Source organism: Eptesicus fuscus, chromosome 22, assembly GCF_027574615.1.
Source record: "Eptesicus fuscus isolate TK198812 chromosome 22, DD_ASM_mEF_20220401, whole genome shotgun sequence".
In the NCBI taxonomy this organism is placed as follows: domain Eukaryota; kingdom Metazoa; phylum Chordata; class Mammalia; order Chiroptera; family Vespertilionidae; genus Eptesicus; species Eptesicus fuscus.
In genome coordinates this window covers 42,229,663-42,372,474 of record NC_072494.1, presented here as the reverse complement: position 1 = coordinate 42,372,474, position 142,812 = coordinate 42,229,663, and the positions used below count along the sequence as shown (strand labels likewise).

The following is a 142,812-nucleotide window of genomic DNA, read 5'->3' as shown; positions in this document are numbered from 1 at the left end:
CAGGGCGGCGACCCTGATCAAGGCTCAGGCCTGTGGGGAACGAATTGTCCGCTTCCGGAATGGGAACTGTTCCAGGAACAAGGACGCTGTGTGACAGGCATCATCCCGGGACGGTAGCCGGGTGAGCGTTCCTGCCACCGTGGCCACTGGATCATCCCACGAGCTGCTGAATTTGACTCTAACCATTGGCAGAGCCGGGCCCCGGCCTCCGTCATTCTGAACATCTCAGCCGGGGGACCCCTGCTGTGACCTCACAGCTCCCCCGTCCAGGTGCGTCGGTTGCCTTTACCGCTGGGCACTCAGGGAACCGAACAACATCCCCTTTCCCGAATTTGGAAATGTTCGGGTTAGAAATGGAAATGCACAGGCCACTGGGTCTGGAGGAGTGAGTCTCCGGCCCTGAGGACGGGGAGGAAATGCCACCTGTCCGGCTGTCCTGTCCCAGGGACAGGAATGTGGCCTTCCTGCCTCTCCCCCAGCCTCCTTCCCGCCCCACTCTGTCTCTGTACCCCAGGCTGTGTCTCCAGACTGACAGTCTCAGAGTTCCCGGCTCCAGGAAAAGTGGACAAAGCCAGACTCCGCCTGGGTTGCGGCGGCCGGAGGGATCACAAAGGGAAATTTACGAGAAACTTACTAAGCTGAATATGCACAATCGACGATGCTGAATGTGCCCACGCTGCTGGCATTTTATTTACTTAGTAAAGTCAGCCCGTGTGAGGGCAGAGACCTGCAGTGTGTGTACGAAGGCCTGGGCTCTGAGAGGGGTGACCAGCCATCGCAATGTTAATAGCACAAGGCCTCGCCCACTTTGCAAGAAGAATGACACGTGTGGGAGGGCCAAGTCCAAGGCAAGCGCAGAGACTCGGGCGGCGACGTTGTCCCCACCTCACCATCCCATGGACCTCAGCGCCTGCCGGGGGAGCGCTCAGGCCCGGAGGTCACAGGCGCGGCAGTGCGGTGGGGAAGCTCAAAGGCGGTGCCGGCCCGGCCTACCGTCGCACTCCTCAGCTCTGTGACGTTGAGAAACTCACACGACGTGCCTCCCCTGGGGCTTCCAGGAAGTCGGGGCAATGAAATGCCCATCCTGCTCCCTTCAACAGGCTGAGTGAGGACGCAGTGAGCGCAAACTGAAAGCAAGTCGCATGCTCTGAACTCGTCTGCAGTTATCTTCATAGAACTGGCATTTCATTCTCCCCCAAACAGGGCACGAGTGATCATCGTAACAGTTAAATGGATTCTCTTTTCTCTTATAACTTTTCATTTGGCATGATTACAGAGAAGTTATTAAAAAGTACAAAAAAAGCCCATATGTTACTTACCTAGATATCTCTCTCTATTATCTATCTACCTACTAGTATCTGTCTATCTATCTATCTATCTATCTATCTATCTATCATCTATCTATTTATCTATCATCTATCTATCTCCCATGCAGCCCCAAGTCCCTCTATCCCTAAATCCCTCAGCAAATATCTCCCAAGAATGAGAACGTTCTCATCGGTTGCCCAGTGCCATTGCCAAGATCAGCACGCATAGCATTGCTGTGACCCAACTTAGCCCGCGTCCCTGTTCACATTCAGCCTGTTGTCTCCATCCTGCGAAGCTCTTTGTCCTCTCAGGACCCAGCCCAGGACGCGGCTCACGCTCAGGGTCCTGACGGGTTAGCCTCCTCTCCTCTGGCTCCGCTCTCCGTCTCTCCTCCTTCCAGGCTGCACTTTCTGAGCAGTGCAGGCAGCTACCTGGTACAACCCTCACCTTGGGCTTGGGTTTGCCTGGGGTCTGCTCAGGAACGCGGGAGCGCGAGTTCGAAGGAAATCCCGCAGGAGAGAGGCCCTCAGTGCTTCCTCATAGGAAGCACGGTGTCAGGTGGCCTTGCTCTTGGAGCACGAACCCAGCTCGCCTGGACAAGGGGCGTTTCTCCACCAGGAGGCCACCCCTTTCCGCCTTGTCATTCTGCTCCTGGTAAAACTCACACCTACTAACTGAGCCTCCGTTGGTGATTCTTGGTTGAAGGAATGAAGACCCTGATGGCTGTGAGATGGGAATTTAACTCCATTGTTTCTTCTACTTTTTTTGGCTGGAACCCGAACTATTCCTCCCCCATGTCTTAATTTGTTCATTGATTGAGCTGCATCAGCGCGGACACGTGGGCTCTGATTTTACTTGAGAGGGTTTAACGAACTAGGTCGTCATTTGTTTTGATACTCAGATGTCCCCGATTTGACAGTGGGAGCCTTTCCAAGTGAATTCAGGTCGTTCGGGCATACTGCCATCACTAGTTTTTAGCACGGCCTTCATTTCGGACACAACAGCTGCTCCTGGAGCGTCTGAGTCTTTGATTCTCCACCTCTCTGGTTCCTTCCGTGGGAAATGGTCGTTAGAACTCAGGACCGGGGCCTCTAGGTGTGCTTGCTGCTCCTGAGTGTCATTGCTTCTAGGCCCTCTCAGGAAACACGTCATTTTAAAAGGTTTTCTAAATAATTGGTGAATGTTAGATATATAGGCCAAGGGGTTCCTCAAAAATTAAAAATGTCAAAGGACCCAGCAATCCCACTTCTGGATACTTATCCAAAGGAAATGAGAACAGGATCCCAGAGAGGCATCTGTACCCCCACTTCGCCACAGCAATATCCACAGTAGTCGAGGCATAGAAATAACTTGTGTCCACAGATGGATGAATGGACAAAGAAGATGTGAGCGCTCTCTCTCTCTCTCTCTCTCTCTCACACACACACACACACACACACACACACTGGAATATTACTCAGCCATGAGAAAGAAGGAAAGCCTGCCATTTGCGACAGAGTGATGGATGGAGGGACCTGGAGGGCAGATGGAATAGGTGCGAAGTGAAATGAGTCAGACAGAGAATGACAAGTCCAGCAGAGCATCACTCACATGTGGAAGCAAAAAGAAAAAGTCAAACTCGTAGAAGCAGCATAGAAAGGGGGTTGGAGGGGGTCCGGGAGTGGGGGACATAGAGGTTGGGGGAAGCGTGTGTCTGTCAGCTACAAGATGACAGGGTCTGAGGACTGAGGGCACAGCATGGTGGGTGTAGCTGGCAGCACTGTATTTGCGTAATTGAAACTTGCCAGGGGAGCAGAACTTGAATGTTCCCACTAAAAATAAGAGATAAATAAGTGAGGTGAGGGATGTGTGAATTAACTAGATGGGGAATCCTCTCACAATGGAAAATAAGGCTTTTCAGTAACCTCACTGCCCTCAGCAGCTCACGCGCACACACACAGACTCCACACACTGCATATCACCCGCCACACACACAGCAGACGTGCGTTCACACCGCCACTCCCCTCTACACCAGTTCACTCAGCCCAGCCTCCCACGTGTGTGACTCCCTCCATGACAGCGAGGGACCTGGCTCCCGTCCCCAAATATTAATTTGCCCAAATCTGGAACAGAACACCCACACCGTAGTTTCAAAATTGCTAACCCATCCTCCTAGGAAAGACAAACCTCCGGCGTCGAGTTGAGGAGGGTTCGTGGCTCCTGATTTCAGATCGAGGGAGCACGGTGGCAGCGCGGTGACCCACGTCCCGTGGGGCCGCGGTGGGGCCCGGTCAGCGTGGTTGTGCTTTTCACGGGAAGTGCAAGTGGCTCCGTGCGTTTCTGTTTGTGTTCCGCTTTATGGTCTTTCCCCATCCGTGGTGACTGGACTTTGTTGAGTAGTAAAACACCGACATGGTTCCAACAGTTGGAGATTGTACCAAGAGTTATTTTTAAAGAAGTGTCACGTCCGCCCAGCTCGCCACTCCATCCTCACCACCCCTTGGAAAGAGCCGGTCTTGCTCGTTTGGGGTTTATCCTTCCTGTATTTATTTTGGCAAAAAGCAGCAGATGGGTGTGTATTTCTTTATAATAGTCAGTATCAGGATTCTTCCTGGCGTAGAGAGAGGCACCGTCCCGCCCTCCACACACACACACCCCCCATCAGGCTGCCCCTCCGCTGACTCGGAGGGCCGGAGGGTCAGCGGGGGACACGGAGCCAGCTCGGAGCTGAGTGGATGTTACAAGTTCACTGCGGTCTGAGCCCACATCCATCAACTGGCTGCTAATCCTTCCTGACAGACGTCCCAGGAGAAACTTGAAGTGCTAACGAGTTCCAGAGTTTAACGAGTGCGAAAGCCAACGTTTGTGTTCAGAGGCTGGAAGTAAAAGCGCTTTATTTCCACGTTTGACTGACCGTGAGAAGCCACCAAGACAGCGACCGGCCTCCCTTGCCTGCATGTTCTCCCCCGACCCCGGGCCCGAAGATACGCCTCCATTTCTAGGGTTTCGTCCCCATAAGTCTGTGCTCAGGAGACCCCAGAGCCTCAAGCCCCAATCCCTTCTTAAGAGGCATTTGATATGCCACCCGCGGGTGACAATGGCAGGTCTGTCTGCGCTGTGGCTGTCCCGGGGCCTCCGGCCCGCAGTGAGGAAGGAGGACGGTGGCTCTACCTGGGTGCACCTGCGCTCACCTGAGCGAGTCAGGAATGTGAGCGATGCGAGTGTCTCCAGCCGAGAACTCAGCTGCGTCGCCTGGGACACGCTGGGTGCACTTTGCTCCTTTGTTCCCGCTGCTTTCCTTGGCAGGACACGGTCCCTGGGGGCGGCAGGTGAAGAGCCTCAGGTGGCTGCCTGGGCTCAGGGCGCAGCTGCAGCCGAGGAGGCGGCCTAAGTGGTCTGTCCGGCCCGGGGCAGCATGGGCCCACCCGGGCACAGGGACCCCAGCTCTGCTAGGTGTGCAGGGAGCAAAGCGTTCCTCCCGCCCCAGCTCTCCACGTGCTCCCGCCATTTCCACACACAGCCGAGCAGGGTAAGGAGATGCGTGCCCTTAAGGCAGAGAAGAGGTGAGTTCCCCCTCCCTGGTCCCCTCTCAAACTCCCGCAGGCTGACAGCGCCCCCCTCGAGCCCCACGAGGCTAAGGCCTGGGAAGGACGTGGTGATGGATTGTAACGTATGTGCTAGCGCAGTAACATCCCGGCTGGGCCCTTTTACAGAATCTCGGGTTTGGGAGGGCCTCAGAGGTCACAGGCCTGTCTCCCACCGCCCAGCTGTCCTTCTGCAACACCTGTGACAGCTGGCCACTCAGCCTCTGGCCCTGCACGCCCAGTGATAAGGAACTCTATGCCACTCAACAGCAGACTCCTGCACATCCTTCAAAACCTGATCAGATGGCATCTGCTCGCTCCAACTTCTCCTAACTCCCCCAGCAGACCACTCCCGGACTAGCGGCTCTCCCTCCTCCGGAGCGCCTGGCGTTGGAATTTCTCTGCTCCATCCATCTGTGTCTCCTGTTGGTCTCAGAGCTCTTCAAGGGAGCAACATACCACTCACCTTCGTCTCCTCAGTTCTTTTTTAAAAATATTTTATTGATTTCAGAGAGGAAGGGAGAGGAAGAGAGAGATAGAAACATCAATAATGAGAGAGAATCATTGATCAGCTGCCTCCTACATGCCACACTGTGGATTGGGCCCACAACCTGGGCATATGCCCTGACTGCGACCTCCTGGTTCATAGGTTGACACTCAACCACTGAGCCACACCGGCCAGGTGTCTCCTCAGCTCTTAATTCAACACCTGACACTCAGACGCTGTTCCAGTAATTGTTGTTGAATATGCAAATGAGCACATTCCCCTAAGAGCGCTCATTCCAGTCAAACAGCTACAGTTATAACTAGAAATTCCACGCTCACGCTGTGTTCCTGTCTCCTTGCTTGCATTTGGGGAAATTCGTGTATTACTTCTATAGTCAGAAGAGGAATGCCTTTATTTTCCTTTTATATAAGTTTACAACCAACTCCCAGGGAAAGAGCCAGCGGCGTCACGGTCCTACATGTAGGGTTTGGGTCCAGACAGACCCAAGCTAACCTTCCCGTCCAGCAGGGCCCTTCCTTACAGTCCCTCGTCCAGACATGTGACTCACAGACAACGAGCCTGAGTTTCAGGTCCAGGACCTCGGCCGGCCGGCAGGAAACACCCTATTGTTACGAATCTCCTTTAATCCCCAGCAAGCTGGGTAATGGAGGGCGTCACATCCCACTGTCCAGAGGTGGATGGAGTCTGAGGCGGAAAGTCCTTGTCCCCGTGCGTCACCCGCGTCGGCCTGACAGGGGAGCCCCACTCACGAGCCGAACGTCCACTCACATCTGTGCCGATGCCGCAGACCTTGCCCTTTGCTGAGGCGCAGAGGCCCCAGGACATCTGGAGTGTCTCCCGGCTTCTGTTTGTGAGAGCCGGCAAGGGCCGTCCGGAATCCCAGAGAGACAGAGCCACGTGCGTTCGGGGACCTTGAAAAGAAGGACACGGCGGTCCAGGGATGCTCATGGGCATCGCTGATGTTTGGGGGCCGGAACTAGACCTGGCAGCCCACCCAGCCCGTCTCCCCTCCCTGACCTAAGTCAGCCCCCTTCCACACTCCCTCGTGGGACGCGTGACGGCCCGCCGCTGGGCTCCCAGCGAGGACGCTGGCTCCCGCAGGAGCCACGATCCAGCTGTGTCCTCGCGAAGGCTCTGGGCTGGGCAGGAGGGTTTGTGGGCTTCCTGGGGTGCCTTTCTCTGGGCGCTGGCCCAGGAGCTTCCCGCCGGTGCTCAAAGGCAGATCGCAGCTGCCAGCTTCGGGTGAAGGCACCCAAGGTTTGGGAGCCAGCTGTGTGACGTCACCTGGAGAGGCCCGGGAGGGGGAGAGGCCCGAGAGGAGGAGAAGAGGCCGGGAGGAGGAGGAGAGGCCCGGGAGGTGGAGAGGCCCGGGAGGAGGAGAGGCCCGGGAGGAGGAGAGGCCGGGAGGAGGAGGAGAGGCCCGGGAGGAGGAGAGGCCCGAGAGGAGGAGAGGCAGGGAGGAGGAGGAGAGGCCCGGGAGGAGGAGAGGCCCGGGAGGAGGAGAGGCCGGGCGGAGGAGGAGAGGCCCGGGAGGAGGAGAGGCCCGGGAGGAGGAGAGGCCGGGAGGAGGAGGAGAGGCCCGGGAGGAGGAGAGGCCCGAGAGGAGGAGAGGCCGGGAGGAGGAGAGGCCCAAGAGGAGGAGAGGCCCGAGAGGAGGAGAGGCCCGGGAGGAGGAGAGGCCCGGGAGGAGGAGAGGCCCGGGAGGAGGAGAGGCCCAGGAGGAAGAGGAGAGGCCCAGGAGGAGGAGGAGAGGCCCAGGAGGAGGAGAGGCCCGGGAGGAGGAGAGGCCCGGGAGGAGGAGAGGCCCGGGAGGAGGAGGAGAGGCCCGGGAGGAGGAGGAGAGGCCCGGGAGGAGGAGAGGCCGGGAGGAGGAGAGGCCCGGGAGGAGGAGGAGAGGCCGGGAGGAGGAGAGGCCAGGAGGAGGAGAGGCCGAGAGGAGGAGAGGCCCGGGAGGAGAAGGAGAGGCCCGGGAGGAGGAGGAGAGGCCCGGGAGGAGGAGAGGCCCGGGAGAAGTGCGGCACTGGCGGGCAGCGTCCCCTGTGAGTGGGAACCAGTCCCTGTCTTTGCCGTTTGAGGCGGGGATGAAGCGGGCTCCTCGGGAAACACCTTTCGGACGTGGGCGGGGGGAGGAGGGAAAGCTTCCTTTGGGGTTTCCCAAACACCCCCCTCATGCTTGTTTCTCCTTAGCCACTGCCTTCCTCCTGGCCTGGGGCCCGCCTCCTACCTGCCCCAGGTAACCAGAGCCCCCAGGGGCACAAAGCCCCACTGTGCCACCGTGATGTTATCAGGGGCCTGGCCTGCTCCCCGTGAGACAGCCCGAGCCAGGGTGGCCGCCCAGGGCTGAAACAGGACTCCTGCCGCGGAGGACAGAGTGCCTTTGTGAGGGAGCCATATCTGGGCTCAGCCCTTGTTCGTGCTGAGGTCCCAGCACCGTTTCCTCCCCACTTCCAGCGCCAGGCGCTGCGGCAGCGGGTCAGCCCTGAGGCGGCCGGGCGGCCGGGGCGGGGGTGGGGTGGGGACTACATGTCTCCCCTCAGCTCCAGTCTTGGGGCCACAGAACTCTGAGCACATCATGATGCGTAACGCAGACAAGCCTGTGGCCGGCCCTAGCTCTGCTCCAGAGCTTGAGAGCAGGTTAGACCGGGGAAGCCTGGCCGTCAGAGAGGAACGCAGTGTCTTCGATGGGGGACCACGTAACCTCTGATGAACGGGTGAATACGTGCACCCCAACACACACCAGCTCGGTGGCTCAGGACATGTCTCTTGACCGCTCCGAGCCTCAGTTTCCCCGTCTGTCAAATGGAGACACTTGTGCCCACTTGGCAGAGTCACTGTGATGAATGCAGACAGCAAATTCAGACCAACCAGCCTGGGGCAGATGCTCAAAAAGCAGCAGCGTCAGCATCGAAAGGGTTCCTACCCCAACTGCAGAGCCGTTAGAGTGGGTGTACGTGCCTCATCACACCATGAACACAGTGTGGATATTGGCACAAACTGGCAGAAAACCAGCAAATAAAACCAATAACTTTGAATGCCAACACCCCTTTGCTAAAATATGTTCTTACTGATTTCAGAGAGGAAGGGAGAGAGACAGAAACATCAATGATGAGAGAAAATCATTGATCGAATGGCTCCTGCACGCCCCACACTGGGGATCAAGCCCACAAACCAGGCATGTGCCCTGACTGGGAATCCAACCGTGACCTCCTGGTTCATAGGTCCACACTCAACCACTGAGCCACACTGGCCAGGCTCATAACCCTTTTAATGACATAAACTACCCCACATCCACAGGCGGGGCTGGGAGAATGCTGCCGTGTGGAAACCAGAGGGTTTGGTGTCTGGAGTCCCAAGCCCCCACCTCCAATGCAATTGACGGCTCACATCGGCAGCTCACCTCCTAGGACAAGGTCTGATGGAGGACGGGACGCACAGGTCACCATCCAGCCCTCAGCGAGTCCAGTTTGACTTGGAGTGAGGACAGGCAAGACAACACGGGGGAAGGGGCTCAGCTGGGAAGAGACGACCCTGTCCCCTCCCTGGCTTTGCCGCCTGCCAGCTGGGACTGAGGCCAGGACTGTGAATGCCGCCCGGCCCTTATCAGTAACATGCCGAGTAGGTGTGAGATGCAAAGGGCCCGGTCTACTGGGTTCAATAAATATTTGCTAAATAAATGACTTTGGTGGTGGAATTGCGCTAGAAAGGGGCGAGAGGCCACCGCAGGACACAGTTGGGGGTGAGACCTAGCTTGTAGCACCACTGACCGTGCTGGACAGGCAGGGGCCAGAGTGCTCCCCAACCAGCCCTCTGTCCACCTGGGAGAGAAGAATGAGGCCAACGAAAAGCTTGAAGGCGGAGTAGAAGCTGGAAACGGCCAGGAAGTGACGTCCACGCATCGCCGGCCGCATGCAGCACGTGCTGGGCGCTCCCTCGTCCTGGTGGTCAGCTCTCCGGGCAGCCCCAGCAAACCCCCCGACAGGCGGGACAACGGAGCTACAGACACTGAGTCCTACCAGCAGATGGCCACCGAGCACATATCACGTGCCACGCTGGTGCTTCGCCAAATGGGGAGCGCCCGTGGTCAGGGAAGGGGGGCCCGTGCTGGTTCGGATTCGGGCTTCACTTCAGGTGAGCTTCAGGCCACCTTCCCGTTTAGGTCAGAACTAAACGCCCTGCGGACAAAGATGAGGGGCCGGTGGCTCCATCCTGAGTGACAGCAGCCTGGCACAGCCGCCTCTCCTCGCGGCTGTTGGCACCTCCTGGGTGTGTAGCTCCTGCTTGCTGCTGGATCACTGAGGATCCCATAAAATGTTCTCTTAGCTCATAAATGCTTAGAAAATGCCATCCCTCATCCCAGCCCAGCTCAGACAGCGACGCCTGGCCAAAGCCTTGGCGGCTCTCCGGCCACAGTGGCCCCGGCGAGAGCAGGTCAGGTGGTCTGAGGGCAAACACAGGTGTTTGGCAACTAGCTGTCCGGGCACGGGGTGACAGCAAAGCTGGGAGGGGAGCCAGGCCGGGAACCCCCTGGAGCTGGTCTTCAGGAAGGTGCGCTGCTCAAAAGGGAGTGAGCGTCCCCAATCGGGTGACAGAGGGTGAAAGGCTCCCCCTAAAGGCACCTCGGCAGGGAGCCTGGACACCATTGCTGGGGTCACTGACCCGGACCTCACAGGGTTTGCCAAGGCGGCCGGACCGTTGAAGGGCCCTGGTACAGGTCAGGGGCCGCGGCCCTGGTCGCACAGGCCTCCCTGTGCTCGGGGCGGGCCACGTGCAGTGGCGGGGGGCTCTAGGAGGGGTGATGCTCCCTGGACGGCCAGCCCTACTCAGCAGGAGCCAGGACCCTGCCGGCCGCGGAGCCCAGGGACAGACGTGGAGAACGGTCATCGGTCAGAGCGCTGCCTGCGTCTGCCTCCTGCCACCCGCAGCACCCGTCTCTAAGGCCCGGGCTGCCGCCCACACATCAGCGCTCCTTCTGGAACAGCGTCCGCCTGGGCTGGCAGAACGCCCCTCCCCGCAGCAGGCGGGAGCAGAGCGGGGCGCCCCTCCTGTCACAGCTGCTCCTTCCAGGTGCAGTGGGGCCTCTTTGCCCACTCCTAATTGTCCATTAGGATCTGAAATTCCACAGTGAGATCTGCATTCCTTTGGCTTAGTATTTCCTTCCCTTTAAAAGCGTGTCAGTCCGTCACACGCTCCAGGACTGCATAGCACCCACTCCTGCCTTGGGAGCTGCTCCCTGAGCTGGGGGGCGCTGGGAGTTCTCAGAAGAGGAGTTCAAGCCCCAAGCTACTGTCGCCTCCTTCTCAGCTTTCCCAAGTGATCTGGCCCTGCCCCATGTTAAAAATTAGCAGCCCTGTGATGCGCTTCACAGTGGATACCGCTTTATTTCTGCTTCCCCTGCGTGTTCTGCCTCTCTCCGGGGCGTTCTTTGATGGGGGTGGAGTTCACACGATGAACAGCACAAAGGCTTGGAGGCCAGAGGCCTGGCTTCCCGTTGGGCTTCCGCTCAGCAGCTGCGTGACTGTGGCCAATGCACTGGTCTTAGCCCCTGGGGCTGGGGGGCAATAAGTTACCTCCTCCCAGCGGGGAGCTGTGAAGGTGCAGTGTGGCGGGTCACAGCAGGCCCTTTCTCCCCTCCACCTCCCTCTGGGCCTGACATGAGAGCCCATGGAATCTGTGGGCATTGCTCAGCTCGTGACCCGGAGACCATGCACCCTCCCCATGGCCCCGCCTGGCGGTGTTTCCTTTCCCTGGCTTTAGTCTCTCTCCCACCATGCTGTCCTGGTGAGCTGGCCACATGGCGGCCGGGTCCTGAGAAGACGGGTGCCTTTTCTGAGCCACTAGAACGGAAGTCCCCAGTGCTCCCCAGAGAGGGCTGACCCATCCAGCCGCACCCGAATCTCCAGGTGTGTGCTAAACCGCGGACTCCCAGCCTGCAAAAACCTCCTACACCGACACCCCTGGGAATGTGGCCTGGAACCCATGTTTGCCTGGCAGGTGGTTCTCACGTACTCGAAGCCTGGGGCTGTTGTCCGACACTCTACACTTAGTATTTATACCGACGATTGCAATGAAGCATGGGAAAGTGTCCACCCTTCTGGCTAGTCATGGCAGCCAGACCGCCTTCTCCACTGGCCACTGAGCCCCCAGGAAATAATGGGCCTGGATGCTCACAGCTGTCTAGTGACAGACACAGGGGTGATCCAAGTTCAATGCTCCTCTGCACCATGCTGCCCTGAGGCAGGTTAGTAAGAAGCTAGAAAAATTTATTGGCAGGTGGAACGGGGAGACTGAGAAAGAGAGCTAAACGGTTGGCTGAGCAATGTACGGCCAGCTAATACAGTGCAGGATCTTATCTTCCCAACCAAGGGCCCTTAGGAGCAAACGGTCTCCACATTCCAGACTGTGCCGGGCAGACCCACCTGGGTTCCAGTCCCTCTCTGGTGACAATCTTTGAAGGTGAAACTGACCAGCGAATGACCCTGATCTCTCTATGTGGTCATTTTAATGCAGCAGCAAATCAAAACACACACTGGGAAAACTGGTGAATATTCTGATTGAGACTTCCCTAAAATTCTGACCTTTAGAAAACAGATAAAAACCCTTAAGACCAAGGACCCAGTCCATGCTCTCCCCTGGGCACTTCCCCCACTTCTTTCCTCAGGAGTGTGTCTCTGCTTTCTTTCTCCTCAGCTCTGAAGGTTCTGATGAGACTTGCAACCAAGTGAGCAGTAGGCAGCAGCAGCTCGTCCGGGGCTAACCCCAGGAACCCATTCCCCAGGGCTCTCCTTTGGCCTCTGTAACTGTTTCCTGCGTCCACGCAGCCCAGTGGGCTCACTTCTCCTGCCGCTGTGACTGCCTTCCCCGCGGCCAGGCAGCCCAGTGGGCTCACTTCTCCTGCCGCTGTGACTGCCTTCCCCGCGGCCACGCAGCCCAGTGGGCTCACTTCTCCTGCCGCTGTGACTGCCTTCCCCGCGGCCAGGCAGCCCAGCGGGCTCACTCCTGTGGCTGTGATCTTGCCTCTTCTGTCCCAAGCCCTTCCTTGGTTGCACTGTCCCAGCTTTAATGGATGTCCTCTCCACATCACCTGGACTCGTGTCATGAAAGCTTCCCTGCGCAAAGTCGAGAACCCACACATTCCAGACCATGCTGGGGCAGACCTGCCTCAGTCCTGGTCCCTTCCCAGTAAAGGTCTGACCCTCCAACTACCCTCAATCCTTTCAGACAAAGAGCCTACTTAACAGAGGACCCAGAAAAGCCTCAGATTCTGCAGGAAAATATTTAAAAATGTGAGAGAGAGAGAGAGAGAGAGAGAGAGAGAGAGCTCCCTCTTTTCCTGCCTGTGTTCATTATTATTTTTTCTTATTTTAAATTTCACCATAGAGGTTAGATGCCTGATACGTTCTTTTTAAATTCCTGAAAGTACAATCATAATTAAATTCCATTATGGGGAAGGAATTTAGATGACTACTGACATGTCTTCTTAGGACTGAGATTTGATCTATGTGCCCACTTAAGTGTCTTACATGCTTCCTTATATTGGGAGCTGTTATATCAAGTTCCATGCTCCTAACCTGATAAAAGATTTCTGGACCCGGGCACTCATTTAAAACATTAGCTATTGCCTGGTGGAGAAATTAATTTAATGGTGCACCAGGAAGAGGGAAGTTGAAAGAGCAGGGGTCTGGATGTCAGCAGGTTCGAGGTTCCAGCCCTGAGAATGGCTGTGGAACCCTAAGTAGGTCACTCATCCTGCGGGCCCTGTTTCCTCGTTGGAAAAATCAGGTAGGAAATGTGAGTGCTTCATGCACTGTGTTCTGGCGAGCAGGGAAGACATGCACATTCTTATAACCAAGGCGATGGCGATTCAGAAGGAAAGAACCCTGTGGAACCGGCCTCATCCCAGCCCTCCCCACACCCATCACATTCTCCACGCAGGAAGAATTTATTGAGCACCTACTGTGTGCCAGGCACTGTTCCGGGAACTGGGATTCAGCAGGGAACAAAACACACAGGAATGCCTTCCTTACATCTTAGCAAACAAAATAAAAGTTAAATAGCATATTAGATGATGGACAGGATTATGGAATTCAATAAATCAGGGAAGAGGGCTGAGTAGAAATGAGGCGAGTGACCAGTATTCTTTAAGAATAATTCTTACAACATCTCTGGACCTGACGTTATACAAAAAGTGTAAGCTGGGCATCCTGCCTGGAAAGTGTCTCGCGCCTGTCTGCTGTAAGTCATCTCTTTCCCTACGAATGAGCTCTGTGCGTGTGGGAAGTAGGGAGGGGAGAGTGTGTCTTTGGCACACAGCTGGTCACGTGGTCAGATTGCTCCCACGATGTCACGTGAGTATAGTTCACCCACCTGCCCTTGTTGACCCCGCATTATGCCAGGTGCCTCGGGAGACACCGAGGCAGAGACCGTCCCCCTCGCCCTGACGCCGCTGAGCGTCTCACCGGATGCGACACGGAGAAGACAATTCCAGGTCAGCGTCTGCCGGGAGCGGGATAGGGCGAGACAGAACATGCGCTGGTCACCTGGTGGCCGTCCGTCCTCGTCAGGGACCCAGTGCCATCACTTCACCAATCTGGGCCTCAATTTTGCCAAGTTGCTTATATTGGTGAAATATTATTTAACATATTTGTACGAGACAGATTTATTCATGCACTTTTGCTAGGCTCGTTAGACCAGGGGCAGTTTGGACTAGGCCACAGTCCACGGTGGAGGAGACCCCGTGGGAACTGGCAGACACTACCGGTCCGGTTTCTGTTTAACCGCACAGCCCTGGACATGGAGACTGGCATGTCCCAGTATCACAGAGTTTGGAGAGAAGGAAGGGTCCTCGCAGCGCAGGGCAGCTCCGTGGGAATGAGTCGCAGGCTGGAGCACCTGGAGCCAGGGCCGTGCTGGGCCCATCAGTCCCGACCCTGAGAGGTTGGCCGGGAGCATGGGAGTGGTCTGGATGCCTCCCAGCCACCGACCAGATGGGATGGGGGCTGGGGCACTCACAAGTGTCCATCAAGCGGGACCCAGAGGCCCAGGGCACAGGGTACTGGAATGAGAAGGTGGGGATCTGGCCCCATCAAAAGAGGAGACCGCTAATACGAGCCCAGCTTGAAACCAAGCTCCTGTCAGCTGGTACCGCACTGCGTGTAGCTACTTAACACAACAGGCACATGATCCGGACAGTGGAGGCAAGCACTGCCATGAGGAGTTGGGTTTAGTTTCAAAACGAAGTCCACTCATGGGAAAATGCAAATTCACCACATTAGGTGCATCCCTTTCCCCAGAGCCCCCGGTGCAGTGTCAAATCAGGGGCGAGAAGAAGCATTTCAGCCTTTTGCGCAGGGGGTGTACTGGGCACAATGACAACATCAGGGGAGGGCGGGCGTCTGATGCCGAAGGCCGAGCCCTCCGCACATCTTCAGGTCCCTGGTTAATTGCTGCGGGCAGCGCCTCACGGATGGGACTAGACAGCCCGCATCTCAGACCCCTCACGTCCCCACCTGTGCTGACGCTGCGCCTGGGAGCCCCTCAGAAGCCCACCTGGAGCCCTAACCTGCACAACCCACAAGTCTCAGGGGCTAACACCCAGGGGCGGGTTTGACCAATGGCGGACAGGAGCCAGAGGGCAAGTGCTCCCCGTGACCTCCCGTGGAAGATCTCAGGATGCCTTCCTGGGGGTCCCGGGCCTGGGGCGTCAGGCAGCAGCCCCCTGTCCAGGTGCCCAGCTCGGTCCTCCAGGCTTCGCTCCACCTGTGCCTGACTCCTGCTCTCCACGCCCTCCTCCTGTTAAATCTTCACTCGGCTCTGCTTTCCGGGGGCCAGAGGGAGACGCACCACCTGACGTGTGCTGTCTTTGGACATAAATAAGAACAGCAGTGATCCCAGCGGCCAGCCTCCCTTTGGGGACGGACGGATGGGATGGAGCCTGGTGAGAAGGTGGAAGGAGGCGGTTCTGATCCTCGGATTCCCCAGATCCGGCTGAGAGACCGGAGGACATGCGGCCCTTAGCATCGTTCAGGGAGATGAAGCTTCAAAGGCGGCTGATGGTTCGCCAGGATTTACCTTTCGTGTAGTGGGTGTAAGAAGCACCGTGTTTGGGGTGCACCGACCGGCAAACGTGTACTTGGAGCTGCGGCACCGCCGCATTGGGAAGAAGAAAAGGCTCCCATCACCATCAGTGGCTGGAAATCTCTGACGTCACTCGTCTAAGGCAGTCTGCAGATTGCCTGCTGGTTCCCTATTGAACTTTGTGTAATCTATTTTGCTGGCGGAGTGCCTCAGAACTCTACACATTTCAAGCTCAGTAACTACTTTTGGGGAGGGTTCTTCATGTTCCCTCTACTATTTACAGTGTCTTAAGGGCACAAACAGCTCTGAGGCGGCTACTATTATTATTACCCATTTTACAGATAAGAAAGCTGAGGCCCAGAGACAGCAAGTAACTTCCTAAAGGCCACACAGCACATGGACACTGCAGATTGGAGCTGGGATTTGGACCCAGTGGGGGCTGATTCCAAAGCTTGCACCCACTGTCCCACACGGACGCCCTGTCGTATTCGGCTGGAAAAGTGAAAAAAAAAAACGTGCAAAAGCTGCTGAATTGGGAACGTGGCCAAACAGCACGGAAGAGCTCAGAGCCTTACTGCAGTGGGCCCAACGCGACGCCTAATTATTCGGATACAAGTGAGGAATAAAATAAAAGCCGTGTGCTGTTGGGGACCCGGATGTTTGACGGACTTCTGACTGCGTTCCTGTGTGTCCGTGTGACTGCGTCTTATTTCTTACCGATGGAGGCAGTCAGCCAGCTGCCTGGGCTGGATTGATACCAATCAATTCGTTTAAAATGCACTAACTGGTACAAGTCACTTATAAATGTTCCTAAGCAGCCTCCGGGCATTGTAACCACTATGTGTCTTGCCTGGGATGCAGAGGCACACCAGTCACTCTGTGTAATCCATCTCCCTCCCTGTCTGCACTGCTCTCGATGACTATCCGATGGCATGAGCTGTACTGGGAAAGGGGCCGGAATCATAGGAACCTCAGCATGCTGACCCTTGAAATTGCGAGGGTCCCCTGGCCACACGAGAACCTGGCAGGTCACTCTCCTGAGAGGGACAGAATTTTTCTCCTGTGATATTCTAGGCACCTACCATGCAGGTACTCAGCTCATTAAACACGAAGGCAAGGGAGAGGAAGGGAAGAAAAGGGGAGGAGAAGGGAAGGGAGGGGAGGGGAGGGGAGGGGAGGGGAGGGGAGGGGAGGGGAGGGGAGGGAGGGAAGAGGGAAGGGAAGGGGAGAGAGGAGAGGGGAGGGAAGGGAAGGGAGGAAGGAGGAGGAAGGACACAGCACAGACTGCCCCAGGTGTCATCGTGTTTAGGGCCTTGACTCTACTGTGTAGCCTGCAGAGGCGCGTGCCCTGAGACTGCGCCCAGGCCAGGCAGCGGTGCTGGCAGCATCCCTCAGGTTTGCAAGAGCACCTATGGGAGGCGAAGGTGTGTCAAGGGCAGCGGGGCGGCGAGGGCGGCTGGTCACCTCTTAAGCTTCATGCAGATGCTCCTTGGCCCCGGGGCTTTGCCGCAAGGTCCTAGATCTCCCTGTAAACAGGTTTCTGGGTCTTTTGCCTCCAGAGGCCTCTGGGGCTCTAACCCCCTCCCAGGCCTGCTGGCTGCTGTCTGAACCCCCTGCATGGCAGACAGTCTTCCTGCCAATCAAGATAAGGGCAAGGGAAGGTGCTGACAGTGAGTGTCACCGGCCTCGCCTCGAGGGAGCAGGCAGGCCCTGGGCTGCTGAGTGAGTGTGAATGAAGATGGTGATGGAGCGGAGACACCTGCTCACCCCGGGGCAGAGCCAGGTCACCTGTGGGACCAGGTCAAGAAATGGAGAGGGCCCTGGGGCCAGGCGGTCAGGGATCCACCTCCTCCCTCCTTCCCCGGAGCTCATGGAGCCCCCCTAATGTAGGAGGCTGAGCACTGCCTTCCAGGTGAGCCTGGCAGCAGGTGGGGGCCACGGGGGCCAGGGAGCAGGAGGAAGCATTGTGTGGCTCCTGTCTGCCCATCCATGAGGCAGAGCCCTCCCGGAGCCACACCTGTGGGAGAAGGTCACCTGGACACTGCTGGGGCCCCGCCCCCCCACCTCCCCTCCACCAGCCAGTGCCCGCCCCAGTCAGCGTGTGGGCTTTAGACCCAAAGGGCCAGGAGTTGGGACACCGCTGAGCGGCTTCTAGGATCCATGGGACCCAGGCTGCCGGGCGGTGGCATCAGCAACAGCTGTAGCCACAAGTCCCAGGACGTTGGGACGCAGAGCCATGTAGCGGGCGCCGTCAGCCTGACCACACCGGAGGGCCACAGAGGCAGTGCGGGAGGGAGTCAGTAACGCAGGGATGGCCACGGTGTCCCAGGGCCATGCTGGTGCTGAGGCCAGGGCACCCTCCCCCAGCACAGCCCGGTCTCCAGGTGACTCCCTTTCACTCCAAGACAGCAAGCGCGGTGTCCCCTGCGGAGCCAGCTCACCTCCCCGAGCAGGTCTACCCTTGCCCTCTGCATTTGCCCAGGCCACTGGGTCCAGGTGTTGCTTTGGTGTGTGTGGCGTTGTGGCTGTAATTGTGTGTCTGCTTCAGTCCTGGGGCAGCGCCTGTGGGACCCATCACTGCACTGGTGCGGAGTGTGCCGCCAGGCATGGAATGCTGCTCGCGCTGCATTTGGTGAAGGAGTAAGTGAGCAGCCCGCCCCGGGGCACCCATCCTTCCAGACCGACCAGGCCATCCTGCCCGCTTTATGTCCGAATGAAATACCCGTCTCTCCATTTGACAGGGCCAAGGCCGGTGTTGGCCTTCTGGGTGTTTCATTCACTCAGCGAATAGCTCCCCAGCGTCTGTTATCTGCCAGGCGCTGTGCTGGGTGCTGGAGAGTCTGTCCAGCAGGACACACCGCTCACCGGCAGGCTTGCCTCTCCCCTGCCTCCCAGGTTTCGGGCCTCCAGGGCCTGTCCGCCATGCTCAGCAGCTGCGTTGCCCTGATCCTGGGCCATAAACAGGCCAAAGGACAAGCAATTTTCAGTGAATCACAAAGTTACAGTCGGCTCCTCTGGTAATGAAACGCAGGACACACTGTGTGCAGGCTGGCGTGGCCAATTCAACAGCCGGCGGTCACGATCCCTCCCCTGGCCATGCAGGCCTGGCGCGGCCTTGCTCTCTGGCTCCTCGGTATTTCCTGTCTGGTGAGTATCGGGGTAAACAGAGGTAGAAAGAGGACAAGAGGGAGCTAATGGAAGAAAGAAAGAGGAGCCCAGCCAGCATGGCTCAGTGGTTGAGCATCGACCTATGAACCTGGAGGTCACAGTTCGATTCCCAGTCAGGGCACAGGCCCGGGTTGTGGCTTGATACTTGATCGTGCAGGAGGCAGCCGATCAGTGATTCTCATCATTGATGTTTCTATCTCTCTCTCCCTCTCCCTTCTTCTCTGAAATCAATAAAAACATATTTTTTTTAAAAGAAAGAAAGGAAGAGGGTTCACCCCCTGGCACCCCTGACCAGACTCGCAGCCAAAGGCGAGTAAGTTTCCGCTGCAATGCAGCCACCGCCCAGATTCCTCCAGCTCAGAACCAGCCTCCTCCTGCCTCTCCCCGTCCGTGTTTGAAACTCGTGTTGAGCCCACGTTCTCTGGATTCTGATGAAGCAGACCCCACGACACGTGGCTGCTGAGCCCTTGAAATGCAGCCAGTTTGGGACATGTTGAACAATAAAATTTGGGATATGCTGGGTTTATAAAATGTATTATTAAATTAATGTCATGCATTGCTTCCGACGTTCTGCCGTGGCCAGTGAGTGATTCAAACGGCAGCATGTGTGTCTATGGAGAGCACCTCCCTGCGCCTCAGGGTCAGATCAGCAGGCTGGGCCCCCGTCCCCCTGCCCATGCTGACGCTTCTCTTGCCCAGAAATCCCGCCGTTTAACTCCAAGCCACACTCCCTGCCCGCCTTTGCAGAGCGAGGTCATTGACGTGGCATCACTCACAACTGGCCCTTGCCCTCTGCTGATAACATCAGGGAAATCCTGCCTGAAACGTGATCTCCCCGCAAATCTCAGGCCATCGGGCGAGATCTGAGGACAAAGAGGGGCTGTTGATGGAATGTCCCCGTCCCTACACGAAGGTCAATCCCAATCCCTCCTTTCTCCTCTCTGCGCCCTCCCGCACCCGAGACCTTCATTTTCTGGCAAAGTTCTTCAAAGACCCCTCCTCTGAGCCCTGCACCTCCCTGCCAGGCCGGAGTCCGCAGCAGTCCAGCAGCAACGGGGGCACTGAGCAGCCTCCCACCCTGTCTGTCCTGCCCCCATCGGCTCCCGCCCATGAGCGTGCTGTCTGCACCTGTCACTATTTACCTTCGTGGTCTGTGGGGCTTGGATTTCTCCCTAACCCGCCAGCCTTGTGTGTCAGGATCCAATCTGCTGTGAGTCACATACACACACAGCAGCAGCTTTAAAACACAAGTTTATTTCTCTCAAAAGAGTTAGGACCTGGACAGTCAGGGCGGGAACGCAGCGTGGCTCCCAGGAATCCTCAGGAATCCGGGCTGCTCCTGCCTTGTCCCACGACGTGTGCCCTCCGTTCACAAGTTCACGTCCTGGTCTAAGATAGCTGCTCCCCTCCAGCTATTGCACCTGCGCTCCAGCCAGGAGGACGTGGCACCGAGGCGCTGCCCGTGATGCTGCCCGTGATACGCCCGTGATGCTCCTGACGCCCCCCGGGCGTGGCGTGGTCGGAGGAGCGGCTCAGCTGAGCTGGCCTTTGAGGGACAGAGGCTTTATTCCGAGTAACCTCGACCACAAACCTGGATGGTATCGTTTGAGAAGAGAATAGAACTAAGGGAACGACGAGCAGCCCTGGCCTTACCTGTCTCTTCAGCAATCAGTGGGGACACCCCTGTCACCAGCACCTTCACCATCAGCCCCACTCGAAGCCTCAGACGCACCACGGGGCAGCGCTCCCCTCCCACCAGCGGGCCCCGCGCCCTGGCCCGTGCGGCCGGCCTCCCGTCCCCGGGGCTCTGCCCGCTGGCCCTGCTGTTTGGAGGCCCTCCCTCCTCTCCGAGCATCAGTCCCGCCCGCTCTGAAGGCTCAGCCAGGCCCTCCTCCCGGGAAGCCCGGAGCACACGGTACCTACGCCAGCAGCGGACGCTGGCCTACAGGGGAGTCCCTGCGCGTCCTTTACTGCCATCCATCGCAAGCTCCCCGTGGGCGGAAAGGCGGCGTGCCTCCTCTGTGCCCTCCCAGCCGCACCTGGGCAGGTGTTCGCTCGACGCCCCACACCTGCCCTCGGAAGTCAGACAAATGAGAACGCTGAGACCTGGCCGAGTGTCCCCGACCTACCGGCTTCTCATCTATGAAATGAAGGAGCACACCTGCCCCTCACAGCCTCTGCCTCCGAGACCCTGACTGAGGGCGGGACGTGCAGGCCCTCCTCCTGGGGGGTCGCTGGCTCCATCTCAGCAGGAAGGGGGGCCCCTTTCTCCCTGTTTTTCGGGAGTCATCCTTTCCCTTCATGGGAAGCTCGCCATCAGCTCCGCCCCACGTCCCTGTTGACAACACACCAGCCCTCTGGTCCCCACCCCCACCCCCCACCCATGCCCCAAATAAACAGCAGCTCGTTTGTAAGAGGTTTTTAATTTCATCTTGGTTTGCAAAGGCGAAGGAGTGGAACAGGGCCTCTGTTCGGTTCACTCACATGGGACCTGCTACCTTGTCCAGGGGACCTCCCCCCTGAGGCCTGTGGCCCCACCGCGCCGCCTGCTGTCCGCTCGCCAGGCTGGCTGAGGCTTGTTGCATAAATTATTAACTAGAGCACAAATATCACATGACCACGACGCTACCGCCCGGGCGTGCTCCCTCCGGCCTGGCTCCGAGTGATGGGCGAGCGCTGGGTCCAAGGCTGTGATGAGCGGCGTTGTCCCGGGAGGCGGCCGGGCCTGTACCGGACCTCGCAGAGCCCAGCTGACCCGACTTCCCCGGCACCTCGCTCCTTTCTCGGGCACAGAAGCAGCCCATCTTAGCAGCACCCGGAGGACGGCGGGCAGCTGACCCCGTGTGTGATGACAGCAGGGTCCCCGGGTCAGGTCAGCAAAGTGAGCCTAAGGGGGGGGGCTGGCCTCCACCTGGACCCCGTGAGCCCCAGGAACAGAGCCCAGGACAGGCCAGCACACGTCACGTGAAAGGTACAGACAATATTTCAGCCTTTCCGGGCCACATACACCCCGTGGTGGTCTCCTTTTCTTTTACTGTTGTTTTTTAACAACCTTTAAAACCGAGAAACCCTTCTTAGCTGCGGCTTCCCCTGATCTGGAACCCCACGACACCCTCCTGTGCCCCGCAGCCACAGCCCCCTCCCCGGGACTCTGGTGCCCCGCTGTCCTGCCTGGTGTCTGAGCCTGGCTTCCCAGAAGGGGCTCCGGGCACCGTGGCCCTCAGGGCACAGGAGCCCCCGACTCTGCAGCCCCAGGGTCCGCCTTCGCCCCGGGACGGGTCTGGTTGTGCTTTAAACAAACCTCAGATACTCGTCTCAGCCCTGCTCATGTGTCCTGGGGGTGATCAGGCCTTGGGCCCCCCATAAGGTAGGTACGGACTATCGGCCTCACCCCCACCTGCAAATGATGCCCGTCAAGAGCAGAACGGACTGCCTGGCGCCACCAACAACCATACGTCACCATTTTGAAGAAACGAGGACTGGGGTTCACCCTTCCAGGAACATAACCAGGAACTGTTCTGTACCCGGCCGGTGATGGCCCCAGAGAGGGCCAAACCAGGAGAGGACCTGCGGGCCAGGCCGAGCCGCTGCCCACACCCCGGGGCGCTGACGACAGAGCCCGGAGCTGGGGGCCGCGGGAGCAGCCCTCCCTGCCTGCCACAGGTCTCTTCCAACGAGAAATAAAGTTTATAAAAGTAATTCCTCTCATTTATAACTTAAGTGCATCAAGCGTTTCCTTAAATAGAGCTCACACTGAAAATAACCACACCTCTGCTGCCCGGGGTGTCTGCCATCACGGGCATAGACTCTGCAGATGACATACGAAAGGTCACTCACACACACCTGCCTGCCCGCCTGCCTGGCTGCGGGTTGTACGGATGAATAGACATATGCACCTCTTGACAAGCGCTTCCCCAGGAGGTGGGAAGCTGTTAGGGTCTCTACTATCTAGCCTGCATGACAATGTCTACATTAAACATCCCTGTCCTTAGCGACAAACACGCCTGCAAACCTAACGCTAAGACTCTTATTAGGAACATTAAACTATGCGATCTGTTATGCATCCAGTCTTTGGAAATGCCAACCACCCCATTCGGCAGCATCTCCGACAAGACACCCTCCCCCGCCGCCTCGTCCTGGCCTCCGGCCCTGCAGCCAGCGGCCCTCCCACGTGTGGTGTTCCATACGGAGCCCAGCCACCGAGCTCTGGGGGAGGCTCAAGAGGTGAAGTAAGAATTCTGCATGGAGTACAGGTGGTCAATGGGGTTCCCCACTCTGGACTGCAGGGGCCCGGCTTCCGAGGTTGCTAGGAAACAGTCACCCAGGTTACTGAGGGAGGTGTCGTCACTATCCAGGTCGTGGAAAAGGGGCTCGGCACCTGAAATGAAGATGAAACACAGGCGTGAGGGTCTGAAAGCAGGGACTCCCCTGGGTGCTGAGAAACGCACCAGCATCCAGCATTCTGGGGTGGGGGTGCCGAGGGGAGGCTGCATGAACAGAGTCCCTGTCCCAGGCCTCTAGTCTCCCAGGGCTCAAGTCGGAAGTGCAACAACTGAAAACACACCAAAACACCAAGCTGAGCGCAGGCAAAACAGAGGGCAGACGGTCAATCACCTCCCCTCCGTGAGTGCGCGGGCACCTCTGCCTCCCGCATCTGTATGCAGGCAAGCGGAAGGTGACCCCGACGGGCCGGCTGGAGGCCACGTGACAACCAGAGGCGCATGCCCTTGGCCTCCACTCCAAGTTAATGGGACAGGAAAACCAGTTTACTGGGCTTGTCACGTGGCTTTAATGATTCATTTTACTAAAGGGTTCCTCATGGGCCTGTATGTAATAAGACCCCTGGGACTGGAAATTTAAGAATCTGCAAAAAGGCATTTGCCCTGTTTTCCACAGCCGTGGAGTGACGACGGGTACAGAGGCTGCACGTGTCCCCTACGGAAGCCAACGCCACGATCGCGGTGGGTCAGCGAGGCCCGCAGAGGGCCGGCCTGCACTGGGGTTTATCGGACGCACTGAGGGCAGACAGGGCCTACGTGAAGAGTTGGGGGGTCTTTTAAATGAAGGCAAACAAGAAGTTGTTTGACCACACGTGTGAGCTGCGGCATGTCTCAGATGCTCCGTTTTGAAGGCTTGCCAATCAGACTTTGTTCTCAGCTCTCGGGGCTCCGTGTGCAGATCTCACCGGGAGGTGGCTGCTGCCCAGGCCGCTGACCTCGCGTAAACTGCTGCCCGGTATCTGGCCCTGAGGTCCAACTCCAGCCATCCAGCCAGAGCTCGCCCGGCCACTGGCGAGTACAGGGGCTCAGCTCTCCACACACCAGCATTTAACCCCCAGTGCTGGTGGGTGGCGTGGGAATTGGGGTTCTTTTCACGTCACAGGTCAGCTTCTGCTTCAGGAATTCCAGGAGAAGCGAACAGGTGTCCATGTGGTCCAAGGAGAACAGCTTTTATCCATTTCCTTCCCGTGAAAGTTCGCTGTCCTCGGGCCTCCTGCCTCGATCATGCTGACGGGCTGACAGACGCCGGTCCCTCTCAGGGAGGAAGGACGGGACGTTCAACCACGCAGGCGGGAAGCACCACCTCCTACTTAAAACTGACGGCTAAGCGGCGCTGCGGGGGAATGAACGGAGACAGCGCTGGCGAACTGAGTGCCGGGCGTTCTGCGGTGGCCCCTGCGTGGGGACCCAGCAGCACTTCCTGGGCCTCGTTGAGCTTTGCAGCTTCAGGGGGCAGCTGGGAACGGGCGGATGTGTTTGGGCAGGAAAGACACGCACGCAAGCAAGTTGTGATGGCCCCTGTGGGGTGGCGGCCTGTGGGCCAGCGGGGGCCACTCGGAGGGTGGGGCTGGGGGCAGCTGAACTGAGTGCTTCCTTGGAAAATATCATTAAAACAAAGGTGAGCATTGCGGAGGGTCATCCTAGAGGCGGGACCACATGCACCTGTGACCGCAGGGAGGTCCTGTTTCCTCACTTCCTGAGGGGCGGGGCTGAGGCGGCAGCGTGGGCCCCCCCGCCCGCTGAGGCCTCTTACCGTAGGGGTGCATGTGGTCTCCAGGCATCTGGGGCGGGGTGAGGCCCTGCCGGAAGGGGTCCGCGCTGTACACGCCCTGCTCCATGGCCAGCAGCTGCTGCGGGGTGGGCAGGGCCGTGTAGGGGCTCATGATGCCTTCCAGCCCAGTGCTCCCGCCGCCGTTCGTCTGAGCTGTGGGACAAAGAAGCCGGGTCACCCTCACAGGCAGCCCGCATCTCCCGCCGGGCAGGGGGACACAGAGCATCTTCCGAACATCACGGCCCCCATTCCAGTGCCCCGCCCGGCTGGCCTTTGCTGTGGCTCCAGACAGAGAAGAGAGTGAAGGGCAGGCGGGGGCAGCACAGGAGTCTGGGCTGGCCCTGGGAACCCCCGTAGCCTGACCCCGTGGACCACACAGGGCTGCTTATGTGGCCTCACAACGCGGCAGCTGGCTTCCCCAGAGCTGGTGATTCCAGAGAGCAGGGAGCAGAAACCGCCACATCCTGTAAGACCTAGCCTCGGGGTCACACCCGGGTCAGCCTATTCAGTGACCAAGGGGACTGCAGGCTGTGGCCACCAGGGGACAAGCATCTCGTCCAGGAGGGTGTGACCACACAAGCTGTGCGACCACGGCTACGTCATTTCTTACTTCCTGGGTCCGGGTTTCCCATTCACAGAGGGGACAGACGTGACCTGACTGGCGGGTCCCAGTCTGTGCCTTACAAGGGCATCAGGGGTCCCTTGGAGAGCGTCCTGGACTATGCCATTGAAACAAAGGCATCTGAGGGTCCACTCAGGTGCACAGCCCTGGAGGGGGCACCTCTAAAGACCCTTCCAGCATCACCCACAGGAGCCCCTAAGTCAGGCAGGGTCGTGACACTGTCCGGCGACCTCACCGGGCTGATATGAAGGTCCCGTGAGACCATGTGCATGTGCTTTGGGACGGCAAGCTGCCGTCTGCGTGCAGAACCCTGTGAGACAGGACGACGCAGCCCCGCCACCTGCTCGCCCGCTGTGGGTCCTGGACGTGGCCCCGTGAGCTCGCAGAGCCGGCCTTAGGGCCCTCAGTGCTGCCTAGACGTCCCCCAGGTCAGCACAGGAGCTTCAGTTCTTCTCCCCTGGGCCTGGCGGTCCATGTGAAGTCCACCTGCCGGGCCCCCTAAAGCCCTCATGTCCGCGACCCTCTGACCTTCCCAGGGTCCTGAGCACTAGGGCCCTCAGGCTTCATCCCCCCAACCCCAGGGCCACACGCCTGAGCACGTGGAGGCGGGGCTGTCCCAGCGCCAGCAGCACAGCGTGGAGCTGCGCGGGGGTCAGGTGTGCTCCACCTCCCCAGCACCTGCCGGTTTCCTGACCCTTCCTGAGAGCCGCGGTGAGGAGCTGGGGAACTCTGGGCCGCCAAGTGGTGTCCTGGGCTGAGCCCAGTACAAGGCAAGGCCGGGTCCGCCCAGGGACAAGGAGCGTTGCTTGGGGCCTGAGAACCGGAACCCCGCCCCACGCCTTCCGAGTGTGGCCGAAGACCAGCAGCAGCGGGAGCTGTTAAACATGCAGGTTCCCAGGCCCCGCCCCGGACCTTAGCAGCCAGAGTCTGTGCTACAGCAGGTGCAGGTGGCCCATGTGCAGGTGGCGGGCAGTGTGAGAACCCGTCTTAGGAGCACGCAGACCATTTGGGGATCTGCTGAACGGATGGCTGAGTTGGGCCATATCGCTTCAACAGTGACGTTGTTCTAAAATCATTATTCTTGATTTAGTGCTTTCAGCTTCCTTGAAGACTCCCACACCTGTCCTCCACTCCCTCCCCAGTCTTCATTTAAAAATGAGGTTCAGCCGAAACCGGTTTGGCTCAGTGGATAGAGCGTCGGCCTGCGGACTCAAGGGTCCCAGGTTCGATTCTGCTCAAGGGCATATACCTTGGTTGCGGGCACATCCCCAGTGGGGGGTGTGCAGGAGGCAGCTGATTGATGTTTCTCTCTCATCGATGTTTCTAACTCTCTATCCCTCTCTGTAAAAAATCAATAATATATATTTTTAAAAAAACAAAATGAGGTTCAGCCTGGCCGCATGGCTCAGTGGCTGAGCACTGACCTATGAACCAGGAGGTCAGGGTTCGATTCCCGGTTCGGGCACATGCCTGGGTTGCGGGCTCAATCCCCGTGCAGAAGGCAGCCAATCAATGATTCTCTCTCATCATTGATGTTTCTATCTCTCTCTCCCTCACCCTTCCTCTCTGAAATCAATTAAAAAAATATAGTTAAAAAAATGAGGTTCATGCAGGAACTTCGAATCAGAGAGAGGGGTCTCGGTCCCTGATGGGCCCCTTCCTCACGTGGGGCCTCGGTCAGCCCTGTGCACCCTTTAGTACCGTCGCCGCTGGCCTCGGGGTGGCTGCTGTGAGCGTCAGGCCAGCAGGTGGGAACCGGGCTGTGAACTAGAAACTTGCTCCGCAAAGCAGGCAATTATTCGTTTACTGTCATCATCTCCCCGCTTTTACGTAATTTTGGCAAAGGCGGCGTCACAGCCGCGCTTCCATGGGGCTGATCTGCCCGGAGGACGGAGGACTGGGAGGACGAGGCGCTGCAGGCCGTCCTCACGGTCCCGACACTGGGCAGGGCCAGGGCAGGGGCGTGGGCAAGCCTAGCGCCACCTCCCGCAGGCAGGCCCAGGCTGCAGCGGTGCCCGAGCGGTCACAGCTCCTCGGGCTCAGTTCCCCTGCAAGGCCCCACCCACATGGCGAGGCCAGGGCGTCTGGGAGCCCACAGGGGCCGTCAGGAAGCTGGGCAGCTGGAGGCTGGGGCAGGGGAGGCCGGCCCCGGCGCGGACGGCGTTAGGGCCCTTACCCGAGCTCAGCCGCTGCGTGTTCTGCTGGTCCTGCTGCTGCTGCTGCCGCCGGGCCAGCTTCTTCATCTGATGCGGAGAGAACCCCAGTTAGACGGCAGGGGACCTGCAGGGGCTCAGGCCTCGTGGACGGGCCGCATGCACGGCAGGAACACGCCCCCAGAGGTGACTCGCACGGAGCCACGTTTGAGGAGCAGCGCCTGGAGTTAGGCGTCGGTGCTTTGCCGTTGTGGAATGGCAGCGGCTGGGCAGCAATGGTGTCTCAGCAGGAGCAGCGAGTCCCTCCCCACAAACAAAACTTGCTGCTGATGTTTAGAGTTTTATGTGAGGTCTGTGTGTGGGGAGGGGGCCTGCAGCCTGGCAGGGGCTGCCCACAGGGTGTGAGCTGGGGTGAGCCCAGAGGCTGTCCGCATCACTCCCCGACCTGCTGGCCCTCGGGTCTGTGGACCCACTGGGAGGGTCAGGCCTCCAGGTAAGGAGCTCACCCCAAAGACCAAGAGGGCACACACCTCCTGAAGGAACACTGTGACCCAGTGTTTCTCAAACTATGTTCCGTGAACGGCGAGGGTTCCATGAGCTACTAATATCCACCTGGAGTGTGTGCGTGGAGACACTAGGTTACAAAATAATTCTCTACCACAAGATTTCCCAGAGCTCCGCATGTGCTCCGTGCCACGTGACTCCACAGGCTGCCGGCCCTTCACACCCGAGCCATGAAATCCTTCCACGGGAAGGACCACGGAAGGCACCCTAACGGCATGCTCCGAGAAATTCAGGGAGGCACATGCTCCTTAAACCGTTATGTCAGATAGCGAGCTGTAACTCGTCACCCGCTGACGCTCAGGGCTCTCAAGCAATGGGCCACAGGACACATGAATTCAGGTCTAAAGTAAAAGACTGTGTGCTCGGCCAGTGTGGCTCAGTGATTAAGCGTCAACCCATGCACCAAGAGGTCACAGGTTCGATTCCTGGTCATTGCACATGCCCAGGTTGCAGGCCTGATCCCTGGTGGGGGGCAGGTGTAGGAGGTGGCTGGTTGATGATGTTTCTATCTCTATCCTCCCTTCCTCCTCTCTCTCTCAAATCAATAAAAACATTTACAGTAAAGGCCTGCCCAGGAGAATGCAGCCGGCACTATGAAGACGTGGCCTGCACTGGAGGGGGGCGGGCAGGAGAGGGGGAGGCTGTTGCCCTGGGAGAGGCAGGAAGGCGTCCACAGGCCATCATGTCGAGGTAGAACAGTCATAGGTGTGCCCAGTAGGTTTCTCTCTGACATCTGAAAAGAACTTTGGGTCTGGGTTACACTAATGACTTAAAGAACCTGCTTTTCCCAAAAGGCACAGGAAGACACTTATTCACGCCCACGGCTGGCCAGGCCCACAGTCCTGGCCACTAGGAAAACAAAGGCCATTTCACCAGGACAAATGCCCACCACTCGGCAGCCGCACGCGGCTGGGCCGGAGATGACTGTTGAGAAGAGAATCTCGAAGTCGAGGGAACGCTCCATGAATGAGCTGGTCGGAACGCTGTCGGCCAGGACACGGTCCCCCTCTCCCGTCCCAGGAACCCCCCCCCCCCAACAGGCAGGCTGAGGCGCCGGCTACCTTGGCTCGCTGGTTCTGGAACCACACCTGGACCACACGGACGCTCAGCCCCGTCTCTGCAGCCAGCGTCTCCCTCACCTGGAGAAAACAGAGCGTTAGAAACACGAAGCATGGTGTCTGGGGAGAGGTGGGAACTCTATGCAGAGCGCGGGCGGCCTGAGGGGTCTGGTACCGGCACCAGCCACTGCCCGACGTGCAGGCAGATCGAAGCACGAGAACAGAGCGGGTCTCCGCAGGCAAACAGGGAGGAATAGGTGTCCACTTAGAGGTGCACGAGAGGTCTCTGGGGCGTCTCCGACTCTGGAAAGCAGGCCTTCAGACGGCTCTCGGACCTTCGCAAAGCCTGTGCCCAGCCGACCACCACGCGTGCGCACTGACCCACTCAAGGAGAACTCGGGGTGAAGGCCACCACGCAAAACACAAGCGGTTCTCGCTGGCCCTCTTCTCCTGTCCTAAGTCACTGACCTAAGTGTTCGGTTCTGTCCCCCACAGCTCTGGGTGACTACGTGTTTCACGAACACTCATACTCAGTTACCCCACGTGAGCCTGGCCCAAAAAGACTGAGACGGGCCTTCCAGATTCCGGAAGAGCAGACGCTCTGGGGCGGGCACACGCCCTGGGGCCCTGCAGAGCGGGGCGATGGGGACCCCCACCCTGAAGAGCTGGTTTAAATATCTGCCCTCTGTGCAGACGCACGTCGAGGGGCCGGAGCGGCACGGCCTGCTGCTTGGATTCGGGAGGAGCTCCCTGAGTGAGCACATCAGCAGGGCGGCCAGGAGGTTTTGGGAAGGACTCCCCTCATCGGCCCCACAGCTACAAGTGGGGTGATCAGACCAGTGTACAGCACAGCCTTCTGGACACAGCTGTGCCCAGGGACGCACCTCCACCGTGGAGACCCTCCCCGCCCTTCAGAGGCCCAGCCCAAGAGCTCCCTGTTCTGCAAAGCCCGGCCTGATTCCCAGACACAGGTGGCCTTTCCCGGCCGCCCCTCTGCCCTGGACACGCGGCCCTCTCTCCGGATGTCTGCTGCTGGGGCTGGAGGCTGCCGGGACCCGGTGGGCACAGGCCACGCGGGGGTGGGCATTCAGTGGACGCACACAAGCACCGCGAGGGTGGTCATTTGTCACGGGCAAGCAGACTGCAGGCCATTTCACTTTCCCCCAGAACCGCCCAGAGCCCAGCGAGAAGCGCTGACCACTCTGTTGTGAATCTCTCCAAGGCCAGGCGTGGCGGGCTCCAGTGTTGCTCCTCCCCGGCTCCCCCTGCACGCCAGCTCAGTGGGGCCTGGCCAAGGCTGGCCGTGGCGTGGAAGGTGGGTGCGTGGGAGTGGGAGTGAAATCCAGGAGGGCTTCCCTGGGCTTGCCGGGTAACGTAGCCTCTGGCCTTCTGCCATCTTCGTGAGAACAGCGTCAGGTGCTGCTCTCCGTCAGCCCAACCCTCGGAAGAGAGGCTGGTGACGGTGGGAACCTGGGCCCCATGGGGCTGCAGCCATGCCCTGCCCAGGGGCAGGAAACCACTGAGGGCTGGAAACCACGGAGGTGGTGTTTGTTATGGCAGCAAACCATGACTGACACAGATACGGATGCAGGAAAAACAATGCTAAAGTGTTGATGTGTTTCCTCCATGAATTTCAATGAGGGCTTTCTTATTTGTATCACATAAGTGACCAGCATGTGACAGGCAGCCAGCAAACGGCAGGTGCTCAATAAACAGGCCAGCGCTCTGTGGCAGAGACTAGTGTCCCCAACACCCACCCTCCTGCCTCCTATTAGCACCCGAATCCCCAGCTTCAGCGCAGCACGTGGTCGGCCAGGCAGACTCACTCCAGCCTCCCTGCAGGAGGCAGTCCCGGGATTACATTTTGGCCAAAACATATGAATGAAAGGGATGCAAAGAATCCTGGGTTTGCCCTTAAAGAGGCAGCTGCCTGCCCTCCACTTCCCCTTTCTCCATCACAATGGCTGCAAGCAATGGTGAGAACCAAATAGCCCCCGGCCACACGATGGCCAGCAGGGCGGCCCAGCAGCCTAGGACTGTCCCCTCCAGACCGTGACGCCTGAGAGAAGTAAGTGTCTCTCTCATTCACCCTCTGCTGTGTTGTTTTTTGTTTTTCATGAAAATGCACAGCCGCCTGATCCATAACAAGTGAATGAACGAATGAATGATGGCCCATCCAGATGGCGGAATGCCATTCAACAGCCAAAGCCAAGGAAATGACACACAGACGACTCCCCAGGTCACCTCCCCAAGAGGAACAAACGGGAGCAAAACCAGAGCAGACCACCAGCCCTGCAGGGTGGCGCTCGGTCACAGCACCGTGGCCACCCCAAGTGGCACCGTGTTATTCCCATTGATCTCCCGGAGTGACGGGTGTGAGCACGCGGCCAGCAGAGTGGCACGCTCACACAAAAGCTTGGGCGGTTCTGTGAGAGGCCTGGCCACAGCCTCAGACCCCGGGGTCCCCCACCAGGCTCAAGGCCACTGCCCAGACCGAGCAGCCTCCCGCCGCCCTGACCCCAGGTGCCCGGGACCACGCCAGAGGAGTGGGGCGACCACGCAAAAGTGGGCGGGGCCCTCCCCTCCTCTCCCCTCCCGTACCTTTCTGCAGGGCTTGGACGACACCTCGAACGAGGCCTTGAACGCCCTCCTCTGCTGGGTGGTCAGGATGGTCCGGGGCCGTTTGGGGCGCTTGTGGTCCTTGCCGTCCTCGGCGGCTCCTTTCCCTGCCCCGTGGGCGGCCTTGCAGAGACTGTCTTCATCGTCACTTTTGCCTGAAAGAAGTAGAAAGGGGGTGTCCCTCGCAGCCACTGCCTGGAGCCGTGATTCCCTAAGAGGCCCTCGGCCCACGCCTCCGAGGCTTACGCGGGAGTGCCACGCTGGTGCTCGGTTCTCCGATGGGGCGGCCCCTGGCAGGGCTGAGAGGCACCCTCAGCAAGACGGTCATCCCCGTGTGTGTCCTCGCCGGGACCTCGGGGGGGAGTGGCTTAGCGCCCTACAACTCCGTTTCCTTACTGCAAAACCGGGTATAAGAGAACTCCTTCTTTGGGGTGTTGAGAGGATTCAGAGCACTGACAGGTAAGGCACGCAGAATGCTGCTTGGCGTAAAATAAATGCCAGTCTGCTGTCACTACTGCGTGGGTGTCACTGCTCAATCTAGACCTGGAGACAGGGCCCCCAGGACCTGCAGGAGATCACCCGCGTGCACAGCTAACTGAGGATGGACAGACAACTGCATTGCTCACATTTCTGGGAATGCCTTCAACTCCCGAAGCAGTGAGCCGCACACGGGAACTTCTGAAGGGACGAGCCCCCGGCACGGGGCACGCTCTTCCCTGGACCCTCCCCAGCCCGCTGACCTCACGCTCCCCGGGGGGCTGCTTCTAGGGTCTGGGGGCCCGTGTGGGAGAGACGCTCCCTTTTCTCTGGAGAGACCACAGGTGGCAGCTCACGCATTCTCTTCGCCTCCCGAAGAAGAGACGGGTGAGAACACTGGTTCTCAGGATGGGAAGGTGGGAAGAGGAAGGCTGGGAGGGGCAGGAGGAGGGGGCAGGGACGGAGGGGGTGGAGAGAGGACGAGGCTCGGGTTGGTGCTCTGCCAGTGCTGTTGTTTTGGGGTACATTTCTCCCTCTGCGGCCTCCTCTCGCCGCCCACCTCTCCTCTCTCTGCCCAGCCCCCCTTGCCCTCCAGGAATCACGTCACGCTCTAGACGAGGGTGTGCGGCCTTCTCTGTAAACAGCCAGAGCAACGGTTTTACTCTCGCAGGTCCACGGTCTCCATTGCAGCTGCCGACTTCGCTGTCATCTCGCGAAGGCAGCCGCAGACACGAGTGGGCACCGCTGTGGGCCACTGTGTGCCACCAGGGGCCCTACTCTAGGCCCTCCTGACCTCCTGGCCCACCTTCCGGGCTCGGCACTGGGCATTCGACATGGAGGAGTCGGTGCTAGAGGCTGCTGTGTTCTCTCCACAGCCAGTGACACACGTAACAGAAAGGACTCCACCCACCAGTCACCACGGAGTGGCAGGTGTCCTGGCCATTCCCAGCGAGAGGTCCCCCCGGGGGAGAGCTGGAGGGCCCCTGGCACCTCCCAACGTGCAGGCAGATGGCACAACCCAGCTGCCAGGGGAAGACAGGCCCCAGTTCCCAGCACCTGGCTCCTGTCCATATTATGGGCACAGAAGTGCCCCGACTGTCCTGGGAAGTCCCAGGCTGCCTGGATGTCACCGAGGCTCTGGCCTCTCTCAGCCTGACTCTGACCCCCGCTTCTCCAGGAAAACGGACCGTGCCTACAATATACACAGATCGATTTGCCCACTATAAGAAGAAATGCCTGCAGGAACAGGAGCGGGGGAGGGGGGGCCCTCTCAGTGCCAGATGCCTCCCACCCCAATGCAGCCCAGCGACCCCTCGTCGTTTAAGCTGACCCTTCCCCCCCCCCACAGAGATGAAAGCACCATAGCATCTCCCACGACTAATGTCGGCCCCGGGGAAGCCACTTGGACACACGCAGCACCCACCGACCCTCGAGGGGCGTGCAGACATGAGGTCTCCGCACAGCGGGCCAAGGGAAATGGATTTGCTTGGCACAAACTTTGAAACACGCATCTCAGAGCCTTTCTCGCCCCTTTTCTTGTAAAGAAAAAGTCTGGAACGGCGCAGGGCTGTTGCTTCCCCTGGCCAGCCTCCCACCGTTTATGACATGAACAGTCATAGATGAAAGGCTACCTGTGGGGCCTGGAAGGTTCATCTCGGGTGGCTGGAGAAATCCCAGCGCCCATAACCGGGGCCAGAGAGATTGGGCTCGGCCCAGGAGGCGAGGGGAGGGAGGCCAGAGCCCCGCCTGCCGCGGCAGGGAGAGGCGGGAGCGGGCCTCAGGTGAGCCTGGCCCAGTGGGGAAGGCCGGGCTTGTGGAGGGGGGGAGGGGGGGGCAGGAAGAATTTGCCAAGACAGGAGGCAGGGAAGCTATGAGGCTGGGCCCCATCGCCCAGGCACAGCTGTGCTCCAGCGGGACGAGGCAGCCGTTAAAATCCCGCAGGCGACCAGCGAGAGTCCCGAGAAGGGCAGTCCCAGCAGCTACTGTGTGGAAACTGCCTTCCCCACGATTCCTCACGGGGTCTCCCCTGAGACCCAAAGCCGGCCCGAGAACACACCGGGACCCGTTCCTTTTGTCATTTGCTCAGTAAGCCAGTTTGGGGGCTCAGCACAAGGACTCCTTGGGACAGAGAGACGGTGCCACACCCGCCCCTGCTCTCAGAGTCCCAGCTACTAGAGGAAAGAGACCCCGGACCCGAATAATCGCCCACGGGAGGGCCTTGGGGAAGGGGACATGGTGCAGGTGTCACTCGAATGAAAAATGACTGACACAACCCAAGTCACAGGAGAAGGGGGGCGCTGTATGTCCAGAGAGCGCCTTCAAGGGCAGGGGAGCCCTTGTTCACCCGAGAGGCAATACGGAAACTCCCATGCTGGCCTGAATCAGACATGGCAGCCTTTACAACGCATTGTTTCATTACGGCAGGATGCGGCAGGAAATGGGTATTAGCCTTTTTTCACAGATGAGTAAACTGAGGCCAGGGGAGGGGTGACCTCTGGCCCAAAGGCACACAGCTGGGAGCGCTGACTCCCCTCCCCCGCCCACCTGACCGGCCCGTGGAGATCCGATTATCAGGAGCTGCCCAGCTGGGCCGGGTCACAGTTATTACAGGGTGAGGACAGAAGGGCTCACGGGGCAGGCGTTCAGGGGCCTGATGGTGCACCTGAGTGCCTCCTGGAAGAGCCACTCTTTCAGTCCCAAAGGGACAGAGCCTACTTTAAATCCAGGTCCCCCACTAGTCCCCTCCCTCCTGAGCACAGCCCCCACTGCCAGCCCCACGCAGGGAAGGTCTCACCCCCCGCGCACCAGCCACAGCACACAGAGGCCACGCCGCACTCCGGAGTCAGGCCCGAGGTAGTGTCCCAAGAAAGACACCTTTGTTCAGCCATGACCACTTTGGATGGGGATTCTGTGCCAGGCTGGGGGAGGGTGCTGGGTCAGAACCAGGGCATGCCAGCTCAGCCATCCCACAGGCCCCAGGGGAGCTGGGCTCCACTCGGGAGTGCTGGCCGCCCGCCACGGCCTGGACGCCCCTCTCCCCAGCTTGGCTGCTGCCCAGGAAGGGGAACCTTGTGCTCCAGAGGTTTACAGGAAACAGGACAGTGATGGTGCAATTACTGTGGATCTGTATCAGACCCGGGCCTTTCCGCGTGCAAATGGGCTTTATGCACACACACATGCACAGTCACACATGCAAATGCATACACATGGATGCGCACGTACACATCCACGTACATGCACACATGTACACACACGTGCACACACTCACACTCAAATGCATGCATGCATATATGTATTTGCACACATGCACACTCGTGCTCATGCACACACATGCATGCACACACACTCACACATGCATACAGTCACAGACATGCAAGTCACACACATGCATATACATGCACACATACATGTACAGTAATACACATACACACACATTCGGTCACACATGCATACACGTGCACTCACACATGCACACCCATGCATTCATATATGCACACACTCACATACTCGCTCGCATGCATACTCACATACATGTGCGTGCACGCACATGCAGACACATACATATGCACACACATTCACGCATGCACACTCGCATGCACACGTACACACATGCATACACACCCACAAACTCACACACTCTGTATCTTTTCTTCTTTGAGTTTTTCTATCACTTCCTCCTCCCCCTCTGTAATGAGAACCTGGCCACATGCAACTCAAACTGACTAGCACTGTGCGAATGCTGAGTGTCCTTAGCACAGATGTGCCACATACATCTGCATATGTACGATGACATATTGATCATCAGGACATCAGAAAAACTCCACACCCACGTCACTGCGTTCAAATCGAGCCTGAGGAGATGCACTAAATAAAAACCGTACCTTGCACCATCCTGACTTGGCCAGCCTCTGAGCGGGAACCCGGGGCACTCAAAACAAGCCGAATCAGATATTTGGGGCTTGGCGCTCAGTCTCAGTAAAAGCTCAGAGCTGGCCGCCGGTAGTTCACGGGCGTGGGGTGTGACCCACAATACAGGACACTGCGTTCGGTTTATAGCCATAAGGTCGCGGTCCGCTCCCAGGACCGACTTCAGTGGATCGAACACCAAGTCTCTCTGGAAGAGTCCAATCTTGCCGCACTCATTATGTGTTCAGGAGGATCGAATTATTCGAGGAAATGAAATGTGTGTAGGCAGGGTTGGAAGCCAAGGAGTTAATTATTTCCCCAAATTGAAAAGGACCCAGGCAGCACTCCTCGAGGTGACTGCGGAGTTGGGGGAGCTGGTGACCATCTAAATGTTCCCACTGCAGAGGGACTCCTGCCTGGACAGTCCCTGTGGACTGAATCCCAGAGAGACGCTGCCCAGGTGACGACCACGGCGGGCCTGACTGCCTGTGCCCTTGGCAGAGATGCCTGGTTCTGACCCAGGCAAACTGAGGCCACACCCAGCCGGCCTGTGCCTTCAGATTCGAGTCTGTTCCACAAACCACTGGCAGGCTCAAAAGATCAGGGCAAGTTGAGAACAGACACTCAGCCTCTGTTCTTACTGCCACCACTCACCAGCTGTGTGATCTAAGGCAAATGACCTGACCTCTCTGTGCTCTACCTTCCCAATTTGTACAATCAGTGGTCTAAAGACCTGACAGGCCAGCCTGATAGGATTGTTAACACAAATAGTGGGAGTTGGTAAAAGCACTTTGAGAAAAAATTGTAAAACGCTATAAAAATGTAAGATATTTTAAATATTTTTATTATGCCTGATAAACTTACTAGAGATCCCCAGTGGCTATGAAACCTACAGGACAAGGAGGAGCAGACAAGATCAACAAAGTCCTGCGTCTAAGGGCAGAAGACAGACGATGAATAAAATGAAAACCTAACTTAGTCTCTGACAAGGTTGAATGCTAAGAACACAATAAAACGGAGCCGTGAGCCAAGGAAGACGGGGAGTGAGGCCAGGCTCCTTCGGGTCCGCAATTCTGCATCAACACCAAGGTCCAAGCCTACCTTCCCATCGCCCCGCCAGCTCCTGTCCATGGCCGTCTCCCTTCCCAAATACCCAGAGCACGTGCGGCTGCGGCACACACTTCAGTTACTCAGGACGTTCAGACTGGAAGACAATTTCATGTTGTCTTACTCTCTAACCACTCAGGCAGGAACAGCATCATGCATCACAAGCTCTAAGTGTCAACGTTCAAAGATACCGCACTGAGCTGATACCAATCCCGTCATGGCGGCTTTGGGGAGGCAGTCCAGCAGGCGGCTCGGAGCTGTGCTTGGAGGAACCGCCTGGGCTGGGCCCAGAGCCGGCCCACGGCTCCCAGGGCTCCGACACAGCAGGTGTGGGATGGGATCGGGGACGTCACCCCTCCGACAATTTCCCAGGGGAGGCTGGTGCTGCTGGCTCAGGACCCACACTTTGAGAACCTTGCCCTTACTCTTGTGGAACTCTCCTTTCTTTGGGGGAAACTTATCAAATAAGAACCAACTAGATCATTTTGTAATTTAAACAGTGAAGAGTGACAAGCAGAGATTGAACCCACAGTGACCTCGACGCAGAAATCTGTGGCTCAGGACACTATTTTGATATTGGAGAGGAAGGGAGAGGGAGAGAGAGATAGAAACATCAATGATGAGAGAGAAACATTGATCGTCTGCCTCCTGACTGGGGATGGAGCCCGAAACCCGGGCATGTGCCCTTGACTGGAATCGAACCTGGGACATTTCAGTCCGCAGGCTGACACTCTATCCACTGAGCCAAACCAGCTAGGGCTGTACCCACCATTTTAGAAGCCTCTAATTTTCTTCCTCACCAGTGTCCCAAGTTGATGGGTTAGTGCCGTTCCTTGCACTTGGATTCCATCCTGTGTCAGGAGAAGGTGCATCTGTCTGGTTCAGCCAATGGGAGGCGTTTACAAGGACGTCAGAGGAGAGTTAGAAACAAAGGTTTTCCTCGACCTTCCCCGGCCATAGGGGGAGCCTCTGGCTGTGGTTGCCTCTCCTCCGTGTCTTCAAGTCACCCCTGCAAAGCCCACTGCCATTTCAGCATCCCCCAGAAGTCCCAGCGGTTACGTCACCTGTCCTTCTGCAGCTTCCTCTGTTGCAAATTTGTGACAGACCTCACCATCCCGAGCCATTTCCATCTCAACAATCTCATCAGCCGTGTGACCAACTCTTGGTATCGACCTCTTTCTATTTTGAATGCCGACAGCTGTTTCCGCCCTCCTGGTTGGCCCCTGGCTGATACAGTTCTTGAGGTTGACAAGGGACTTCACAGGTGAGGCAGTCCCTCCATTCACCAGGTAAGCATCTCCAGACATGCTGTTCGCTGACATCCTGACACCCACGTCAGCTCCAGTCCCCTCCTCCTTCCTCTCTTACTCTGCGGAGCTGCCTTCACAAGGCTCCCTCCCGAGCAGTGGTCAGGTGAGGAGACACGTGGTCCTTTATCCCAGAATCGGACTCCAGGTGCAGAAGTCACAGGAAACAGGGACGCAGGGCCTATGCGTGGTCAGCACCATGGCCAGATCCCAAAAGCAGCAGACAAAACCTGGGCCAGAAAGGACTTTCAAGGGAATTCATTCCAGGGACTGGAGAGAAACTGGACAGCTGACCATTTTTGCTAGAGGAGGCCCCTCTTAATGTGTCCCCAATATCTGCGCTGCTGTGCCATACAGAGGCCAAGGTGTGACAAAGAGGCCCACCGCGCGCTGCCACGCCGAGGAGAGCTGACGCTGAGGCGATCCCACAAGCGGTCCTGGAAATCCCACCACGTCTCACCACGCCTGGGCTTCCTTTCACTGCATGGCGGGTGGCTCCTCTAGGGGCCACCGAGAAAGAAAACGTGACCAGTTCACTAATTAGAGTTTGTGGGCATAATTAGTGTGTGTTTTTTAAGGTTCTTGTTTTTCATTATTTTTATAACATATTTTTATTGACTTCAGAGAGGGAGGAGGAGGGAGAGAGAAAGGCACATCAGTGATGAGAGAATCATGGGTGGCTGCCTCCGGCACGCCCTGGTTCTTGTCTTTGGGACACTGCCCAGGGCAGAGCACAGGCGACTGGGCTGAGGGGCCCGAACCCTGGAAACACCTTCTCACGGTTGTTGCTTGAAACACATCGTTGACATTGGCTTATTTCCTGATCAGTTCCTTCTTCATACAATAGGAGGACTTCACGTGCCACATGCTGCTTAATCGAGAGCGCTGGTTGGTCAGGTTCCATGAATCCATGATTGATGCAAATTACAGGTGTATTGTTATAGCTGAGTAGTCTTTCCTTCTTAAATCGATATAATAGGTATTTTTACTTTTACCTGTTCTGAGAATTCTGTTCTAATGGCTGTAACTTGAGGATTCTAGCCTTCAAGATACTCTGATACGAGTTTCTCCCAACTCCCAGGGACCTTTGATCACAAACTTGCTATTCCTAGAAATTCGCCTTCACGGACGACCCACATACATCAAGGTCAGGTGTGCCCAGGCACCTGGCAAAGCACTCTCGGGGGGTCTCTCAGACGAAGGGAAGTCCTCCTTCTGCCACCCCTGCTCCTCGGCACACCCAGGGTCAAAGACAGTGAACTGGCTGGGGCGGGCTCTGCCGGACCTGCCCCCTGCTCCACAGTGTAGGAAGCGGGGGAGGGGTGCCCATGCTGGGGAGAGGCCCGTGACATTTGGGGAAGAGGCGCAGCCTTCCCACTGGGGGTTACTGAGTCTGGGCGCAGAGACCCTGGGTTCATCAGAGAAGGAGGTTATTCCATTCCTTCCTCAGACCTCAGGGAAGGACTGGGAAACGCCAGCCCGTGGTTCGGCCAGCCTGCTGACGGGAGAGCCCGGTCTCCATGGACCTCCCTCACCCACCGCCGGAGCAGGCCTGCGGCATGGCGCTGTCTCAAGAGCCACGAGTCACCAGGAGGAAGGAGCGGAAAGTCTGCTTTGTCCACGGGAGGAGGCGTCCGGCACCCTTGCCTCGTCTGCTTTGCTGGTGGGGGGACGGGAAGAGGGTCAGACATCTGCAAACATGACGAGCTTCTCAAGGTCATCGTGGACCAAGAAAATCAACGCAATTCGGAGTAAGCTGGCTGCCCAGGTCCGTCCATCTGTGGAGTCTTGGGCAAGTGCTGGCGCCAAGGCCACCTTCCCTCTGCACATTCCACTTCACAGAGACTGTGGCGTCCTCTGTCCTTCCTTCAAGAATCCAAATTCCCTCTCGTCACAGCCCAGCTGCTGGAGAAGCCACGCCAGCTGCGGTGCCTTGCGTGTCTGTCAAGCAGCCGAACACACAGCTTCCCGCCACAGCCAAGGGCACCGGAGGCAGGCAGACGTCCTGAGAGCTGCCACTCCTCGCGTCCTCACTGTCCTTGCAGGGTGTGACGGATGTCGATGGGGACCAGGCCGAGTGCATACGTGTCACACTCTCTCTTCACTGAGCACTTACTTTGCTCGGGGTTCGTGATGAGCACGTTGCCTATGCTATCCTAGACATGCCTCACAGCAGCCCATCTGACAAGTCAGGAGAGGGAAGCTCCGAGGTCACCCAAGGTCACCAGCTACCAGAGAGAAGAACTGATAGTAAAACCCAGTATCCAAACCCCACAGTCTTTCTTTTAAAAAATGATTAACTGGGTCACTGACAAGTCCTGTCCTCATCTATTCCTCTCTTCCCTAAAAGCATGTGAACACTCGGAGTGTGCATGAAACCATCGCCACCGGGTCCCAGACAGGATGTCTCAGAGGCTGCCCACAGAATTCAGGTCCAAGTTCTGTCTGAATGTATAACACTGGAGGTGGCAGTAACAATGGGGAGTGTGTGTGTGTGTGTGTGTGTGTGTGTGAGAGAGAGAGAGAGAGGGGGGGGGTTTACTAGTATACCACAGACTCAGAACTAAAGGAATTTAGAAGCTGTGTTCCCAAGCCTTATCTGAGTCCTAAGTCTGCTCATAGTCACCCATTCATAGCATGTTCAAGGACATGACAACGTATGTGTAGACAGAAGACCGCATTAGTCAGAACCGGATGGATGGGACAGGGTAGAACAGAAGCCCCACAATATCACAGGATTATTCTAGATTTAAAAAAATTTTAAAAGGTGGGGATCAGTGGGTAACACTTAGGGCTTAGCCAGTGTCTGTGTCCGCACGTTCACTGGTGGACTCAGGCTGTCTGTAGCCATCCAGGGCTGCACGCATCTGACGGCTCCGTGGGCGGCTCCCGTCTGTCCGTCTCCCGCCCCCTCCCCGCCCACTTCCCCAGTGTCCGAGGCAGTGGGTCTGAGCAGCCTGAGAATCAATCGCAGCGGCCAGGTCCCAGGGGCTGCCGCCAGGCCTGCTCTGGGAGCAGCACCCACTTGGCACTTGGTGTTCCTGCTCCGCGTTTCTCTCCCACGGCTGTGCGAGCTCCGAAACGGCACACGGGAGGCACGTGCCGGGCATCTAGTCTCACACCCTTAGCTGTTCTGTCTCAGATCCACAGCCGGCCTCGCCCTTGAACCCCGGCAGTGTCCACCTGCCCACAGACTCAATGCACGTGGTCCACAAACACCTTTGAACTCACATGGCCCTGAATTCATTACCGAGATCCTTTCCCGAACTTCCTACCTGCCCGGACCTCACCATTCTCCCAACTTAGAGACCTCAAAGCCGTCCTGGACTTTAGCTTTTCTCCCACAGCCGGCGCCATTCGATTCCGGGCTTCCTGCTCCCCCGGCGGCTGCGTGGCCTGGTCTGTTCACTTTGTGTCCCCAGCCCCTAGCATGGCGCCTGGCAGGAGCAGGAATCCTCCGCGCATTGAGTGAGTGCGTGGGGAATGGACTTTGTGAAACCTCTCTACGTTCGAGCCTTCACCGCTCACCCGGAAGACGCAGCCTTCCTCCCCACCTCCCCGCTGGCAATGCCCCCTCCGACCCAGCTCCCTCCTTCTCTGCGGGAGGACAGACTGAGGGACCTCGCAGCTGCCTGTACAAACCTCTGATCGGACTCCCCACGACCACCGGAGCATATCCAAGTAAGACACACAAAACCCTGCACATCCAGGCAGCAACCTCGGCACCACCAACCCCACCCAGGCTCTCCATGCCCCGGAGGAGCCCACATCCCAGCCCTCCCCATGCCCGCCACGGCCCGGCTTTGCAGCTGCCCACAACATCACAGGATTATTCTAGATTAAAAAAAAAAGTTGGGAATCAGTGGGTAACACTTCAGGGCTTCCTTCCGTCACCCTTCCTTCTAACACCATACTCGTACCTCTCACCATCCAAAATGACTACCTGTCCAGACTCAGGGACAATGCCACGTCCATTGTGAAGCGTTTTCCAAACAGCCCCTGACCCCTCTGCCCCCAGGGGACTGTGGCCCCACCTCATGACTCAGCACTCTGCACTCTAGTAACAAGCGTGCAGCCCGCATTTCACTGCCAGCGCTGTTACAGGAGTTCTCACCCACTGAGGATCGAGCGCTTCTAACACAAGTTGTTTCCGATCCTCTTGTGATCACTACTGTCTGACCCGCGTCTGACAGAGAGATGGCCCTCGAGTTGTTTGCTGAACTGGCCTCAATTTGATTTTGTGAGCATCGCTCCAGAGGAAGGAACAACGGGCAGCGCAGACTCCAGGAGACGGGCTCTGAGCCCTCCCCACAGGCCGCTGAAGCCTCAAGTAATTATGGGGCAGACCCTCCCCAGGCAGGAGAGCCATTTGCATCTGAATGATCTTGTGCGGATTTTCTGCTGTTGATGTTTCTGGGATTTTTCAGAGAAAGGCTTCTATTCTTTGATTCTTTTTGGTGTGGAGAGGGGCCAGAAAGTTAATCTACCCAACCACCACCCGCCCCCCCCCCCCCCCACCATCTGAGACCCGACAACCCGCCACCAGTTCTGAGGAGAGAAATCCCACAGAAGCCAAGTGCCCAGTGCCGGGCAGCGATGTGGCCTGAAGGGCCTGCCGCTCGGGCTCAGCTCCCAGGAGCCCGGAGGCCCTGTGTCTTAAACAACCTCTCGTCCGCCTGCCTCTCATGGACGCCTGAGCATCCTCACAGCTGGGCATGGAGAGGAGTGAGCAGCTTCACCCGGAGCTCAGTGCCACCACCAGGCAGGGAGCAACCCTCCAGACGCAGGGCTGGGGCCCAGAAGAGCCCGGTCCAGTGGCCTGTGTGACTGTCCCTTCCTGAGCATGCGCAGGGGTGGATGGCTGGGGATGGAGAAAGGTAATCTCGGTACACACACACACACACACACACACAGACACACACACACACACTCACACACACACACACACACACACACTCACACACACACACACACACACACACACTCACAGACACACACACACACACTCACACACACACTCACACACACACACACACACACACACGCACACACACTCACACACACACACACACACACACACACACTCACACTCACACACACAAATCCCCAGCACCTGCTTCAGAAAGCCCCTCGGAGCCGGCCCGCGCGGCTCCCGGGCCAGCAGGCGGATTTGCGTGGCATTTCTTTAATTAACTCTGCAGCCGCTCGGGGGCCGCGAGGTGGGCCCTAATCCCGCCGCCTGACGTCACTTGGGAACAGGACCGGCCTGGCCGAGGACCGGGGACAGGACGACCCCGCCGCGACCCGGCCCCGCGCCCGGGGAATTAGGAGCAGGAGAGATGCGAGCACACTTTTAATTGGAAACCGAGTCCCGCTTTCAGAGGGTGTTTACTCAGGCCGGCGGCTCCGGGGAGCTCTAATTGAAGGGACGGCTTTGGAGATTATGGTGAACATCTGGCCGCAACACCCGGCTCTTTATCTGCATTTTCTCATAAAACTGCCCCGTGTGTTTCTGCGCTGCTCTCCTCACTTCCGAAGGCCTCTGAAGAGCGGGCAGACTGTGCGGGGGGGGGGGGCGGGGGGGCTGCACGCTCCGCTCGGGCGCCCACCACCTTGCCGCGCTCGCCCCGCGTGCACCACCTCCCGCACTCTTGGCGCCTATGACAGTGCATGCCCTTGGCACTCACCGCCTTGCACACCCTTCACCCGCCGCCTGGCACCCCCTCCACCTCACACACCCACCGACCAACTTATGCCCTTGGCATCCCCCTCGGGGCACACCTGGCCTCGCCCAGAGGCTCCCTCAGACTCCATGTCACAGGGTGTCCCGCTGGCTGGGCCCTCACAGGAGAAAGGAGCTGAGAAGGAAGAGAAATGGGACTGGAGACCGCCTCGCTGAGGTGGAATGTGAGGCAAAGGAGGGAGGGAGTCGCCAAGGTTACGGGGGAGGAAGTCACACTCCCCACCTTCCTCTAAGGCCCAGAGGGAGAGCCTCCATGTGCTTGGTTGAGGCCAAGGCAGGGCACAGAAGGGAATTGGGAACCCAGGTGTTCTGGGACAAAACCACATTTCCCCCTGTCTACCATCCATCCATCCATCCATCCATCCATCCATCATCATCTATCTGCACCTCCTTGCAGACTCCGGCACCCATCACCACCCTGTGCTCTCCCCACCCCCACGGGATTCTCCTATCTAGAGCTGCCAGGTTAAATACAAAACACACAGTTAAATTTATATTGCATGAGACACACACACAGATATTAATTCGAATTTAACTGGATTTTCATTGGCTAAATCTCACCGCCCTGCTCACTCTTAGAAAAAAGCAACCCTGTATTTTCATTCCAGAGTCTTCCTGATTCCACACCAAAGCTCTGCAGTTGTGACAGACAGCTGGCAAGGGCCCGAGTCTGCCCCTGAAGCTTCCTGACAGGAGCCAGCTGCCCACCCCCCTGCCCCCTCAGGCCCACCCAGGGATGCCCCCTGCCCCCTCAGGCCCGCCTAGGGATTCCCCCTGCCCCTTCAGGCCCACCTAGGGATGCCCACCTAGGGAGCTTTACCAACAGCCAGCAGCCCAGCTGCCCCTCAGGCCCAGTAACCCTCTAGTCACATTCCAAAGTCACTTTTGAAATACACAAGTAGAGCAAATTTAAAGGGTTGCCTCTTTGAAGAGTAACCCTCTCTTGAGCATATAACCTTATTTATCTACTAGAGGCCCGATGCATGAAATTCGTGCAAGAGTCAGCCTTCCTTCTCCCAGCTGCCGGCACCAGCTTCCCTCTGGCACCAGGGACCCGGGCTTCCCTCGCAGCCCCGGCTTTGTCCAGAAGGTCGTCCAGAAGGATGTCTGGAAGGACATCTGGTCTAATTAGCATATTATGTTTTTATAATTATAGATTTACCTGGCTATATGGACTGCCTCTCTCCAATAGCCCTTCAGGGGAGCAGTGTTCTCGCCCCAACACCCACAACAGGCAGTGTTCTCACCCCACAACAGGCAGCGTTCTCACCCCACAACAGGCAGTGTTCTCACCCCACAACAGGCAGTGTTCTCACCCCAGCACCCACAACAGGCAGTGTTCTCACCCCACAACAGGCAGTGTTCTCACCCCAGCACCCACAACAGGCAGTGTTCTCACCCCACAACAGGCAGCGTTCTCACCCCACAACAGGCAGTGTTCTCACCCCACAACAGGCAGCGTTCTCACCCCACAACAGGCAGCGTTCTCACCCCACAACAGGCAGCGTTCTCACCCCTCAACAGGCAGTGTTCTCACCCCAGCACCCACAACAGGTAGTGTTCTCACCCCACAACAGGCAGCGTTCTCACCCCACAACAGGCAATGTTCTCGCCCCACAACAGGCAGTGTTCTCGCCCCACAACAGGAAGAGTTCTCACACCAGCACCCACAACAGGCAGTGTTCTCACCCCACAACAGGCAGTGTTCTCACCCCACAACAGGCAGCGTTCTCACCCCACAACAGGCAGCGTTCTCACCCCTCAACAGGCAGTGTTCTCACCCCACAACAGGCAGTGTTCTCACCCCACAACAGGCAGCGTTCTCACCCCACAACAGGCAGCGTTCTCACCCCACAACAGGCAGCGTTCTCACCCCACAACGGCAGTGTTCTCACCCCACAACAGGCAGTGTTCTCACCCCACAACAGGCAGTGTTCTCACCCCACAACAGGCAGCGTTCTCACCCCACAACAGGCAGTGTTCTCACCCCACAACAGGCAGCGTTCTCACCCCACAACAGGCAGCGTTCTCACCCCACAACAGGCAGCGTTCTCACCCCACAACAGGCAGCGTTCTCACCCCACAACAGGCAGTGTTCTCACCCCACAACAGGAAGAGTTCTCACCCCAGCACCCACAACAGGCAGAGTTCTCACCCCACAACAGGCAGCGTTCTCACCCAGCACCCACAACAGGCCTATGACATGGTCAGAGCTCAACAACATTTGCTTATCAATCAAGCCTCATACACTTCCACGTGTGCCCTGCAGACTCTACGGATGGGACGGAGGATGAGTGGGCGCCCACTGCTCCCCATGCTTACGGATTCCTAAGAAGGTGAGCCTGCACACTCACCTCAAATGCCAGCTTGGCCCCCTGCTCCCACCGAGTGCCCACGTGCACGCGCAGCGCCAAGCCCTCTCAGAATCGCCAAGAGAAAACGAGCATGCCTCTGGCCCCAGCACACACACCCGGACTGGCACCACTAAGAAATCAACGGCTCTTAAATGACACGGTTTTCCAGACGCCTCCACGCACAACATAGCAAAGACTCAGAGGAAGCCCTAAGCCCGTCTGCCCCACTCCCTGGAAACTGGATTCAGGTTTTCTTAGGTCACCGCTGCCAGGGCCCGGGCAACACGGCCGGTCACTCCTCCTCCTGCTCAGTGACCTGTCTGCTCTAAAGCACCTCAGACCCACGTGGAACCTCTCGGTTGGAAATCTAAACATTGGCGGGCGTGGCTGACGGTCTGAGCACCACCGCCAGCGTCTGCCCTAACCCCTCCACTCCTTTACGACACAGAGCGAAGGGCGTCTCCGGTCCCTGAGCTCGGGGAGCGAAGGCTGAAGTCGGGAATCGGCTCGGCGTGGCAGGGATGGCACTCGGACACTCATCAGTCACACGCCGAGTCCTGCCCCGGAAACACACACCTGAGCGCACTTCTCCCGAGCGTGGGCTGGGGCAGGTGGCGGGACTTCCCAGGCCAGCCCGCAGGAGCCGCAGGATGCGCACCGACTTTCCACTGTTGCGTTCGTTCATTTAGCTAATGGGGCTGCCGCTGGCATGGCTGATGCTGCCCATCTGGACAGAAAGGCCCATGTTCTTCCTGCTACCATCAAATAAGCCACAGGGCAGAACAGACACTTGCTGAGTGATTGCAAAAGCAAAACAAAACAAAACAAAGAATCAATGCCAGTACGTTGCACGCACTTGGAAAGAGCGTCTGCCCTGTACCACCTCCACCATCCTCGGATGCTCCGCAGCCTCCTGCTTCCTGGCGGGAGGTGCCCACGAGAAGTGTGGTGACAGTGATTAATTACCGAGGAGAGGGGGAGCTGGACGTCAGAGCAGAAGGCGAACGCGTGACTGACTTGCGAGAGGGGGTGAGCTCAGCTCCAATCACCTTGTCTCCATTGCTCTAATGATCTGTGAAAAGGTTCTTCATTTGGGTGTCCGAGGTAAGACGTCCTACTGAGCGTCTGGAGCAGCGCCACCACCTGCGGGCAGGCTGCCAGCCGACCCAGCACCACGCGTGACGTCTGTGTTAATGGACACGGACGTTCCAGCCGCAGGCATCGCAGCCCAGGGCCTCGGGAAGCCGGCTCTGCAGCTGGACTGCCTGGGTTTGGACTCCAGCGCTTTCCATGACTCACTGCAGGACCTTAAGCACATTTGTCCGTGCTCATCCTCTGACCTGGAGACCGGGGTCATCCTAACACTGCCCTCCCATCAGCTGGACCTGACGGGTAAGTTAGCGACTCTGGTCAACCGCTTCAGGCCCTGCTTGTGCACAGGAAGGGTTCAGGAGCTGTTGACATTGTCATAATCACGCAGCAATCCCCAAGGCCATGTGTCCACGTGTCCAGTTTTTTTCTTGCAGGGACTGTGTGTGAGAGACATGGACGCACGTAGCACACACGTAATGGCTGAAAGGCCTCTGAAGCGATCGCGTGCACTTCAATTATGGTTTTTATCAAAGTCACTAATTGTGAGCCCACATCGGAATTAAATCATCGTCGCGAGAGAAGAGATGGCACCTGTCTGAAGCTGAACCCTGCCTATGACATTTCAAGCACCAAAGACAAACTCTCCCGACACCCAGTGACAGCTAAGGCGGAGTGTCCAGTGTCCTGACTCCGTAATTGGTAGAATTAAGTTCTTATCCAGGCTTAGCCCTGACTCGAGGGCCCTGCACCCCGTTTCCCCGCCTATCAGAGGAAGACGAGTAAATCCACCAGAAGACACAGGCTTGGAGCAGAGAGGTGCTCAGCCGCCGGCGGAGGCCACACAGCTCTGTCAGTTTCACGGCAGCGATGCAAACGAGAGACGAAAGCACTGCCTCCCTCCTGCCTGCTCCCCAAGGAGGCCTTTGAACCACTCAGACACGCCCACCCAGCCCTCTGTGCGAGCACGAGATAGACACGCATGCTCCTTGTGCCTCCGTACCCGTACCAGCAACACTGCAGAAACAGCAGTCATTGCGTGTTTATGGTGTGCAGGCTCTGTGCCAAGGCCCTGTGGCCAGTGGTATATTCCAGGTCTTTGGTCTTTGTCTGGACACCCAACACAGCACGCATACATGTAGAAGACTGAAACAGCCCTGACCGGTGTGGCTCAGTGGATAGAACATCGGCCTATGGACTGAAGGGTCCCAGGATCGATTCCGGTCAAGGGCATGTAGCTTGGTTGTGGGCACATCCCCAGTATATGCAGGACACAGCTGATCAATGTTTCTCTCTCATCGATGTTTCTAACTCTCTATCCCTCTCCCTTCCTCTCTGTAAAAAATCAATAAAATATATATTTTTTAAAAAGACTGAAACATATTTATTGCTTGAAATTTGAGGAATTCCCACCTATTCCAGAGCCTGGGGCTAGGTTTGTAGGAAACTGCCCTTTGAAATAGTAGTGTTCGTACTTCTGGCCTCAATATGTCAGTGGGTTATAAAAATAACGAGGCGGCTAAGACAAGCGTTAAAAAATAAATAGAACAGAAACTATTAGCACGAGGGATAAGCTGTGAGTAAATCTAAGTATTAAAACTGTATTGCGTACATTAAGTCACTATAAGAAATATTTGTATTGAGCTGCAGCTAAGATTTCTGGGAAATGGTGTTGGAGAGAAGAGTCTTGAAAAACTGCTTTACATTAGCCCTGGCCGGGTGGCTCAGTTGGTTGGAGCATCATCCTGTGCGCCAAAAGGTTGTGGGTTCAATTCTCCGTCAGGGCACATACCTAGGCTGTGGGTTCAATCCCTGGCTCCCTCCCTTCCTCGCTCTTTAAAGTCAACAAAAACATATCCTCAGGTGAGGTGAGGATTAATAAAAATGACACCTGCCATTTACTGGGTATGAACCAAGTTTCAGGCCCTGTACGTGGCCTCTTGGTGTTCTTGCTGCAAGCCACGCGGAAGTATGTCACCTCCCCCCGCCCCCCTCACTGAGTAGGCAACATGGTCCTGGAGAAAGGACACAACGTTCCCCAGGGCAACGCGGTGAGTACAAGGCAAGACCCAAACTCAGACCCGCCTCGCCTTAGACCCCGAGCCCTGGCACTGCCCCCGAGGACGAGGTCCCCGTACCTCCTGCTGTCTTCTCCTTTCCTGTCTTCTATTTTAAAATTAATGACGATGAACTGACAAGATAATCCCATGGGATAGCTAGGCATTTTTCAGAATGCGTGAGGTCACAGCTGCCTCTCGAATCTAATTTATTGGAGAACAAGAAGAGTTCCAAGATAGGTTGAAATACTTCTATGATGAATAAAAAAATCAGTTCCAAGATTGTAGAAGGCGGTGAAAGCCAGCTTCTAAATACCTCGGATGACGCTGCCTGGGGGGGAGGAGAAAGGGGTATGTCACAGTGACAGCACCAGGGGGCTGCCTGGACCCTCCAAAGCCGCGACCTCACACCCCAAGGAAGACCCAGTAGGCAGAGCGCTGACAAACTCCACTGTGTGGGGACCTTCACTGCAGCTCCAGAAAGAAGAGCCACCCTGCACGGAGGTGCTTCTGCGCTGAGGACAGAGGCCAACGTCGGCAGGACAGCAGCACAGGTTACCGAGCGCCTGCTGCGCGCCAGGCCCTGTGCTAGGACCGGGTGAGCACAGACCATGCGGATGGAGCGGCCTCCGGGGGACCCGGGCCACCCCCACCGGCAGGCCCACGCCTCAGCCGGGGAAACCCTATCACAAAAGCAGGGCCTTGGAAGGAGCCCTCCTCCATGCTGACAGTGGACTCTCGAAGACAGAGCAAGGGACGCTGGCAGCGGCTCTTGGAGGCGGGTCTGACCCAGGAAGAGCCAGCAAACCAGGAGGTGTCATGGTTTGAGCCTTGGAGAAAGTAACGCAAGAATGAATCCGGGGTGTAATCTAACGTGCACTCTCTTCTTGAGGTCAGAAAACCTCCAAGTGGCAAACAAACCCCCAAACAAGCAAAAAACAGTTTGATCCCATGCTGGGAAACACTGCATAAAAGATACTGTCAGAGCGAGAGACCAACAGGGAAATCCTGACTACACCTTCCTAATGATTGCAAAAATGAAGGGGAAAAGGCAATTTAACATAAATGTAACATAAAGCAAAATGCAATGTGGAACCCTAGATGGGACCCTGGGGTGGATGCAGACGTTAGAGAAAAGTCCCTTGGAAACGAACAGTCTATCGCTGAATCAGCAGTGCTGAGCTGAGGTTGATTTTATGGTTGACACAGTCCAGGTATCAAAACGTACACTTAAATGTCAACCTTAGGAGCAGCCGGATGGAGGGTGCGTGGGAACTCCTGCCCCGCTTTGAAATTGCTCTGTAAATCTAAAATTTCATTTCGAAATAAAGTTTTTAAAAATGGCTGCATGAGACATTCTCAGATAACCTCTGAAGTGTATAAACAAGTGCAGAGGAGGGGGATAGCTGATCAAGAAATGCGACATGGACCAGGCAGGAGCCATGGCTGCCCCCAAGCTCCCACCCCCACTGACGGGCCAGGAAAGCTACAGAAGTCACGGGGCCATCACTGGATGGCACGTAGTAATAACCACACGGGCCGCTCAGGCCGCATATGGAAGGGTTTAGCCCCTCTGGGAGGTACATTCTAAAGGGATTGCAGCATGTTTACAGGCCGAGCACACAGCCTCTTTGGAGGGGTAGCTGGGAGGATGGGGAGCCGGAGGCAGAGAGAAGACACAGGGAGCACGTGGATCTGTCTCGGCTGAAAGATGGCCACGTCAGGACGCTGACTGGTTTTGGGAGGCCCTGCAGCAGAGCCACGGCCAAGGTTGAGGTCACACACAGAGACAGACAATGGGGCCCGATGTAATAAGCAGACAATCCACACTTAGACTGTGAGGCCACGCCCGCCGGCGTGGCTCCGTGGGTGAGTGGCGACCAGGAAGTCGCGGTTCGATTCCCGGTCAGGGCACATGCCCAGGTTGTGAGCTTGATCCCTAGTGGGGGGCATGCAGGAGGCAGCGATCCATGATTCTCTCTCACGGATGAGAGAGACACTGATGTTTCTCTCTCTCTCCCTTCCTCCCTGAAATCAACAAAACACACACAAAAGAATGAGGTCAGGAGCTCCCCAGTGCTGACCAAGCAGAGGCTGGATGAGCACTGGCGGGTGTTTGGCCTGGACAACCTCTCAGGTGCCCACCAATCACAGAGCCGTGCTGGCTGCCGGGGGAGGCCAGGGCGTGAGCGTTGGTAGGTGTGTCCTAGAGGCCCTGGGCTCCAAGGGGCCCACAAGCCCAAAGAAAATCATCTCCTTCCGGCCACAGAGTCACCTGTTTGGGTGGCACCTGCAAGGCCCCCGGCAGAGTGGGGACCAGGACAAGGGGAGCAGTGAGGAGACCCGGCAGCTGAATGTCTCCTGAGTGTGGTGTCCATGGAGCTGCAAATGTCACATGCTCTGTTCATGGGGACAGTCGGCGCCATAAAACCACAGGCTCCAGAACCCGAGGGGGAAGCGGCCTGCAGGTCACTGACCCGCCTTCCACACCTGTCATGAAAAGTGTTAGTGGCAGCGGGTTCTCGTCCCCCAGGCAGCTGGTCTGCCCTTGCTGGACACAGTTCTGACCCGCCTGGAACCGAGGTCTGAGCTGCGCCCTGTGCGTGGGTCTGCGCCCTCGGTGTGACTCTCAGAGCCCACCCGCCTTACTTTTACACCCGTGAGCACACTGCGTTTCTTTAGCTACCTGTCATTTAACAAGCTAGTCCCTCGCTCAAGGCTCTCTCTGCTTGTCAGTGACCCCGTAAAAGGAATCATGTAAAATTAGGCCAAATATCCTGACTGTGCTCTGAGCAACTCAAAAAATAATGGAGCTGCAATCAGATGAGACCTTCACCCACGTACCTTTGTATGATTACAAAGGCCCATGTCCTCTAGGGGGGGATGTTATCATCATGAATAGCTGGTTTATTAATGTTAATAAAGGAAGAGAGCAAAGGGGAGGTCAGCCATCATAAGCACGGTCATCTGGGCAGCTTCCTGCTCCCCAGGGAACCCCCGCTCCATTCCCTGCAGATCCCTAAGGGAAGGCATGGAACAAAGGAGGAGATGGGCGCATGCCCAGTGAAGCTGGGGTGACGTAGAGAAGGCGCTTGCCTGTCAGCCTGACCTGGGGAGCCATGGACTGGCTAGGAGGGTGGAGCCACTGCAAACATGAGAAATCTTGGAAAGTCAAAGTCCCCAGACAAAGAGCTCCCTCGCTTGCTCCATGACCCACACTCACCCCTGCGCTCCCCTGTTCACTCTCCATAGCCATGTGGCCTTAGGCAGCTGCGGGGCGCATGGCCGTGTGGCCCCCACATGCAATGGACTGGGAACAAAGCCAGGCTCGCCAGGTGCTGACCTGGGCTGTACCTTAGCATGGCCAGAAGCCTGGGCAGGGACCTTCACTCTGGCCCTGCGGAGGACAAGCTTGGACTTCCTCCATGGCGGGAAGGACAGAAATAGGGCCTTGGAGGGGAGCCCCCTGATTTACATCATCACTAAAGCTTTCCATGAAGCCCCATCCTCCCGGGGACCTCAGGAGCTCCAGTCCCACTGTTAACGATGACAGCTCTACCGTTGCCACATTCCCGTTGGTTCCTGTGGACATGTGGTCCGCTAAAGCCCCAGCGAAATTCCACCAAGCTGCCCCTTCCATGTAATTACCCCTGAATGCTGGAACCCGGTGGTCAGATTCCATCCTGCCAACGTTTGTTGGCTGCCAGAGTCTTTGTGAACACTGAGCTGTCCGCTGCCACCCAGCATTCCCTGCCAGGTGTGTGTCACCTATGAACTGAATAATCCCACTTTCTGCCTCTTCATCCAAGTTACCAATAAAAATGTTAAAGATGGCCTGGCCAGCGTGGCTCAGTGGTTGAGCCTCGACCTATGAACCCGGAGGACATGGTTTGATTCCCGGTCAGGGCACATGCCCCGTTGCAGGCTCGATCCCCAGTAGGGGGTGTGCAGGAGGCAGCCAATCCAGGATTCTCATCACTGATGTTTCTATCCCCCTTCCTTCCTCTCTGAAATCAAGAAAAATACATTTTTTAAATGTTAAAGATGACAGGTCATTCAATCATTCCCTCCACAAGTATTTGCCGAGCACCTACCATAGGAGAGGCACTCAGGACAGGAGTGAGAGGAGAAATTGTGTGTGGACTGGGACAGAGCTCCAAATTGTCACCCCTTAAGATCAGGTGGACATCTCCTAGAAGATTTCACTGACTCATTAGGAACTTGCTGCTCATGCCCTCTCCTCCCGCTCACACCCTCTCTTCCTGCTCACACCCTCTCCTCTTGCTCACACCCTCTCCTCCTGCTCACGCCCTCTCCTCCCGCTCACACCCTCTCCTCCCGCTCACACCCTCTCCTCCTGCTCACACCCTCTCCTCCCGATAACGCCCTCTCCTCCTGCTCACACCCTCTCCTCTTGCTCACACCCTCTCCACCTGCTCACACTCTCTCCTCCTGCTCACACCCACTCCACCCGCTCACATCCTCTCCTCCTGCTCACGCCCTCTCCTCCTGCTCACACCCTCTCCTCTTGCTCACACCCTCTCCACCTGCTCACACCCTCTCCACCTGCTCACACCCTCTCCTCCCGCTCACACCACTCCTCCTGCTCACACCCTCTCCTCCCGATAACGCCCTCTCCTCCTGCTCACACCCACTCCACCCGCTCACACCCTCTCCTCCTGCTCACGCCCTCTCCTCCTGCTCACACCCTCTCCTCTTGCTCACACCCTCTCCTCCTGCTCACACCCTCTCCTCTTGCTCACACCCTCTCCACCTGCTCACACCCTCTCCTCTTGCTCACACCCTCTCCTCCCGCTCACACCCTCTCCTCCTGCTCACACCCTCTCCTCCCGCTCACACCCTCTCCTCCCGCTCACACCACTCCTCCTGCTCACACCCTCTCCTCCTGCTCACACCCTCTCCACCTGCTCACACCCTCTCCTCCTGCTCACACCCACTCCACCCACTCATGCCCTCTCCTCCTGATCACGCCCTCTCCTCCTGTGACCTCTCTGCCCGGGCTCCTGGAAGGGCAAAGGAAGGGAGCTCAGCACTGCTCCAGAGCTGTCCGCCATCAGTGAGGTGGGCTTAATGCAAGACAGGTAAGATGTATATAACTGACAAAGCGAGGGCAACAGACAATATATTTGATTTTGGTTGAGACTTTAATGTCTCCATTTAAAGATGCACCAACAATCAGAGATTTAGAGCTGAAAGGGACCTGGGACTCTTCTAGAACCAGCCTCCCCACCCCCTGCCTTGCCAGCAGTGGTTTCCACAGGGGGGGTCCGTCTCCTGAGGAGCCTCTCTATCAGCCCGATCACTAGAAGGACTTCTGGACCTTCCCCACGTGGAGCCCCACTGCTCTCCCTTGCTTTTACCTGCAGTGTAAGCACTCGGTGGCTTAAATAAGTGAACAAGTGGTTTCTAGTTCTGCAGCTGGGAACAGAGCTACGCTGGCCAGATGCCTTGAGAGAGTGATAGCTTGTTAAGTTCTGCTTACGAAATTAGAAGAAAAATGAGTCTGATCCAACAACGTCCTCATTTAGTCCTTACTTTTCTAGCCGGAATACAGTATCTGTAACTCCTTCGTGGATGTGTCTGGAGACCTCCCACCCCACACCATTCTCGTCATTCGTGTCCTGCCCCGCCCCCGGCCTCAGCGGCACTCAGGTGTGGCTGCTGACTGCGTGAGTGTCCAGAAGCGCCAGCGTGTCCGTAGCGGCCTCAAGGAGAGACGTGCAGAGGCGGGCGCGGCTGGACCCATGGCGGGGAAGGCGCCCTGCGGCCACCCCGCTGGGGCGCCCACACCTCGGGGCCACTTGCATCCAGCTTCTCCTCTCTTTGCACACGGGGGTGGGAGGCAGGAATACAGGAATGCCTCCCACTGAGTTTGTAGCCAATTAGAACCTGCAATTGGATGACTCGGTGAGCAAGGCCCCACACCTGTGTGCCAGCTCGGACCCCGGCATCTATTTCTCTGTGAGAAAGGGCGGTGACCCTGGGTGTGCACATCTTTCTAAGCTTTGGGGAATTCAAAGATTTTGCAATATTCTGGGGAGGAGGCCCAAGTGGGAGGGCTCAGCAAGGTGCCCAGAGGGAAAGACAGGTGCTCGGGCCTCCTGCCGCCGGGTGGGGGCCACAGAGCTCGGTTTAGATGAGCAGCCAAGGCTGAGCAGAGTTGGCAATGAAGCCGACGGACCACGGCCCCGCTCATCCCTCCCTGGAAGAGCATCCTGTGCCCACACCAGGCAGGGCCCCTGGTGCCCGGGGGCTCCGTCTTCTGGATTTGGGGTCCGAGCTTTTAAGTTGCCTTGGCAGACATGAAAGGAGCTGGTAGGGCTGGGCATGCCTTCTGTGCGCGTGCCACTCCCAGGGCAAGAGCCTGCCCTGGACCCCGGAGGGTGCACGTGGGGGACGTGAGCTGGGGCTGGGGCCTGAGCTGAGCCAGCTGAGTGCAGGCTCCGGGGACTGCCAGCGGGAGCAGTCACTGCACCAGCCCAGAGCCTGTGAGCATGTGCATGAGTGTCCACGGGGCCCCATGGGATCGGGGTCATTTGTTACCTGGCACATCGTGGCCATCCTGACTGTAGAGAGATTGCTCCCAGCTACAGAGGAAGCTCCCGGGAAGCACAGAGCTGCCTTCCGCGGGCCAGGCCGCCTGGTGGCTGGCCTCCAGGACGGCACTGCAGACAGTCACCCCCTCTCTGCCTCCCCCGCTCGGGGCCCACTTGCAGCACTCACCCGAGTCGGACGCCGCCGGGCTCACCAGGCTGAGCAGCTCCCGCTCCTTCTCGTAGTCGCCTTTGCAGAGCAGCTGGCCCTCCTTCAGCACGAACTCGTCCCCCTTCTGGAGCTGCCGCTCGCACACGCAGCAGCAGAAGCAGCCCAGGTGGTACACGCTCTTCTGGGCCCGCATCACAAACTCGTTGGGTGCGATGGCCTCAAAGCAGCCCCCACATTTGACAGCAAACAGCCTGGGAGGGGGACAAAGGAGGGAGGTCTGTGACAAAGGTCCGCGGGCCCCGTCTCCCTCACGTCAGCAGCAAAAGGAACCTGGAGAACGGGCCGAGGAGGCTTGGCACCCAGACGACACACGGCGGGCTCCCACCAAGGCCACTCCTGTCCTCGTCACACTGCAGGGTGGCCTGGGAGAGGCGCTCTCTTCTCCAAACGACCTCAGGACAACCTGGTTCTGTGTCAAAGCCTGTGGCATAAGCAAGAGATAATGTGCCCTAAAAATACCTCCGGTTCATTCCCGATGGCATCCATGTCTCTATTTCCAAAACAAAGAGTTGATTTCTTTTTTAAGCAACTGGGAAAGAAAGCCTCTCTGTGACGCCAGAGGGTCAAGGGCGTGGAAAGGTCACCGGCTGACGGGAGAGGACACGGCAGGCAAGGCGGGTGGAACTGCCCGAGGGAGAACGCACCACTCCACACCCGCCGCTCTCCCGGAGTGGAGGCAGCCGGGCTGGAGAAGGAACGGCCACCTCCCAGGACTGCTTGAAGGACAGGGCCAGCCGGCAGGCGTGTCCCGCACGGCCCGGGTCAGAAGCACAGCCTGGACCACACACAGCCCTCCCTGCTCGCACCTGGGGCACCTGGCCGCCTCCCTCTTCCTGGAAACTTAAAGGGGGTGAGGCTGGTGGACAGCCCCGGGGCTGCTGTGGCCCCAAACACAGGCCCAGGGCCAGCAGCCCTCCGCTCCTCCGCTGCCCGTGTGGGGTGCTGTCGGGTCTGGGCCTCCGGGCGTACCCGTCCCCCGACAAGTCGCCTTGACCCCTCCCCCTGTGCTGGGTGCTGCGCATCACAAGAGCCACCACTTCATCCCTGTCGGCAACCTGAGCCGCCCGTCAGTCCCTTCCGGAGCCCCTCCTAGGCCCGTCGTCCCAAGCCCCCCCTGGCCCTCCCCGGGAGCCCCTCCTAGGCCCGTCGTCCCAAGCCCCCCCTGGCCCCTCCCCGGCTGACACTCAGGAGGCAGCAAGGCCCAGGCGTCTGCAGCCGCAGGTGGCAACACCTGTGCTGGTTAGCTTCCTTCCACCCTGTGAGTCAGCGCCTCCTTCTCCTCCTCCTTAGGGTCGCCCCCACTACAACATTCGCCCCCACCGGGAGGGGGGTCGGGGTGGGCTCCCCAGCAGCTGGGGAAGGGGCGGGAATTGTCTGGGCTCAAATCCCAGGCCTGGTCAGTGAGGATTAGAGATGGGGACCGACGTGCGGTCCTGTCTCTCCCTCCACCAGGTCCCCTCTAGGAAAAACCAGGACCCCTCACCTCAACTCTTGTCGCCCTCACTTCCCCTGAGCAACTCAGGGAGCATTGTGCACACAGCCCGTCACACAGCCCGTCACGTGTGCCACATGTGTGAACAGCTGCCGGCGCCACGGAGAACGCAGCTGCTGACACACCTTCCACTTTTCTTGAAGACTCAGAGCAAGTCCAGGTCCAAAGTCTAGGTCACAATTAAAACACAGCTGTCGCTCCCCAGTTTCCCAGGGCCCGTCCCCCTCTGAACGCTCCTGAGGCCTCGCTGGGGCAGAGCCTGCCCTGCTGTGCCCTGAGAGCAGGCAGGTCTCACACGGCCAGCTCTTCTGGGCATCAGGCAGGCCTGGCTCCCCCATCACAGATTCTCCTGGGAACGTGGCAGTCCCCCCTCACCGCGCAGGGGAACGGCATGTGGCTGGTGGGCAGGCACCAGGCAGGACCAGGGGAACCTGTCCTCGGCTCCACTAAGGCCGCCGTGGCGTGAGTCTGAGGCGTGGAGGAGGAAGTACCCGGACGAGAGGGACAGAGGACAGGCCAGCTCGCGGGGCAGCGGGAGGCACGCCCCTCGGACAACTGCATCCTTCCCACAGGGCCAGCACAATGCCACCCCACAGCCTCCTCGCCTGTCCCAGGTGCCCTGGAGGACGGCAGGGAAGAGGAAGGGGCCGATTTGGGGCCAGAGCACAGGGGGTGGAGCAGGAAGACTGGGCTCCCGGTCCATCCTTTACCCAGAGAACGCAGCTCGGACCTTCGATGGGCCAGAGTGACATAAAAAAACTTAGAGCCTGGGCAGACTCGGCGTTCAATCCAGGGGTCCCCTCACTCCACACCTGTTAACCAGAGACACCCAATCGGCCAGCACCTCATCTCAGGCCCCCAGACGGTTTCGGCATGACCCGCCTTGCCATGCAGTTCTCCAAACAAACTCTCCCAGAACTGTATCATTCACAGCTACATCTTCATAAACACAACACAGCAAAGGCCAAAGAGATTGTGTGCAAACACACATGCACACACACACACACACCACCTCTCTCTGTATGTATGTATAAGTGTGTGTGTATTATATATATATATATAATATGTATTATATAATACGTATTATATATATAATACATATTATATATATATAATACATATTATATTTTATATATATAATATCTTTTGGGGGAACATGGAGGAGGAAGGAAGTACCCTGACTGGGAGAGGGTCAGGGGTGAGATGCAAGCCCGTGGGACTGTAGGAAACACATTTCTAAAAAGAATTGATCCATTGATTGATTGATTGGTGATTGATTTCTAGAGATTTCACTTGAAGAAATCTTTAAGCGGTTGCTCCTAAGCATGTCTGAAACTCCCCAGGCTGGAAAAGTCCTTAATTTGCTCCATTTCATGCTTCATGCTTTTCATACAGGTTTGGAACCCTGCTCTGTAGCCATGGAGACAAGGAGGTTTCCAAAGCAGGGATGAAGGCTGGCACCTGAGGGACTCCTCGGGGACAAGTCTAAGGCGATCAAGGAAGAGGGGACCTTGGGGAGGACAGGAGGGCTGTCCCTGAGCAGCAGGAATACACGAGGCCAGGTGGACACGTGGCTTTCGCTGCCCGTGTGCAGTCCAGGCAGGGCACTCCACCACTCTGCATCTCAGGTCCTTGTCATTGCAACATAGCACAGCCCCCAAATCACTTTACTTCGGAGGAAAAGAAGCTCGTGGAAGACAGAAACGGGGGAATTCATCTTTATTGAACACCCGCGTGGTGCCAGGACCTGCGGCATTTCTACAGCCACAGCCATGCCCACTCCGTGGGGGAAGAGCTCGACGAGAACCCCTATGTAAGCTCCGTCTCCCCGGGACTGGGCCTCGGGGGGCCGGCTCACAGGCTCTTCCCCGCTTCTCTCCTGCGCCCTGTCCGGCGGGCACTGTTTTCTCAGCAGAACTAAGTAGAAAGATCAGGCAGGTGGGATGCGGCCGCGGCTCGTGCGAGGGTTTCTGGACCGGCCCCTGGCTCTGCAGGGCGTCCTGAGACTGCTGCCCCTGGGGGGATGGGCAGGAGTCAGGACCAAGCTGACCCCGTCAGGCTCTCAGCTCCTGGGCCCCAAAGTACCCGAAGGGACCCCTGAGAGGCCTCTCTGCTGTGGATTTAGGTTAAGAGCACACAGTGCCTGGGAGGCCCCCCAACTCAACACCACCGTGAGGAGGCTACGCTACCCCCACACGCTAGGGACCAAGACAGTTCCTGCTGGGACCCCGTCCGCTGGGAGCGTGGCGGGCACAGTTCCCGAGGTGCAGGCAGAAACGCAGGCCAGCGGGTTGGGCCAGGAGCCCGGGACGCTCAGCCAGACACGGAGCTGTGGAAACAGCAGGACCGGAGGCAGCATGGAGTCATCAAGTCACCTTAGATCCAGGTCGCCCACCCCACACACACACTCCACCACTCAGCTCTGTGACCTTGGTCTGCTGATGGTGGTGTTCACTCTCCAATAACTGGGCCAATGAAAGAACCCGCCTCACAGAGCCCCGGTAAGGATCAAACGCCTTAAAACCACCTAGCACAGTGCTTGGCACATGTAAGCCCTCAACAAGATGGGAACCTCAACAAAACGGTGGTGGTGAAGAGACTGGGAGAATCAGGATTAGTAAAGGAGATGGAGAGAGAGGGACTGGGCAGGTAGGTCAGGACCGAGGTCATGAGCGATGCAAGGATGTCGAGGCCAGCTTTTCGGTTGTGCTGGCCGTGGACTTGGGGACCAGATCCCACCTGCAGCAGTGGCCTCGGGCTAGGGATTTGTCTGGCTTTACCCAGCTAAGCGTTCTAGCATGCTTCCATGAAATGCCTTCTTGCTCTACCAACGTAACAACCAAGCGGTTGGCTGATTGAGCCTTCATTTTCTCCTCAGTATCAATACTTCTGACTTTTCCACCCATGAATGCCCACACCTTCCTCCACTCTCCGCCCACCTGCCCCTTGTCCTCTAGATGCAGACACTCCCCATATCTGCCCTGTGGGCCGATGCGCAGCAGCCGAGCACAGGGAGACTGCAGAACAGGGCAGCCTCATCAACACCCAGCGCCACGCCAGGGCAAAGGCTTGGAGACCCAGGAGGACCGAGCAGGAATATAAGGGGACCCCCATCATGACACCCCAGGGTAGGTTTGCAAGGCTGAGCTCTTCATTAACCTGAACCCTGAATCCTGAAGACATCAAAGGGGGCTCCTCCAAGCCTCCGCGCCATGGAAAATTAAGTGGAAGGATGGAGACCAAAATCACACAGCTTCCAACTTGAGCAGCTGGTCGTGCCCTGGTCTCACTCCGCCAAAATGCGCAGAGAACTGCTGTCAGCCTCGGACAGCAAGAGCTGCAGGCGAGGCACCTTTCCACCAGCACTGCCCAACCCCCTTCCATCGGGGCTATTTCATTTTTTAATTGGTTTTAGAAAGAAAGGAAAGGGGGAGGGGTTGAGGGAGAGAGAGAAACATCCATTTGTTGTTCCACTTGTATGTGCATTCAGTGATTGATTCTTGTATGTGCCCTGACCAGGGATCGAAACCACAACCTGGGCCTATCAGGACGACCATCCAACCAACGGAGCTCCTGGCCAGGGCCCAGCAGGTGTATGTCTAAGTCCTGGGTTTAGGAATGTGGGAGAAGGTCTTTGTGTCCCTCTGCAAAGCAGGCTCAGTTTCCACCCTCTCCACCAGGGGGCAGTACAGCAGCATTCACTAATGCCATGTTGACTTGGTAACTGAGGTCATCCAGGCACCAAGACAGGCATTGGCCATAAGCCAAGACTGTCTGTCGGGAGACTCTGCAGCCGGGAGCCTGGGAGACCATGTGGCTGAACATGGGGAGTATTCAAAAGTATCGGGAACCAAAAGCATGGCTTGTGGCCTTAGAAGTAGTGACACAAGCAACCTTGTCAGCTGGCTCCAGGTCTCTGTCCTTGAGGCTGAGCCAACACCATCACAATAAGCGACGGAGCCCGTGGGCCTGGGGCGGTGGGAAAGTCTGCAGGGACAATAGACGTGGCAGCATCTTCTATAGGAGACAGTCTCGAGGCTCTGCGGTGGGGAGAAAATGGGAAACAATAGTGTCTGGCAGAGCCAATCAGAGGCCCCGTGTCCCTGGGGTCCTGGGGAGCAGCGAGGGCCGTAGAAAGGGATGGGAATGGGGAGTGTGGTGTCTGCACCGCCCAGAGCACCTCGCTGAGAAGCACAGGGTAACGCGTTGGCTCGGCGTCCATCGCAAAAGGGTGGCTGGGTCCCTCCCTCGTTCTCACACAGCATCTGGTCAAGAGTGAGCCAGACAGAGTGGGGACAGCATGGTTTTCCAGTCTGATAGAACCTGGGTTCAAGTCTCGGTTCCTTCCACCTCTGAGAATGTGGACCAGTGGTCACCCTCCCGGAGCGCCTGCTGCTCCATCGATGAGTCATAACGACCTCACGAGACGCCTTGGCGATTGATGAGATGGCGTGTTGGAAGTATCTGACACTCGCAGAAATCAATTGGACGTATCTGCCCACGTCAATACTGGTATGAGATCATTTATTTCAAGACTGAGCCGAAATTAGAACTTCATGCATTTCTCAAGGCTGTGACTCTCGTTGTTATAACAAATTAAACCAAACGCCAACAAGCCTTTCAGACGTTACTGGAGGAGACCGGCAGGCACAATGAAAGGACACGTGCTTGAGGAGACGGCAGGTGCATCTCATTCAGGCCACCATGGCTCTGGGCCCCGCTCACCCGAGGTCAGTGCTGACATTAGCCAACGGGTGGTGGCCAGCACCCCGGCCACTGCTTGACGCCAGCATCCATTCAGGAAGTCGGCAGCGCTGTGTGTTGAGCCGACCAGAGCCGACAGTTGCTACTTGGCCAGCGCTGACCCTCTCTGGCAAATATTTGGGAGACTCCTTCCCGTGTCACCTCAGGGCTCGGGTGAGGCTGCTCGCAGGCTGTGGGCCTGCGCTGAGACGTCTCTTCTTCTCTCGCTTCCCTGGCTGTCAGGCCCCCTCAAGATCAGTCAGCCTCGCCCGCATATTATAACTGGAAAGAAACCAATGCTGAGAAGGAGCAGGGACCTACCCCGACCACAGAGAACATGAAGGTCATGAGAGAGCCAGGCAGGGCTTGGGGCTCAGTCCATGGTCAGAAATAAAAGAGGCTCAATATGACCCAACTGGGGATGGAAAGATGTCCCTGGGCCCCTGGGCTGTCACCCTAACCAGCTGAGTAAGTGGCTAGTGTGTGAGACAGTGAGTCGCTCCTGCTCTCTCGGTCCCCTCCTCCCCTCTCCCCGCCCCCCCCTTCTTTTTTTGCCGAAACCTAGAAAGCTGTCTAGGAGTCAGGCTGCAGAGCAAGACTGCAGTGAAAGCGTGGATTCCACGACCCGGGCCAAGGTGGCACGGCGTAGATCACAGGCTTCCCATAGTGTCACGCAGACATGCAAACATGGCAAGAAACATAAGGCAGGCGCACGGAAAATATATGTTTCCTTTTTAGGGAGTTAAAGGTTTGGTTTCCTTTGAAAATGTCAGTATTCCTTTCCCTTCATCCTCATTAGCCTCCTGGGACCCTCGTAAGCATACCCAGCACACACAGAGCCAGGGATGAGGTATTTTTAGCTGATATTCTGGGCACAGATTCCTATTGTTTCACGATTTTTGGCTTGGCTGGATGGCACGTGGCCAATACAATGTATACTCTTACAAAGAATGCATGTCCTGGCTGCGTGTGTGTGTGTGTGTGTGTGTGTGTGTGTGTGTGTGTGTGTGACAACAGTGGGCGGACAGGGCTTTATTGATGATGTTTTGATGGGAAGGATTCTGAGAGCCCAGCAGGGGGCAACACCGAGCTCTCCGTGAATCCTGATCGCTTTTGTTGCCATCGCTTCTCATTTTTACCATTGTGCTCTGCAGGGCGAAACGCCCTATTGTCTCAACCCAAGAGCTCCTCCGAGACTCCGCTGACACAAGCAGCACCGTGTGAGGAACCAGACGAATTCTCAGTCACGGGCGTGTTCCCAACGTGCTGGTGCTCCAGTGGCCAGTCCACGATCACGCTCAACACCCGGGCAGTGCTGCCGTTCGCCCTTCTCCTCACACAGGAGGTGGCAAAAGTAGGTTAATAATAATAATAAACAACACATAACTAATTATTAAGTAACACAAGAATAAACTCTGTTTCATGAACTGACAACTGTAAACCTAATTTGCCCGTGACTGTATATACAGGATGTCCCCCAAAATGTATACACACTGTAACAGCTGACAGCTCAATTTTGAAAATGAAATGTATGTTGATATACACTGCCTTTGTAATTATCCAAAGTGTGTGTGCACATTTTTGGGGACATCCTATACATAACACCTGTTCGTAAGGATCACCCAGTCTTCTAGGGGTGACAAGAAAAGACAATCACAGATGGACAATCTGCGTCAAGACCTCCTGCCACCGTGGCAGCAAAGCCACAGGGAGCAGCCACGTGGGTCTGCCCTTCCCACGTGCAGGGGCACAATCTCTCTGGATGATCTCAATCTCCAGAATGCCTTTAGTTCAAAGATCTCAAAGCCCGCGGGATGCTGTGAAACCTCTCAGCTCTGAATGGGGGCGGGCAGGGCAGACTCTGTTATCTGAACCTATTAGCCTCATCACACAGGCTCTGCACAATCCCAAAATCCAGCCCCAAAAGCCAGGTGTCCTGCACCGCCCACACAGCCTCTCTCCCATGAGACGGTGTCCCCGCCTGTCTGGCTAGACTCCAGGTGTCCTGAGAGCTCAGGGAGGTTCCAGCTCTTGTTCTCTTTATTTTTCCCCTTCATTTTTTTACTCTTTTTATCCTTCAACTCTCTCCTCGCCCATGAAAAACTGAAAGACACCACACCCATCAGGATGGCTACTATAAAAAGAAAATCTGGGGAGGATATAGAGCACTTAGGACCCATGTGCACTACTGTCTGCAAAATGGTGCTGCTGATATAGAAAATGATACCTCAGGTCCTCAAAAAATTAAAAATAGAATTACCCATATGACCCAGCGGCTCTACTTCTAGGTAAATACCCAAAATAATTGAAAGCAGGGGCTCAAAGAGATGTCTGTACACGCGTGTTCACAGCAGCACTATGTACAACAGCCAGAGGGCGGAAGCCACAGGTGAATGATAAACCAAATGAGGAAGATACCACAGGAATGTATTGTAATGGAATATTATTCAGCCTTAAGAAGGAAGGAAATTCTGACACATGTGCAACATAATGAGAACATTATGTTAAATGAACTAAACCAGTCACAAAAGGACAAGCACTGTATGATTCCACGTATAGGAGACTAGAGGCCCGGTGCATGAGATTTGTGCACTCACAGGGGGTCCTTCAGCCCGGCCTGTGCCCTCTCATGGTCTGGGAGCCCTCGGGGGATGTCCAACTGACAGCTTATGTGGGAGCGGGCCTAAGCCAGCAGTCGGACATCCTTAGCACTGCCGCAGAGGCAGGAGAAGCTCCCGCCACTGCCGCTGCACTTGCCAGCCATGAGCCCGGCTTCAGGCTGAGCGGCGTCCCCCACTGTAGGAGCACACTGACCACCAGGGGGCAGCTCCTGTGTTGAGCATCTGCCCCCTGGTGGTCAGTGCGCGTCATAGAGCGACCAGTCATTCCTCCGTTCAGTCGATCTGCATATTAGCCTTTTATTATATAGGATAATTTGAGTAGTGAAGTTCATAGAGACAGAAAGTAGAATGGTGGGTGCCAGGGTTTGGGGGAGGTGGGAATGGGGAGTTACTGTTTAATGGGTGTGGAGTTTCAGTTTTGCAAGATGAAAAGAGTTCTGGAGATGGATGGTGGTGATCATAGCACAACAATGTGAACATACTTAATGCCACTGAACTGTTAAACATGGTTGAGATGATAAATTTTGTGTTATAAATTTGATGGTCAACACTACCATAATTTTTAAAAATTAAAAAAAATAACTGGAGAACAATGATCTTTCATACTCTACCTCCTGTGACCAAAATTCTCAGTGACTGTGTTCCCAGTTGGAAAATCTCACCTGCCCAGATTCCCTTGCAGGACAGGGAGCCGAGGGGGATGGAGGGTGGGGAGTGGGATGTTGTTGAAAAACTATCATTCTCTTTATGAGATGAGAAAGGCTCAGCTGGTGCATACATTTCGCCTTCACTCTTCACCTTTTCCCTTATTTCTGTGCCTGGGATTAAAATATAACACCTGGGGTTGAGTCAGCCATCTTGGCACTACGAGAATAAAAGCCACCTGTTAAGGATGCAGAGCAAGAGGAGAGAATCCTGGATCCTTGAAAGCTTCCTGAGCAGTTGCACCATCCTTGGACTTCCTACTTCTTGACTCCCTTTCAGTGAGAAAAATAAGACCTCCTTTTCATTAACCCCCCGTAGTCAGGATGCAGGTATATGAAGCCAAATGTTCTCAGAAGGACTTGCCGTTTCCATTCAAGGTCTAGTGGGCCCTGAACTCCTCTCCAGGGCAACTCCTCCACGTAGGCACTAGCCTTCATCACTTCAAGTTCACTCAAAGGCTACATCATATGTTTTTGTAAATATCTTTACATTTATATATTTCTCCCAAATTGGGGGGGAATATCCTTCTCTTGATTTGATAGCCTTTGTAGAAAATTTCAAAAATAAAATATTTGTATTTCCTATCTCCAGCTCCTCTGCTTCCACTCTCTTTTAAAGCCAATCCCATTAGGCACTTGTCTTACTCTTTCTAACAAAACTCCCTTGCGAAGGCCACTAGTGATGTCCACTCATGATGGCCTGGCACTGCGGTCACCTGGCTTCAGGACCCCTCACTCCCCAGCTCACCAGTCACCTTCTCGGTCTCCTGGCTAGTCCCTCTCATCATCCTCTTTTCTATCTAAACTCACTGACCTTGGTGATTTATCCAGTCTCGCCTAATTACTTTCAATGGCTTTGAAATGTCTCTCTCCACCTCAGATCTCTCTCCTAAATCTAACTTGTATATCCACCCACCTACTCAACATTGTCACTTGGACTTCTCATTGAAATCCCCAACTTAACACCAAAGCAGAATTCCTGATCGCATCCCACCCACCTCACACCCCAACTCAAACCGGCTCCAACCAACCACAGCTGCCACTCCTCTGTTGATAAACAGCACCTACAACTTCCCTGTCGCTCGAGACAAACGTTTCAGAACCATTCCTGACTCCTGCCCACAATCCCATGCACACTGTCCACCAGCCATTTCTGCTCCACCTTCCAGGAATAGACAGACCTGACCACTCACCAACTCCGCCTAATCTCCCCGCACCCTGCTCGGATCTTCAGAGCTTCCCGCTGCACTCCCGCTCCTTCCTGCCTCCTGACCCGTTCACCGCCAACCAGAAGGCAGAGGATCCCACTGAGAACTCAACTGAGTCATGTCACTCACCTATCACCCGCCTCACAGATGGGACAAATAGAGCACATGAAAGTTTAAGTAATTTGTTCAGCTTTACACAGCTAGTAACTGGAGATGCCAGGATTCACATCCTGTCTGTTAAGGCCCAAACCCACCAAAGCTCCATTCCACCGCTGCCTAACGTAGCCGGAGGCCATTCCAACAAAACCACGAAGCGCTGCTTTGCACCGGAAAGGCTCTGCGTGACCACCCGCAACACTCTCACCACTGTCAGCCTAAGCGCCTGAGAAGGCAGAACTGGATGAGAGAGGTTATCCATTACACCGAAATATTTTCCCAGAAAGGAAAGGCCCAGAGGTTGCCCCCCAACCTCCTGAATCACAGCGACTCTGAGACCCATGACCGAGGCCAGGTCTAGCCCAGGAGAGCGCCAGCCTTGGAACTTGTGTGGAGGCAAGTAGCACGGGGACGAGATGGCAAAGCCAGCAGGGATGGTGGCAGGTGTGCAGAGCCAGCCAGCGGAACAGCCGCCTCAGGCGCAAGCCTGGGGTAGAGTTTCCATCTCGGTGCCTCCCACATGCTCTGCACCTTCCCCATCCAGCTCCATCCAGGGGCCTGGAGGACAGGGCCAGGCAGGAGGAGCGAAAGGACCACGGAGATCTCTGTGAAACAGGATTCCCGGCCGGAAATCGCAGCCACGAGTTATGTGTGAGACGTGAGTGGACACCACCCGGTGGCCCTCCTGGGCGTCACCATTCCGTAGAACTTTCTGTGATGACACAGACATCCTCAATCGTGCTGTCCAACATGGCACCCATGAGCCACTGCTCCTGGGGACAGAGTACTAAGATGCTTGAAGGTGAGGGGAGAGCGGGAGAATGAAGACCTGGTTGGTCTTAGAGATGGGCTCACCCTGTCCTCAGGATCTGGCCTGGCCTCTGTCCTCTCCACCTCCCCAAATCTTCCCCAGCCTTCAGGAGGCAGCTGAGCCTCCCACCCTCCCGGTAAGGGTGTCTCTGCCCATCGGCTGTCTCTGTGGCTCATGTGGGCTCACTGGTGACAAGGGCTATAGAAACTCAAAGACAGGAAGCTTCCAGGTGGAGTGATGAAGGGAACGAAGCCCTAAACAAGAACCTTAAGTACTAACTGGAATCTGAGCAGCGTGAGTGATGGACAGACATGCTGCGTGGAGACTCCAGAGCGAGCCAGGGGGTCACGGCGATTTCAGCAGGTGGGAAGGCGACCAGCTTGCCTGCTACCTGCCGACACAGAGGATCATCGTGAGATAACACGGGAAATGTGTGCTTCCTGCCAGGTGCGAGCTTGTTCTGGGCCCGATGGAGGAGGGTTGCTAAGCTGGCTTCAGTCTCTTTCATAGGAAATGGGGGATCTAGACACACCTTTGAGCTGAGGCATGAGGGGCGGCCAGCACACAGAGTTGATGCGGAAGGAGCCTGGACAGGCATGGACACCCCCCCCCACCCCCACTCCCAGATTCCCTCCTCCCCTTCCAGCATCCCAGTGACCGCGGCCTTCGGACAGTGCAGGGTCACCACAGCAGACACCGCTGTCACCTCTGGAGCCCCCTGTTCTTGCTAAGAGAACGCTGACTTGGCTGGGCAGCAGTGCCCCATCCCAGGACGAGTCATAATTCCTCTCAGCCGGGTGACCCATCTCTTCCCCTTTGCCAGTGCCCAGCCCTGGGCAGGTGCATGGCCCAGCCACAGCCAGAGAGATAAGAGGTAAAGTCGGGGGGGGGGGGTCCTGAGAAAGAGGAAACTATGAGTGAGAAGCCAACATCGAAGAAGCCATAGCCCAGCTCTTCGCACCTCAGGCCGCCGGCTGCAGAGCGCGTCCGGGAGGGTGGGAGCCGCCCCGCAGGCGCGCTGGCCAGCAGGGAGGGTGGGGTCAGGACAGAGGCTGGATTCTGAGGACCCGGTTAAACTGCCAAACCAACAGTGACCCCTGTTCCCAATGCTGTGGGCCGAAGGCCCTGCTTTTTCCACGTTGTTCCTTGCGCCCCAGTACCTACGAGCCTCAGCGCTCACCTGGGCTCTGGCCGCAGGCCCGCCTCCGTGTCCTGTGCAGCGGCCATCACAGCACATGGCTCCCACGGACAGACCTTGGGTGGGAGCAGCTACCCCCAGCCCGGGCTGGCAGCGGCTCAACCTGAGAGGCCAGGGCCCCCGAGGCCCACAGGCTGCTGAGCCCCACGCTGAAGGGACGAGAACCCGCTTTCCCCGCCGCTGGGCGGGTACCAGCACCTGGAAGGCAGTGGCGTGCCGAGCGGAGAGCGGGCGCGGGCCCCGGCTGACCCGCGAAGGCCACGGCGTGGAGGATCCGCCCCGGCGAGGGCCCGGGCGTGACCAGCGATGCTTCCCCAGACCCTCGCCGCCTAGCATGCTGTACGGACGCGAAAGCAAATTCCACCACATGTTCAAGTTAATTGCAAACATTTGCTGCTGTGGAGAACCCCATTTTTCAAGAGCCCACAGAGATCTGGTTACGCCAGTGGCTGAAGCACCAACCAGCTCCCTTCGCTCGTGGAAAGCAGCGGGGCCGACGTGAGGTGCCACCAACACTGGAAGGGCCCGCACTCCCTCCTCCCACCGTCATGCCGTCTGTCCCCGCGTCCACTGGCTCGAACCCATGCATGCCCCAGGTCCGAGAGCGTGCATGCCTCCATCGACACAGACCAAAACCACGGGGAGGGGAACGACGGGCGGGGGTGGGGGCGAGATGGGGGAGGGTGGGGGGCGGGGGGCTGGGAGCTGCTGGCCGTGTTCCACGGTCCGGTGCTGAAGTCAGAGGCACAGGGAAACCCAGAGGCCCCAGGAGGCCCGGAGCAGTCGGCCGGGTCCGGACGGGGTCTCTGAGCGATGGTTATTGATGGTGTGGTTTAGGAAGAGGCCAGGGAGGGTAGACCGGGGGCTGACAAGGCCCTGGGCTCACAGTGCTGCCTGGGGAGGTCCCCAAGCAGCATGAGGGGCTGGGAAGGAGGCGGGACTTAGATCTTCGCGAACATTCTTCTACGGGCCACAGACAGGCATTTGTCAGCACAGCGCCGGCGGCATGAGGAGGAAACGGAGGACTTTCGTGGCCCAGCCCTGCGTCGCACCCACATCCCCCCAGTCCCCTGGGCTGCATTCCACGGTTTGGATTTGCACCAGCCCAGCTGGAGGCGGGTGAGGCCCCGCGGGCGGGCGGCGAGGACCTCGGCTGTGAGGCCTGGGCTCCCACACTGCCCTGGGGCAGGTCCTCCCGCTGTCACTCCAGCTCGGGAGGAGGGCTGTGTGAAGCCATCGCCATCCGGCAGCGACCTGCCATGTGTGGGGACTCGTCCCTGGGCCCTTGCAAAGGGGAGCCACGTGGGTGGTCTAAAGAGTGCAGCCTGCATGGGCAGCTTCACGGGGACACCCCCAGCGGCACCTCCTAACAGCCAGTCACGAGCCAGGCAAGTCTACGCACACAAAGGCCATTCTCCCGACAGATGCCACATGGAACCACCGCGAAGGGGAGAGACCTGCCCAGAAAGTCAGGGCCCCCAGCCGGTCAGGGCCCTGTCTGGGCTCCGTTACAATGGACGCTCCTCCCAACTCCCTTGTTCTGTCTCTGCTGTGAATGCGCCCCCGCACACCCTGCAGCACATGGTTAAGTGACGGCTTGTCTGTAATAAACAAGTGTTGTTACGCGCTCACATCCTGAGTCACTCATGCGAGGACACCAGACGGCCCTACCGCAGGGTCTCAGGCCCAGCACGGGCGTGAGAAAAGCTGAGCGACAGCAGGAGTGGATGAGGCTTCACGGTGAGGGGCCAGGGGACAGCACACGGGACCGCAGGGAGATGCCGCAGGGTAGCGCCCAAGGAAGGCGAGACACAGACTGGCATCGTCACGCTCGCCGAACGCTTATGCCCGAGGCACTCCTCCGGGTGTTAGATGGGTCATGGGCTCCTCATCACCACCCTGAGTCAGACACAGTCAGCACCCCACTTCCCAGGCTGGGGGAGCTGGAGAGGTCCCACCCCCGGCACCTCCTCCTAGCTTGCCTGTGCGTGTCGGCCCCGGGTCCCGGGAGCGCACACCTGCTGGGGCTGGAGTGACCGTCCCCTCCACTGTTCAGGCCAGTTTCGTCCCCCACCCCCACCCCCCCGTCCCCACGTCAGGACTCTGCACTTGCGGCCACGTGGCCTAAGAGCCCTCTACACGTCTACGTGGGTTCATGTCACCGATTTATGCCTATGGGCTTCTACTTGCCCTCTCGCTGCACTGTCCCCAGGGAACGCTCACTCTGTGTCCCCGGCACACAGCGCACAGCACTAGCCTAGCGCGCGTGCGGATCCTGTCCGTCAGACTGAATGGAGCTGGAATGACTTGAACTAATTTGGACTGTAGGTCGGGGCGTGGATGTCAGGGCTGACTGCCGAGTCTGAACAGTGAGGAATGACCCACCTTCCCTGCGCCAGACTCCAGGGTGAGTCCTGACGGCGGACATCAGAGGAGGCAGCTGGCTGAGACGCCGCCACCCCCGAAGTCTCCAGCCACAGCCTCAGGGCTGCGAAGTCCCCTGAAACTTTATGGCCCTGTTGCCATGGAGGTCACGGAGTAACGCACCGTGGAGGCGAAAGCTGGAAACGCCTGGAGGCGAGACTCTGGTGGGAACCCATCCAAGAGTGAGTTACTCCACCTCTCTGAGCCTCAGTTTCCCCACCTGTAACGTGAAGATGACAATGCTTGTCTCATGATGTCACGGGGGGATTAAACACAGCAGCAGCAGGAGAGGAGGGTATGGGAGCATAGTAGGCCCTCAGTAACTGATAGCAGTTCCCGACCTGTTTTGGACGATCCGTTAACCAGCAGGAAGGAAGGGCTGTGCTCCTGGCTGGGCCGGGGTGGGGGGTGGGGGGACCCTGAGCAGCTATGCTCCTGCCCCTCTGGTCTGAGCATTCCTGGTGCCGTGTGCGTGTGTGTGTGCATGTGTGTGCATGTGCGTGTGCATGTGCGTGTGTGTGTGCGTGTGTGTGCATGTGCGTGTGTGTGTGTGTGTGCATGTGTATGTGCATGTGTGTGTGTGTGTGTGTGTGTGTGTGTCTTCCGCCCTATGAGTTTGAACACCGGCCAACTCCGAGAACAAGAGCAGACGGGGCTAGGCAACGAGATAACCACAACTGTGTTGGGACCGACGCTGAGGTTTCACAAAGGCAGGGAGTGTGAGTGATGGGACTTGCGCAGAGAGGCTGGGGGGGGAAGGGTCGGGAGGGGGAAGATGAGGAAAACCGGAAGGACTCTCCCTAGAGCGAGCCATCCACCAGCCCCGAGAATGCATGCTCGGGCCTCTGCCCAACAGAAACTCGCGGCCGCGCGTTTCCGAAACCCTCGCTGCCCCTCGTGCCCGTTAGGAGGCCTTGAAAGCTACGCGAGCCCCTCCTTTTCTGACAACAAGAGCCTGCTGGGACTTTAAAGTTGGGCCCTTGCCGATGAAGAGCTCTTTAATCATAAAAATATTCCAGCCAGACAGCCAGCCCCAGAGAGCGGCCCTCGCCTTGCCCTGCAGGCTCTGGCATAGCCCAGCCCCCCCACTGCAGCCGCCCAAGGGTCCCAGGAGGACCCCACACATGCGACTGATGGTGACATACAAGCGTGAGCAGCCAGGGGGCCCACAAGCTCACGCTCTAACCCAGGGTGAACGCAGGACCCAGAGCGTGGGTCAGAATCACTGTCCTGACTTGGCCACGAAAACCATCTCGGACAACGTTACTCTACACCACGAGGTATTGGTCAGGAGCGGCTACTTGTTTAGAGAGTGACTGACGGCCATCTCCTGGGCTGGATACGCTCCTCAGCTCTCCAGCGGGAGCTGGGGAAACCGGAGGCGCTGGGAGGAGGCCATGCTGCTGGGTCACCCACACGAGACCCTTCACGGGGCGCACGGACCTGCACACCTGCGAGTGCTCGTCCATCACCCCTGCTGGTCACTCCAACTTCCGGAGGAGAACCAGGGGCCAGGCAGTGAGGAGGCCCCGGGCAGTGAGGAGGCCCCGGGCAGTGAGGAGGTGCAGAGGCAGTGAGGAGGCCCCGGGCAGTGAGGAGGTGCAGAGGCAGGGGAGGGCCTGGCTGAGGGGCGCTGAGCCTCCCAGGCCAGGCCCCGCGTGTCAGTGACCATCAGCAATGTGGGCAGCGTCTGAATGCGTGAGAAGCTGGAAGCAGGTAGCAAGAGGGGGACTGTTCGGGACGGGAAAGGTGATGCCGGGGAGGGCTCCACCCGGGCCCATGGGGAGCGGCAGACAGGGAAGCGTGGCCAGCTGGCGAGGGGGTGGATGGTGACCGCAGGCCAGCATGGAGGGACCCTGGAGACGGGAGGGGCTCGGGTCAGAAAGGCTCTGTGGGTGGCACGTCTCCGCGATGAAGTTGTCTTGGCATCTGCCCGCCTCTCCACCCTCAGCCAGGGCTCACTCCCAGGAGCACCGGCTTTGAGAGGCCTCTCTGCCAAGCCCTCCGCCCGGAAGGGGCGTTCCGGGGCCATGCCAGCATCTGGGACGCTGTTGGGGTGCCACCGACAGGCTCTGCAGCCCAGGGTGGCATCGCTCGCTGCGTCTTCCTCCTCAGACTCCCTCCCACGGGGGGGATCGTGTTCCTCTCTGAGCAGACGGGCCCCGGGCTGTCCCTGCCCCACGGGCAGCCTGCGGAGCACTGGCCGCCAGGCACCCCTGCCTCCTCTGGCCACAGCCTCTCTGGCCCCAGGCCCTGGAACCCCTGCTCTACCCCCGTGCCGCCGGCAGGCCCCATCTCCACCCCGGGCATGGCAGCACTTGAAATGCTTCCTGCCAGCGTGGCATGTGGGTGAGAATGCAGCCCTTCCGACTGGCTGGGGTCAATGAGGAACTAAAGTGGGGTTCCCCAGGGGTCTACGAACCCCAGCGAGTGTACGTACGACCCGTCCGTCAGTGCCCAGTGAATTTCTGGGAATAACTAGTAGCTGCTGATGTCAGTTGCCTACAATCGTCAAATCCATGGGCTGGACACGCCCGCCAACGCAGCCCTTAGCCCGGAGATTCAAGCTGTGTCCACCCTGCGGACCGGTAAACGGAGGCGCAAGAGGCGGAGTGACGTGCCAAGGTCACCGAGCTCACCGGTGGGCAGCTTCACCCGACCCCTGACTCCGAGCCCGTTCCAGCGCCCGCTGTGCTGCCCCCGCTCCTGTCGCGTCCTCCTGTCACCACCTCCGACCTCTGACACATGGCTATGGCTTACTCAGGTTCGCGCCCAGGGACCTAGACGTGTCCCTGGCACCCGGGGACCCTCGCAGCTACTCCGAGGAAGAATGAAGGGTGACCCGGGCTCTCGCTTCAGCAGCTTCCTCTTCTTCAGCATAACCCCTCCCTTCCTCCTGGCACCTCCGGACTCCACGTCCTCCATCAAACACGGATTGTCGCTGCCACAGGTGTTTCTCGCTCTGCCGGCCGCTGCGCAGGCTCAGTGTCTTCTCTGTCCCACCAGCCTCCCCTCCACTTGATCTCCCAACATCACGGCCCCATGAGCCCAGGCACCCACTCCACCTGCTTTAGGACCAGCTCCCGGCGTGGCTGGCGGTTGGCAGGGGGGCGGGACGGGACGAGGTTCACGCACAGGCCCTCGGGACAGCACACCGGAAGCCTGGTCTGGGCAGAGGCCAGCGGGGTGGCATCGGCGTCAGCCCTGCATCGGCACTGAGGGCAGCGGCCGGACCGAGGGTGGGCCTTGCTCTGTGAGGCCACAGGGACGCGCAGCCCCGGAGGACACAGCCAGGAGCCACCCGAATCTGAGGGCCCCGTGGGCACTCAGTGACTCCCACAGCAGACTCAGAGCTGCTCGCTCTGAATGCAAACTCACCAACCGTGTCCAAGTGGCTCCGGGGCCTGAGGGACACCAGCCTACGGCCCGTCCAGCGGCCCTGCGTGCCCAGCTCAGCGCCCCTGCCCAACACCACAGCCACGGCTGTCCTCCCCCGGGAACCTGAGTTAACTCCACCTCCAAGCGGCCCTCCGGATGCCCAGCTCCTCTGCTCTCTCAGCACAGGGAGCTCGGCTGCTGCGTGCCTCAGTTTCCTCTTTGGGGAATCGGGTCAGTGCCGCTGTGCATCTGTCGAATGAGTGTATTGACTGCCCTTCAGAAGCGGCATAGGGAAAACTTATCCTACCAACGGCGCCTCTGCGATAATAAGAATAATGTGTGCTATTAGTTCCAACAAATGACCGAGTTTGGTCTGTGCAGCAGCCTCACTGCACAACAATAAACACATCAACTGCCCCCGAGACTCTCCGTGCAGACCTGGGCGGGAGGGGGGCGCGAGCGAGCCGTTCAATGACCCTTCCATCCCGCGGTCCCTCTCCCCGGGGCGGGCAAGTGCTCGTTTTACTGCCTGGCAACCAGGCTGGGACTAAGCTTGCTAAAATATGAGTGTGTTTTTGGCTGGAGTACCAGAGAGCCCGCAGCCCTATGGAGAGAGAAAAATTGAACACACCAGGCCGTGGCTCCAGAAAGGGGGAGAATCAGGCTTCCCGCGGGGCAGGCTGGGCCGTGGCATTCTTTGGATAATGCTGAACAAACCCCGAACAAAGGCGGCCAACCTAGCGGCGTGTTCGCAAAGTGTGTTCTCAGCAGATTCGGGCTCACCGGCCCCGAGCGGCTCTGCGGCCAGGGTCCCACCCTGAGCGTCCCGTTTTTCCGCGCTGCTCCCCTTGTCTGAATTCCTACAGGTCCTGCCAATCAGAATTCCTCACCTCAGGCTCAGGGGACCTGGCAACCAGGCAAGCGCTGGTGCTTTTAAACCTGGTTCCAACCCTTAAAAACAGCGCCACCCCTCACCCCCCAGACCTCAGGGAACGCGTGGCTGAAGTTAAAGATGAGGCTGTGGGGCTCTGGATTCTCCTCCATGCCACCTCGATGACACCCTATTTTCTCGGCCCTGCCCTAGACTGCTCACCGAGATCCTGGAAGTTCGAACGTGAGGCTCTCATTGTTTTAATGCCACGGTCACTGTTAGTACTGCCAGCACTGGTGCATCTGCTAGAAAGGCAGCTGGGTGACCCGGCGGCGGGGGGCCTCTGTGGTTCAGTCTGCCTTTCGATCGCAGAAGGTATAGGGTCTGGCAGCAACGGCCAAAGGCGTTCCCACATGTGCACACCCCTGTGGTGGCCACTTACTCCTCACCAACCCCCAGACAACCTGCAGATTGGGCGTCCCTTCTAACACGCAGTGGAGAGTGGAGCTGGAGGTCTGGGGGCTAGACGGGGGCCAGTATACAGACACCATCTGCAAAGGCACTGAGGTCAACGCTTTCCAGCATCAGGAGGCGCCCCTCCACTCCAGGCTATGAGAGCGGACCCAGTGGCCAGAGCCCCACACCCGGCGACTTCTGTGACCTGAGGGACGGGGCTCTGTCAGGGACCCTTTCCGCCCATGCAGCTCCCAGAGCCCTCAGGGGCGAAGGGGTGAGAAGCAGAAAGCATTTTTGGTGCCCGTGAGAAAGAAGATGCAGAGATGCAAGTTACTCAGTCTTCTGAAAAAATTCCCCAAGCCTCTCCGGTTCTTACAGAAGCGTGAGTGCGGCTGCCCAGACCCTGGTCTCCGTTGAGAAGTTGCAGCTGAGAAGGCACACCCAGCCCCTAACCACAGACCAGGACTTGGAGCTACAAGCTGACTGCTCGTGGACGGAGCTCTGACAGGCCTGAGCATGGAGGCCAGGAACGACGGAGCCCCAGAGCTTGACAATGGAGTGCAGGTCCACCCCCAGGAGACAGAAGAGACCGGGTGGCTGGAGATGAGGACATGGGAACTCCCGGACCGACCTCAGACAGCGAGAAAGCAGGCTTTAGGAATGACGGCTGCACTGTGCGCAGGGGTGGGGGTGGGGGGGTGGGCGTGCCCTCGGCCACATGCACCCTCAGGAGCAGTGTCCATCACATGTGTGTGCGGTGAAGCTCACTGCCCAGAATCCTGCCTAACCCAGGGATTTCCGATCTTTTCCATCTCACGGCACATAACTAATTAAACTTCGGCGGCACACCAAAAAATACGTTTTTGCCCATCTGACAAAAAAAATAGGTATAATTTTAATTCATTCACACCGGATAGCTATTGTTGTGTTGGCTGCTGTCATTTCTCTATTTGCCCGTGTGAGCGGAAAGAGGTCAGTGCCCCTGGCTAACCTGCATGTGTTGAAAATCCTTGCAGCACATGGTTGAGAATCACGGGCTCACCGGGCGTAAATGTGCAGTAGTTACCTGCTGACTGACAGCAAGGCTACTGGCTGTTAGATTGTCTGCGTAATTTCACGGTTTTCCCCCGTGGATGGCGGTGGGTTTTCCCTGACAAGTCAGCCTCTTATTCAGCCCCCTGGTGGTCAGTGGCCCACAGGTGTGAGCCGGCTGACGCGGGTTTAGGAGCTTCAGTGCCTCAAGCAGCAGACAGGAGGGAGCACATGGCCCGTCCCAGCCCCAAAGCCTGGCCGTGCCTGCTTCCTGCTGGACCCTGAGCCCTGGGTCCTGGGCCTCTGCTCTTCCCTCTCCACACATTCCACCCATGTCATCCGTTCAACCCCATGGTTTCAACCACATCCACCAGCTGATGATCCCAAATCGCTGCCTCTGGCCACACCTCCAACCTCCGACATCTCCACTGGACACGCAACACACAACTCACATGTACGTAACGTGGCCAAACAGAACTCTGTGCCGCACCCCATCTGTCCGCCCAGTCGTCCAGGTGCGCCAATGGGGTCTGCATCTGCGGAGTCACCCTTGTTCCTGTCTGTGCCTCACCCCCACCGCCTGTCAGCCAGTCCAGCTGACACTTAGCAGCAGGTGATCTGGAAACGCCATCGGAGCTCACTCCCGGGTGGCAAGCTCTCCAGTGCTTTCCCAGCGGATTTAGAGCAAAATCCAAAATCCTTACTTGAATTTACCCAACTCCCAGCCCGATCCCCGCCTCTGTGTCCAACCCCAGGTCACGCCACCGTCAGCGTCTGGCCGTCTGCTCTGGCCGCACTGGCTTCTGTGCCTCACGCTTGTTCCCAACACGGGGCCATGTTTTCTGCCTGGAACAGCCACCTTCTCCCCATCACGCGGTGGCCTCTGCTGGCACTCGGGTCTAGCCCCAGTGGGCCCCCTGCCCCCACCCTGCAGTACCCATAGGTCACTGCTTCTCTGATCTGTGTCTCTACCCCCGGTTCGTCTCCTCCAGGCCAATGTAGCTCCAAATACTGTTCAAATGTATGTCTCTTCCAACCAACAAAGTACACACACAGCCGCAGACATTCAGGTAGGATTCCCTCATCATTCTCACCTCCCACGAAGCACCCTGTACCACCAACCTACCCTATAACTAACATCCCTTTGTTGCCAGGAGGCAGGAGAAAGACATCTATATATATATAAAAGCCTAAGTGACCCGAACAACCAGAACGACCTGTCAACCAGTCACTATGACACACACTGACCACCAGGGGGCAGACGCTCAATGCAGGAGCTTTCCCCTGGTGGTCAGTGCGCTCCCACAGCCAACCTCCCGTGGTCCTTCCCCCTGGCCAGCAGATTGGCCCAGCCCCAATCGACCTGGCCCTGAAAGGGACTGGGCGAGATGACCCTGATCATAGGCCAGGCCTAGGGACCCCACCCATGCACAAATTCATGCACCGGGCCTCTAGTTGTTGAATAATCATCACATCCATCGGCAGGAAGTACAGAGAAGATCCGAATTCACTCCCTCTCCCCCAACCTCCATCACGACAAACTGTCGCTGTGTCCACCCAAACATTAAAGAGGCAGGGTTGAGATTGGAAGTCCTAGGTGTGTATCCGGGTCTCAGCCACTTACTACATAGGGACGCAAGCAAGCAGCCTCCGGACCAAGCTGCGTTTTTCTCAGCTGGCGGGTGAACGTCCCATCAGCCCTGCCCACCTGTCAGCATGTGAACACGCACAGGAGAGCCGTCTGCACGATGGCACCGTGAGCAGCACCCATGGGCAGCATCGGTGAGACGAAGGGCATTTGTGACGACTGCAGAAACCTACCTGGTCCCCGAGTTCACTGATAACATCTGATCGCCTGGCTCGTGTGTGTGCGCATGTGTGTGTGTGTGTGTGTGTGTTATGTGCATGTGTGTGTGTGTGTGTGTGTGTGTGTGTTGTGTGTGGTATGTTGTGTGCATGTGTGTGTTTTGTTGTGTTGTGTGTGCATGTGTTGTGTGTGTTGGGTGCATGTGTGTTGTGTGCATGTGTGCCATGTGCATGTGCGTCGTGTGTGTGTGTGTATGGTGTGTGTGCATGTGTGTGTTGTGTGTGTGTTGTGTGCTGTGTGTGTTGTGTGCATTGTGTGCGTGTGTATGTGTGTGCGTGTGTGGTGTGTGCGTGTGTGTGTGTGTGTGTGTGTGTGCTGGGGTTGGACGAGGAGGTGGATGGAGAAGGCCTGCTAAAGAGGAACTTGAAAGGACGCATCTCCCCGCACACACGAGGCTCATGGGGAGCCAGGGCTCCTGGGAGGAGGCCCGGGTCAGAGTGGGTTACAGCCGGCAGCACGGGCCACCGGTGCGCGCACAGCCCTCCACGGGAGCTGCCCTCTGAGGCGGGGCTGGCGATACTGGCAAGCAGGGCCTCTTAAACTTTCCTCCTCTAGGTAGAGCGTTGGTTTTCATCAAGATTTATGGGTGCGTCTGCCGAGCACCGGCAGGGCTGCCAACACCTCGTCCGGCTCACGGATGGACGGCGGGGTGTCCTGTCCCATGGGGCGGGCAGGCGGAGACACAGGGAGTCTTCAGGTTTCTGACCGCCTGTGCGGCCACCAGCATGGGAGCCACAGCACCGACAGCTGTTGCCTTCAGGACGGCCATGGTGCCTCAGTTTCTCCACCTGTGAAATGGGTGACGGGAGACCTGGAAGCTGACCTTGGCAAGCTCTGGCACAGAGGAAGTGCTTGAGGTTTGGAAGAATGTCACTGATGCCTCAGCCACGTGCCCACCGTGCCGTTCCTAAAGAACAAATGTGGTTCCCTGATCTAAATGAATGTGGCCCCGGCGCAGGCTCTCCAGCCTGGACGCAGGGACCCACGAGGAGAGAGAGAGAATTCTCCCCTCCACGTCACAGGAAGGGCCCATCATGCACCTGGAAGGCCTCCTGGGAGAAAGTCCTGTGGGAACTCTGGCCGCTACTTCCCCACCCAGGACGGGGCCGTGTGGACCCTGGGAGGTGGCTCATCTAAAAAATGAGATGGCATGATCCCGGTTTCACCCGCCCTCCCCCCCCCAGTCCTAAACGCTGATTCTGTAAGTCTTGTTCTTCCCACGACACCCACAAAACCAGGGAGCGTCTGAGGGAACCGGGACAGCTGTGCAGACTAGTCTGGCCTGAGAGCTGCTCTCGTCTCCGGGGCCTGGGAGCCCAATCCTCTTGCCCAGAAGCCAGAGGCTTCAGTCTCCAAGGTGAGTGCACGCGTACAGGCTTCCTCTCGGGGGATTAGCGCGGAGCTCGCGAGGACCAGCTGTCCCATCCCCGCCAGGAGAAAGTTCCAGGGCTTAGGCGGGAAGTAGGGGACCTTTCCAGCCAGGACGGGTTGACGTGGCCACGGGTTATTAACAGGAGCGGTGTAAGCTCCTTTTCCAAGCTTCCCCGTCAGCTGGATGGGCCCTGGACTATCCGAGAGAGCTCAATTGTATGGGCTTGGAGTGGGGAGGAAGGGCAGGGACTCAAAGACACCCCACTTTTGCCAGCCAGGTGATGGAATAGCTAATTAGAAAAATGCAGCCCCTCCCTAGGCCAGTAGGGAGAACATGGGTTTTATCCAGACTCAAGGTCTGAAATCAAAGAGGAGGCAGGGCCTCCAGCTGTTGTTGTGCAGGGGGGGAGGGAGGGGACTGGTCTGATGTCCAGGACTCAGGCTGCCTCCTGCATCCCTCTCCCTCTCCCTCTCTCTCCCTCTCCCTCTCTCCCCTTTCCTCTCTCCCTCTCCTCCTCTCTCTCTCTCCCTCTCCGTGTGATTGTGAACAAACTACTTTAAACCCCTAAACCTTAATGTGTTCATCAGTAAAATGGGTTCAATACTTCCCACATTGAAGGGTTCTCTTATCTTGTAACAGCACCTGTTGTGTAGACGGTCAGTGAGGGCCCAAGTGTCCGTCTTTCCCTCCTGATTCCGTGCAGGCGGAGCCAATGGGCCTCAGAATTTCGCCCAGAACAGGGAGCTGAGTGGGCTGTGTGCCGAGTCCTCTGACTCACTGCAGGGTGGGCCCTCAGCCCGTCTAAATCACCCCAACCTGGGCCACCAGGCTCACAGCGTCCGACACCAGAATCCGCGGGTTCCACACTCGGCTTTGCCCCAATCAGGTTACTTTCACTCCCTGTGCCTCCGTGTCCCCCCGCCGCCCCCCCTGCCCCGCGGGAAAGTGCTCACGATCACCGAGCACTAAATGAGCACTTCCCGCACCTGCTCTCCTTTGACTGTGGAGAGCCCGCAGGGGTGCTGCTGTTGGGTCATGTTACGGCCCGAGGCTCCAGGACTCACGTGCAGCCTCCCCAGCCCATTTTTAGCACCGCCAAGAGGTGTTCTGCGCATTGGCAAGGTTGTGTCTGGAAATGATGAGAGAAGAGCCAGGGATAACATCACATGGTAGGAGACGTTTGGTGCCGGAAGGAACCAAAGATTGGTAAGTCCTGCCGAGTCCCAGTGCACCCCCTTCAGCCCTCACCCCTGCCCGCCCTTCACCCTGCTGGTCAAAACCCAGGAGACAGTCCCAACGGAAACTGGCAACAGGACTAGGTCAATGGGAAAAGTAAGCCAAGACCGCCCACCGTGTTTGTTCCGCTAACAGGAAGCTATAGGAGCTTCAAAATGCGAACTACGCGTGGTCTCGTCCACACCGAGTCTGCTGCCTCGGGCAGCATGGGGTGGGCTTCCTCCACAGAAGCCGCCGGATCAGCCCAATCCACCGCACCCTAACGATGGATCTGGGGCAGAACACGACCAGGGGCTGCAGATCCTCCTCGAACAGGAGGGCCCGTCTCTCCGGGGGCTCCGAGCAGGGCCTCTCCCACTCTGCTCCGGGCAGGAGCCTGCATGGCACCCCTCCTTAAAGCAAGCAGGCCAGGTTCAGAAAGGAGTTTGCCCAAAAGCCAGTGGTGGGTGAGGCTTCCGATAGGCAGACCCTGTGCGTCCCTGGGTCACACCCAGAGCCGGGGCGCTCCAGCTCTGCATCCAGCAAGGGTGGGGGCAGGCCCTCGCCCAGCTCCCGGGCCCGCCTTCCAGGGCCTCCTGGTACTGCCTCGCCAACCCCCAGGCTGCACCCCAGGAGGCCCGCGCCTGCCCTGGAGCCATCCACAGCCCTCGGGCAGCCTTGCTGGCAGATGCACTGGCCCCCACAGTCTGGGGAGGACATCATCCACTTCCAAAATGGCTTTGCCAGAAAGAAAAAGAAAAAAAAAACCCTAACGAACGACAATTTCAACCAACGGGCAAACAGCTCTATTCCTCTAACACTGCTTCCCTTTCAGAAAGCTGAGCCGCAGACCACCCCGACCCGGCCGCCGAGCAGCCCGGCAGGCCTGTCCAGGGCGTGCACCCCGGGGTCCCGGCTTGGTGGCCCAGCGGGAGGGACAGCGTTACTCATTAACTTCCTGTATGAAAACCGAGCAATAAACCGCAGTGTGTTCAGCACATCAGGTGAGGGTTCACCACCGCCAGGCACTGGGCTAGCGTGCCGCACTCCTCCCCCGGAACAAACACGGGCTGGCCCCGCATTATTACATGGAGATAACGAAATTCATGGCCATCCAGGGGGTGACACAGAGGAAGAGCTGAGAGCAGTGGGGAGCAGGTGAGGCAGGCGGCCCCAGAGTCCCCTCCCAGCCCTGTGATTCCAAACCACGCGCAGAGATTCGGGGCAGAAAGGTGTCTGGAGACGGGAAGTGTTGTGTTCCTGCGACCAGCGGGGAGCCGAGCCGTCGCCCGCCCGTGTAACAGCCACTTAGCTCTGATCTCTCCCCAGGGGCCGACGTGTGAGAACCGCAGGCAGCTGGCCCCTCACAGGGGCTGTACCGGGAGCCACAGGGCAGCGGGAGGCTGCCTCGGACAGGGCCCCTGGGCCGGCCTGCAGGCAGCGAGACATGGTTACAGATTCCAGTTCTGGGGGGACCCCGCGTCTCCTAGGTTACAGCTTCCAACGGTGTTTCCTTTATTACAACATAAAAGGTATGTTCTCCAGGGACTGCTCACACATCTGTATGAGGCGAGCGTGTGAGTGTGTGTGTGTGTGTCCATGCTCAGCGGCCGCCGCAAGCATGACCTAGCTCTTCCAGGAACCTCCCCAGACACGTCAAACGCTCAAACACTCGGGGACTCACCGTGTCCCAGCAGCCGGCTGAGCAGGCGTGTGCTGGGCATTGGAGGCAAACAGTCTCAGGACTCTAATTAATAAAATAGAGGAAGTGAGCGCCTCCTCAAATTTCCTTTGGATTCAGCTCCATAAAAATCACCAGGTAATATCCGTTGGCAGAGTGAGTCGCCGGAGCCAGCAGCTGGGCTGAGTGGACAGAGCAAATATGTCTGCCCTCCCCCACCCCCGCCCCGGGGCATCTTTAAAACCCCCGCACCACCCTCCGGCCTCCGCCGGGCCTTCACCAGTCTTTTGTGGTCCCGTGGGAAGGTGTGGCCAGGTGTCCATCTGGAGTCGGAAGTGGGAGGGGTATTGTTGATGCACCTGAAACCCCCACCCAAAGCCAACGAAACGTGAGCTCAGCCCCTCGTCTGGCTGCTGATGAATATGGGGGCCAGCGGCCTGGACACACGCACCAACACAGTGGGACCAGGAGGGCCGGGGTGCTCTGAGCACTCTAGCGGGCTTCGGGCCCCTTGTCACCCAAGCCTGGCCACCGAGTCAGCGGAAAGTGCCCTGGAACTGACGTGGAGGTGATCCGACATTCCTTCTTTGAAATGTCGCCAAGGCTACCTGGCCTCAAACGCCACCTGCCACTCCCCCAGCACACCTGAGGGTGACTCAACATACAGTCATGTTCACGGTCCGTGTCCCGGACCTCAGAGCTGACCATGAATGCTGAGTGTCACTGCATGCTCAGGGTGGGGACAGGGCCACAGCACAAGCCGGTTCTAACGGGTGATTCTCATGCATGTGAACCAGAGGTATGGAGGGCCCTCCTTCTACCCTCCTGTCCCCGTATCTGTTAAATTCATATCCAGCTTCTGCATAACGCCTCCAGCTTGTGCACCTGCCACCCATCGCTCCCAGTTAGAACAGCGAGGAATGCTTGCAATCTGAGTATGAGACGTAGGGCTGTGGTGGGTCCCCTGCAAACTGCAGGCCACGCCGCGCTAATACTCTGCGCGGGCACTTCTGAGCTGCACCCTGTGCTCAGCAGCTCAGCAGCTGGCGGCGTGGCACCGGCCGCGGGTCCACAGCGCAGGCCTGGGCCCTGGAGGGCACACTGAGGGACATGACCCAGAGACCCCGCTTTCCAGGCATAACCACCAGACGCAGAAGTGGCCGAAGGTGTGTGAAGTGGCAGGTCTGCCCCTGGGTTAGAGGTGGAGAGGGCTCACAGCCGGCCTCGCCTCGTTCCGTGTTTTGGGCCCCTCGTGCATGGAGAAAAGGAGGTGGGTGGAGTGGGCGATGCCCTCAGTGTGGCCAGGAGTCCCCCTGAATTCAAAGTAATGCAGAGGCCAATTATAAAGGAATGTGTGAGAGGATCCCCACAAAACGTATCAGCAGAACAGAGCCACGGGAGGGGAGGCCTGACCCATCGATTCCTCCAGAGAGTGGGTGACAGACGATTCTCATTCCCTCCTTGCGGTTCTTTTCCTGTGTTCCAAATTTTCTATAATAAACATGTAGCCCTTTTATAATCAGACTGGAGGCCTGGTGCATGAAATTCATGCACGGGGGGAGGGGGTCCCCTCAGCCCAGCCTGGACCCTCTCCAATCCAGGACCCCTCAGGGAATGTCTGACTGCCGATTTCGGCCCAATCCCAGGGATTGGGCTGAAACCGGCAGTTGGACATCCCCCTCACAATCCGGGACCACTGGCTCCTAACTGCTCACCTGCCTGCCTGCCTGCCTGTTCGCCCCTAACTGCCCCCCCTGCCAGCCTGATCACCCCTAACAACCTCTGCCTGCCCCCTCACTAACCCCCCTGCCGTCCTGTTTGCCCCAAGCAGCCTGCTGTTCGGTTGTTACTGTGAGGGCATCGTGACCAATTTGCATATTACTCTTTTATTAATATAGATATCATTATATTTTAAAGAGAAATAACCTAATGACATCACCTCGACAAGCTAGAAGTTTCATTTTTCCGTGGGCTCCTAGATATAAGCGCCCGGTCCTGCCAGACCAGGGCATCATGTCAATGTCGCCTAACATTCCACACCCTTGTGTGAAAGAGGCGGCATCGACCCCTCCCCTCCCGGAAGGCGCTGCCCTGGATGGAGAGGCCCTCCGAGTGCCTGTTCTCAGCCACACGCCCAGGAGGAAAGCATGCCCGAGGGGAGGCGAGGCGGGCGTGAGGAGGGCGGCAGGAACTCGCTCACGGCACTGGTAGGGGCGAAGCAAAGTGTGGGACTGGGCACAGTCCAGGCACTGTCCTGACCTACAGGACTCTGTTGACTGATCTCATTCAAAATATTTCTTCGGCCAGAAAAGGTGGGTTGGAAACAGTTGTAACCTTTAGAGAACTGATTAAGAACCCAGGTGAGCAATCCCACTCAAGACACATCTGGAAACTGATCCAACTAACTTGCTTGTGAGTTCCTTTAAGTTGCTCAAATACACACAGAGACACACATGTATAAGGGACACACACTTGGAAGGCACAGCCCCTTCTCTTCACGTATAAAGTGATGCCAACATTTCTTCCCAGTCTACAGAGAACTGTGAAGCAGCCATGTGGTCCACGTGGCCAGCAAAAGTGCATTTTCCTCCCAAAGCAGATGTGATTCTCTCCCAGTCGGTCCTCTGTGTCCACAGGGGATTCAGAGCCCCGTGGACACCAAAAGCCCAGGGGCTCAGATCCCTCCTATCAGCTGGTTCTGTAGCCCTAGCATGTGCCCCACACTCATTGTCCCTGTATTTTAATACATTTTTATCCTCACCTGAGCATATGGTGGGTTTTTGTTGTTTTGTTTTTTAATATATTTTTTATTGATTTCAGAGAGGAAGGGAGAAGGAGAGAGAGACAGAAACATCAGTGATGAGAGAGAATCATGGATCAGCTGCCTCCTGCACGCCCCCTACTGAGGATCGAGCCTACAACCCAAGCATGTGGCCCTGACCGGGAGTTGAACCATGACCTCCTGATTCATAGGTCGACACTCAGCCACTGAGCCACGTCAGCCGGGCAGAATATGGTGCTTTTTAATTGATTTTAGAGGAGAGGAAGGGGAAAGAGAGAGAGAAACATCAGTGTGAGAAAGAAACATCTATCAGTTGCCTCCTGTATGCCTCCCAACCAGGTATCAAACTCGCAACCTTTGGGGTATGGGACGACGCTCCAACCGACCGAGCACCCGGCCAGGGCTTATCCCTAACTTTACTTACAATGCCGAGTGCCCGCTGTGTGAACGGGTTACACCGAGCTTTCAGGGAAGAGTGACCGAAGAGGAAATCGGTGCCTCCAGTAGAGACATACCCTCCTGGGCCTCACTGCCCAGCTCACATCAGCAATGATGTAACTTTTCTTTTAGTATTTTTGATCCGTGGTTGGTTGAATCCACGGATATGGAAGCCACGGAGGGCCAGCTGCGCTGCTGAAAAACCCACCAGAGCCCCAAGTCCAGCCTTGCCTGCGGAGCCCCTCCTCCCGACCTCCCCCGCCCCCTGACCAAAGCCGTGCCTGGAGCCCTGCTGGGGACTGGCCCGTCCGTGAGAACTCCCCCTGTGCTGAGTGCTCCCTGCCCCGACCCCTACTCAACGTCTGTCCTTGGACACTTTCTCTTCAAAAGAGGAGCTGAAATCGGGAGGCTCCAGTGCAGAACGGTCCTCTGGTGCAGGTCTCAGCGCGGCCAAGCGTCCAGGCGGGGCTGGGCTCACGCAGCCAGCTGGGGAGCGAGAGCGGATTTATGCACAAGGACCTCTGTCACCGGAAGACTGAAGTGACTCTGGAGGCCCAAGAGCGACATTCAGCTGAAAGGCTGGTGGCCCGGTCAGGGGGACAGCATGGCTGGGGTGGAGGGTGCTGTCAGGGGTCAAAGGAGAAATTCAGCACCATCAGTGGAAGGTTCTAGATGGAGGTCAGAATGCCTGGGCACCCAGCCAGGGTCAGAGCCAAAGAGTAGGGAGGCCTGGCTGCAAGGACATCACTGACACGGGTCCACGGGGGGTCGGGGGGTGACATTCCAAGTGGGCTTGGGCCTGGGTCACCTCTTCACAATGTTCCAAAGGAAGCAAGGCCGCCCGTCCTGCCCCGAGTCCCCATGACGTCCCCAGTAACAAGTGCAGCCAGTGGCCTCACCGAGTCCCGGGCAGCCGCCAGCAATGACGAGAGGAGCGGCTCCCGTCGGGCTCGGGTATGAAGATGACGTCAGCGCCACGTGGAGCGCGGCCACAGGGGGCAGGGACACCGGGCACCGCTGAGAGGCTGAGCTGGTGATCAGAACCGTCAGTGTCATCCTCCCAGCAATGCCGGGTGGAGCTGTCCTTCTCCACGTGAAACATGCCCAAGGGCAGTCCTCAGAGCGTGACGTCAGCACCGCCAGGGTCCTTGTGCGCAGCTCAGCCCCCACACATCCCTCCCCCACTGCGCACTGGGAGGACGTGGCTGGGCACGGGCACGCCCACCTGAATGCACACCAGGACTTCCCTCCAGGTCAGTGGTCGGCAAACCGCGGCTCACGAGCCACATGTGGCTCTTTGGCCCCTTGAGTGTGGCTCTTCCACAAAATACCACGTGCGGCCGCACACGTACAGTGCGATTGAAACTTCATGGCCCATGCGCAGAAGTCGGTTTTTGGCCTGGGCGAGTCTATTTTGAAGAAGTGGCGTTAGAACACTCAAGGGGCCAAAGAGCCGCATGTGGCTCGCGAGCCACGGTTTGCCGACCACTGCTCCGGGTGTTTCAGAGCCAAAGGGAGAGGGAGCTCCCTTGGTAAGGGGACCGGGGTCGCAACGAGCAGCTCGACGAGGCATCTGCTCCGCGGGGCCTGTGGCCTCTCCGTCCTCACAGCCGGTCCCAGCTGCGTGGCTCTGGGGGGATCGGGCAGGGAGACCCCCAGAGTCCCCCACTCCCTGCCAAGCTGCCTGCCGGCCACGGGACCATATTCTCCACCACGGAAAGCCCTGAGTGCCACGGGCGGAAGGAACCCTCTTCCTGGAAGATATCATTATTGAACAAAAGGGGGCGAGGCAGGAAAAGGGCACCGAAGCCTCAACAAGTAACAGCCGCGTGAAGCCTTCCACGAAGGCCCATCCGAGCGACCGACCAAAACCACCAGGTTCAGCCAAAGGTGCCGTAAACCCAGGTCACACGGCACATCGGCCACGAAGAAAAGGCAACACGGAGCGGACCCCCACTTAGTGATTCGGTCTCAGGAAACTCAAACATTTCCCTTGGAGCTTCTGCATGTCGGAGTGATAACCGGGCAACCAAGAAGCACACCGGGGAAAAAGAAGGGATTTTTGGAAACTATACTATTAGCAACTTCCAAGAGGTGCAGCCAGCCCCTCCAGCTCCTGACTGCACCTCCCCAATCCTTTCCCGTCCCACAGGCCCGCCCGAGCCTGGCCTGGCCCCAGCATGGCTGTCGGTCACCTGAGTCAGGCACTAAGACTGGCTGCTCAAGAACCTTCTGAGGGGCGAGGGCCGCTGCATCAGAGACTCCTCGGAGACCCCTGGGGAGGGGCAGGCATGGAGGTTCTGGGTCACCGGGATTCTCGCTCAGCATGACGCCCGCAGGCGGTCGGGAGCAGCCAGCTCCCTCACGGTCCAATCTTTGGGACCCATACAACGCTCGGGCCACATCCTGCTTCTCGCCCAACCCCTCTGATCTCAGAGCTGGCCAGAGCCTGCCGCCAACGACCACGTGCTCAGGGCCTCAGGCTGATGCAGGGCTGTCCACTTAGCTCTCCCCTTGACCGAGGGCAAGGGCTTTCTCCTCGCTCGTGTCCCCTCGGATGGGGGCAGCGTGCAGGGCCTTCCTCAACAGAGTCCCCAGACTCAGGAGCGTGCCCGGTGCCTCTTCTCCACCAGAGCCTCGCCCTGACCCCGCTAGGCCCTGGCCTCCCTCTCCCTCACGCCCTCGTTTCCAACTGCCGAGAGCCTGTCAGCGAGGGCCCTCCTCAGGCCTTCGGAAGAGCCTGCTTCACGCAGCAGACAGGACACCCTCATTCACGTCCACAGCGGACCACAGGCAGCCCTCCTCCGCTCCCCCCACCACCCCCTCCCGCTCCCGGCGGCGCCCGGAGCCTGCGGGGCCTGCAACAGCGCGGAAGAGAAATTAAAAACAAACTGGCATCACCTTTGCTCGGTTGTAATTTGCATTGTATTTGCACAGCACCAATGTGGTAGAAATGCCCAGACCCCCGCCCCCCCGCCCCGGGTCCTCCTGGTCCCAGAATCAGCCCCAGGCCGCCCCCGGGCAGGCAGGCTGCAGGCAGGTCGCACCGGCCAGCTCACCCGAGAAGCTCCAGGGTGGCATCCGAGGCGCGGGAGTCGCTGGGGCAGTGGGTTCGGATCTAGAAGGAACTGCAGCCCAGATTTCTATTTTCCTTCAAAATGGAATCAGACTAAGACTCTCGTCGCTGCCCATGTGCAAACATGCGCGGATCTCACAAACCGCCATCTCAGGACCAGCTTAACACAGTCCCCGCCGTGAGGCCAGCAGCCCCGTGTGCCATCTGCGGGCACCTTGGGGCGTGTTAATATCCTTCCCCTGCAAGGGCTTCTCCGCAGCTCTGCCTCCCCCGGCACGCCACCACCTGCCTGTGGGCCCACCTGGCACCTGTGTGTTTGAATACTGCACCGCCACACACCACATATCACACACACCACACACCACCACACACACACACACACCACATATCACACACACCACACACCACATATCACCACACACACCACATATCACACACACCACACACACACACACACACACCACACCACACCACACCCCCCATACACACACCACACCACACACCACACCACACACACACACACCACACACCACACACACCACACACCACACACACACACACACCACACCACACACTACACACCACACACACACACACCACACCACACACTACACACCACACACCACACACACCACACACACACACACCACACCACACACCACACACCACACACCACACACACCACACACCACACACACACACACCACACCACACACACCACACACACCACACCACACATACCACACATATCAGACACACCACACACCACACACACCACACACACCACATACCACACACACACCACACACACCACACACCACACATATCAGACACACCACACACCACACACACACACCACATACCATACACACACCACACACACCACACCCCCCCCCCCACACACACACACACACACACACACACACACACACACACGGCAGCCTGCCAGACCTGGGAGACCCTGGCTCATGTTGCTAACTTCTCTGCTTACTCAACACCCGCTAAGTCCCTCCTCCCTGTTGACAGAGACCAGCAGCATCTAAGCTGATGGAATTCGTGTTAAAAAAAAAAAAAAAAGGTGAGAACCCTCTGCTAAATACGGACCCCCAGTGTCAAAAACGACAGCCAGGGCCCAAGAGGGTCCTTCAGAGGAGGGACAGCCAGGCCGAGCAGTGGGGGGCACAGCCAGGAGGAGCTGAGGACACATCAAGGGCTTCCTCCTCCTTCCTTTGTTCTCAGCAGCAGCCCAGGGACTCGTCCTGGAAGCCACTGGCTTTCTCATGGTGAAGATCCAGTTATGGCTCTCGGGGAAGAGGGGCCGGACCAAGTGAGGGGAGGCGGCACCCAGAGATCTCCAACCCCCTCATCTCCCTCCACGCGGACGAAGCTGGAGGCCCACGCGGGCTCCGCCACAGCGAGGTGACTTCCCGAGGCCATACCACAGACCAAACAGCGGAGGCACAGGCGCCGACGCCCACCCCAGCTCCCCGCTGTACTTGACAGAGGGAGCTCTGAGGTGCCCGTGACCTGCTCAAACCCTGACCCTGACCCCTGGACAGTGAGGGTCCATGTCCTCACCTCCGTCCTCCACCACCCTTTTATTTTATTTTTTTCATTTATCTTTATTGTTGAAAGTATTACAGATGCCCCTGTCCCCCTCCACCCTGCGCCCCCACCCAGGCCTTCGCCACACTATGGTCTGTCCGTGGGCTGCTTTTGCTCTCACCTGGGTACCAAGATGAATAGGGTAACAACATGACTGAATTTCTGGCAACGTCGTTTTTGCAACATCACTGCCCACTAAGCTGCCCAGTGCCCAGGATAGATGATCTCCCCATGAGTCCCGACCCTTAGAGGAGAGCGCCAGGAAGGCTCTCTCCAGCCACGCGGAGGTGCGCCATCGGGTGAGCCGCCGTTTTCTTAAAATGCAGAGCTGGTCCCGCCCTCCGTCCCGGAGTGCAGACCTGGGGGCGGGGGCCCAGGCCACACTCTGGTTTGAAGCGTGGTTCTGGGGCTGATCAGAATGGAGGTGAAGTGGTAACTGGAGTAACTGGTCACTCCGGCCTCGGTTTCCTCATCTGGGAAATGGAACAGCAATGGGGCCCACCTCATGGAAGATGGCTGGTGGTTTGGCTGCCTCTGCCCGACCCCCCGCCATCAGCAGGATGTCTACGCCAGTCCTGCGGAAGCTGTGCCCCCCACCTCCTCCCTGCCCGACGCGGGCAGCACGCCGAGTGGCGGTGAGCGAGGGAGAGGGCTCAGCCCAAGATGCTGCGGCGACCCCACTGGTCTGCGCATCCGGCAGAGGGCATGAGAACGCCCTGTGGCCACCCTTCCCTCCTCCTTCCAGAAACAACCGTGAAACAAATGGCAGGAAATTCATCCTGCCGACCAGCCAGGCGCGGCGCTGGGTGTGGAGAGAAAGCGGGAGAGCTCACAGGGAGGGAGAGACAGAGGACGTGCGAGGAGAGCTCCAGCTTCCATGTGAAAACCCATCCAGCTCCACAGCGGGCCTCCTCACTCCGTCCGTCCAACCCTTACCAAGCCCGGTTCCCACAAGCCTTAAATCTTACAGACCCTGGTTGTCCGGAGACGGATGGCCAGTCCACAAGAGTCTCGGAGAGCCGCCGTGCCAGACAGGAAGACAGACAGGAGCGACGGCTCGGCCAGGCCCACGGCCGCTGTGCAGCCAGAGGCAGTCATTAGCCACAGTGCCCGCGTCTTAGGTAAACCACCAGCCATCAGACCTCGTCCCCGGGTCACCCTCCGCAGAAGGAGCTCTGGCTGGTGCGCGGTACGTACACACGTAATGAAGATGCTGGCAGACGCCAGCTGATTCCGTGACCTCCAGGCCCCTCCACCCCATACAACCATCCGCCCGCGTCCGCAGCTGCCTGGGCACCGCACACCTCCACTCCCGTCCACCGAGCCTGGCCGGGCGCGGGACCCAGAAGGGGCCTGACCAGTCCCAGCATGCACCTCGTCCCACCAGCTGTGTCTGAACAACATGTGGACTCAGGTCTTCAGTGGAAACAGCCTCTAAGCCCACACACTTCAACTTCCAAAAAAGACAGTGAAGGCCACCAACCGCGTCACCCATGCTGCCCCCCCTCCTCCCTGGTCCTGTGACATCGACCCCAGACCAATTCCAGAGGCTGAGCAGACAGAGGGGCATCTGGAACCTGCAGTCAGCACCTGAGAACGGGACGCCCTGTGGAGCCGGCCCCACGACGCCTGGCACACCAGCCACGTGGCCACAGCCCGGTCCGGGCACCGCGACGGCGAAGGGAGCTAAGGGGCGGCGAGGGGCAGGTGACACCGCTACGCAGGCAGCGGGGCTCGGACACGCCTGGCGCAATGGCTACGGGTCACTGCGACGCATCTGGTCAGAACTGAAGGAAGCAAGACCGCCCGCCAAGGTCAAACGGGAAAGACACCGAATCTCTCCAACGTTGTTTTTAAAAACTACGCTAAGTACCTACTACGATTCACACTTTCCCAAAAGCTGTACGTCTAGTCCTCACAACAATTCTATAAAATGGTCGCCGCCATCCCCATTTTACAGGTAAGACCACCGAGGCTCAGAAAGGTTCAGTGGCTGATGAAAGCCACGTGGTTTGCAAGTGGCCCGATGGTGTGGTCCCCGAGCTCGCAGCGGGATCTGTGTCTGAGAGGGTGGCTGTGGCCTGTGGAGACGGAATCCCAGCCCAAGCACACAGCCCTGCAACCTCGGCCTCGGAGACGCAGACAGGGCTCGTTCCTGGGGTGCCCGCATCCTGGAAGCACCTCCCGGCAGCAGTGGGACCTGCCCGCCCGGAGGGGCTCCTCCCCTGTGCTGTGGACGTGGATGTTATTGTAGATGATGCTTGGAGAGGCTCACGGCGTCTCATGTTCTAGGCTGGTCCCCTTTGGAAAGAGGAGCCGCTCATGGAAAAACCTCCCTTCCCGTCCTGCGTCGAGACATTCCAGGGCGACTGGAGGGGAGCCCCTTCCCCACGCCGCCGCCATTTGGAAGTGATTACCGCGGAGATGCCCTGACAGCGTGAATGATGCTGAGGGCTCGCTCCTGGATGCGAGCGAGCTGGCCGCACGGCCCCACCCCCCGCCTTGGCACACGCTGCTGCCGAGCGCCTCGAGTCCCACTTGGATGCCGATTTCCAAGGCTTGTTTCTGATGCAGGGGATCAACTTTAATAACAAAAACCTGGCAGGGAAGGCACCTCTGTCTTGCAAGAGCCCCCAGTGGCAAAACCCAGGACGTCCTGGCGGGGGGCTGCGGGCGGACTGTCAGCTCATTTGTTACCTCTCGCCCGAGATGCACGGGCACCCGTGACCCCCTCCCAGGCCTCTGCCTCGGATCTAACAGCAGCAGCAACTGTCTGCACGGTGCCTTCGCCCCTCTTCCTGGAGGGCCCCCCAGCCCAGCCCAGCCCACCCCATCCTTCCTGCAGGTTCAGCTCCTGCTCAGCTTGGGGTGCCAGGAACCCGGTATGGCTCTCTGCAGCTTCCCCAGAGAGGAACCCCAAGCCAGTGGGACCTGACACCGCCAGGTGCCCAAGGAGACCCGTGAGCCACCTCTGCAGAGGCCGCCGCGCGTGCGAGCAGAGAGGCGTGCCGCCGCCGCCCTGAGAAACTGGCCCCCAGCCCGCCGCCCCCTCAGCCCGGTCGGGAGGCACTGCGGGTGAGGGGCCGTCCTCGTGCCAGCCCAGGCAGATGCCCGAAGGCGGCACGCTGCGACCGTCAGTCAGACAGGGTGTGGTCCCTTCCCTGAAGGCGGAGACACTGGCCCCTGCGTCCTGGCTTCGTGCGGCATAAACTCGAGCTCTTCATCGGGGATGGGACCGTGGTATTGCCATCAGCCCAGGCTGGGCTCTCCCGCCTTCCAGACTCTGTTCCCTGCGCTCAGCTCTCTCCCCGGATGGGCCGGTCGGGGTGCTTCCGATCAGCCACAAAACAAGCGAGAAGCAGCCCCTTCGTTTCCTACTCCACAGAAACGCATCCGATTTGCTGATGACGGGAATGAGAATGCAAAGCTGCTGCACCCGAATCACAGGGCACCCGAGAGGTAGCAGCGGCAGGTCTCTGTGCAGAACGAGTTCACACGGGGTCCTGCACCCCAGGGCCGAGGTGGCCACGCACTCCCCCTCCCTCCCCCCTCCCTCCCCCCTGCTCCGGTTCTGTGCCTTATCTCAGTGAATACTTGGGAAGTTATGCAGGTCCCGTGTCAGGGTCCCTGGGTGTGTGGGTGCTCCCTGAGGTCCCTCGTGAGATGGCTGTCGCTGGATGGGAGCCCAGCCCCTCGGTTCCGCGCGGGCTGTGGACCTGCGTGCCGAGGGCGCCCTGTGGCGGCTCAGGAAGCGCCTCCGAGAGTCATCGTGGGTAACGGACGTCCCCCGGGCAGCTGCCCGGGGACGACACTTGCTGGGAGGTCCCCCAAACCTGGAGTCTGTTTCTATTCAGACTTTCCCACTTCTTTCCGTTCTCACAGCCAGGAAGTTGAAGGCTTATCTGGAATCTCACACGCAGATGGAACGGAATCCCAAGATCGAGCATTTCCGTCAACGGGACCCACCTTTTTCTTTCCCCGGGGCCCCCTCCGCTGCCGGGGAAGGCACTGGAGTCGGAGTGGTCGGAACAACCTCCCCCGCGCCTCTGAGGGGCACGCAGGCCCGGAGCGACGCACGCCTCGCTGGAGGTTCACAGCCCCGTGGAAAACGACCTCCTGGTGTAAGGACGGCCTGGCCGGTCGCCTTGGTGCGTTCCCAGCTCCCAGCGGGTGTGTGATAAGAAGCCTCCTGTGAAGAATCTTCTGGAACCACCGGACATCCCCAAGCCCAGGAGAATCCCGCCCCAGGTGAGGTCACCGACAGGCATGGAGGCCCCACCCCCTGCCTGGCCCTCACGGCCTGTGTCCCTGACAGACAGGCCTGGAGACAGGATGGGGACTCCATGGGGCGCCCCGATGCTCCCGATTTTGAAGATCTCTGACCTCTTACCCAGACTGTACCAAAAGGCAAGGCCGCACCCTGGGCTGGACTGAGGGACAGACAGAGGGGTGCTACCCTGAGGCCCCCACTCCCTGCACGCCGCTGCAGGCTCCCGGAAAGAGGATGGCGCTGTGAGACCCAGGCCCCCAGGAGCTTCTCAGAGGGCACGGGGGGGGGGGGGGGCTGCCGTTCGTGAGGGCCGAGAGCTCCCAGAGCCTCCAATCTTCACAGCCTCAAGTGACCCAGAGGGGGCCCCTGGTGCCAGCGTGCCACTCAAGCAGATGGCCCTGCACTGCCCACTTTCCCTCCAGAAGAGGCGGCACGCCTGCTACGTCCCCACATCCCTGAGCCCCACGACAAAGCAGAGCGGCTTCTCCCGCTAGGTCTGCTGCTTTCCTGTTCCCAAATCCGAGACTCCAGTCCAGCGGCTCTAAAGGGCTGGGATACCGGCCTTATGGCCGTGCTGAAGGCTCCGAGTGGGAGACGGGCCGAGGACGGAGAAGAGCTGCTCTGCATTAGTTGTGTGGACGGCAGCGTGCCGGGCTGGACAGAGCGGCCAGGCTGGACAGAGCGGCCGGGGAGGCCAGAGGCTGCAAGGCACCGAGCCCAGCACCTGTTGTTCGGAGATTCCACGGCGTTCCTGCCGTACCTTTCCCACATACGTCAGTGTGCTTACTGGGACGGATTAAAGACGTCTGAGCACAGTCTTTGACTGTGTCCCTCACCGTGAATCGAGGTGGGGGTGCGAGGGTGAAGGGCCAGGTTTAGGCGGGGCCAGTATCAGGGCCCAGGTTTTAAGACTGGCAGCTTCCCCTTCCCGTGTCCCGGGCCAGCCACCATGCCGTAAGGAAGCTCAAGCAGCCCGTGGACAGGCCGACAGGGACGGGGCCCAAACCCCCAGCCACAGCCCAGCCGAGATCCCAGGCCAGAGCCAGGACCGACTTGCCAGGCACGTGTGTGAGTTACCATGGAAACAGACCTTCTGTCCCGGCTGAGCCACAGGGCTGACAGGGCTTCAGAAGCAACCAGCCATCCCTGCTGAGCCCCGCCAACTGCAGAGCCTCAGCACACACACAGCTGCTGTGGTTCCGGCCACTGCCTCCGGGGGGGGGGGGGGGGGGGGGGCGGGCAGGGCATGCTGGGAGCTTGTGTTCAGACTTGGTGGAGAAAAGGGAACTGAACAAATACAGGAGTTCTCTTCCCACTGCTGCTCGCTAGCTCTTTCAGAGGCTGCGCACCAGAAAACTAGTCCCTGAGGAGCGCCATTCCGTCAATGACCTCCTAGCGGCTAGAATCTAGCCCATCACGGCCCGAGGCTGCTCATGCGCAGCTTACGCCAGGTGGGAATAAGATGGTCCTTGGCAAGTCCATCCCGGCAGGACCAGCAGAATCTAAGGGGCCAGTGTGAAAGGGAAAATGCAGGATCCTTTCTTGAAATTAAGAATTACAATTTAATAATGATATTAAATTATTTAAAATTCCATTCTTAATCACTTAAACCAGTGGTCGGCAAACTCATTAGTCAATAGAGCCAAATATCAACAGTACAACGATTGAAATTTCTTTTGAGAGCCAAATTTTTTAAACTTAAACTTCTTCTAACACCACTTCTTCAAAATAGACTCACCCAGGCCGTGGTATTTTATGGAAGAGCCACACGCAAGGGGCCAAAGAGCCGCATGTGGCTCGCGAGCCGCAGTTTGCTGACCACGGACTTAAACTAATTGTTAATTAATAATTTAAGAACTATGAAGATGGGGCAGCAGAAACTTAAGCCAACCCTGGGGCCCTTGTGAGCAGAGGGCTCTGGGAGACCACACACCACACTCCCAGGAAGCCACCCTGCTCCAGCCCGACGGCCGGGTGGCTCACGTCACCGGCACACACACCCTACCCTAGAGAGCCGCCTCCCCGGCTCCTCACTCCACCCACCCTGCCGTGTGCACTGGAGAACACCAGACACAATGGGCAGAACACCAGCCCCACGCCATGGACATGTAGAAACGATGACCAACTTCATACTTAGTCACACATGTACCCTCTCCTGTGCTTGTGGCTGTGGCTGCGGCTATGGCTGTGGCTGTGGCTATGGCTGTGGCTAGAGTTGTGGCTGTGGTTGGGGTTGTAGCTGTGGCTGTGGCTGTGGCTGGGGCTGTGGCTACAGTTGGGGCTAGGGCTGTAGTTGGGGCTGTGGCTGTGGTTGGGCTGGGGCTAAGGGCTGGGGTTATGGCTGTGGCTGTGGCTGTGGCTGTGGCTGTGGTTGTGGTTGTAGCTGTGGCTGTGGCTGTGGTTGTGGTTGTGGCTGTGATTGGGGTTGTGGTTGTAGCTGTGGCTGTGGCTGTGGCTGTGGTTATGTTGGATCATTGAGTTTTTTACTATTCACAAAAGTGTGGGTGGGGTTTGAAGAAAGCACCAAAGATGGCACAGGGTCTCAGGGCTGGGGACTGGGGGCCGCTGTCCCACCCAGGCCTGAGCAGATGGGGTCGGGAGCAGCTACTGCAGAGATGACAGCCAACAGCAGCTCAGGCTGCCGTGAAAGGACCAAGCCCCCACGGGGCTACACAGGGAAGGAGCCAGGGGCGTGGACACCCAGCCCCACGCCCCGCCCACCTCGGGTCACCACAGGAAGGACCTGGGAAAGCTCTCTTGGAAAATCTTGGAAGACAGCCCGCGTCACAGGAGGGTCCCCGTGGCCCTGTCCCCAGCCGCCCTCAGAAAGCAGGGCTACACTGGCCGCCGAGTGACAAGGCAGGGAGTGGCAGTGAGAACCCGGCCAGCCCTGGTCCCACAGAGGAGGGGCTCACAGCGAGCGGGACGCGGCCTCAGCGTCCGCCCGAGGCGGCGGCACCTCCACAAGCTGCCACGGCCGCTCAGCCGCGTGGGGGGGAGTTCACAGGGGGGTCACCACGGGTGGGTTTCTGAGCTCAGAGCAGTCCACGGCAGCGGGTGGAAAGGGAGACAGACGTTCACGGAGCCCGCCTCTCCGGTCAGGAGGCTTCCCACGTCTCGGAGGACTTGTTCTCACGCCGGCGCTTCGTGGGGGCGCGAGGCTCTGCAGTGCCGTCTCCGGTCATCCTCTCCTGGTTTAAGACCAGACGAGGGCGGGGGCGGGGACCCCGTGTTAGGGAACAGGCTGCCCTTTCGGGCTGGTCCCGACACCTGTTCACCTGCTGTGTGTCTCGGCTTCTCTTTCTCCCCGTTTCGTTTCTTCTTGTCTTGCCTCTACCTTTTAGAAACGGTATTTTCTTCCAGCACCTTTATTCTTCTCCTCCCGGTCCAAGGACTCGCTCCCTCTTCCCTTTAGTCTCTGCTTGAAAAGACAGCGGCACGCCACGGCTTCCACCCAGACTTCCAGGAGCTTCTGCCCGAAGCAGAGCCGGCTCCCACCCCGTCCAGCGGCCCGGCGGTCGCCTGTCCGCGCACAGACTCCCCGTCACCAGGACAATGACTGGACCGGCCCAGGGCGCCGCTGCAGCTGACGGTCCATGGGGCCGTTTTCCGCTGGAGATGGGCCCCAGGGCTCCCCGCGGGCTGGCGCCTTAGCGCCCTGTCCTGTCTCCCCGCCGGTTGGGGGACGGTCAGACGCCTGCCCGAGAAAGACATCCTGGGGTCCCACTGCTCGTCCCTCGTGGTGAGGCCCACAGGCCGTGTCAGCGAGCTCTGTCGGAGCTGCTCCCTCCCCCTTCACTCTGTCCCGTGTAGCGACGGCGGCAGCCACAGCCTCTGTGCTGTGGAGGCGATGTCACCGAGGCCACCTCCTCGCCTCTCCCGAGCTCCCCCGCACCCACACTGGCCAAGAACACCCGGGGAAAGCCCACTTCCCCGCGGCACTGGCTCCAGCCTTGGCTCAAAGCCCAGGGACACCGCGCGGAAACCCCGCCGCTCGGCGCTTTGAAGTGTGCGCGCAGCTGCAACCGGCATCGCGGAGGAGCTGGAACAGATTGCCGCAGCTCAGGCCGCGGAGAGGAAATGAGCCCCGTCATCTCGCGTTTGGCCCCTCACCCAGCACCGTGAGCTAAGTCCTGTCCCCCGGGCGCGTTGGTCCGACGCAGTCCTGCCTCAGCCAGACCCACGCCTCGCGGTCGGGCCCTGCAGCCGGGAGGGCCCAGGCAGGACTCAGCCACGGCCCAGGCGGAGAGCCCGCACGCCTGGCGCCCTCCGGACACCCTCCGGACACCCTGCCCGCCCTGGACAGCCGTGCCCAGTGGCTGGGAGCCGCTCCTCACCAAGGTGTTGCCTGAAACAGGCCTCCTGGGGCGCCCAGGGCTCCGAACCCCGAGGTCCTCGTGGCCCCGGGCGGGCTCTCCGCGGGCGGCCTCAGACACTGTCCGGGGAGGACCCCCTGGCCGTCTGCACAGCAGGGGCTGGGGTCAAAGTCCGGCCGTCAGCGGACAGACACCCTCACCCATTATTTGGGTGACGTGGTGGCCAGGCCATTTCATTTCTTGATACGAGGACGGTTTTCTTTCTCAGTTGGGGAGCTCAGCCACCATGGGTTTTTATCTTGAGTGTGTGTGTGTGTGTGCGTGTGTGTGTGTGTGTGTGTGTGTGCGCGTGTGTGTGTGTGTGTGTTTGAAGGGAGGGAGAGAACACGGGTCTGAGAGAGGCAGGCAGACACTGCCCAGAGCAGGGCCCTCCCAGCCCAGAACTTGCTGAGAGCACCTGGCGGACACGGACGAGGGCAGAGAGGAAAGGCTGCTTCGGGCCCAGGGGCGGAGATGAGAACCAGCTCCCGCTCGGAACCAGCGCTCTGGACCTGGCCACCTGAGGCCGGGCCTGCCCCTGGGCACAGGCAGCCTCGGCGGCCCCGGGCAGGAGGGCCACGGCTCTCCCTCCAGCCACGGGAGCAGCGAGCAGGGCGGGAAGAGCAGGGAAGGAGAGAGGGCGGGAACGCTGTGTAGACTGGACGACGCGGAGGCCGAGCCGCTCCAGAGGCAGCTGGGCTGGGAGGGGTGCACACCGCCAATCCGGGTGGCGCGGCACCGGGCGGGTCTGCGTCAATGTGCCTGGCCGGCCGCACACGCAGCAGGAGCCCGCGGACCCGGGCCAGGGACGCCTGCACACACGGGGAGCTGGCGGCGGAGCGCATGTCGGGGTCCTTCCCGAACACGAGGAAAGAAGGAAACGCAGAAGGAGAGCGTGAGCACAGCCCAGCGTCCGCACCTTCCCTGGGGGCAGGGTGACCCCACAAGGCCCCCTGGCAACAGGATCGGGCTACACCCTGGTCAGGAGCAGGGTCCCGAACATGAGTTTGTAACAAACAAAACCAAAAGACCCATAGGAGCATCTGTGAAATGTACTTTAAATGCCAGAAAAGTGAGTTTTTTCAAATATTTCTGAACACCCCCCTACACACACAGGACCCGCACACATATAGTATCCACACACACACACACACAGTGTACACACACACAAACACACATACAGTGTATACACACACACACACAGGACCCGCACACATATAGTATCCACACACACACACACACACACAGCACCTGCACACATATAGTATACACACACACACACACACACAGCACCCGCACACATATAGTATACACATATAGTATACACACACACACACACACACACACACTACCCACAAAAGTACCTGCACACATATAGTATCCACACAGACACACAGGACCCGCACACATATAGTATACACATACACACAGAGTACCCACACACAGTACCCGCACACATATAGTATCCACACACACACAGTACCCACACACATAGTATCCACACACACAGTACCCGCACACATATAGTATCCACACACACACACAGTACCCGCACACATATAGTATACACACACACACAGTATACACACACACACTACCCACAAAAGTACCTGCACACATATAGTATCCACACAGACACACAGGACCCGCACACATATAGTATACACACACACACAGTACCCACACACAGTACCCGCACACATATAGTATACAGACACACACACAGGACCCGCACATATATAATATCTACACAGTATCCGCACACATATAGTATACACACACACAGTACCCGCACACATATAGTATACACACACACAGTACACACACACACACAATACCCACACACATAGTATCCACACACACACACACATATAGTATCCACACACACACAGTACTTGCACACATATAGTATAGACACACACACACACACACACACAGTACCCGCACATATAGAGTATCTACACACACACACACAGTACCCGCACACATATAGTATACACACACACATATAGTATACACACACACAGTACCCGCATACATATAGTATCCACACACACAGTACCCCCACACACACACACAGTACCCGCAAACATATAGTATACACACACACAGTACCCCCCCCCACACACACAGTACCCGCACACATATAGTATACACACACACATATAGTATACACACACACAGTACCCACACACATATAGTATCCACACACACACATAGTACCACACACAGTACCCGCACACATATAGTATACACACACACATATAGTATACACACACACAGTACCTGCACACATATAGTATCCACACACACAGAACCCCCCCACACACACACACACAGTACCCGCAAACATATAGTATACACACACACACAGTACCCCCCCCACACACACACACACAGTACCCGCACACATATAGTATCCACACACACACATAGTATACACACACACAGTACCCGCACACATATAGTATCCACACACACACACAGTACCCGCACACATATACACACACACACACCCACACACACACACACACACACACACATACAGTACACACACACACAGTACCCGCACACATATAGTACACACACACACACACACACACACAGTACCCACACACATATAGTATACACACACACAGTACACACACACACACAATACCCACACACATAGTATCCACACACACACACACATATAGTATCCACACACACACAGTACTTGCACACATATAGTATAGACACACACACACACACACACAGTACCCGCACATATAGAGTATCTACACACACACACACAGTACCCGCACACATATAGTATACACACACACATATAGTATACACACACACAGTACCCGCACACATATAGTATCCACACACACACATAGTACCCCACACACACACAGTACCCGCACACATATAGTATACACACACACACAGTACCCACACACACACACACACAGTACCCGCACACATATAGTATACACACACACATATAGTATACACACACACAGTACCCGCACACATATAGTATCCACACACACACATAGTACCCCACACACACACACAGTACCCGCACACATATAGTATACACACACACATATAGTATACACACACACAGTACCTGCACACATATAGTATCCACACACACAGAACCCCCCCCCACACACACACACAGTACCCGCAAACATATAGTATACACACACACACAGTACCCCCCCACACACACACACACAGTACCCGCACACATATAGTATCCACACACACATATAGTATACACACACACAGTACCCGCACACATATAGTATCCACACACACACACAGTACCCGCACACATATACACACACACACAGTACCCCCACACACACACAGTACACATACAGTACACACACACACACAGTACCCGCACACATATAGTACACACACACACACACACACACACAGTACCCGCACACATATAGTATACACACACACAGTACACACACACACACAGTACACACACACACACACACACACAGTACCCGCACACACAGCACACACACACACACAGTACCCCCCCACACACACACACACACACAGGACCCGCACACACACACACACACACTGGAAGCTGTCCACTGGTTGGTGATTCTGCTCATCCACAGGTGCTCTGAACTGTGAACCCCGCTCAGATGAGGGCTGTGAAGAGACGCACCCCAAACAGTTCCCATTCTTACTGTCAAACCCACAGAAGTGACCCCCCCGCCCCACAGCTAGCACATACCCCACACCCCAGCTGCCAGGCACCTGCGGAGCGCACCTGGGCTCTCCTGGAGGAGAACTAGGGGCCGCGGCATCAACGCACCTACACACTGAACCACCCCTTAGCCTAGTTCAAACCGCTTCAGGCCACGGCAGAATCGGAAGCTACTTATTAATACAAAATAGCCACGAAGACTCGGGACACGGGGATGCAGCTGCCGCGCACTCGGGCGCGCTGGGTCGGCGTCCACCATTCGGGGGGGGGGGGCGGGGGGAAACAGCCATCTGGTCCCACGGGACACAGGCAGGGCCACAGCCTGAGGGTGACAACCCTGGGGCTCCCGGCCCGGAGATTTCTGCAAACTATTATCTAATTTGATTCCCTCGGTGCATTACGGGGGATTTAAAACACATCGCCTCCAGCTGAAGTGGGTTCTGGTAAATTTCCGAGAGCTCGTGCGGACCGCACGTCATCCTCGGGTTCAGGGTCAACAGTGCATTAATGACCCCCCACTTATCCGAGGGGTAATTCACTCCCTGGCAACTGCCTTCTTTCCGTGGCATAAACGCAGGAAGCAATTAATAGTTGCCACAAAAGCAGCCTGGGGGAGGGTGCTTCTCCCAACAAGATGCAAAGCAAGGCACTGCCCTCTCCTGCAGGCGAGACGTAGGCTCAGCGGGCGGACGGGCGCACGGAATGGCAGGCTCCGTGTCCCGCCCCGGCCCGCTGGGGAGTGGAGGTGACTTTCGGGCTTTCTCCTCGTCGCCTGTTCCCGCTTCCTTGTGAAGAAGCAGCGTTCCTGTTGCTAAAAGCATCCACGCGCCACCTTTGCCACATCCTGCTCACCTGACGGCTGTGTTCAAGCAGAAGTAATTTAATAACAGCCCCATAAAAATCAGGCCAAAGAGCAGTTACTCATTAACCAAGAAAACATCCCATTGCAAACGCAGAAATGCGACTGGAGCCCCCTGGGGATCTGCATCCACAAGCCCCTCCAGGCAGCCCGAGAGCAGAGAGGTTAAGTGACTCGCGTGGGCACCGAGGGTCAAGAGGCAAGTCTGAAACCACAGACACCCTCAGCTTTCTATGCAGAGGGTCGGCTAAGGAGTCAGGTCAGCTCCTTCCCCAGGCCTCCAAGCCCTTTGCCTGCACCAGATGCAGGCCTGGTGCTGAGGATGGAGATGAGGCAGCAGGCGGCTAACCCACCCACATCTGCAGGCCCTGCTCTCAGACCACGGCCGCCCCAGGGCTGTGCGTCCTGAAGGAGATGTGAGTGGAAGGCCCTGGTGGTTCCTGGAGAGCCGCCTGAAGAGAAGCACACTCAGCTGCTGGGCCCTCTACCCCTCACCTTAGCTCCTGCCGCCTTCTTCCTGCTGGGATGGGGTTGGGAGGCTGGGCTGCATCCTCTTGGCCAGTGGTCGGCAAACTCATTAGTCAACAGAGCCAAATATCAACAGTACAATGATTGAAATTTCTTTTGAGAGCCAAATTTTTTAAACTTAAACTATATAGGTAGGTACATTGTTATTAACTTAATTAGGGTACTCCTAAGCTGGCCTTTGCTAAAAACTCAAGGGACCAAAGAGCCGCATGTGGCTCGCGAGCCGCAGTTTGCTGACCACTGCTCTTGGCCATGAGAACTCAGGCCTGGTGCTGAGGATGGGGACGAGGGAGACACAGACCAGGTGCTGAGGATGGAGAGAAGGGAGACGCGGGCCTGGTGCTGAGGATGGAGAGAAGGGAGACGCGGGCCTGGTGCTGAGGATGGAGAGAAGGGAGACGCAGGCCTGGTGCTGAGGATGGAGATGAGGGAGACGCGGGCCTGGTGCTGAGGATGGAGATGAGGGAGACGCGGGCCTGGTGCTGAGGATGGAGATGAGGGAGACGCGGGCCTGGTACTGAGGATGGGGACGAGGGAGACGCGGGCCTGGTGCTGAGGATGGAGAGGAGGGAGACGCTGGCCTGGTGCTGAGGATGGAGAGAAGGGAGATGGAGGCCTGGTGCTGAGGATGGAGAGAAGGGAGACGCGGGCCTGGTACTGAGGATGGGGATAAGGGAGACGAGGGCCTGGTGCTGAGGATGGAGAGAAGGGAGACACAGACCAGGTGAGGATGGGGACGAGGGAGACGCGGGCCTGGTGCTGAGGATGGGGATAAGGGAGACGCGGGCCTGGTGCTGAGGATGGAGAGAAGGGAGACGCGGGCCTGGTACTGAGGATGGAGATGAGGAAGACGCGGGCCTGGTGCTGAGGATGGAGAGGAGGGAGACGCGGGCCTGGTGCTGAGGATGGAGAGAAGGGAGACGCGGGCCTGGTGCTGAGGATGGAGAGAAGGGAGACGCGGGCCTGGTGCTGAGGATGGAGAGAAGGGAGACACAGACCTGGTGCTGAGGATGGGGACGAGGGAGACGTGGGCCTGGTGCTGAGGATGGAGATGAGGGAGACGCGGGCCTGGTGCTGAGGATGGGGACGAGGGAGACGTGGGCCTGGTGCTGAGGATGGAGATGAGGGAGACGCGGGCCTGGTGCTGAGGATGGAGAGAAGGGAGACAAGGGCCTGTGCTGAGGATGGAGAGAAGGGAGACGCGGGCCTGGTGCTGAGGATGGAGAGAAGGGAGACATGGGCCTGCTGCTGAGGATGGAGATGAGGGAGACGCGGGCCTGGTGCTGAGGATGGAGATGAGGGAGACGCGGGCCTGGTGCTGAGGATGGAGATGAGGGAGACGCGGGCCTGGTGCTGAGGATGGGGACGAGGGAGACGTGGGCCTGGTGCTGAGGATGGGGATGAGGATCACAGAAAGCGATGGCATCGAGGAGCCGCCCCATTTCTTCTCCCTCCCAGACATCACTTGGAGAAACAAACCCCTTCGTTTACCAGCTCCCGGCAGGGCAGCTCGGCTTTCTGTAACTGAAGCTGAGTGAATGCAGCTGAGATCTCTCTCTCTGTCTCTGTCTCTCTCTCTCTCTCTCTCGCACACACCAATGCCCACCAATCTCTTATTAGAAAATAGAGCTATTGCTTAACATGAAAAAAAATTAATCTTAAACCTACAGCCAACATCAAACTTAAAAAATCAAAAGGCACCATTTCTCCTTAAAATCCAGGGAGGATAGGAACTTTCCCTATTATCTCCACTACCTAAATACTGAAGAGTCCTATCTGAAAAAAAAAAAAAACAGACAGACAGAAACCCACTGGGAAGAATGACAAATAGTCATTATTTGAAAATTAGTAAAGCCAAGAGAACAACAAAAAACTCTTAAAATTAAAAGATTCAGTAAAATGTAGACACAAGATCATGTGTAAAAATTGATAGTTTCTCTATGATGTCAGTGACAAAGTTTATGGTACAAAGAGGGATTTCATTCACTGCAGACAATATCTAGGAATAACCCTTAAAAGTAACGTGCGGGTGCTCGCTTCGGCAGCACATGTACTAAACTTGGAACAATACAGAGGAGATTAGCGTGGCCCTGCACAAGGATGACATGCAAATTCGTGAAGCATTCCATATTTAAAAAAAAAAAAAAAAGTATTGTGTGGTCCCTGGCTGGTTGTTCAGTGGTTAGAGCATCAATCCACAGACCAAAGGGTCTTGGGTTCAATTCCCAGTCCAGGGCATGAGCCTCCACTGCAGGTTAGAAACCCGGCCCCAGGCAGGAGGCAACCAACCCGTGTGTCTCTCTCACATCGATGTTTCTCTCTTTCTCTCCCCCACCCCTTCCTTTCATTCTCTCTAAATACCAATGGAAAATATATCCTCAGGTAAGGATTTTTTTAAAAAATTTAATAATATGTTGAATTATGATGATGACAAGGCCACCTCACTGAGAGACAGAAAGGCTGGAATCCACGCAGAAATGTTCTCAGCAGCTTTATCGTGATCGCTAGAACGTGGAAGCAAGCACGCGGTCCTTCACCGGTGAACGGTAAACTGTGGTCCATCCAGACAGCGCGAGAGGGTTCAATGCCAAGGAGAAGGGAGCTATCGAGCCACGAAAACACATGGAGGGAACGGGACTGCGCATCGCTGCGCGCAGGAAGCCAGTCTGAAGAGACGGCACGCGGTGATTCCGCGTCTGTGACGCTCTGGAACAGGCGGCACGAAGGCGACAGTAGAGGTCCGCGCCTGCCGGAGGCTAATGGGAGGGGTGAGCGGCAGAGCGCAGACAGTGTCAGGGCAGTGAACCTTCTAGAATGGTGACACCTGCCATACCCATTTGTCTGGACCCACAGAACGCACAACACAGAGTGAACCCCAACGTGTCCACGTCGGTTCATCAGTTCTAACGGTCCCCTCGGCTGGGGGTGTTGACAGTGTCAGCAGGGGGTGTATGGGAAAGCTCTGCACCTTCTTCTCAACTGTTCGGAGAACCTACAACTGCTCTGAAAGCAAAAGCCATTTGTAAATGGCGAATGAGGCCCGGAGGAAAACCACTCGGCACACACAGTGCATGCTGGGAGAATCTTCAGAAGACACCACGGAGACAGATCTCCATTCCAACAAACAAAACAAGCCTGCCTTTCTTTCTCCTTGAAAAAGCTGCATTAAATCGGTAAGGTAACTTAATACCCATGACATCCTAACGGTGAAAATACGTAGCATAGAACCTTTCCCTCAAGTGCGGGCAGAAACCAGGCCCTGCCCGCCTGCTCTGGACCAGGGACTCGTGTGGGAAGCAGAGAGGCAGGACGGGGCTCTGGACTGGGTGGGCTGGACTGGGTGGGCTGGACTGGGTGGGCTGGACTGGGGTTACTGCTGTAACCAGTCAGAACGGTCAAGCTCGGGAAGGACTAGAGAGAGCAGCAAGGAGCAACGAGCACGGTCAGCAATTTAGTAACTATTTCTCCAGAAAAAAACAGAAACAAATCCAAGAAACATTTCAGCAAAAAACAAACAACAACAGCCCTACAGTATGCAGCTGTCACTAACACACGCCCGGTGAGAGGAGAGGCACAGGCAGGTGGAGAAAACGCCTTCCTGATCCTGTGACTCAGACCTAGAGGTGCGAGGGAGAGAGGGACTGGCCTGCCCAGGTCTGTTCTCCAAAGACAGCTCCTCTTCAAGGGCCGGTAAACCATGAGGATGAACAGAGGCCAAGGCCACTGAACTGTTCTGTGACCACACCGGACTCAGGCAGGGAAGGTAGTCCAAGTAGTGTCCCCTTTTTGATGTCCTTGAACCCACGCCAATCACGGTGGAGGCCCTGCCCCAGCTTACGGCTTCCAACAGAAACCACTGATACATCAACCTGCCAAGCTCCTTTCAAGGGGAAAGGGGAGGGAGGAAGGGAGGGGGGAGGGAGGGAGGGAGGGAGGGAGGGAGGGAGGAAGGAAGGAAGGAAAAGAGGGAGAGAGGGAGGGAGGGAGGGAAGAAGGAAAGGAGGAAGGAAGGAAAGAGGGAGAGAGGGAGGGAGGGAGGGAGGGAGGGAGGGAGGGAGGGAGGGAGGGGGGGAAAGGGAAAAATAAAGAACGAGAGAGAAAGGAGGAAAGAAAGCGTCCTGGAGAACCTTAAACAATGTTAGTATGTTTTATACTATAATCCTTTCCTTCAGTAATCGAAGGAAGTAATCCAAGAGGTAATAAAACATGTATCATCAGGAAGGTCATCTAAGTAATTACAATAATATAAATGGTTAAACAAATTATGCTATAATTAATTTTCATAACCAATAAAACCATACTTCCAAAGACTAATATGGAAAAATGTTCACAACATAATGTCAATGAAAATATTTATAAGAATAAATACAGTTGCCCAGCCACAGTGGCTCAGTGGTTGAGCATTGACCTATGAACCAGGGGGTCACGGTTTGGTTCCCAGTCGGGGCACATGCCCAGGTTGCAGGCTAAGTTCCCAATCCTGCAGGAGGCAGCCAATCAATGATCCTCTCTCATCATTGATGTTTCTATCTCTTTCTCCCTCTTCCTTCTTCTCTGAAATCAATAAAAATATATTTTTAAAAAGAATAAATAAACAGACAAAAGGCAGACCCACAGAAACACACATGAATAAAGGGAAGAAAATGTCTAGAAAGACAGCAGAATACTGAGGGGTGACCTGTAACCCTTGGTCATGAATGATTTTTATTGTCTTTATATTTTTAAGACCTTACAGAGGTCCCCGGGAAGCACGTCTCTGACCATGACAACATCTCCACACTCGGCCCTGAGGGCCCCTTGTTGTACAGATAATTAGAAAGACAGATAATGAGATTTCATCAAAATTAAAAACTTCTGTGCGTCAAAAGGCGGGATCCAGAAAATGAAAAGACAAGCCACAGAATGGGAGAAAATATTTGCAAATCATGTAACTGATAAAGGTCTACTGTCCAGAATATATAAAGGCTCTTACAATTCAACCACCAAAAAATGAAACACACAGTTAAAAGATGGCAGAGGACTTGAACAGACACTTCTCCAGAGAAGACAGACAAGTGGCCAGTAAGCACAGGAAAAGATTCTCAACATGATCAGTCACAACGAGATACCCCTTCACACCCACCAGGATGGCGCAGTCAAAAGAAAGTGGGAAATAACAAGTGTCAGTGAGGATGGAAGAAACTGGAACCGTCACATACCGCTGGTGGGAATGAAAACGCCAGAGCCGCTGGGGAAAATAGTTGGGCCGTTCCTCCAAGTTAAACACAAAACTGCCCTATGACCCAGCAATTCCACCCCGAGGCACATACCCAAGAAAATTAAAATCGGTGTTCAAACAAAATGTGTACATCAATATACACTGCAGACTTATTCATAATAGCCAAAAGATGGAAACAACCCACATGTCCATCTACTGATGAATGGAACAAAATGTGGGATAGCCATACAATGGAATATGATTTACCCATGAAAAGGGATGAAGTACTGATATACACCACAGCAGGCATGAACCTTGAAAATATTCTATGTGGGAAAAGGCCAACATAACAGTTCACATACTGTATAACTCCATTTACATGGAATACCCAGAACAGCCAAATCCACAGAGAAGTGTTTTCCAGGGTGTGGGGGGAAGGGGCAAAGGAGCGTCTGCTTACTGGGTCCAGGGTTTCCTTTGGGGATGACGGAAAGGTTCCGGAATGAGATGGTGGGATGGCAGCCTGACACTGTAAGTGGACTGAAAGCCATTGACTGTGCACTTGAAAATGGTGAAAATGGTCAATTTCATGTTATGTGGTCTTGATGATGATCATCATCATCATCATCATGATCACCCACATATTTCCTTAACACACAGACTTCGAAAGCCCTTTTCCAGTGATCCCCACCCTTGTCTTTCCTGGCTTTTCAATCCACATGTAACCATGTCCTAAGCTGTACCTCTTACCCTGGAACACAATTTCCTAATTCTAGCTCCATGCCTTCAGTGCTGTGCCCTGCGCTGGAACTCCTCCGGTTCCTCCCCCAAGGATAGTCCTCTCCGATCAGGAGGCCCAGGCCTGACCCCAGCCCATGGCTCACCCTGAGTAAAGTAACCTCTCCAGGCCACACTTTCTTAGATGTAAAATGGGTTGGTCAGAATTCAATGAAAAAATATACCTGCTAAAATTATAATTTTCTCCAGGGTAATAATACCACCCAGTCCACCACAGAGGGTGGTAATAGTGATAAATCACAAAACGCATATGAAAATATTTTGTAAATTATGAAGTACCACAAACTATGTAAGGTGAGAATATCGTTACACCAGCGTTTCCTAACCTCCAGACATTTCCACGTCACACACATGCTCTCCGCCAAGCGTGTCACCACCTGGAAAATGGTAACCTGTTCCATGTATCCACGGACTCATTTCGCTTAAACAGGCTTATTTGAAAGTAGAAACGTTCTATCGCTACCATGCCTGCTGCTTTGGTGTTACCCTTTCTGATACCTGTTAGAAGTAAAGATGCCGATATCACACTAAAACATGTGCCCCTACGTGCCAGGTAAACCACCTCCTGCTCCACCCCTGGCCACACACCTCTGACCTCTGCCACGTGCCTTCATATGGGCCTGACCGGAAGCTTGCCTCCCCTCGAAAGCCTTCCCTGATTTCCTTTGCGGAACATTTTGCTCCTCCAAGACAAGCCCGGATGTTGAATTCACCCTCCACCACTTTGCACTTGATTTCACCGCCCTCAACACTTTCCAACCTGCGCTTCAAACGCCTGCACAGAACCCTAAGCCATGCAGGGCCAGGGGCTCGCCCGCTCCTCTTTTCCCTCCATGGGCCCAGCTACAGTGCAGCAAGCACGTGCTGATGGGTGAGCGTTTCAGGAATGGAAGGTGCCCCCCACAAAATGTTCACAGTTACCTTTTGGTCACCTCCCTCCTGACGGTAGAGAGAAATTCGCCTGTGTCACCTCCCCATCTTCCCCGTGGCCCATCCGCAGCGTGACTCAGACCCTCCCCTCGGTGAGCAGGACGCTTGTTGAGCGAAGTTCGTGCCAGGCACACAGCCTGCGGCCCACAGGTCTGGGGGAATGAGGGCTGAGGTGGGACACTGCCCAGAAGGTGTGACTGCAGACCCCCTGCAGGTCCCAGACAGCACAGCCGGTCAGTGGGGGAGCACCAAGGCCACCTGAGGCTGACCCACGGGCTCCAGAGCAGCCGGGACCACACAGCTCGCCCAGGGCTCCAGACCCACCTCCTCTGACCAGGCCCAGGGAGGCTCTGCCGACGAGGGCCCGGGTCCCAGCGTGATACTCTCCTAATTAGAAGTGTCCACCGCGCACGTGGCCGTGCGTCTCACAGCCCCGACGACAGAAGCTGGGGTGCAACGCTGAGTGAGTACATCGGACACTGAGCAATCCTGTGTCAGTGTTGACGGGCGGCCCTTTATCGTCCGCTCCTGCGGGAGAGGGGGAAGCAGAGGCGCCGAGATGCCGGCGAGAGAGCATTTGCAGCTGCGGCCCTGGGCCCCGTGCTCAGCGGGCAACAGTGAAGGTTAACACGGTGATTGTCTGGAACCTTCGAGGTGCGGTCTTTGCAGTCCACAAGCGTCATCAGAGTCCGTCTCCCGCATCCTCATACAGCCTGTCCGTGACCTGACACCCCATTTGTCACATAAAAACCAGGCTCAAGTGTCCGAAACCTGGGGCTTCTGCTCCCCGATCCAATGCTCTTTTGATCTCAGTCAGCTTTCTTCGTTGTGCGGGACCACGGGAGACAGCAAACAGGTGTTTGACGTGAGGATCTAAACCTCTGCTGTGCCATCGTCACATGAAGGATTCACTCCAGGCTCAAAAGCGTCGCTAGAAAACCTGCTAGCGGAGCTGGCGCCTCCACACAGCGTCCCATCCTCATCCTGGAGGCCACCGGCCCTCATCCCCGGCGACTGCACAGCCCCGGGGACCCGAGGGACCCAGACATGCCCATCCCAATGCCACCAGTTACCTCTGAAACGCTGCAATGCCCCCACGACCCTGCCCCTCACCACCAATCTCATCACACGGTCTCAGCCTGGCCTGCTGGTGTGGCTCCGTGGTTGCGCGTTGATCCATGAACTAGGAGGTCACAGTTCAATTCCCAGTCAGGGCACATTCCCAGGTTTGGGGCTCGATCCCCAGTAGGGGGTGTGCAGGAGGCAGCTGAACAATGGTTCTCTCTTATCATGGATATTTCTCTCTCTCTCCCTTCCTCTCTCTGAAATCAATAAAAACATTTTTTTTAAATGTGTTTCCTGCAATATTTTCACCAGGGTCTTCATTTTAAAAAAAGAGTTATTGGCCTGGCCCCTCCAGCCGCCCGCCCCCCGGATTGGCCTGGCCTCCGCACCCCAGGAGGTCCTTCTGTGGAGTCTGGGATTCTCTGTACTTGCGAGTAACTTCAGGGACGGAATCAAACTTCCCGTTCCACCCCCGCCTTTCCCCGTCACATTTCGTTTTCTGTGTCGTGCAGCAGTGGTAACGGGGAGACGTGTGCCTGCTCCCCGCACGGTTCAGCTCGGATCTCGGGGTGAAACCGACGTGTGCTCCCAGGGCCTCTCACGCGGCCCCGCCCCCGACGAGGGCTGCCTGTGACAGCCGCGGTCCTCGGAGGGCGGGCGGCCTCGTCCCCGTTAATTGCCACGTCTTGTGCATGTGATTTCAATAAAGCCTCTCTAATTACTTCAAATATCGCCGCTGCTCCCTCTCTCCCGTGCCCCTTCCTCCTGGAGGGCCCGAGACTGATGAACTCAAACCGCCCCAAGCCTCGGGCACACGCTGCCACGAGCAAAGATTCGCAGTTAATAAGCCGGGAGAGTTAATAAACCCGGCTTCCCCAAGTTAATAACCCTGGAACACGCGGTGATTACTGTTTCCACTGTGATTACAGTATCGCCATATTGCTGTTGTCCTGCTCGGCCTCCACGCGGCCTCCCCGGGCTCCATGCCTGCGCCTCCCCTCCCAGCGGGGCAGCAATATTGTGAGTGATCCCCGGGCTCCGCGCTGCCCTGGCGGAGGAAGCAATATCGGAGCTCTCGGCCGCCAGTCCCTGCGGGCTCAGCTCTGCCCTTTTATATTACACGCTCTTCAGTCAGATCCGCCACTGGCCTCCATCTCTCCAACAGGCAGGAGGCAGGCTGGGAATGCTGATGAAGGCGGGGCGGGGGGGGGGGGCGGGGGGGGGGGGCAGAGAGCGGGGCAGGGGGTGCTGGTTTGGGAGGAGCCAAGGGGTCAGAGGCTCAGATTTCCATGAGGGCCTGTGAGCTCTGGCTTCTCCGCACCCTCCTTGCCCGCGGTTCTCTCAGGACCGCCCTGCACATCAGGGCGAGGTTAACCCCGGGCACCTCTCCCTGAAGGGCCAGTGCCACCAGGAGGGCAGCAGCCTGCAGAGCTGGTCGGTGGGCTGGGACGCGTGGAGAAGGCGTCCCCGGGCAGCAGGGCCTGGCCAGCTTCCCATCTTATGGATGAGGAAACGGAGGCCCGACTGAGTCACGTGAGGGGCGGCGAGTTAGGAGGACTGGAGCGGGCCCTGGCCTCTGTCCCCGCGCTGCTCTCTGTAGGGATTTTCTTCCCCGGCTCTTCCCAGCCCCCCTCACCCTGCTTCCTGGTGTCAAATCTCCAAACCCTAACTCATCCATTCCCCAACCAGCTCAGGCCCTGTGGTTCTTCCAGTGACAGCACCGCGGAGATGGAGAAAGCCAGGCCCCCTCTGTCCTCGCCCAGCAGCTGAAGCAGGGCTCTGGAGTCCAGGGCAGAGGTGGGCTTGGCGGGTTGGGGCCAAAGCCACGGCCGAGGGACGCAGCTGAACTTCAGGGAGCGGGTCCTCACTGGTTGGAGGAGGCAGGCAAGAGCTAAGGAGAGGACGACGGGAAAGGACCACAGAGGGACCAGCCGGAGGAAGAAGTCCCAAGGAGAGAAGACCCAACTCAAGCCAGACCATGGCCAATGCCACCTTTCACACCATCAGAGCCACGCACAGGCCACGCCGTGTTCCAGGGCGGCCGCAGCAGAGGGGGTTCCCAGGAAGAGCCGGTCACCCCGACCTCGCCAGAGTCAAGCCTGACTTCAGCAAAAGAACCAGTGAAGGTCACGCCGGCCTCTGGGTGTGCGGGCCGAGCGCTGAACCCGAGCCTGTCCCAGCACCAACCAAGACTGCAGACACGCGGGCGGCGTGGCCTGGGGCTGGCTCCATGCAGGAGCCCCTCCCCACTGCCCAGCTCCAGCTCCTGCCCCCGCAGCTCTGCCTCCAGCAGGGAGCCCGGGCTGGACCCAGGAGTGCTGGGGTCTGGATGCACGGGGGGGGGGGGGGGGGGGCAGAGCAGCCCCTGCACCGCTCGGGGCAACGCAGTCCTGCAGGGGCAGCTCCTGCGCTCAGGAGCTCCTGGGCGAGGCGTGTAATTAAGGATGTGAGAGCCGCATTGTCTCGGCTGTAAATCCTTCTCGCTAAGAGGCCTCTCCTGGGAATTCTCAGGGGTGGGGAGCCCAGAGCTGCCCTGCCAGCACCTCTATCACAGAGTCCAACAAGGAACCGTAATGGGAAAATCGTTCCCTCTAATGTGGAGGCCTGGACCCTGCACGCTTCATTCATGCGGCTCCAGGGAGACCCGGGAGGGGGAGGGGGAGGGGGCATGGAGGAAGAGGAGAATACGCCAGGAGCCGGGAGAAAGCAAAGCTCGTTAACCACACACCACGCGGTGCCCTCCTGTGGCCTCACGATTTCACACAGAAACCGGTGTGTTCGGACGGCGGCCCCTGGGCCCAGGGTCTCTCCTGCGACTGACGCTGGGACAGGCCTCACCGCAGGAAGTCAGTCCCAGCACCAGAGCCAGCCCGCCTGTCGGTGGTGCGGAGGCAGGGCACGCAGGTGCCGTTTCTCGTCCGTCCCTGGGCGGAGGCGTCCCCCGAGCGCCACCTCTGAGGCCGCAGGGGTAACAGGCAGGTGCAAGTGAGCACGATGGGAGCCCCGCTAGACCTGTGCAGCCCCCACGCTGCGCACATCTGTCCCAGCAGCTGGCAGTGCCGGCCCAGCCTGTGACAGGTGACCCACCCGCGGGGCCACCGGCAGGGCTGGCGCCCGTGCCCATGATGGCCAGCATCCTGCTGGGGGCACAGCCGGGCGCAGGAGCCTCGGAAGTGGGCCCGCGTGGGATCCGGCTCCATGCAGTCCTGTCACACTCCCAGAGACAAGTCAGGCAGACCTTCACTTGCCAGAGTCCCGGGTTTCCCGCTGAACAGCAGGGGGAAGTGGGCGCCCCATCCCCTCCCGCTCCTGGGGCTCCTGTTCCCCCCCACACCCACGTGGAGAGAATGAGGTTTCCTACGGCAGCCTTGGCTCCGGGTGCAGGGTCAGGAGAGAAGAGAGCCCGCCTCTCGGGCGCAGAGATCTCAGAACACCGGCAGTCTGAGCGCAGGGCACACTCCTCACGGCGCCGCCGGGCACACCGGGTCCAGACAGAGGCCTGAGCTGGGCCTGCAGGGCCGCCCACCCAGGCCTCTGCAGAGGTGCAGCGAGCTGAGGCCTGGCTGGGTCTCTCGGCGGGGCTGGGCCTCGCTGTCCCCAAGCCCTGCGACCGCAGAGGCCGCTCAGTCAAGGGCAGCAGCCGGCGCTGCAGGGTCCGGAGGCTAACCCGGCGCTGCAGGGTCCGGCGCTGCAGGTGCCCAGAGGACAGGGAGCGAGGCCGCACAGCCCACGAAGTGGGAAAGAGCAGCAACGTCGCGGAAGGCGGCCAGCGCCCTCTTGTCAAAATTACCCCCCAGAGCCTGACGGGGATGCGGGTAAAGAAAGGACAGCACGCGGAGGACACACGAATTCTGGTGGAGACTGACGGGGAAGGTCCCCTGGAAACACAGTAACTGCAGTCACATCCAATAACCAGAATGTTGTTACGACTAACCAGCGGCTGTCTCTAAGACAGGCGTGTTTCTTGTGTGTGTGTGTGCGCGCGTGTGCGTGTGTGTGTGTGTGTGTGTGTGTGTGCGCGCGCGTGCGTGCAGCTCAGCGGGGGATTAGGGACCCGGTGCGGGCCCTGCCACCAACCAGCCCTGTGACTCTCACGTGGGCAAAATGAGAAGAAGATCTCAGAACAGCACTAACAACACCTACTGCCTCGCAGTGACCCTGCCAGGAAAAGTCCAAGTGCACTTATGCCACCTCCCAACAGCCCTGAGCGCAGGCGGTCTACTCCCACGTACAGAGGAAGGAACTGAGGCTCAAAGGGCAGCAGCAAGACTGGCAGTAAGGTCCCCCCTCCAGCAATGACTCAGTCGCTCCTTTCAGACCAGCCCTCCCACAGAAAACTAGAAACTCTGGACAAAACACAGAAAACAACAACGTGAGGACACCAGACAATGACCAAGCGCAGGCAGACATGGAAAGGGAGTCAGCACGAGGAAGAAAGGACTAGAAATGGGTGATTTTCCTGTTTTTACAGCTTTTACTCAGAGTAACGAGGAGACTCGGATGGAAAAACCAGTCTTCCTGGCTGAGAAGACCGGAGGACAGAATGTAAGGCAACCACAGCAGCCAGAAAGGAGAGCCGAGACCTGGAAGACGCAGCGAGGAGGAGCCCACATCTGCCCATCAGCTCTGCCCGGCTCTCCGCTGGCCCCTGGACCGCACCTGTGCCGGGGGGCCCCACCTGCCCTGAGAGGGTCAGGGAAGGGGACTGAGACGCTACCTGCTGCCACGGCAGGGAAGACAGAGTTTACAGTTTGAGTTCAGCCAAGAGGACTTGTCTACTCGAAATGTCTTAAAACACAAATGTTTTTTAAAGAAACACAAGAATCCAGGTTATCTACAATGTATCATGACCAGGATACAATGCAAAGTCATTAACATGAGCCAAACGCAGGAGAAAAGAGAATCAACAGAGATAACCCCCCAAATCACCCAAATGTTGGAATCAGCCAACCAAAAATATAAAGCCGTCTCTTATAACCATGCTCAAAGATGTAAAGACAAACATGCTCAAAACGAATGAAAAGATGGGAAATGCCACGAGGGAAATTTAAACTATAAAAAGGAATCCAATGGAAACTGTTGGAGCAGTTGGAACAGCACCATCTGATACCACGTTCTGCAGTGAAGGCACTGTCACTTCTTTGCTGCCCAATACCCTTCCACTAGCCACACGTGGCCACAGCGTGCTTACAACATGGCTAGTGCAACTGAAGAACTGAGTTTCTGATTGCACTCTATTTTAATTAATTTCAATGTAAATAGCCACATGTGGCTAGTGGCTACTGTACTGGGCAGAGCAGCTCTGGCACTCAAAAGTACAATGTCTAAGATCAGCTGAACAGCAGATTGGAAATGACAAAGAAAGTGTTGATGAACTTAAAGACAGATCAATAGAAATGATCCAATCTGAAGAACAGAAAACAAAGACCAACACCATCAAAAACAAAACAAAACACAAAGGCAGAAAGTAAACAGACGTATAGACTCCAAGGTTCCTACATGCTATATGCAGTGGCACAATATTAGCTCAAAGTACATTGCAAGCAGTTAAATATGCATATGGTAATGCTGAGAACAACCAATAAAAATTAATAATAACTAATAATAACGTAAGAGACAGTTAAAAGGCCAATAATATATTAAATTAAATTCTAAAAATACAATCCATGTAGCAAAAGAAAATATGAGAACAAAAATAGGAAGAAAAAAGGAAAACTAGCATAAAAATAGCAAAATGGTAGTCTGAAATGCAACTATACCAATAATTACATTAAGTGCTAATAGGAGAGCTGAGACCTGGAAGACACAGCGAGGAGGAGCCCACATCAATGAGGAGGAGACCAAACACTTCAATTAAAAGAGGTTGTCAGAAAGATTTTTTTAAAGCAAGACTCATCTATATGCTGTTTACAAGGGTTATACTTCAAAAAAAGTAAGAAATCAGGCAATCTATCCCATTTTTAATTACTATGATATCCATACCAATGAAGTACCTTCCTTCTTTAAAAATGTAATGATTCCACATGTCTATGCGGATATGCACACAGACACAAACACATATATATAACATGTAAATGTTGTTTATGCTCAGGATGCTATTATGGTCAAATGTGCATGTGCCCAGACCTAGAAGAGACCGTTTGCCAAGTGGGCGTAGCCATCACCGCTGCTTCCGTCCTCCACCGCAGTTCTGTCAGGGACTCAGAGGGCCGGCTGTGTAATTGTACGATCATGCCAACAAATGATCGTAATTGTTGGCAAAGACGGGGAAACGCGAGGCAACTTAACAAGTTTGCTAATTGCCTTTCAGTTCAGGATCAATGCAGCCAGCAGTTCCGGACGTCAGCAGCTAAGTCCACCCGTCCGTTCCCATAAGACCACAATGCCGAGCAGATTCTCTGGTTTTTTAAAGCTCCTGTTCGCAGAGAGAGTGCTTCTGACTCCGGGTTTCCTCCGTGCCTCGGATGTGTGTTTGTACTCCTCACGGCAATCTGTCTGCTTTCATATCCTTTTAACGTATTAGGTGTATCCGTTGCGAATTCTTAGGAAAGTCATGCTGAGGTTTAAAAGTAATGAGAGAAACAAACCACTGGTATAAGGAGAAAAGTGCCCGTGTGGGCACAAAATACAACTGGCGGCATCGCCAAGCATCGGTGAGTAAATCATTAGTATAATCAGCTGCCGTCTGCGGGCTCTTCACTAGACGCTGTGCGACTCACGTCACCTCCCACCCCTGCGGCACGTGGAGGGATGGCGTCTGCCTTTCGAAGTCAGGAGGCAGACTCCTCGGAGGCTAACCTGCCGAGGAGCAGAGCTGGGCTTTGAACCCTTGTCCGTCTGTCTTCTGCCTCCGTCCTGGCAATGCTACACTCTCCATGCGATATGTGCTTAATCCCGTCCCTTTCTTCCGGGTCATTAACTCAGCCGCTTTGGGGTCACAGGCAAGCTTCCAGGATCTGATGAAACCGATGATCCCCACGCCCCACACTGTGCTGCGCCCCAGTGCAGACCTGCACACCCAGGCACTTGGCCTTGGACTCAGGGCTGGCTGTGGCTGATTAGCAGTTACCTACCCCTCCTCGGTGCTGGTGAGTCCATGGAAACCAGGAGCATGGATTCGGCTCTCTGGGGACAGGTTACACCTCTGGCCTTGCTCAATGATGTCACATTTACATACCCTCAGTTACAGAGGGAGAGTGTCCGTGTGTGTGTGTGTGTGTGTGTGTATGTGTGTGTATGTGTGTGTGTGTGTGTGTGTGTGTGTGTTTGTGTGTTTCTACCCCCAAAAGCGGCAACTCACCGCCATGCTTCCTTGCTCAAGGCTGCACGTGCCTGATGAGGACCCACTGGCCCGAGACACCAAGCCAGGGCCCTGGGTACCGGCTCTCCTTTAGCGCCTCCTACAAGCACTGTCCAGTCATAACAAAGAATAAGCACTGTCAGGACAGAGGCCCCAACTGACCGAGGGCCCCAGGCCGGGCATGTTCTCCTCACATCTCGTCCCAAGGAAAGAGCTCAACCTGGTAAACAGTCAGGACTCCTTGCATTCCATGGCACGTGACTTTACTGACGGTGGGCCTTACCACATAGCAGGTGAAATGAGCTTCGAACTTCCTTCCTCCCTGACGCACCAGCAGTGTGAGAGAGAAGCTGGCCTCGCTGGCCCAGGAGAGCTGGCCCCTGCCACGCTGTGTCCATCGGGAGGGCTGAGATCTGGGCCCTGCCACGCTGTGTCCATCGGGAGGGCTGAGCGCTGGGCCCTGCCACGCTGTGTCCATCGGGAGGGCTGGACCCTGCCAGGCGGTGTCCATCGGGAGAGCTGGGCCCTGCCACGCTGTGTCCATCGGGAGAGCTGGGCCCTGCCACGCGGCGTCCATCGGGAGAGCTGGGCCCTGCCACGCAGCGTCCATCGGGAGAGCTGGGCCCTGCCACGCTGTGTCCATCAGGAGGGCTGAGCGCTGGGCCCTGCCACGCTGTGTCCATCGGGAGGGCTGAGATCTGGGCCCTGCCACGCTGTGTCCATCGGGAGGGCTGAGCGCTGGGTCCTGCCACGCTGTGTCCATCGGGAGGGCTGAGCGCTGGGCCCTGCCACGCGGTGTCCATCGGGAGGGCTGAGCGCTGGGCCCTGCCACGTGGCGTCCATCAGGAGAGCTGGGCCCTGCCAGGCTGGTCTCCGTTGCACTTTAAGTGAGCTCCCGGGAAGTCCTTTAACTACTTAGTAACTGAGCTGGGGCACAGGGCCAGGGATGGAGACCAGGTGGCTGAGCTGAGGTTAACTAGGCTTCGTTCCTGATGCCTCTCCGACAGCCCCTCCATGTCTGTGTTGCCATTTAAAAGGGGGCAGTCCATTTGCCCTTACTCTTTTAACTGTCGGCAGGGAAACTGAGAAGTAATACAGCATTAAGTGTTGCAGCCTCTACTACAGTCTCCCTCCTTGTGCCATGGAGCTCGATCGAAACTCTTGTTGCCAGTCGACAAGCAGAAAAATTCATTTCATGAATCAGCTGGTGTCTATGGTGTCAAATAACCCATCATCGACCTATTTCCCTCTGAATGTGCGGTCACAGCGTCCTTGGTAACACCAATCTTGAGTTCATTCCCTTCTAAGTTCAGAGGTTTGGTGCTTGTGACCTGTCACCTTTTCTTTCCTAGGGCCACATGGAAATGACAGCCCTCGACCTAGGGGACTGTTCCCACCAACCACACTCTGCTCCCCTCTTCCCCTCATGCTTCACACCGGGGGGAGGAGGTGAGGGCTCAAGGCCAGGGACAACCTCAGAGGGTAGGTGTTCGCCTGGGTCTGCCGGCTAAGCCGAGGGAGAGGCAGGACTGACGCTGGGTTATCCGCCAGGGCACCAGCCTCCTGCGTGGACAAGACTGCAAAATGAGTGGCAGCAGCCACTGTGGTCTGGTGAGCAGCAGGACCGTGTCCCCACGCGGGAGTCCCTTCTCCCAGAATTCCTGAGTGTCACAGCCAGCAAAAGCCTGTCAGCTTGCAGGCATGCAGGTGAGCTGGTGGCCAAGCTCCTGGCCTGAGGGGGCTGGCACCCCTGTCCTCTGGAGTCGCCACTCAGGGACCCTGGGACCATGCTCCGACCACACGGAGCTCTGTACGGGGGATGAGCAGGGACGGAAGAGGGTGGAGAGTGAGCTTCACACAGAGACTAGCGTCTGAAGGACTCGGGCCAGAGCCTCGCTCTGCCGCCCGGGAGCCAGGGCGACCCTGGGGAGAAGCCCCGTGGGAAGCTGCAGAGGCCCCGGTAGGAGGCCCCAGCAGGGAGGCCCCGTAGAGCCATGGAGAGCCGACCACCCCCGCCAGCCCCGTCAGTGTGACCAGCTCCGGCAGGTCCACAGAGAGCAGAGAACAGAGGAACGCCTGGTGGGGAAAGGCCACGCAGGGCAGAGCCCGTGCCAGCTGTCCCTGACCCTCCCAGGCTCCTCCTCTAGCAAGTGGACGTCCCCTCACTCCTGGGCCTTCACCCTCCCCCTTTCCTGGCCAGACTCGCCTTAGCCACCGAGCAAGCTCACACTACTCCATTCTAAAACATCTCCCACCCGGCCTCATCCTCCTCCAACCCGACTTCTCAGAAGAGCTGGATGCAGCCTCTCTCTGCTCCCTGGTTCTCTGGACTGTCCAGCCCATTAAAACGCCATCCTGCCCCCTCCGTGCCTCTGACAAGGACTCTGGATCAGGTTGCCAATGACTAACTGCCAAGTCCAAGAGCAAAGAGCTGACCATGCTTCTTGAGAGTCCCCGCCGCTGCCGTCTTCCAGACCCCTGCCTGCGTCATCCCCTCCCAGACCATCGCCCGTCCCGGGGCCCTGAGCACTGGTGCTGCCCACCCTCGGCCCTCTTCTCAGCCTGCGCGGTATCCTGGGGCGCCCTCCGTATGGCCACAGGACGGCCTCACCTGAAGCGCCGCCCCAGTTTGAAATGATCTGTGTTTGTTGTTCATTGTCTGTCACCGCTTCTGTGAAGCTTTCTCAACAACAAACTCCGTGATTGTCTTACCCACGGGACCAACATGCATTTGCCCAATACCTACCACGCACCACGCACCGTGAAGACGCTGGAGATACGGGCGTCAAACAGAACTAAACGGTACAGAAGCAGGGAAGTCCCTGAACTCAGAGCTTTTGATCTAGTGACACCGACAGGCAACAAACAACAAATAAATATGTATTTCAGACCCCGGCGAGCACAGGGAAGAGAGGGAGCAGCCCGTAGTAAGACAGAGCCCAGGGCTTTGCAACCAAGGGCTGGTCTCCTTCCCCTGGCCACGCCCCCTTTAAACCATTTTACTCTTTTTGAGCACCTGTTTCCTGTCCCTCCGCAGGCTCCTGGCTCAGAGCACACCTGTGCTGTTTATTCTTTCCTACAGACCAGGCCCAGCAGGGAGCCGCCAGGTCTGTCTGATGAGGATGTGGGTAATCTCATTCATGAACCAACTGTTTAAGCATCCAGGGAAGTCTCAGTTTGAGAAATCCACATACAGCTAGTCAAGTGCATCCCAGTTTTCAGAAGTATGATCCAAAGCCGCTAGTTTCATTAAATGCCAGTTTTCAGAGATTAAATTCATCCAGACATTTAATCTCTCTGAAATTGACCAGAACTAAGAGAACCAAGTGTCAGTACTGGTGAGAGAAATAACACAATTCAGGAATACTTCATTTCCTTACCTACCAAGGCCCCACTGTCCCTTTACCAATCCAGCCAGGCCAAGCAATAAGCAAGATGGAATCCACAGCCTGGAACGAGTCCCCGGGCACAGGGGACCTTCTCGCTGGGCGGGCCTGTCTGCAACCCAGCCCAGTCCCCAGGGAGCCTGGACAGGCCTCATCCGGGTCCCCGGGGAAGTTATTCTGAAAGATTCCAGATCTGATACAACACAGCCCTTCCCCCAAGTGTGCAGAGGGGCTCCAGGGCAAGTCGCCAACAGCAAATGCTGGGAACCGAGAGGAGGACCAAGGACGCCGCCACCTTGCTGTCACTCTCCCGGCAGGCAGAGCGGCCACGATGAGGGACGGCGGGGGACGGGCGAATGGGCAGGACAGGCAGGAGCGATGGGGGGCATGGCAGCGATCACACACACACACACACACACACACACACACACACAGGCACCCCACAGCCACGGCCCTCCTCCAACACCGCAGGCCTGAGCAGCTGGCCACGCAGGTACCTGGTCGGTGGGACTAGTTGTCTGAGAGATGGTTCAACAGGACAGACTGGCAACGGTGCCTCTCGGGCTGTGCGCACCAGAATTCACGCAGCAGATGGGAGAGGAGCAGAAAGGCACTGGACCCAAGCCGGTGGCTGGGATGGCCCGCAGCGCCTGGGACCTCTCTGAGCATCACCTTCCTCAACCACAAAATGCAGGGAAATGGCACGCTTACCTGTTAAATGTGTGTGAGGTCCCATGGACATGATATATATGAGTCTTTTGGAAAATATAAAGGAAACTAGAGGCCCGGTGCATGAAAATTCATGCACTGGAGGGGGCGTCCCTCAGCCAGGCCTGCCCCCTCTCACAGTCTGGGAGCCCTCAGGGGCAGGAGGTGACCCGGCGATCAGGGGAAGGTGATGCCCCCATCACACCTCTGCTGCTGCCACTGCCGGCAGTGCAAGCCTCGGCCAGCCCAGGTTACCTGAGCCTCGAGCAGCCCTGGGCGGCTGGGCAGCCACCATCTGAGGCTTGCCTGCACCTTGGACTGGGCCTGGGTGGCTGGGCAACCACCATCTGAGGCTTGCCTGTGCCTCGGGCCAGCCCTGGGAAGGTGGGGGCTGAGGGGACTGGGGGACTCTGGAGGCAGGCACATGGGGCAGGCCTGGCTGTGCTGTGCACCTGCCGCCCTGGTGGGGCTGAGGGGATAGGGTGCCACCATCTTGTGGCTGTGGGTACTGCCATCTTGGAGGGCGTGGCAGTCAATTAGCATATTCCCTCCTTACTGGCTGTGGGCACCGCCATCTTTGTGAGGGCATGATGTTCAATTAGCATAGTCCCTCTGATAGGACTAAAAGCCCGGTGCACGAAATTCTTGCACGGGGGCGGGGGTGTCCCTCAGCCCAGCCTGCACCCTCTCCAATCTGGGAGCCCTCGAGGGATGTCCGACTGCCCGTTTAGGCCCGATCCCGATAGGATTGGGCCTAAATGGGCAGTCAGGCATCCCTCTCACAATCCAGGACTGCTGGTTCCCAACTGCTCACCTGCCTGCCTTCCTGATTGCCCCTAACCTGCTTCTGCCTGCCAGCCTGATCACTCCCCTGCCAGCCTGATTGATACCTAACTGCTCCCCTGCCAGCCTGTTTGCCCCTAACTGCCGTCCCCTGAAGGCCTAGTCACCCCTAACTGCCCTCCCCTGCAGGCCTGGTCCCCCGCAACTGCTCTCCACTGCAGGCCTGGGTGCCCCGCAACTGCCCTTCCCTGCAGACCCAGTCACCCCCAACTTCCCTCCTCTGCTGGCCTGGTCACCCCTAACTGCCCTCCCCTGCAGGCTTGATCACCCCCAACTGCCCTCCCTTGCAGGCCTGGTCCCTCCCAACTTCCCTCCCCTGCTGGCCATCTTGTGGTGGCCATCTTGTGTCCACATGGGGACAGGATCTTTGACCACATGGGAGCAGCCATCTTGTGTGTTGGGGTGATGGTCAATCTGCATATTACTGTTATATTAGACTAGGGGCCCAGTGCACGGATTCGTGCACAGGTGGGGTCCCTTGGCCTGGCCTGTGGGCACTGGGTCAAAACCAGCTCTCCAACATCCCCCAAGGGGTCCCAGATTGCGAGAGGGTGATTCTCGGGTGACACACCCCGGAATTGGGCTCCCTCCTCTCTGGTTCTGGGTGTGTCACCCAAGAACCACAGCTGCCAAGTCACCACAGCTCAGCAGCTCCTGCGTTGAGCATCTGCCCCCTGGTGGTCAGTGTACGTCATAGCTACTGTCTGGTCAGCCGGTCGCTTAGGCTTTTATATAGATAGATAGGATAGAGGCCTGGTGCATGGGTGGGGGCCAGCTGTTTTGCCCTGAAGGGTGTCCCGGATCAGAGTGGGGGTTCACTTGGGGCGTGGGGCAGCCTGGGCGAGGGGCCTGTGGTGGTTTGCAGGCCGGCCACACACCCCGGCGACCCAAGCGGAGGCCCTGGTATCTGGGATTTATTTATCTTCTACAATTGAAACTTTGTAGCCTGGAGTGGAGCCAAGCCTCCTGCTTGCTCTGTGGTGGCAGCCATTTCTGTTGGGATTTATGTATCTTCTATAATTGAAACTTTGTAGCCTTGAGTGGAGGCCTAGGCCGGCAAGGGCAGGCAGAAAACTTAGCTTCCTCCATTGCTGGGAAATCCAAGCCTCCCTCCTGCACTCTGTTGCCGCAGCCATCTTTGTTGGGTTTATTTGCATATTCTCTCTTGATTGGCTGATGGGCGTGGCTGGTGGGCATGGCTTGTGTGTAGCAGAGGTACGGTCAATTTGCATATTACTCTTTTATTAGATAGGATAATTTTCCTAGCAAATCCTTTTATGGCATTTTCTACAAGCTGAGCAATGATCTATACACTTTACAAGTATTACTCCAAAATTACCCGATGGGAGGACTGTTGCTGTCCCCATTTTAGAGAGAGAGAGAACGGGCACAGAGAAGGTAGGACCCTTGCCCATGATCACACAGCTGGTAAACCAGAGCAAGTCCTGGGTCACAGACACGGAGCCCACGCTCTCCACCACAGCACTGTCACCACACGTGGCTCCTGAGAAGAGTCTTCTGCTCTCATTAACAAACCAGCACCAGCACCAGCCCTGTTCAGTTCTCCATCTTCCACAGAGGCTTTAACTTATGTAACGGTCACAACAGCCCTACGGGGAGGTTGTTATTCTACTCCTCTGTATAGGTGAGGACAGTGTGGCGTGGACACCTCTGGATGTGCATTTCACATTACTTTTCTAATAATGCGCAGACCTGTGCAATCCCAAATTATTCACAGCCCCGTCTAACCCCTCCCACCTGTGACTCTTGAAATGAAGATCCCAACCAGCAATAGAGCACACAGAAATAAAGCCCAGAAGAGGCGAGCGTGCGGAACCGCCGGCCTCACGGGGACGCAATCAGGGGAGCGCCCTGCAAAGTGACATTTGCATTCTGCCCAAAATCATCTCCTCACCGGCCCATCCTGGGCCCTACATTCTGTCATGAGCTAGTCATTCCTTTGAGTGAACAGTCTGGGAGCCCTCAGTTAAAAAGTATCTTTGGAAGAAAAGCAAATGATCACGTGCGTCCCAGTGGATTAGTTCATAGAGTCTCCGCAGTGCGGCAGCTGGCTGAGGCCGGCTCCGGCCTGCACACAGGGCGACCTGAAATTTACAAGGTCACAGAATGGGCTCCGTGCATAAGGCAAGCCAGAAGGCGAGGCTGAGATCCTGAGCGTGGGGTTGGAAAGCTGGGGCTGAATCCAGGGGTGCAGGGGCTGAGAGCCCCAGGGACAAGATGGGAGCAGGGACCAGGGACACTCAGCCAGAGACAGCAGGGAGGGTCTCCTGGGGCCTCCCTCCCTCTGGATCTCCAAAGCCCGCCTCCGGGCACGGCCAGTGGCTCCGGCTCTGGAGTGCTGTGTCCCCAGGACGATGGTGGGATGCGCTCACAGTAGGAAAGCCTGTCCCAGGAAGGTGTGAGGGAGGAGGGGAGGGGGAGGAGCGCGGCAGCAGGGGAACTCTCGGTCGTTAGGCTAACAGGATTTGTTCTGAGGTGGAAACCAGAAGGCTGCCCGGAGCCGAGCCGGCACTGGGGCAGGAAGCGGAAAGGACGGAGGGTGAGATGTATGAAGGAGGACAGAATACAGGCAGCACACCAGGCAGAAGGCAGGTGTGGCCACAGGGATCCATCTCCAGACCGTGTGGGCCAGCGATGCCTGGGCGTGAGCAGAAACCGGCCTCCCGCGTCTCTGTGGGTCCCAGACAAAAGGGCCCCCAAGCCACAGGCCTCCCCAGAGCAAGGACTGACCTTTAAACCCAACGGAGCCCCCGCTACTCTGGGTTCTCCCCAGAGCCTGGCAGAGGGTCCGGGACAACCACACTCCCCAACTGTACACGCCACACCTTCCCCCTCACTGCCTGCTGCCCTTTCTGGGCCCCCTCCGCCCCTACAACACCCACCTCTTCTCCCCTGGAGCTGGGGCCCAGGCCAAGGCACCAGCTCCCACTCAGGTCCTCCTGCAGAGAGAGCGGCGATTCTGGGCCAGGGAGCGGCCTTCCTTTGCTCCCAGGGAGTGACAACAATGTGAGGAATGAAGCGTGGCTGGGGACAGTCCCCAGGGGCCCAGCATTGGGTATTAAAGGAACTTCCAGGTGCTTAGGAGGCTAATCTAGAGTCGGGGGGTGGGGGTGGGAGGGTGGGTGTTGTGTTTTGGAAAATCCTTTTAAAGGCCCCTGAGGCTTAAGGGGAGGCCGGGGAATTGGAACTGCTATCCCGGAGGAGGTGGGGAAGGAGGTGGGTGAGGACCAGCAGGCCGCTCCATGGCGCCCTTCTCACTGCAGCCGAGGAACCCGGGGCTCCAGAGATCAGGGCTGGTCCTCCAGCCGGAGGAGCAGGGAGGCGGAGAGTAGGGATGCCTCCCCCTCAGAGCCCAGCCAGGCTTCACGCCGAAGGACAGCGCCTCCTGGTTTCCGGTGACGGCCTCACACAGGCACTTCTCAAACCCGCCAAAAATCACCCCTAAGGGCAGCACATCACCCCGTACCTGCTAAGGCACTGGCACACTCAGAAAGGCATCCAGGGCCCCTAAAGGTCACCCCGAGTCACGGCCATGCGATCCTGCAAACCCGAGAGTAACGCCTCAGCAACTCTTGAGCTGAGCCCTGGACAGGGGGGGCAGTCATTTCGCGCACTGAAGACTCATTTGTTCCATCCAAGCGAGGACGTCGAGGACTAGCCGTCCACAGGCAGGCTGGGGAAAGCGAGGCAGCGCAGGAGGCACCCCAGGCTGCGTGAGTCAAGTACATAGAATTCCATAGACGGGAGGGGGCTGACGGGAGGGGCCAGAGACGCCCTCCAGATAGACGGGGCGGGGAAGCAGGTTACAGTGCGAGTGCCCGACACACACAGAGCATATTCCTGTGTTCTCATTTCATTATCGTGTTACTGTCCGTACCAACAACCGTGAGCCTGCTCCTGTCCACCCTGTGCAGCACGGGGCCCACTCCCAGCGAGGCCAGACGCTAAGGCTGTTTTCATAGAGCCTCACTGGGCCTGTGTGCCGGGTAGTCCAGTCCACAGTGGCTAGGCATCGGTCAGGGCTCGTCCATTATGTAGTAATGAGGGTGAAACCCCAATCTAAGAGGCTGCAGAGACAGGAGAAACAGAAAAGGCAGGTATTACCCAAAAATAGGGTCCCCACTGGCACCTCGGAGGACTGGAGGAGACCCGGCTCCCTCACGTGACTCCCGCTAGCGGGCCAGGAAAAGCTCGGTGCGGGGCGTATTTGTAGTTGTGACGTGATGGGGCACTGAGGGGGTCTGGCACAGTTTCATTCATTCTAGCTCGGCTCAGCTGCCGAGGGTCACCATGGCAACGCACTGCGCAGACACAGGTTTTAAAACCCCTTTGGTGCCTGGCAGGTGTGGCTCAGTGGCTGAGCGTCAACCTATGAACCAGGAGGACATGGTTCCATTCCCACACATGCCTGGGTTGTGAGCTCGATCTCCAGTGCGGGGCGTGTAGGAGGCAGCCGATCCATGATTCTCTCTCATCATTGATGTTTCTATCTCTCTCCCGCTCCCTTCCTCTCTGAAATCAATAAAAATATATTTTTTTAAATCTTTTTGTGCCCTGGCTGGTGTGCCCAGTGGTTAGAGCATCGGACTGCACACTGAAAGGTCTTGGGTTTGATTCCCAGTTAAGAGTGTATCTGGGTTGTGGGTTCACTCCCCACCCCTGGTCGGGGTGCGTGCGGGAGGCAACCAATCCCTGTGTCTCACATTGATGTTTCTCTCCCTCTCTCTCGCCTTTCCCCTCCCTTCCACTCTCTCTGATAAGCAATGGAAAAAATATCCTAGGTGAGGATTAACCAAAACAAAGAAAATAAAAACCTTTTGTAACTACCCAGACTATTTGTGACGGGGCCAGGTGTACCGGCAGGCGGGCACTGGGGTGGGACCTCGGTGTGATTCCTTCCATAGCCTCCTCCCGAGGCTCCAGGTTCCTGCGGCATTCCGCCTGTGGGCTAAGCCGGAGGGAACGTGATCCCTGTTCTAAGTCGGGTTTTATTTATTTCCAGGAGTGAGAAAGCAAACATGTAGCAAGATTAAAGTGTTTGCACCCCCTTTTCAGCCAAGGGAGCTCTAATCCTCCTGCTAATGAATGCCAGGCCCATAGCTGTTTTTATTAATTTCATCTCGGTTAAAAATATAGACACAGATGAGCGTGCTTGACTAAAATAACAATCTGACATTTGGAAGGTGTTCGCTTCATTTCAGCAGAGCGGTTGGGGAGGTTCCCCTTCATACGTGACAGGGACACGGAGCTGCCGCGACACGGGTCAGCAAAGACATAGCTACTCCTACCTGTGATAGGGACGCCCCGTGCACTCGGCAAAGACGAGAAGGAGAGAGTGTGAGACCTCAGAGGTACCAGCCATGGTCTCTGTGGTCCCAGAAAGCAGCACAGAAGCAGACACGCCTCGTCTCTCTGTCCTCTAACGACGCCTCTAGAACGTTTCTACTCTTCGCTCCTGAAATTACCAACCGCCCAACCAGGTCCGGAAGGCTGCTGGCAGGAACCCTGCTCCACGTGTCGCTAAGAGACTTTCAGAAAAACATACGGGTATTCCTGGAGGGGAGACAGGTGTGCTGGACAAGAGGGCTCCACACCGGACAGGCCCAGTGCCCCATGCAGCCCCACCTCCTTAGCTCACCTGCTCGCCAGGAGTCCCCTCTGAAGACGGGAAAGGCACTTAAAAATCCACGGTAGGAAGATGTTTAAAAAAGTTGAAAAGCATTCAAGGAGAGCTATGTACGAGCTCAGAGTGAAGGCAGGACTGATTTTTAACTCTTTCTACGGTGGTTGTGACTGCACTTCCCCATCATTCATTGCCATGTGTTGTAACTCTGAGCTTAATAATCAAGTTAACGTGACTCGATAGGGGGTATTTTAAACGATATAATTCAATAATGACATTTTATGTGTGCATTTAGTCTAAGAAGCCTTACTAAATTTCTGGTAATATCATGAGTATTCTAAATCCTTGTTTATTTTCTCATTTCTAAATACTAGGACCCAAAACATTTCTTTGACCATGAAACAATAATTAGCTGATAATTTAGTAAATGGAATTGTTCTCACTGGAGACACACCATGTCTTCATTATCTGCAAAAACCTCCCAGAATTAAGAAGGAACAGTGAGGGCACGTCTCTAGAATTACCAACAGGATTTTGGTGAATACAAAAACCATAAATAGGAAAAATGAAACTAAAAAGCCCGACAAACAGCGAACTGTCAGAAAAGTTCCTGCCACTGAACTAGGAAGAGCAATAGGCACAGCGTAGCCAGGGGGACGACAAGGTCCCCGACCGCACGCCCGGCCCATCACCCTTCCTAGTGCGCACCACTTAGCGAGAACCAGAGGAACCCACGAGCCCCCCTCACGGCGATGTTCCTCTCGAGGGCCCAGAACTCCACGAATATCTCCGCCTGCTCGCTGATCCTATTTCAGAATTTTAAGTCTTAGATTCCGAGAAAGTCCTGCCCGGGGACCAATACGTACAAAAAAGAAAACAGCTCTGAGCGAGGACTGTTTCCAACCACCCACTAAATAAAAGAAGAAGGACGTCTTACACACACACACACATACAAACACACACACCATACACATACACACACACACCATACACATACACACACACACACACACATACACATACACACACACATACACACACACACACACCATACACATACACACACACCATACACATACATACAAACACACACACCATACACATACACACACACACCATACACATACACACACACACCATACACACACACACACACCATACACACACACCATACACACACATACATACACACACACCATACACATACACACACTACACATACACACACACCATACACATACATACACACACACCATACACATACACACACACCATACACACACACACAACATACACACACACACCATACACATACATACACACACACACACACACACACACACACGGCCACAGCCTGGGGATGGCGCTGCATATTCCAGGCTAAGCCCCCAGCAATGTAACACGGACGGCAGTTTATGACCTGGCTGTGTGTGACTGTTGTGTCCCTGGCATTGTATTTTGCCAGGACCGGGCCAGCCACAGAGAGAGTCCAGAAAAATGCAGCAGTGGCCTCTGTCGTTTCACGGGTGGCTCCTGTGAGGAGGACCTGCAGGCCCAATTGTGATCTCCACGGAGTGTCCCAGTAACAAAACCAAACTAACCGCCCTCCCTGCACATCCTCGGTGACCTAGTAAACTCACAATCAGTTCACTCAGGTCCCAACAGAGGCCAGGCCCCCAGCCATCCTCGCCGAGGGGCTGCCAATCAGCAAGTCCACAACAGGATGCTACAGAGGTTCTCAGAGGGATGTGTGCGGAGCCCCGATTCACCCGTCTTCGCAGAGCCCAGCCGGTCTGCTCCACAAGAAAGGGGAGGCCCGGGGTTGGCCGGAGGCTCCCAGGCCTGCGATCTGCTGACATGTGAGGCGTTACGCTGCTGGGAGAGCAGCCCGGACGACAGCACTTCCATCCCAGACGGCCCGGCGCAATCTCGGGAGGATGATAAACCTCACAGGTGAGGGGAACGTGCCCTGCAGACGGCTGAGCCGCCAGGCGCAGGGCGGACACAGCGTCCACTTGAGTGCACCGGGAGCCCTTCCGGAGGCCTGGGATCCACGGTGACCCACGCCCCTGCTCCGCAGCCTCTCCTGCCTCCACTTCAGTCCAGCTGCACTACCCACATCGCAGGACTCAGTTCCATAGGGACCAGCAGTTCTAGAAATAGAAGCCCCGAGGCTGGGCAGTATTTTGGTCGTCTGCTCACTTCGGGAACCCGGAAGACGGCTGGGTCCAGTCCTTAACCACCCGCACCCGCAGCGTCCTGTGAACCTGCCGCCCACCTGGCCTCTCCAGTCCTGGGAGTTATCCCCCCCGGGCCAGTCTTTTTTCTCGGTGACTCGTCGTGAACAAAGGTCACGCCCAGTCTTCATTTCTGGATGTGCAGAATTCAGCGCCCTCCGCCCGGGCTCGCGATGCCTGTTTGTTTTGGATGACTAGGAGATGAATTGTTCCTCGGGGCGTCCTCGCGCAGGACAGAAATGTCTAACAACGCATCCTGAAGCTCTCAAATGAGCGGCCGTGCGCCTCAGGTACCTCTGTCAGTTCCTTTTTTTAATCAGACATCGAGAAGGTGTGATGACTAGTTGATAGAGGAGAAATTTCACTCTTTAACTGGCTGCCTGACACCAGGAACAGGCAGCTAATAACTCAAGTGCAAAACTGCCCAACAGCCAGCAATGCACATACGAGTGGCTGAAACACACGTGACGAGCTTGCCTGGTGAACGTGAGCGTGGTGTGCAGGCGCCCGGGATGCACGCAGCTGTCTGCTCCGTCACTGTGGTGTCTAGAGAGAGCATTTGGAGTTCATGGGTTTGGAGACATGGACACCTCCCGGATGCTCATTTTCTATGACGCGCCCCACAATCCACCACCATCGTGTCCAACCACTTCAACTTCTGTCGTATTTTCCTCTCCATTTGCCCTGGCCGGGCCTCAATTTTTTAAAAGATCCCGTGAAAGAAAAGCAAAATTATGTTTACAAATGCACGTGTTAGAGAGGAGACGAGCTTTCGGTTTCGTCTCGTGACTCGGATCTAAAATTGGACTGTATTCCTGTCAAGGGTAAGTGCCTGGCCATCCGGACACTGCGCCCGGCTCCCGCCTGCACTCTCAGGAGGAGGGCTTTCCGGAAATACTTGGTGGCCAGGGCAGGATGGGCAAGGCGCTGGCTACACGGCCCCTGAGGGCAGACTGAGGCTCGTCCCCAGCAGCACCCCCCGGCCCTGCCCTGCACATAGAAGCAGCTCCGTGCAATAATAAAGGAGTTTGTCTTGAGACCAATTTTAAAACAAAGAAACAATCCTCTCCCTTCTCTCCCACCATGCAACTAACACCATGGAGATGGTCAAATATATTAAAACCCCGTTTTGTTGGAAGAAGAATGGGAGTGGGGTGGGGGATAGAGGAGGAGGGGGACAGGGGGAATAAAATTAATCCAGAAAAGCAACTGACAGGCGGGGCACAGGCAAGGAGCCTCAGCGTCCTAGCACCCGGCTCGGACATCTGCGTTTCCGAAACATTGGTTGGAATTAAAATGGAAGCCCTCCCAGCACCACCGCCGTCTCTCTGAACAGCGTGGCTGCTCGCCCTCCTCTCCAAACCCTCCTGGCTCTGGCCAACAGCTGGCTAACTGATCCCTGCAATTTTCTCTCCACAGAAACGGTTCTCGAGGGGAGAAGGGACCCTAAGTGGGCTAATCAGCCAACCGCCAAGCCTGGGGGCTGAGGTGGAGGACATGGTTGTGTGAAGGGCCTACAACAGCTTCCTCTCGACACAGCCTGGCTTCTTAAAGGAGACCACCAGCCACACAGCTGTGTTGACCCTCAAGCCTTGTCTGATTTTTTTTTTTTAACAAACAGAATAGGAATTCACAACCCAAATCCCTTCCCTAAGCTCCAATGCTGTTGAATCTGCTAGTGTTCTGCCCAAGGATGTGGACATTTCGGTAATCGTCGATAAGCAGAAAGATAAAGATTGGGTCTGCACAATCCCACCCCCTCCAGGCGAAAAGCAAGAGGTCAGACAGGAGCTTTCTCCGGAGGTGAGACTCGTGTGGGCAAAATCTGCTCCATCACCTAAACATCGCGCCTCCGCTCAGACACTGCAGAGCGAGCAGACGGCCGGCCGGGGACAGACACAGGCCTCTCTGTCTTTAGTGCCAACCGTGACCGCCCGCCGACGCACACACGCGCGTTCATTCTATACTGTTCTGCATCGTCCAGCTCACCCCGAACCAAACACGTGTTTTTAGTGCTGAAAATGGAAAGGCATCTTTTCCAAACACACCCAATGCCCTGCACTCTATCCACATGGGGTGAACTCAAGTGTACCCTGCGAAGCGGCACTGAGTGGCAGGAAGAGTATTTGGTGTGGGCTCACAGGTTTCACAGCGTCGTCACAGTGAAACCAAACACGGCGACACGGAGAGGAACACATTCGTTTTCCCGGTGCTTTTGTTCCACGGAGACTGCTGCGCACCCCCTCACTGTGTCTTCAGTAGCAGGACCCCACAGCTTTCCAGCACAGGAAGCCCCTCCACCACCCTCAGAGCGCTGCCCCGTTCCTTCACCAGCACCAATGTGGAATCCCCCCGCAGGCTCCCGCGCCCACGCCACACAGACCGGTCCCAGGCACAGACACCGCCAGCCCGTGTTTGCCTCTGAGGCGCTGTGAAGTCAGCGTCCCGGTAAATTAGCCATTTTGACAAGGAGCGCAGTCTCCCTCCGCTTAGCTCCTCAAAGCCAACCCGAAGGCACTCCAGCCTCACCCAGGCTCAGGCAGCACGGAGTCCAGATTCCCAACCCGCTTTCTCAAACACCGGCTCCTACTTCACCTCAAAGCACAGGGCGCTCCGTCCGCAGGAGGGAGGTTCCCCTGCTTCGTGGCCCAAACGCACCGCCCGCCCGGGGACCGGGAGGAGGCGGAGGCGGGATGGAACCCAGGACTGCGTCAGGCCCAAGGGTGGCCCAGCAGCCCCGCGGCGGAGGGGTTTGGGGAACCGGCGGAGGGAGGGGAAAAGGCAGGGTGAGGGAAAGGACACACGGCTGTGCACCGACGCTCCGAGGGCCGCAGCGCCACGTCTGAGCGCAGTCTGTGGGGACCCCAGTGGGCAAAGCCAGGGGAGACCGCGCAGGGGACTGGGGCCTCGGGATCCAGCAGCCTCGCCGCTGGCATCGGCGTGTGGGGAGCGCAGACGGTGGTAGGTGGGCTGGGAACTGGCCGGGAGACGCTGGCTGCCCGCAGGGCACCCCAGGGAAGGGGGTTGGAGGGAAGAGCTTGATGGGCATCCAAGTTGGGGCAGGGGCCCCAAGAGGCCTGAAAAGTGGGCCCGCCGACCACAAAGGGGAGCCTCCCCGGCGAGTCCGGGCGGCGGGGTGTCGCTGCGCATTTCTCCACCTCCCGGGAGCGTGCAGGACGGGCCGGCACCCGGCTGCTCGGCGCTCGGGGCTCCCCGTTGCGGCCAGGGCGCCCGCACTTACTTCTCGTAGTCGTACTTGCAGTAGAGCTTGCGGTCCCGGTAGAAGCAGGTGGTCTCCAGGGGCTCTTTGCAGGAGGCGCACTGCACGCACTGCTCGTGCCAGAAGCTGTCGTTGAGCCGCAGCAGGAACCGGTCCGAGATGACCCGCTGGCAGCCCTCGCACACCGACCTGGGGCTCGCCGCTCGGCCTGCAGCAGCGACAAAGGTTCTCGGTGAGCCTCCTGCGGGACCACGGCCCCGCACCCGCTCCGGGGCTGCGCCCGGCCGCAGCGCTCACACCGCGGAGGCCCCGAGGCCCCACCACGGGAAGCCCCGTGTGATCCTCGCAGCCAGGTTTGGAGACAGAAAAGCCGAACCAAGCGACACCCCTCATAACCTCGGGAGGTTTAAATTGTGCTCGCGGAGGGAGCGGACCTCTGTGAGGGGCTTTAATTACCAAACCTCCCGGGTGTGCGCGTCCTGCGAACTGCGGACTAGCGATGCCCCCGGGCTCCGGGGTTATCGGTCAGGAAATCGCGCCCTCTGTGAGTCTCCACTGACTTATTAAAACTGCGTGTATAGAAACAATTTTTTTTTGGTTTTACTTTTGCTAAAACGAAGTTCTAGATTTTATTTTTATTTTTTTGAGAGAAAACTTTTTTTTCTTTTCTTTTCGTCCCAAAAAGTCCCGCGTACTGAAAAGTGCCCTCTCACGCCAGGCAAACTCAGTGTTCAAACCAATGAGCCCCAAAGGGCTGCGGCCGGGCCGCTGTGCAAATGGCAGACGGGCCTTTCCTAACGAGGCATCCACAGAAAGAGAAGGGGAACCGAGGGAAGAAGCCGCGGAGGTGCTGCCCGCACAGGCCGTGCATCCGGGAAGCCTGCGGGCTCGGCAGCCGCGGGAGAGCGATCCGACCCAGACCCACTCGGCGCCCGGCCCTCGGGGTCCTGCGCCTCGGACTCCGGTTTGGGTCCTTTAGTTTGGGGGATGGGGGCGGGGGCGCTGGGTCGCCTTTGTTGGCACATGTCACGGTTGTTGAGAGGAGGCCTTGCCCAGGGAACTAGCCTTGGGCATGGTGTCCCTTAGGACCTGCCCTTCCCGGTTCCCAGTTACACACCCGGCGCTTCCCCTTCGGGCCGCCGGGCTGGAGAGCCGCGGTCGCCCGGGGCCCAGCGGGCAGGCTGGGCGGAGCGGCCAGACGCTTCTCAGGGCGGACGTTCTCTCCTCTTTCTGCCCCGACTCCTGGCGGGGACGTGCCCACGGAGCCCAGGGCGCACCCCGCTGCCCGCTTCAGGCGGAGGTGCGCGCCCCGCGCCAGGACCTGCCAGCCGAGCCCTGCACCCTCCCGGCCGCCGCAGTTGGGAAGTTTCGGGACGGGCCCTGGAAGAGAAGGACGCGGCGCGGGAGACTGTTGTCTCTGGGGAGCTGCGGGGCTCCCCTCCATAGGGCTTCTCCCCGGAACTGCTCCTCTCCGCCTTCGCCCCGCGCTAGCGGTTCCGAGTGACGCGAAGTACCGGACAAAACGAAAACGCCTCCCTTACCAACAAACGAAGCGCCCGCTCCCCAAACCTGAAAGGTGCAAGGGGCGGCCTGGGCGGGCGAGGTCCCGGTGCGGCCCTGGGCGCGCCATCCCCCGCGGTCCCTCCGAAGGAGCCGGGGAAGCGGGTCGAACTCCGGCTCCGGTTAATTAAAGCCGAGGCGAGGGCCCCGCCGCGCAGGCTAATCCCGGCTGCGCTGCCCACCGGCCCGGAAACCCTCTGGTCCGGGCGGAGGCCCAGCCTGGGCTGGAGTCGGTGGGCGCGAGTAGCCTCCTGGAGCCCGGGCGCCCGGCCTCGGCCTCGGCTTCGGCGCCTCCAGGCCGCCGAGAGGGCGGCATTTGAGAGACGTCGATCAGCTCCGAGATTAAAAACCCGGCCCTGGTTGTTTTGAATCACTTGTCACTCAAACGCCTGCGAGCAGCGGCTTTGGGGACTTAGGTGCCCGCGCGCGAGGCCAAGTCCCCGGTCGGTTTGGAGCCGGAGGGACCCGAGGGGCCGGCGGACTGACGGGCGCTCAGCTGAGTGTAGGAAGCGGGGCACCGGCTCCCCGGTTGCGCAGCGCGTCCCAGCGAGCGGCTCCGGCCCGGGGCCTGGCGGAGAGCGGGGCGCCGAGGGCGCGAGGCCCGAGCACTCACCCAGCAGCGAGGAGAAGGAGGCCGAGGTCTCCGTCGCGCCCTGGAAGTTTCCCTCCATCTTCAGGCCGTCCAGCATGTTCGGGCCGGGCCGCGGAGACCTGCGGAGGATTGGAAACGCCGCTCTGGGCGTCCGTGCCCCCGGGACCCGCCGCGCACTCCTGGGAACGGCCGGGGGAGTGGCCGGGCGAGCAGGAGCCGCAGGGTAGAGGCCGCCAGCAGGAGCGCGGGGTGGGCGGAGAGGCGAGTCACCGCGAGCTGCTCCAACTGATCTGACTTCACTCGAAGTCAACGCGTTATGTACTCGGGCCTCCGCCCCCAACTGCGCTTCCTCCTCCCTGCCCCCGTCCCCACCCGGTCCCAGCCCAGCCCAGCCCGGGGTTCCCGCGCCGCCCGAGTCTGCCCAGCCTCCACTGCGTGGGCCCCGGGGGCGTCCCCCCGAAACCCAGCTCTCGGGTGGGATGGGGTGAAAGGCCCGGGCACGCGGGACCACGACCTCCACCGCGGCCCGCGTCGGGACGGCCCGGGGCGCCCTCACCTGCCCCAGCCGAGATGGCGAAGCAGCGGTCCCCACTCTGGCACGGGGCGCCCTCCCGCCGCCCGCCGGTGCCGGGAACGTCTGCCGGAGCAGAGGAGTCGCCTCGGGGCGGAGCCGCGCCGGCCCCGCGCACTCTTGGCTGCATTTCAAATCAACTTTCAGAAACGCCCGCCCGAGCCGGAGCCCCGCGCGGCCGCCTCCCTTACCTGACGGGCGAGCTCGCCGGGCGGACGGAGCGGGACCAGCTTCGGCCCGGGAGGCGGAGGCCCTCGAGGCTGCAGGGAGCCGCCGGCCGGCTCCGGCGCGCCCGGGATGGAGCCCGCTCCTCGGCGCGCGGGCCGGGCTGGGACGTGGCCGCGGGCGGCGGCCTTCTCGGGACGTCCGCCCGCCCAGACACTCCTCGAGGCGAAGGGAGGGCCGACGCTTCTCGGAGACGGGGAGGCACGGCGGCGGCCCGGGTCCTGGGTGCGGGTCGGGCCCGGTTTGCCTGGGCGGATCCGGCCGCTGGGCCGGGCGGCGGCTGAGAGCGCTGCGTCGGGAGGGTGGGGAGCTCGGGGAGGGGGCTGGAGCGCGTCCCGCGGAGGGGCCGCCGCGCTCCTGTTCCGAGCCGGCTGCGAGGCCTCTGCCGGGCGCGCCCCACGGCCGTGGAGACCTCCCCGGCCGCCAAGTTTCCTCCCTCCACGTGTAATCGCCTCCTGGGGGCGCGCGGGCCTGCACCGGGCTCCCCGCGCCACCGGCTCCGCGGGCCCGCACGCCGCTGCAAGTGAGAAAGCTGCAGAGCCCTCATGCCGGCCGCGGGCGGCGCGGGGCGCGCGTGGAGGCCACTTGCAGCGTAGTTTCCTCCCATGAGCTCCCAGCTCTCCAAGCCCCGTCTGGTCACCCAGAGGGCTCCTCGAGTTCCGAGGTTGGGCTCGAAACCCCCTCACCCACTGGGGACTGCTGGTGCAGATGCCATGGGATCCATGAGGAAGCCTGGATGAGGCTCCTGGGCAGCCCAGGGGGGGGGGGGGGGGGTCTGACTCAGACAGGAGCTGCAGTGACACTGGAAGGAGCAGGAAACCAAAGGGGGATGTCCCCAAGAGGGAAGCCAAGTATCTGGGGGGCATGCACCCCCAACCTCAGAAACTGGGGCCTAATGGTCTGTGTGTCCAGGAGGCGGGCATGGTGCAGGGCCCAGGTGGACAGTGCATAAAGCATGCAGCCGGCTAACATTTCGCCAGCATTTATTTTGTGCTGAGCTTGGTTAACTCATTTAATCTCTACAACAAGCCTCTGAGGTGGAGAAGTTATTATCCCAATCATCACAGGTGAGGAGAGCGGGGCTCGGGGTGCACCTGAGGACCCCAGGAAGGCCCGGCTCACCGACTTCCCCAGGCCTCTCACTGTGCTGACAGGACTGCGTTAGAATCGCCAGGCACTATGGCAAAGTGAACCCGCGCAGGCGAGATGCCACTTAGCAAACATGCTCTGTTACCTTCTCCAAGGACACGGTCAGCTTTTTTTTAAAGTTGCCGGCAACCCTTGCTCCAAGGGGCCCAGGGGGGGTGACCCCACTGGCCACTGCACGTGCCTCCTGCCAGCAGACACACGTATGGCTTCAGAGAAACTGTGGAAAGGGTCAAAGAACTTCAGGCTTTACATTGGAGTGCGGCTTCTACCTTCAGGTCCTTTCCCTGCACGATGATGCTCCATCTTCCCCGCAAACCTCTGACACGGGCAGAACAAGCATGCTTTCCTGTGCGTCTTTGGGGCTTCGCAGGGCTGGGAGAGTTCTCCGAGGTGCCCAGATGGCTAGTGGCATGTCCCTGGCACCTGTCCTTGGTGCTTCCTGCCACCCCAGGAAGAGTGGGGTGTGGAAAAAACATGAAGTACAAGTACTCTTAGGATAATATATAGAATAGAAGTTAGACAGGGCACATACCGTCATAGGAACATGTGTAAGTGCCCAGCAGAGTTTGGGATTCCCCGAAGGCCCTGCACAGATGAAACGTGTTGAACTGGGGGAGGGCTGTTCCCTCTCCGTCGCCCGTGTTCGGTGAAGCGTCTTCCCCTGCTGGTGGGCCTCGGGCGCCTGCAGGATGAGGCTGGCTCACAGTCATGCCATGAAGCCAGGTTCTTGTGCAGAGCCAGGCCACGGACCTGTGATGAGTAAACACTGTTTGTTTCACTGGTGTGTGCAGTGTGTTCCCTGTGGGGCGGCGGTGGGGGAGCTGCCGGGGAGGTGAGAGCACCCTCAACACGCTGGGTCCGGAACCAAATCAAAGGGCTGAGCTCCATTCCCAGCTCTGCTCTCGTCAGAGGCCACCGTGACCCCTGGACAACAGCACTCGCTCCTGGCATGAGGGGCTGCACTCCATGGTCTGTAAGGCCCTCATAGTCTGAAGTTTGTGAAATCAAACAGGCTGTGGGCGGAGAGGGGGTGGGAGAGCTGGGGGGGGGGGCAGGGAAACCCGCAGGTCCTCATCAGAATCGGTCCAGGTGCAAACTGGCTGATGGGCCTAAGTGAGGTGTCTGAACCGGTAAAGGTTTCTCTTCTGGGGTTGATTTGACCTCTCCCAGTGTATTGGGGGTGCTCAGTGCCACCCCTGCCCATATCCTTTCCCTTCGGTCTCAGCCGACACCGTGACATGGGGGGTGGGCAGGCACCGTCCCCTCTGCAGAGTCCCTCCTGAGCAGGCCTGGTGGTTTTCCACCGTAAACTCAGCCACTATCATTGGACCTTTCTGATGACATGGGAGGGGACTGGAAAGGTCCCTCAGGTCACAGGGTCCCGAGATGTGCAGCCCAGCCGTGGAGCCACCCCTTTCTGCGGCAGCAAACATGGAGGCGACACTATCAGCCCTGAGAGTCTGTGGCTGAGATTCAGGGAGAGACCAATGCTGGAGGGGAGGCGGCAGGGACGCCGCCGCAGATGGAGAAGACAGCAGCCCGGTTTGACTTTCCCTTTCTTGCTCTCATCTCTGTGTTTTATTAAGGGAAAATTGTGTTATTGGTTTTTTAAAAAATGTCAAAGTGCATTTCAAGTGAGAGGAAAATAACCAGACACGTGACACGCCTCCCGTGGCGTGGCCCTCCCGAGGCGGCCAGGGGCTGGCGCGGGGGCACACCGGAACGCAGACTCGCCTGGCCTCTGGGCTCTTGGCCAAAGGCCCTGGTCCTCATGGGCAGTCAGACCTCTCCAAGGAGCTGGAGGACCAGGTGCCTCCACTCTTCCTGGAGGCAGAGGCATCCCAAAGCAGCTTCCGGAAGAGGAGGAAGTCAGGCAAATGTGAATCTCCCGCCAACAGGGTAAGGATGGCCCAGGCACGGGGGACATGGGCCAGGCCCACCAAGGCGCCCTTTAAAGCACCGAATATGGGTCTTATAGGAGGATCATCTGCCCGCCCACTC

General features: G+C 57.7%; 1 protein-coding gene and 1 non-coding gene across 2 annotated transcripts; one reads left to right on the top strand and one right to left on the bottom strand.

Annotated features, from left to right (window-relative positions):
- Positions 1-22,838: 22,838 nt before the first annotated feature.
- LMX1A (LIM homeobox transcription factor 1 alpha) lies at positions 22,839-138,963 on the bottom strand. The gene is made up of 8 exons (XM_008153100.3): positions 138,888-138,963; positions 136,736-136,922; positions 56,473-56,705; positions 31,671-31,843; positions 29,073-29,150; positions 27,471-27,537; positions 24,655-24,825; positions 22,839-22,999 (listed from the first exon to the last, which is right to left on the bottom strand). The coding sequence occupies exons 1-8, from the start codon at positions 138,961-138,963 to the stop codon at positions 22,839-22,841; spliced, it is 1,146 nt and encodes a 381-aa protein (XP_008151322.1).
- LOC114226932 (U6 spliceosomal RNA) lies at positions 107,416-107,521 on the top strand. The gene has a single exon (XR_003613043.1). It is a non-coding gene; the product is annotated as a U6 spliceosomal RNA (small nuclear RNA).
- Positions 138,964-142,812: the final 3,849 nt, after the last annotated feature.

Coding starts and splice junctions, on each gene's coding strand:
- LMX1A (XM_008153100.3), bottom strand. CDS start 138,963: ATGCTGGACGGCCTGAAGATGGAGGGAAACTTCCAGGGCGCGACGGAG. Junction 31,844..56,472: donor CCCGGCGGCGTCCGACTCGG/GTGAGTGCTGCA, acceptor TACTTCTTTCAG/GCAAAAGTGACGATGAAGAC. Junction 24,826..27,470: donor CACGCAGCGGCTGAGCTCGG/GTAAGGGCCCTA, acceptor TTTGTCCCACAG/CTCAGACGAACGGCGGCGGG.